The sequence below is a fragment of the Meles meles genome, chromosome 2 (assembly GCF_922984935.1).
Source record: "Meles meles chromosome 2, mMelMel3.1 paternal haplotype, whole genome shotgun sequence".
NCBI lineage: Eukaryota > Metazoa > Chordata > Mammalia > Carnivora > Mustelidae > Meles > Meles meles.
Genome location: NC_060067.1, coordinates 57,920,418 through 58,064,596, shown reverse-complemented (window position 1 = coordinate 58,064,596; position 144,179 = coordinate 57,920,418). Strand labels below are relative to the sequence as shown.

At 43.1% G+C, this 144,179-nt stretch overlaps 3 protein-coding genes and 1 pseudogene across 3 annotated transcripts in view; 2 read left to right on the top strand and 2 right to left on the bottom strand.

Moving 5' to 3' along the window:
- Positions 1-19,513, top strand: part of BST1 (bone marrow stromal cell antigen 1) — a 27,024-nt gene extending 7,511 nt beyond the window's left edge. The window contains exons 5-9 of the mRNA XM_045998301.1: positions 2,045-2,121; positions 4,049-4,141; positions 7,988-8,074; positions 10,147-10,206; positions 18,014-19,513. Of these exons, the coding sequence (XP_045854257.1) occupies positions 2,045-2,121; positions 4,049-4,141; positions 7,988-8,074; positions 10,147-10,206; positions 18,014-18,113 (417 nt within the window). The 3' untranslated portion in view covers positions 18,114-19,513. The remainder of the gene's footprint in view (positions 1-2,044; positions 2,122-4,048; positions 4,142-7,987; positions 8,075-10,146; positions 10,207-18,013) is intronic.
- A 34,496-nt stretch (positions 19,514-54,009) lies between these two features.
- Positions 54,010-55,341, bottom strand: ZNF260 (zinc finger protein 260). The gene is given in 3 exon segments (XM_045998292.1): positions 54,010-54,624; positions 54,626-55,068; positions 55,071-55,341. Coding segments are annotated over 3 exon segments (1,221 nt in total). The 5' UTR covers positions 55,234-55,341.
- A 14,447-nt stretch (positions 55,342-69,788) lies between these two features.
- On the top strand, positions 69,789-115,111 carry CD38 (CD38 molecule). The gene is made up of 8 exons (XM_045998571.1): positions 69,789-70,122; positions 99,761-99,890; positions 101,364-101,499; positions 106,116-106,201; positions 108,292-108,365; positions 109,805-109,897; positions 110,250-110,336; positions 113,503-115,111. Exons 1-8 carry the CDS (start codon positions 69,875-69,877, stop codon positions 113,564-113,566), a joined length of 918 nt encoding a protein of 305 aa, XP_045854527.1. The 5' UTR covers positions 69,789-69,874; the 3' UTR covers positions 113,567-115,111.
- An 8,571-nt stretch (positions 115,112-123,682) lies between these two features.
- On the bottom strand, positions 123,683-137,408 carry LOC123936835 (annotated as a pseudogene).
- Positions 137,409-144,179: the final 6,771 nt, after the last annotated feature.

Sequence of the window (144,179 nt, the reverse complement as noted above, 5' to 3'; positions counted from 1 at the left end):
GGTTTGAACTATAGCAGAGAAGTATTCAATACATGTTAATAATTATTCTTTTTGTTTTGTTTTTTGAAGATTTTAAACATTTGTTTATTTTAGAGAGAGAGCATGCATACAAGTGGGGGGAGGGCCAGAGGGAGAGAATCTCAAGCAGACGCTGTACTGAGCAGCGGAGCCTGGCACAGAGCTTGATCCCATGACCTTGAGATCATGACCTGAGCTGAAGCCGAGTGGGAGGGTTAACTGACTGAGCTACCCAGGCATCCCAATAATTATTATTTTAAATGATTTAATCCTTACAACAATCCTGTGAGATCAGGGACCCTTATGACCCCTGTTTTACAGATAGGAAAAATGAGGCACAAAGAGATCAAGAAACTTAGGCGGACTTACTTTTTTTTATTTATGTATTTTCTTTCTGTTCAACTTATTAAGTAGACTTATTCCAGAGCTAATAAGTGGAGGTGTCAGGGAGCAAATTTTTCAACCACTATATCATATAGCTTCATTATATCTGCATGCATTTTTTATTTATTACATTTTTTTCTTATCAATTTGATAGCTGCTCAGGATAAAAAAGTGACAAATAATAGAAAGTACAGATAAGAAAATTAATCACGTATAGGTCTACTACTGCCTGAAGGCAATCCCTTCAGCATCATGGTCATCAGACCTTGGCATTTGTGGATTTGACCATGACCATTAACACTGACTGCTTGGAAGCACCCTGAGACATGCATGACACGGAGTGTATTGTTGGTTTGCTGCCGCTGGTATTGGGCATCACTAAGTCCAGCCAGGGCTATCTCAGTGCCACTTGCCTCCCCAGCCCCCCACCTCACTCCAGTATAAACCTCTTATCAGGGAAATTGAATGTTCTGGTAGTATTCTGAAGTGGAGTTTTCTGAACTTCTCTGGACCCATCTCTTCCTTGGGAAATTTGCGGGGTTGACTAATATTCCCAGACTTTTGCTTATTTATTTTTAGCACAGTAGAGTTCATGTTTCTTCTTCCTAATATTGCATTTTGCTTTATAAATCCATATTTCCTCTGCATTTGCCAATCTTTTGCAGCTTTATTAATGGCTGGCTAATATTTCAGACACTTAAGTACTATGAGTTACTTACTTGCTGTTCCTTTTTTCTTCACTATTTTAGATGGCTTGCAAACAAGGCTGCAGTACACGCCTTTGTGCACAATGCTTGTGATGGTCCTTAGAACTGCTTACAAAATATGTCTGCCTCATCTTCTGCATATGTGGTTTGCATTCCCCTGCCTGTTGATGTTACTTGCTTGTGACTTCTTGTGACTTGCCAATGAGATGTGAGAGGGAGTGACTGGGATTTCTGGGTGGAAGTGTCTCAGAACTGGTCAGTGATTTGCCACTGTCAACTTCTACCTTCCCTGACAATCAATGACTTTGTAGATACGGACTCTTCATCAGCTTGAGGACATAGGGAACAAAACCCCAGTGGACTTGTGATAAAGATGTAGTGTGAGCATGAAATAAATCTTTGTCGTTTTATTTTGTTTGAGATTTTATTTTATTTTATTTTTTTGACAGAGAGAGACAGAGAGAGGGCACACAAGCTGGGGGAGTGGAAGAGGAGAAGCAGCCTTCCTGCTGACCAGGGAGCCCAAGGCGGGGCTCGATTCCAGGACCCTGGGATCACGACCTGAGTCAAAGGCAGATGCTTAACTGGGCCACTCAGGAGCCCCAAATCTTTGTTGTTTAAAGCCGCTGTGATTTTGAGGTTGTTTGGCAGCATACTTTAGTCTATTCCAGCTGATACAGTGCTGGAAACTGATTATTTCACATGGTTTTCCAAGAGTAGATTCTGCCATGGAATTACAGAGTCAATGAGTTTTTGACATTTCAAAGCAGTTTGCTTTCCAAGAGATGCCAGTTTCATCCCTACCAGCTGTATGAGATACCAAATTTAGTACATCCTTGCTCACATGAGGAATGTCAATTTTTAAAAATTGCTCATTTCGTTGCTGAAAAAAAGTAGCATGTTAATTTAATCAAAATGCTTGTTTCTTCTTATAGTATGCAAGGGAGAGTTCTGGAGTGATCTCTGTCATGCTGAATGGTTCAGAGCCATCAGGAGCCTATCCTGTTAAAGGGTAAGAACACCAGTATCAACAAATACAGCAAAGAACGCCAGGATGTGTGTTTAGTCTTTTCCAATGGAAGCTTGAGAAAATCATCTTAATCAACAGCATAATGCTTGCTTCTGTAAATTCAGGTAAAGCAAAGACAGTTGAATGAACCAGAGGTCAGAGCGGCATCTATACATCTCTGCCATTAGTAGCTGATGAATGCATGAATGATAAGTAACCTAAAAATAAAGGCCAAAAATAGCCCCATAGAACACCCTGGAGGCTTTCCAACAAAAGTAATGTGCAAATAACTAACAATGAAATGGGAAAGATATCCTCTTGCTTTAGGACTTTAAGAAATGTTGGGGTGGGGGTGCCTGGGTGGCCCAGTGGGTTCAGCCTTTGCCTTCCACTTCGGTCATGATCTCAGAGTCCTGGGATGGAGCCCTGCATCGGGCTTTCTGCTCAGCAGGGGCCTGCTTCCTCCCTCCCCCTCTGCCTGCCTCTCTGCTGTTAGGGTATGGACTTGACCACCCCTCAATGAGACAGAGAACACTCTCGATAATGCAAGTCACACAGCGAGGTTTATTTCCAGCTAGCTGAGGTCCAAGTATCTGCCCGACGCAGCGGGTTTCAACAAGGACCCCGAGCACTCAAAGCCAAGGGTTTATATAGCATTTTCAAGGCACTTTTTCCTAGCTACATACATATCTTGTGCCTCACTTTGACAGTTTAACTTTGTTTAACTTTTAGCCACCCCGGCGTCATCCTGGCGGTTAAGTGAGATTTAGGTTTAGAAGAAATTTAACTTTATTTACCTTTCCCTCCGCCTCAGTCTCCTTCAATTTTATGGTGGGGAGGGCGACCTTAGGCCTCAAGGAACTGAGCAATTTGTCTCTGGAAATTAGACTATTGAGAAGATGGCTTCTTTGTTGTAAATCACTAGGACATTTGTAAACCGAGGGAGACTCCTGTCTTGCAGGTTTGTGATCTCTGCAAGTTAACTATTTGTTTTTTATTAACATCTGGTCCCTGTGGCACCACCACCTAACCACCCTGGTGGTATATGATTAAGTTGTTTTCCCAGGTTTTAGCTGGTTTCTCTTACCTCAAGTCACGTACGCAGTATGGCCTGTTAGGGATGCTCAGTAAAATGGCTTCCTGGCCTTCAGGATGGCCATTCTTATGCTAACCCACTCTTACAGTGCAAGGTGCCAGCTTTTGCTTTGCCAGGATGGCTGTACTTATGTCAGGGCTAGACTCAGGTGGGTACAGCCTTGTTTTTTGTGGCCTCCACACCTGGAGCTGGTTTCCAGGACTTGTTTTTATTAAGTCCCCTGGGGGAAGGGGAGCAGGGACAGTTTAAGGGTTAAACAACAAAGTTATTGTTTAACCTCAGTGGAAGCCTCTGGCTAAAATAGAAATATAAAATAGGTCCTTACACTGCCTACTTGTGATCTCTCTCTCTCTATCAAATAAATAAATAAAATCTTAAAAAGAAAAGAAAAAAGTGTTGGGGTACCTGGGTGGCTCAATCAGTTAAGCGTCCAACTCTTGATTTTGGCTCAGGTCACCATCTCAGGGTTGTGAGATCAAGTCTAGCATCTGTCTGGTTCCACACTGCGTAGAATCTGCTTGGGATTCTTTCTCCCCCTCTTTCTTTGCCTCTTCCCCTGCCCACATGCTTCTGTTCTCACTCGCTTGCTCTCTTTCACTCTAAATAAATAAAAATCTTTTTAAAAAATTGTCTTTCTTGGGGTACCTGGGTGGCTCATTTGGTTAAGCACCTGCCTTCAGCTCAGGTCATGATCTCAGGGTCCTGGGATGGAGCCCTGCATCGGGCTCTCTGCTCAGTGGGGAATCTGCTTCTCCCTCTGTGCTCTCCACGCCCCCCTCTCCCGAATAAATAAATAAAATCTTATCCCCCAAAATTGTCTTTCCTGTTTCTCAGTTTTTTTGCAGATTTTGAAATTCCCTACTTCCAGAAGGATAAAATCACACGAATTGAGATTTGGGTTATGCATGAAATCGGAAAACCAAAAGTGTAAGTCAGCGTGTTACCAATGATGGTAATTGTGCAAACATGCTTCTCTTGAATATGCTATACTCAAGCCCATTTTACATTTTCAGTTTTGGGGAAATAACAGTGTTTTCTGTTTCTAATGTCATGGGTAAAGAAAGACAAAGTCTTGACTTTTTGGAAATGCCACTAACCAGTCCTGAGCCCAGAGAGGATCTACCTCCTTCATTCAGTTACTATTCTCAGCCAGGAAATGGGTGTTCCTTTCTGAGCTACCTGGGCAGGACTGGGTAGGAGAGTTCCTTATGAGTTTGTGTGAGTCAAAGCCAGTTTTTTCTCCTGGTTGCTTAAAAGCCCCCACCAGGAGTTCTCAGAATTGATCCAAGGACTATGTAATGAAGAGTTTATTCTCAGAGAACAATCATTTCCACAACTGGGTCTCAGATAACTGGGCAAGAAAACTGTTAAGATCCATATTTTCTGGAAAACCACTGGATAAATGCAAGCCTGACCTCATTCTTCTCATCAGTGAGGAGAATTGCTGGAAAAAACGGAGGGTAAGAAATGTAAACCCAGATGATTCAGAGACAAGGCAAGGACGCCCAGCCTGGTTCAAGTGCAGCCATGTCAAGCCTCAGAGACCTGCTGGGGCCTTGCTCTTCAGAGCATTGATGAAAAGTATTGCCAACCCCAGTGAGTATGTATGGGGAGAATCTTAGCAACTTCCCCATTTTAGGCTCCCTGAACCCTCTAAGACTCACTGTATCATGAGGGATTATTTTTTCCTTTCTCCTAAACAAGAGATTAAATTTGCAAATTACTTACTATGTAGTATTACCAAGATCTGCATTTCTCTTCCTGGAAGACAAATTATACTTATGCTGCATAAAAAACAGTGTATGGTATTTTTATTTCTATGGAAAGTTCATCTTTGTCTAGAAATTATGCTTACTTGTTTTAACATTTCTTTCAGAGACAGCTTTGCCCTTTGAACCTATCTTTAGTAAGATAAAGAAATTGCAATTCAGCGTTATCTTGGACCAACATTTCTGCTGCAGGCAAGATGATAAAAGGGCCCAGAGCTCGTGGTTGTATGTTTGTGCCACAAAGTGGAGTTATAGGTCATGAGTTAAGGAAATGAGGGTCCTGAACTGCTCAAATTTTAGGGAAAACAAAACAAAACAAAACGTATAAGCAGAGAGTTAAAAACAATATGGCTTGATGTAGGAAAGGCGATATTAAGGTTCAAAGCTGACTGCCAAGAAAGATTTCTTGAGACGTCTTCGGTGCAAAAGTGTGCTTTTATTAAGGCGTGGGGACAGGACTGGTGGGTGGAAAGAGCAGCATCTTGGTCAAGAGGAGTGGCCCATTCTATACCTACAAGTTGGAAGGGTGAAGTCAGGGAGGTTTCAAAAGAATTTTGTATGCTAAAGAGACCCTACAGGATACCGGAGGCCTGCCTTTGTCAAGTTCAAGTGCCCCCCCCCCCCCCCCCCCCCCGCAAGACATTAACATTAAGATAGTTGGGAGTTTCCTGGCAGAAAGTCTCACTTGTCCCAGGAGTGGCGGTGTTGGGGGAGGCTTGGGCTAGGATTGCCTGTGTCCTTAGCAAAGTATTAACTTAGAGACATTTGAGCCCCTAGAGGAATGTCATTCTGCCTGTTTCAAGGATCTGTCAGTGGGCTGTAAGGAAATGCAGTAAGGTTTCTTCTGCCTTTGTTTCCCACATCATGACTGATACCTGATTGTGGTTGGCTTTGTTTTAACTGCTGTTATTTTAAAAAATATATATAGTAAAATAACCCACTGACCTCTATATCAAGGTGTCCTGAAACCACCACATCGTTGCTTTCTAAAAAATTCTCAGTAATGAGCTTGTCCAGGAGAAGAACTTTATCCCATTTTTTAGCTAGGTTCTAAAACTTGAGGTCACTCAACCCCTTGCCCTCATCATTCCTGTAATGCCTAGAATTCCACTTCTTTTGTGAAAACTTCCTCCAGTCACTCATTTCCACTCTGTATACTCCATCTCTATTAGTGTTACAGTGGGGAGGCTGTTCCCCTTTTCATTCTGGGTAAACTGAGGCAGGCCTTGCTGGTGATATGAATGCCATGCCTGCTTGTCGCAGCTGGCGCTATTGTATCCGTGCTGTTTGCCCCTGCTGAATTATGGCCACAGGAGAGCAGGACTCCCAGTGGATGAGTGTGTGGGGAAATGAACACTCACACGATGTTGGGGTGCCCAGCAGAGGGTGCTGTTTGGCACTGCCTATGGCCGGAAAATAAACAATAAGCCCAATTAATGTAACCTTGTGTATCAACTATACTTCCTTAACAACAACAACAAAGTTAACAGTGGGTCCCAAATGGAGTCTCTCCCCACAGTAGCAAACCAAGTTTCAGCCTCTCCCAGAAATGTGACCTTTCAAAGGTCAGTTTGAAATTTCCCGATCAGTAGTAATTGTAAGGGCCTATTTAGCCAGAGCGGCCCCACCTCGGTTGAACAGCCATTTTGTTGTTTATGCAGTAAAACTTAAATTGATCTTGCCCCCCTCGGGGAACTTACTTAAAAGCAAGTCCAGGAAACCAGTCCCAGGTTACAAAGCCCAAATACAAGGGTGGGTCAGGTCAGGTGGAAATAACAGCCGGAATGCAGGGATGAGTCGGGTCAGGTGGAGACATCCAATCAGTAATCTCTTTGTATCAGTCTCGCTCCGTTGACCATGGACCCATTATTGGGGACCCAACAGTAATGACACTAAATCCTCGCCTCTCCCTTCCCAGCAAAGAGAAGATGACCTGGCCTGAAATAATCCTTTCTTTTCTTTTGCTAGTAACTTCCTTGTTTCACGCTCCTGAGGATACAAAGCCTTCCATGTCCAAGGACTTCTCAGAGCGCCTGCCTGTTTACTAGAAGGGATGCTGCTCTATTCCTCAATCACTGAATCGTTGAATAAAGCCAGTTAGATTTTCAGATTTACTTGGTTACATTTTTTTGCTTTAAGACCATCAAGAAGCCTTAAATCGCATTCAAAACCTTAGTACCAGAAAACGTACTTCCAGGAATTTATGCTAAGGAAGTAAAGAATTAGGATGTATTTGAGAATGAAGCTTCAACAAAGTTTTAGTCATCAAAATATAGGAATTAACCTTGATCGTCAACAAGGAGGACTGGTTTTATGAATCCTGTTCTGATTATGTAAGAGAGACCATGCAGGAATTTAAAAATAACAACAGAAAGGTCTGTGTGTGTGCACACTCATACATCCATACACACACAGACATAGGCCAAAGCAGAATACGAAATGCACTGGACACCAGAAGCCTATTATATTTTAAAAGTCTCCGGGAATAAATGTATTTCAAACTTTTAGAAGGATATACACCAAAATGTTAGCAGCCCTTAGTCCTAGTGATAAGAGACTGGGATGATTTCTTTTTCTTTGTGTTTGTTTGCATTTCTTTGATAATTTTTGATTTGTATGTTCTTGTTTTCATTAAAGCCTAACTTAACACACACTGTACGGTGAACAAGTGGGCAGCACTGTGCTGGCCTGGGGCGTGTCACTGAGGAGTGATGACGGCTGGGGTGGTGGTGTGCTCTGGGGCACACTGCGCATGCGCCAGCGCGGGCCCTCCCAATGCGCTGGACCGCTGGACCCGCACCCTTTGGTAGCGTACCTCCTTCTAGGGGTGCCGCGGGTTTCCCAGAAGCGGCAGTTTTGGAGGTGCTTCTCTGTATTCCCTAAGAGAAGAGAATAACCCGGGAAGGACCTGGTCATAGAAAATTCTAATTCACCCAGAAACAGCTTCCTTCCTCCGCGCCCCCCCCCCCCGCTTTAATTTTATTTATATGTTTTTATATTTTAGGGAATCCTGTGGAGAAGGCACTGTGAAAATCCTGGAAGAGAGACTGAAGAAAATGGGTTTTCAGTACAGCTGTATAAACGATCACCTGTAGGTGGTATATCATAATGAGTGTGCAATTTCAAAGGTGAAGCAGTGAATTTGGAGGGTACCGGGTTGTTGAATGTGTTCTGCTGGGATCAGCTCGTAGGGCCACAGGACTGTGCCTTCTGGGCTGTCACTGGGTGTGAGGTTGCTTTGAAGGATGCTCTTTTCTTTCTACTATAGAACCCTTCTTTTTTAGATGTTACTTTATTTTTTTAAGTCTTTATTCAAATTCTAGTTAGTTAACATACAGTGCAAAATTACTTTTAAGTCAACAATATAGAGATTCCACATTTGAATACAATACCTGGTGCTCATCACAAGAAAGCACCAGATTTTCATAAAATTGTCTTAAGGGCAGTTCTTTGCTAACAGAGCTCAGTGATGGAGAAAATTGTGCCTAAAAATTCCACATTCAGGACCAGTTTGCTTTGGCTCAGGAACTCCCTCGAGGAGACTGTCATTGTAAGTCATCAGGCCAAGTGTGGTGACCCAAGCCAGAGCCCAAAGTGTCCTTCTCTGCCCATGGCTGTCTCGGAGACTCAGACTGCTTTCACATGCTGTGGGGTTGTCCCCACCTGTGCTGCCCTTTGGGGCTCTTTCCTGCAAGTCTGGCTCAGCTGTCCTTATTCCACTTCTGGTGTTCAGCTGGGATTTTGTCTTGCTCCTGGGAGCACAGAGGAGATAAATGAAAGACTTACCATGAGAGGGTGACCAAGATTAATGCACCAAACTCCAACCCAGATGTAACTAACAGCCACTTGCCCCACAAAATTCAGGGGACATGGTCCTCTGTCCTGTGGCCGTCAGGAGTTCTCCCCAAGATTCTTGCACATTTTGGCCACATCTTCTCTTTTCCAAGCCTCTCTTGCCTCCTGGTTGATTTTTGTGAGCTCTGCATTGAGCCAGACTCTATAAAACTCAATGACTTTGGGGGGGGGGGGGTGGACAGGGGGACAGAAAACAGCAGTAACAAACTATTCTCAGAACAAATACCTGCATAGACTTTACTGGAGAGAGTAGGCAAGTCCTGTAAATCGAACAATGCATTTCCTGTTTTTATTCCAGCCACCTGGCCAGGAGAGAACCCTTATCGGCTGTGTGCCACGGCTACCCAACTCCTCTATTTTTTTAAAAAAGATTATTTATTTATTTATTTGTCAGAGAGAGAGAGAGTGAGCATGCACACAAGCAGGGGGAGGGAGAAGCTGAGCAAGGAGCCCGAAGTGGGACTCAGTCCTAGGACCCTGGGATCATGACCTGAGCCAAAGGCAGATGCATAACCAACTGAGCCACCCAGGCACCCCTAGCCCCTCTCTCACTTCTGCTTCCCTGCCTTCTGGAGACTCTCCATCTTCTCCCTCTAACCGTGCAGCTTCTTTCCTGGACCTGGAAACTAGCCATCACCTGTGTGCCTCAAGTTCAACTTTCTGGCCAAAGACCTCATTGAGAGGATTTTCCAAGCGAGACTGTCCATCCTTACGGAAGTGATTCCATGCTTGGGCTCTGGCATGTGTCTGCAAGGTTCAAGTTCAGCTCCGCCTCTGCTACTGTGTGTACTTGGGCAAATTACTTTGATCAGCTTTCTCAGATATAAACTGGAGATGGTAATACCTGCTCCATTTGGTTGATGAGAGGATTCAGTGACATGGTCTGTGTAAAATCCATAATCAGATTTCTTTTTACAAAGTAAGTGCTCAGTAAATGCTAGCTAATATTGTTTAAAAGAAACAGTTTGTATGGGGGCACTGGGTGGCTCAGTTGGTTAAATGGTATGACCATTTAACCATTTATGACCAACATAAAAGTATGACCCCTTCAGCTGGGGTCATACTGGGATCGAGCCCTGCATCCATCTTCTTGCTCGAAGGAGAGCCTGCTTCTCCCTCTGCCTGCTGCTCCCCCTGCTTCTGCTCTCTCTCTCAAATAAATACAATCTTAAAAAAAAAAAAAAAGTATGCGTGTTCTTTAAGGTCAGAGACTTTGTATCCCCAGTGCTTTGCCTGCACACCATAAATGTTTGATGAGTGAACGTCACTTAAATAATCCCTTAAATATTCTTTCTTTTCATACCGTAGACCAGTGAAGCTCTTAAAGTGTGTGGACCACAGCACCCATCCTGATTGTGTCTTGAATTCGTAAGTAGATGTCTGACCCAACCTCCTTGCTTCTCCAGGATAACCAGGACTTAACCATTGACACATTGACGAACTACAATATAATTTAACACAATATAATTTAACACCCATCCCTAAAATGACCTGGCTGCCAAGTAAGGTTTGTGTTCCTATGCTTCTCCATCTCTCTGAGCTGCTAGGTAGGTGTGGGTTTGGAGAACGTATGCCCAGGTGAGGTGACATCCAGCCATGTGGGCAGAGGAGATCCTGCCGTGCTGCAGCGGTTGGCACATGGTGGGTGCTCCCTGATGGCCGTAGGATCCATTCTTCCATCTACAAGGGCAAGAGTATTAATCAGGGCCTCATGCCAGACACTGTGCTGTGTGCGATACATACAATATTTTGTTAATTTTTATAACTAGTCCATTAGGCAGAGACAGACACAGAACGAGAGAGAAGGAAAGAATATGCAGTCACCTACTGGAACCACCAGCCTGGTCGTTGTCCACCTGGATTACTGAGTAGACCGGAATGAATCTCCTTGCTTCCACTTTGTCCCATCCCTCATGACTTCTTTGCAACCCAGCTGCTCGAGTTAGCCTTTTATTTTAACAGTTTATTAGGGAAAATTCCAAACATACTCTTGGACTGTAGTTCTTCAACCTCTTAGTCATGTGACTTGTCTGCTCACAACTCTGGCTCTGCAGTGGCTCCCACATCCCTCAGAGCCAGAGCCAAACAGCCTGCTCTGGCCCGTTTTTCTCTCCATCTTCTGTTCTGCTTCCTTCCCCTTTCTGCGCCTCAGCTGCAGTAGCCTCCTGGAACATGCCAGGCACATTCCTGCCCCTGGGCCTTTGCCTGCACTGTTCATTCTTCTGACAGTCCTTCCCCTAGCTGTCTGTGTGGTTAACTCAGCTACTGTATTAGCTCCCACTTGGCCTCTGTGAAGTTATGTTGACCTCAGTATTTGAAATTACAGCCTGCACCATCGACTGCTCTGCGAAACCCCTCCTGCTGTTCTGTTTTTCTTTTTTTTTTTTTAAGATTTTTAAATTAAATTAAATTAATTTTTTTGACACAGAGAGAGAGATCACAAGCAGGCAGAGAGTCAGGAGGAAGCAGGCTCCCTGCTGAGCAGAGAGCCCGATGCGATGTGGGGTTCCATCCCAGGACCCTGAGATCATGACCTGAGCTGAAGGCAGAGAGAGGCTTAACCCACCTAGCCACCCAGGCGCCCCCTATTTTTCTTTTTATACTGTTTCTCATCCTCCAGCTTATTTGCTCATTAAGTTTATTATTTACTGCCTGTCTCCCACATGTTAGAACATAAGCCCCAGAAGGACAGGGACTTTTACCTGTTCAGTGATGCATGTGTCCCAGGAGATTAGCAGGTAGCTTGCAACTGGGTAGGTGCTTAGAATGAAGGAATGAGGGCGCCTGGGTGGCTCAGTGGTTTAAGCCGCTGCCTTCGGCTCAGGTCATGATCTCAGGGTCCTGCGATGGAGTCCCACATTGGGCTCTCTGCTTGGCAGGGAGCCTGCTTCCCTCTCACTCTCTCTGCCTGCCTCTCTGCCTACTTATGATCTCTCTCTGTCAAATAAATAAAATTTAAAAAAAAAAAAGAAGGAAGGAATAAATGAATGAGTGAATGAACAAATGATTGGCTTCTATTCTGAGGAGGCATGGATTTGAGACAAAGAATGTCTTAATTCTGCCAGGCAGTCGAAAGGAATGACAAATGTCCTACAAGAGTTGAAGATGTGTCTGGTGTAGGGTATGTGTGTGTGCAGATTTTGATTGCAAGAAACAGAAACCAATGGCTCACTTAGGTGGAGAAAGGGCGGAATAAGATTGCTGGGAGGACTTAATAGGATAGGCAGTCCAGTGAACTGAGGGCTTCAAAAGGTTGGGAGAGGCAGATATCCATAGTGTTACAGCATAACTTATGTCTATGTTTTTACTCCTTGCTGTCTTAAGCCAACTGTCAACTTTATATAGATACAGATCATGCAAAATTTTTTTAAGAAGTTTTTTTTTTTAAAGATTTTATTTATTTATTTGCTAGAGAGAGACACAGTGAGAGAGGGAACATGAGCAGGGGGAGTGGGAGAGGGAGAAGCAGGCTTCTGGCTGAGTAGGGAGCCCGATGTGGGGCTTGATCCTAGGACCCTGGGATCATGACCTGAGCCAAAGGCAGACACTTAACGACTGAGCCACCCAGGCGCCTCCAAAATTTCTTGGCACTGTACATGACCATTCCTGAAACAGGCAGGTGGTTCCACCCTGACCTCCTGTGCCTCAGTTTACCTCCTCTACTGCAGGAGGTGTAAGGTGAATGAGGGTGGGTCTCCTTACCTGTCCTCAGAACTTTCTAGGTGGGGACTTCGGACATGGGCGCATCATCTTGTTTCTTTCCAACCACATTCCTGAAAGGAGGGCAAGTCAGTCCCCATCAATGATGCTGAAGGGGTTAAGCGATCTCTTAAAGTTACTCAGGACTGGCTAGAGCCAGAAACAGAACCCAAGTTTGTGTGTCAAGTTCTTGTTTCTCCCACAAAAACACACTGCCTCAGAATGTCACTGTGGTTTACACCACAGCAGAGAAGGAAGGGATTTAAAGTACCTGATTTGCTCTTTGGGCATTCTTCCAGCGATTGTTGAAAAGCTTTATGTATGACACTTCTTTCCTCATTCCACTGAATGTGAAGAAGAAAACTGTCTTTCACTCTTTGCCAGGTTTTCTTCCACTTTCATTGCCCTGGAAGGAATTTTACTGATGATACCTTTTTTAAACAACTTAGCTAAGAATATTGATGGATGATTTGCAGGAGAGATCCCCAAGTGGCAAATATGGAGAATGATTTCACCTTTCTAGTAACAATAAGATACAAATTTAATGAAGTACAATTTTCATCTCAACCTCTTGGACTTGGCTTAGCCAAAAACAGTGAAAAAATATTTTAAAAGTCTTATTCAATGCTTGATGACATTGTAAGTTTGTAAATTGCTTTGGGAGAACAATTTGACAATATATATCAGGAATTATAAAGATATTCACAATTTTTGGCCTAAATCAGACCTTAGGGTACTTCCAGTACCCTCTTCTAAAGAATGTGGGGGCAACCTATATGCTCAAAGATGTTCACCAAAGCATTCTTTATAATACTGAATCCAAGGTGTAAGCTTTGGGAGCTGGATGTAAATATCCAATGAGAAGTGAATGGTTGTATCAAGGGATTACATTTACTGGATGGAATATAATGTAGATATTGTATGTAGGTTGTGTCTCCATAAAACTAGGCAGGGGCAGCAGTGGTAGGATAATCATACAGCAACTGGAAAAACTCTCATGAACAATTCAAGTGAAAAAACATGTAGAAAACAAATTTGAAGGCTTATAGGCTCTAGTTGAGCCAAAATTCAGTCCAACTGATAATCTACTGGATTGGTGAAGATATGAGAAAACAGATGTAATTATGTTATTGAAAGAAGGACTCACTTTGTCAATTAGGGTCAAGGAGAAACATCAACTCTCATCTTGGCCCAAATTCTGTGTCTAAAGTGAGTTTTCTCTCCTCCTCACACACGCCAGGACACAGAAGTGGGAATTCCAAGTTCAACTTGGTTAGGAAAATGGAGTAAAGGACTTTTAATCTGCAAAAGTTTAGAATGGAACAAACAGCTATTTGTATAAATCCAACTCACGTTATTAATAGTTCTGTGGTAAGTTTAGGAACAACTTGCATTTTTTGGTATTTAATTTATTTGCAACATTTTACAGAATTTAGCATATAAAAATAGCTGTGTGATTCCAAGTGTATATATGTAACCATTAAATAACTGATTTCAGACTTGGGATTTTTAGCTGAAAGTTACAAGAGATTTTACTAAGTTTTTAGCCAAAAATGGAAAGTTTAAGAGAATTGAAATTAAACTTAATACTCTTACTAGATTTTCTAGAATCAAGTATTTGAGGAAGTTCTGTTCATTTAAAGTCATTTGAAGGGGCACCCAGCTGATTCAGTCTGTAGAACATGAGATTCTGGATATCAGGTTCTGGAGTTCAAGCCCCATGTTGGGCACAGAGATTACTTTTTTCAAAAGTTACCAGAGGTCCCTATTCTTTCTCTTTGAGATAAGCTTTAACCCAAATATGGGACTTGAACTCCTAGCCCTAGATATCCAGAGTTGCATGCTCTACCAACTGAGCCAGCCAGCCAGATTCTTAAATAGAAAAATATGATTGGGGGGGAGTCAAGATGGCGGGGAAGTAGGAGGGGGCACCGTTCCAACCTGTACCCTAAAGTGAGCTGATTACCTACCAAAGAACTCCAGTCACCCCTGAAATCAGCCTGAGATCAGAATTACACACTTCTGGATCTCTGCAGGAGCAGAAGACGCCAGTGGGCAGGTAAAGCAGAGTGGGAACGTCGGACTGATATCGGAAGATAAACAAACGGGGGAGGGAGCCACCAGAGGCGACCGATTGGAAAGTAATACCCCAATACGAGAGTGCCCGGCGTCTGGGGACCAGCATTAACTTGGAGTCTGGTTGAAAGCACTCAAAAAGAAGAGCAAAGGATTGTGGGGGGAAATTGTGGGAATCGGGGCAGTTAGGGACAGGTGCTTAAGTCCCCGGACCCAGGACAGCCTCACCTGGTGCTGAGCCAGAGAGGGTGCAGCGGAGAAACCAGGTCTTGGTCCCTGAGATGCCAGCACGCCTGAGCTGCCAGTGCGCCCGAGAACACGTGGGGTCCAGCTCCCGTGAGGGGCTGGGAGCCTCACCAGAAGGCATTCCAGAGACACGCGCGCCCCACACCCTCCCTGAGAGAGGTGTGGGAAGGCATTAGCCTGGTGCTCTTAGCCCCCCACCATGGGATCAGAGCCTGAGATGCGAGCGCCCCACACCCTCCCCGGGAGAGGTGCTCACAGGCGCTAGAGAGACTATGGACTCTGAAACAAACAACCTGAGGGTTTTGAAGGGGCGGGGGGAGGGGGGGGGGTGTGGGAGGTTGGGGAACCAGGTGGTGGGTAATAGGGAGGGCACGTATTGCATGGAGCACTGGGTATGGTGCAAAAACAATATTGTTACGCTGAAAAGAAAAAAAGTGAAAAAAATATGATTCAAAATTAATAGAGAAATCTATGAGGAAATAAAGTTTTTGAATTTATAAGTTTAATAGCTGGAATCAATTTTTTAAACCAATGTAATTGCAAATAGTGTTTTTTTTCTTTGCATGAAAGCTGCCTTCAAGCACAACCTCACATAGCCAGGAAAAGTTTAAGTTAAAATGTGACAAGTAAAGGCACATGAACCCAGTCATGGAAAGCAAAGGAAAACAAAACTGTTTGTTTCTATTTGTGCATGATAATGAACATCAGTGATATAGATCTAAGGACATGAACTCCAAATTGCTATCAGCGGTTACTTTTAGGAAAGGGAGTGAGAACTTCAGTTGGGATGGAGACCCTCAGTATAACTGTGTCTTGTTCTGTAATATTTTATTTTTCTAAAAGAAAAAACACAGGGATGCCTGGGTGGCTCACTTGGTTTAAGTGTCCAACTCTTGATTTTGGCTCAGGTCCTGATCTGAGTGTTGTAAGGTGGAGCCCTCTGCTGGGCTCTGTGCTTCTTTCCTCCTCCCTCTCCTGCACCTCCCTGCTCTCTCTCTCTCTAAAATAAATACATCTTTTAAAAAAATATGTATATTTTTAAAGATTTTATTTATTTGTTTGACAGCGATCACAAGTAGGTAGAGAGGCAGGCAGAGAGAGAAAGGAGGAAGCAGGCTCCCTGTTGAGCAGAGAGCCTGATGCGGGGCTCGATGCCAGGACCCTGGGATCATGACCTGAACCTAAGGCAGAGGTTTTAACCCACTGAGCCACCCAGGCGCCCCTTAAAAATATTTTTTAAAAGGAATAAGCACAACTATACCTTTGTATATGTTAATTATCTTAGAGCAAAAGAAAAAATCAATTTTTAGTAAATCGAAGTCTGCAATGCTAACTGAATCAGAAGTGCAATTGTAGAAAATGTCCAGCAGGAGGAGCCCTAGTATAGATGTGTAGACTGCTTAAGATTATTTTATTTTACTTCTTTCCTTTTATTTAATTAAATTTTATTTATTTAATTAAAAGAGAGAGAAGGAGAGAGAGAACATGGAGGTGAGGAGGAGCAGGAAGAGAAGCAGACTCCCCGCTGAGCAGGGAGCCCAACATGGGGCTCCATTCCAGGACCCCCGAGACCATGGCTTGAGCCAAAGGCAGCTGCTTAATGGGCTGAGGCACCCCTCCTTTATTTTGTTTTTATTAAAAAAATTTTTTTGAGTGTAGTTTGGTGTACAAGATAGTCATTCAACAGGCTTATATATTATGCTGTGCTCACCACAAGTGTAGCTATCATCTGTTATAAGTCTGTTACAGTATCATTGACCATATTCCCTATGCTGTGCCTTTTTTTTTTCTTTCTTGTGGCTTATTCAGGCTGTAACTGGAAGCCTGTATCTTCCACCCCTTGCATCCATTTTTCACATCTTCCCTCCCATCTGGCAACCATCAGTTTGTCTCTGTATTTACAGGTCTGATTCTACTTCTTGTTTTTTTATTCGTTTGTTTTTTTCTTTTAGATTTCACGTATGAGTGAATCATATGGTATTTGTCTTTCTAAGTCTGACTTATTTCACTTAGGATAATATCTTCTAGGTCCATCTGTGCTGTTGCAAATGATTAAACAACAACAACAACAAACCTCATCCCTTTTTATGGCTATGTAATATTCCTGTGTGTGTGTGTGTGTGTGTGTGTGTGTGTGTGTGTGTGTGTACCACATCCTCCACATCCATTTGTCTATGGATGGACATTTAGGTTGCTTCTGTATCTTGGCTGTTGTAAATAATGCTGCAATAAACATTAGCAAAAAAGGGGTGATCAGCACTCAAGTGGAGTCCAAAACCACGGAATAAATTTCCAAGCCAACATTAGATTGTTTCATGATTTTTAAAAAAATGTATCTTTTAATTTTTTTAATTCAGTAATTTCCATTTAAAAAAATTCAGCAATTTCCATTAAAAAAAATTCAATCAGTGGTCAGACTGTATTTGCTGTGGTTGGAGTCCATTTTTTTGGCCAGGTCCTCTCTTGGTGTCTTAATGGCAAGATGGATTTTTCCACACTAGTTAAATTCCAGTGATACAATGTCTATCAGTAAGGAGGTTGGCTAGTTTTATGGTATATCCATACAGTAAGACTTCATCCATGAGAAAGAATGAAGTAACTAATATGTACAATATAGATATATGTCCAAAATTTGATGTTAGGTGAAAAAGGTGCAGATTCCATTTGTGTTAGATAAAAGGGTACATGAAGGTCTGTGTAGGTGTCCGCACAAGTAAGCGTAAGTCATATTCTTCGGAAGCCAGCTCAAACTGTCAACACTGATTCTCTGTGGAAAGCAAGAATGAGAATCAGTCTGTGGGGGCACCTGAGTGGCTCAGTTGGTTAAGTGTCTGCCTTCGGCTCAGGTCATGATCCTAGGTTCTAGAATGGAGCCCCAGTTGGGTTCCCAGCTCAGCTAGGAGTCTGCTTCTCCCTTTCCTCCTCCCCCAACTCATGCTCGCTCATTCTCTCTCTCTCCCCCGCCTGGAAAAAATAAATAAAATCTTAAAAAAAAAAAAAAAAAAAAGAGTGGGGAGTGTAAGGCACTTTTACTTTTCACTTTATACTTTCTGTCCTATTTCATTTTTTCTTCACTGTGCATGTATGTATGTTTTTGAAAGTAGGAGCCACACACCAATACTGAAATTTTCTTTATTTCCTTTTTGATTTGCAGGGCAGCAGCATCTAGAGAAATCCCACCTCTCTGGGCAGAACATGGTGTCAGCCATATCATTCCTTTCCTAGTGGTTCTGGCTTCAGCTGTTCACATGTAACCAGAAACTCTGCTGTGTGGCCCTAATTCTTCCCCTAGCCCTGAATCCTGCCCTTTGCACATTCATTCTTCTTGTTCTGTGCATACCAGATGATTCCACTGTCTAATGAAGCTTCCTGCTGGGAAAACAATGTCCTGAGAGGGGTTTTCAATGATACACATGCTTAGGATTTCAGAGACGGAAAATTCTTCTAGTCCTATTGAACAGGTTAAAATTGCTGCATTAGAATTAAAGCAAGTTATTAGCTTCTTACTTCATAATGGTGCAAAGCATTGAGATCCAGACTGTTGCTCTATAAAAAATATTTTTAAGAAATTCTAATAGAACTAAATCTGTATTTTATTCTATATTTTCTTTTATCCTCATCAGGGCACACTGCATGCTTATGGATAGTTTAAGATATATTTAAGATAGTATAAGATATATGTACAAGTGTATACATACATATTTGGCATACAAATTTTTATGTGTAAAGATGTTAATTTAGGAGTGCCTTGGTGGGTCGGTCAGTTAAGTGTCTGACTTTGGCTCAAATCATGATCTCAGGGTCCTAGGATTGGGTCCCATCTCAGGCTCCCTGCTCAATGGGGAGTCTGCTTCTCCCTCTTCCTTTCCCTCTGCCCCTCCCCCGACTCTTTCTGTCAAACAAATAGATTTAATTTTTTTAAAAAGTTGTTCATTTAATGGTTAAATATAATGGTGGGGGAGAAACTCACAATGTCCAATAACAGGGAACTGTCTTCATATGGCTTGGTATATCTGTAGGATGGAATATCATTCAGCTGTGAAAAGTCATGTTTACTAACCCAAATGTCCTTTGCCCAGTGAATGGATGAACTAACTGTGGTACATCTATAAAATACTCAGCAAAACTCTCTGTATATTTAGCAATAGAAAGTAACCAGCTATTGGTATATGCAGCAACATGAGTAACACTGAGATGCACTCTGCTAATAAAAGAAGACAGACCCATAGGCTACATACCAATATTATTCAACTTACATGACATTCTGGAAAAGGCAAAGCTATAAGAATGGAGAATAGATCAGTGGTTGCCAGGGATTAGGACTGGGAGGAGTGGTAGCTACAATGGGGCAATGTGAGGGAGTTTTGAGGGAGTGAGAAACTGTGTCTGTATCTTGATTGTGATGGGGACCTGAATGTATGCATTTGCCAACACTCAGAACTGTATGTCAAAAAGAGTTAGTTTCTCTGTATGTAACTGAAATGTTTTCAAAGAACATTTAATCACATAGGAAAATGTCAACAAGAAATAAAATATAAAACCTTCTAAAATATAATACAAATTTAACAAATTCCATTATGTTTGTGTATTTGAATGACATGCATAGTGTAAGTGAATGAAAGGAAATACAATAAACCCAAAGGCAGAGCAGTGATCTGTGGATAGTGGTCTTATCCGTGATTCCTGTTTTTGGTGTTTGGCTTTTTGTATTTTCCAGATGTTCTCTAATGAGTATGCATTACATTTATAATCAGAAAAAGAGAAATATGCACACACATACACACATGCACATATCATATTATATGTGTGGTAATTTGACCCAACACAAAACATTTCCAGAAGACAAAAACAAAACCTAAAGCTTGTTACAGACACTTCTCTATTCCTTTTCTTCCATAAAGCAAGCAAGGGAGGTTCAGACGTGAGAACTCACCGATTCTGATGCCCTAGCAGCCAGAAAGGGGCAGTGGGAGCCCTTTCCCTTCCCATAGGACCTGTAAAGCTCCGTAGAGGAAAAGAAATTTCCCGAGGGTGGCAGAGCTGTTCCTCAAAGGTGCAGCCCTGAGTCCAGAGCTCTTTCTCACTTACTCCAATGGCCTTCATCTCTAGATGAGGCCCTCCTGACAGTGCCTCTACTCAATTTTTGTGGATACTTGACCAGATATTTGCTGTGAAGTAGGAAAACTGTGCAGCTTGATGATCACTGTGTATAACACATACACACATAACATAACCCCATGAATATCTAAAGAGGATCTAGACACTGCTCTGGGCAAGCCTGTGCCTTCCATCTCTTTCTCCCCTGCTTCCTCCTCTCTCACCATTATCCCACCCTTGTGACATCTGCAGGCTCACTGGCCCTATCCTGGGGCTCTGGCAGGAAAGACCAGCTAACTCCCTTGCCCGCTGTCATCAGCTATCTTCATTATCATCACCAACATCAGGACCGTAGCTAGTATTGAGTTTATCATCAAGTGGGCACTGTTATAAATGTTTGATAAAGGATTTAATACCCACAGAGTTATCATCACTATCCTCATTTTGCAGACAAGGTAACTGAGGCTTGACAAGGTTAAATCATTTCCTCACGATCTCAAAGCTAGTAAGTGGAAGGGAGTTTTTACAACCAGAGTTGGGGTGCTGTACCCTCTGCTGTACTAATAAGACCCCACAAATGTTAAGAATCCCTGCATGTGTTCCAGAACCATCTAAACAGACTCCTTTATCCCTATCCATGTTCTCAATCTTTGTAGATTTCCAACCCTGCTATCCACGTACCATCTTTGCTTTTGCTTCCCCGTTACACTTTTGACACAAGATAGTCTCTTCTTGTCCCCAAACCCAACTTCCTTCCTGTCTGTACTTGCATCTCTCTTCCTTGTCTCAGCATGTTTAAGGACACCTGTCGGGGCGCCTGGGTGGCTCAGTGGGTTAAAGCCTCTGCCTTCAGCTCAGGTCATGATCCCAGGGTCCTGGGATCGAGCCCCACATGGGGCTTTCTGCTCTGCAGGGAGCCTGTTTCCTCCTCTCTCTCTGCCTGCCTCTCTGCCTAGTTGTGATTTCTCTCTGTCGAATAAATAAAAAATATTAAAAAAAAAAAAAAAAGGACACCTGTCAGGGTAACATACTTTCTGCCTCAAGGACTGATATTGTCATACCTCTACTCAAACCACCTGAGCACGGCAGGCAGAAATTAGACTTATATTTACATGTCATCTAGGGGCACGTGGGTGGCTCAGTCCTTTATCATCTGCCTTCAGCTCTGGTCATGATCTCTGGGTCCTGGGATGGAGCCTGCTATACTGGGGCTCCTGCCCAGCAGGGAATCTGCTTCTCCCTTTCCCTCTGTCCCTCCCTACCGTTTGTGCACTCTTTTTCACAGGTGCGCTCACTCTCTCTCTCTCTCTCTCTCAAATAAATAAAATCTACCCCCAACCCCCCAAAACAAAACTAAAAAACACATTTACAGGGCAATACAGGGCAAATAGAGTTCTCCATGCATATAAGCATGAGTATTACCAATTTCCAGCTTTCTTTTTTATTAACTAAGGTCCTATGGGGTTTTGGAGAAACCTGGTATTGATGGCTGAATTTTGGGATGTTTTCTCTTTTTATTTTTTATTATTTTTTAAGATTTTTAAAGATTTTATTTATTTATTTGACACAGATCACAAGTAGGCAGACAGGCAGGCAGAGAGAGAGGAGGAAGCAGGCTCCCCACTGAGCAGAAAGCCCGATGTGGGGCTCCATCCCAGGACCCTGGGATCATGACCTGAGCTCCATCCCAGGACCCTGGGATCATGGCCTGAGCCGAAAGCAGAGGCTTTAACCCACTGAGCCACCCAGGCGCCCCTGTTTTCTCTTTTTATATAAATCTTGTAGCCTTTGGCATGCAGTATCAGCCTATGGATGTCTTATTTTAGCTTCAAAGGATGTATATGACCAAGGTTTGTATAAGGAAGGATGGAAGGAAGGAAGAGGGGGGAGGGACGAGGGAAAGAAGGAAGGGAGAAAGGAATCCTTTGTAGTGTTTCAAAGTCCTGCCCCTGTTCCCCCACCATGACAAACCACATCCCATGACAAGCTGTAGGGCATTGTTATGAGGACAGGTAGGATGAACAAGCTTGCCAAAGCAACTCTTCTTCTCAATTCAGCCTTGGAGTTAGACAATTTCGTCTTCCTTGTGTATGTTCCAGTGTAATGCCTCCCAAATGAACTCTAATAGGTTTCTGGAAGGATCCAGACCTTTCCAGATATTGTGTTATAAAGAATATCATTTGAGTTCCCCCCTTCCTGTTGTGTCTAACAACACTAGATTAGACAACTGTTCATACAAAACAATTCTACTGGCTGCAGAGGAAGGAGGAAGCAGAACCGGTACTCTGGAACTCATGCTCAGAAAGGCCCAACTTGGTCTGATGCTCTTCTGTCTCTGACTTTAAATTCTAAATTTTTGAACAAGGAGCCCTACTTTTGTATTTTTTCACTGGGCCCTGCAAATTACGCAGCTGGTCCTGACTGGAAGTATTTTCAGACAAAGGGCGTTTTATTTTGTCTTAACTGGCTCTGTTTCATAGATAAGAAACACAACAATGGAGGCTCTTGCTGTGCCCAGTCTTAGAAAAGGATGCCTCCATTGCATATGCCTGGGAGTTTTCTTACCTAAGTCCCACTTCCCCAAGAAAGAAGCTGGCAGCCTGCCTTCCCAGTCGCCCTGGAAGCAGGGGTGCAGACACATGACATAAGCTCACCTGCCAGGTGCACGTGTAGGAGGCTCCCCTTCAGGGGAGAGGTAAATGGAGGTGCGGCCGAGGACGCAGACTGTCCAGCCAGAAGGACGATGCTGGTGGGGTCCTAGCGGTGTCATGGCTGCTGCAGCCTGAGGTGACCGTTTGTCCGTGTGCACGCAGCTGGATGGACTGCTTGTCTGGACTTGTGCTGCTGGTTGTGAGGCCCCTCGCTGGGCACATTCTTTCCAACCTCCGTGTATACGGCCGTGCTGAGCATCGGTCACTGCACGTTCGCGGTTAGTGGTTTGAGCCTCCCCCGCTTGTTAGGTGCATCCCACCAGGCCTTCCTGCCCCACCAAAACTGTACTGTCTTAGTCCATCTGGGCGCCTATCACAAAACCCTACAGACTTGGGGAGCTTACAAACAGCATAAGTTTCTTTGTCATAGTTCAGGAGGCTGGGAAGTCCTCTCCAAGTCCGAGGCACCAGCACTCTGGTGCTGTGGGGAGGACACTCTGCTCAGGTTCAGAGGCTCACGCCTTCCTGCCGCATCCTCACCTGCTGGGGGAGCTAAGGAGCTCGCTGGAGCTCTTACAGAAGCCACGATCCCAGCCATGAGGGCTCCGCCCTTCTGGCTTAAGCCACCCCCAAAGGCCCCACCTACCCATGCCCTTACTTCAGCTGTAGGATTTCAACACGGGAATTTGGGAGGACACAAACATTCACACCTGAGCAGGTGCTGATGCCCAAACCAGATAAGTCTTCCCAGCTCTCAATTCTCCACCACTTCTTCGGAGAGGATGCAACCAAACTCTATCAGAAGAATGGTCTGGCTCTCCCTATGGGTTCACTTTCTGTGCCCACCAGTTATCTCCAGCCGGTCCTCTAGATCTCAGCTCAAGGGTCTCTCCTTCTGTGAAGCTCTCCCAGACCGACATTCCCAATCTAGGTCAGGTTCAGAGTTGGGTTGTTTTTTTTTTTCCACTTTGTAATTATATGTTATTTTTAAATCTTTTTAAAAGATTTTATTTGTTTATTTGACACAGAGAGAGATCACAAGTAGGCAGAGAGGCAGGCAGAGAGAGAGAGAGAGAGGAGGAAGCAGGGTCCCCGCTGAGCGGGGATTCGGATTCGGGGCTCGATCCCAGGACCCTGAGATCATGACCTGAGCCGAAGGCAGAGGCTTTAACCCACTGAGCCACCCAGGCACCCCAATTATATGTTTTTTTAAAAACAAGGTCAGGGGGGCTCCTGGGTGGCTCAGTGGGTTAAAGCCTCTGCCTTTGGCTCAGGTCATGATCCCAGAGTCCTGGGATCCAGCCCCGCATCCGGATCCCCGCTCAGCGGGGAGCCTGCTTCCTCTTCTCTCTCTCTCTGCCTGCCTCTCTGCCTACTTGTGGTCTCTTGCTCTGTAAAATAAAAAATAAGATCTTTAGGGGCGCCTGGGTGGCTCAGTGGGTTAAGCCGCTGCCTTCGGCTCAGGTCATGATCTCAGGGTCCTGGGATCGAGTCCTGCATCGGGCTCTCTGCTCAGCAGGGAGCCTGCTTCCCTCTCTCTCTCTCTCTCTCTGCCTGCCTCTCTGCCTACTTGTGATCTCTCTCTGTCAAATAAATAAATAAAATATTTTAAAAAAATAAGATCTTTAAAAAAATAGTAAAAAATAAAAAATAAAAAGGCCAGGGACCAAAGGTGGCATTAAAAATATATAACCATTGTGACAGAGCCTGGCCAATCAGAGCAGACACCCTGTGGCCCAAGCAGGAAGGCCACTGGCTTTCACAACTGACTGGTCATGTTGTGGGTACCAACAGCAGCCACAGCAGGGACGGACTAACTCTGCTCATGGCTGGATCTTCAGCCCCTGGCCCAGTGCCTGGCACATAAAAGATGCTTAATAAATATCTAGTGAATAAATTATGGTTCTGTTGTTCATCCTTTCTTTTTTTATTTTTCTTTTATTTTTTATTTTTGAGAGAGAGAGAGAAAGAGAGCATGAGTTGGGTGAGGAACAAAGGGAGAGGTAGACCCCTGCTGAGCAGGGAGCCTGACGTGGGGCTCCATACTGGGACTCCGGAACCATGACTCCAGCAGAAGGCAGACACTTAACTGACTGAGCCACTCAGGCGTCCCGACCCTTTTCTTTAAATGTCAGTTTTGCTCCCGGGCTTTCATGGACCTAACGTGTTGGACCATCTGAGGCTTACCATGGCCTTACTGTGGATATGGACACCAGCTTGCTTTTCTTCCTAAAGCTGCTTGTCACAGCTTCCTGCTTCATTCCCAGTAGCCACCCAAGTCTCTGGTGGAACAGTAAACTCCTTCCTTCAAGGCCAGGATGCTCGGGGGTTCCCTGGGGTTCCTGTCTACACAGGGGCTGGGCACCCTTGGGAACCAGGTCTAGCTCAGAATGGTTTAAGTTGACAGACTGTGGAAGAAAGAATGGAGGGGAATGCAATCCAGGAAGATCTGGCATATGGTGGAATGTTCATTAGCGTAGCCACTGGTATGGTATTTAAGAGTGCTGGCTGTCAGCTTCTTAGAGAAGTTGTACTGAGCTGGGCACCATCAAACCACATAGCTTGTCATAACCCAGATGTGCCCTACTCTCCCAGTCCCAGGGGACTTGAACATGCTGTCTCTCTGCATGGATTGCCCTTCCTGCAGACCGTAAGATCCACCTCAAGCGTTATATGTTTGCTGAATCCTTTGGCACCCTCACCCACCAGAGCCTCAGTTGTTCTTGGCCTCTTTGTACCTCCAGCCTCCCACGAATTCCAGTAACATGGTCCATCTCCACTGTCTTGTCATTGTTTAGGACCCTGATTTCTTTGAAGACCCACCCATCTTTGCAAACCTGACCCATTCACACCTGGATGAAGTAAACATTCCACATGGGGGTTTCATGAGAGAATAGATAGGAAGATGACCTGGGCTTCAAAGAGGAAAATGCAGGAGGGTGGGCAATTCTTTAATTTTCTTTAATGTAATTGTATTTATTTATTTACTTGTTTGTTTATTTATTTATTTTAAATAAGCTCTACACTCAACGTGGGACTTGAGCTCATGACCCTGAGATCGAAAGTCAAATGCTCTACCCATTGAGCCAGGCAGGCGCCCTTTAATTTTCTTTTAATGTAAGTTTTGTTGCAGAAAGTCAGGGTGGTATGAGACAAACTTAAAAGCATCATAAAGAAAAAAATCATATGTCATACTTTTCTGTATTTATGCTATACTTCAATAAAACATTTGGAATGCATGATATAAGTCTGGGTCAGGGGAGCTGAGTGGGGAGGGTGACAAGTGGTTTAAGATCTTGGCATACCTAAAGAGGAAAAGAAAAGGCCCCAACTGACTTCCAGTCCACCATTTGTCTTGGGGCCAGCGGCTCCTCAGACTAATCCCGTGGGACCCACAGCCAAGACACCCCTGGAACCAGGCTTGAGAACTCGGTGTTCACCGCCTTCCAGTTGCCACGGTTACCAGTCAACTTGCACAGCCACTCACAGCCTGTGACTTCACTAGACGCTGCCAGTAACCTTGTGAATAAATGGGTTTCTGTGGAAAAAGAGAATGCTATTTAAAACAAATACAAAACAAGTTTTCTGAATATAAAAATAATAATACTTGCTCACTTGAAAAAATGTTTTTCTTTTCTTTTATTCCTCTTATTTATTTTCTTTAAAAATTTCATATGTTTATTTGAGAAACAGAATGAGCACAAGTGTGGGGAGGGGCAGAAGGAGAAGCAGACTCCCTGCAGAGCAGGGAGCCCCAGGTGGGGCTCCATCCGAGGACCCTGGGAACATGACCTGAACCAAAGCCAGACACTTAACTGACTGAGCCACCCAGGTGCCCCTCACTTGAAAAATTTCATTTTATTTCATTTATTTGTTTTTAAGATTTTATTTATTTATTTGAGAGAAAGAGGGAGAACACAGAGGAGAGGGAGAAGCAGACTCCTCCCGGAGCAGAGAGCCTGATGTGGGACCTGATCCCAGGACCCTGAGCCAAAGGCAGACATTCAACTGACTGAGCCATCCAGGTGCCCTTCACTTGAAAAATTTTAAACCTTACCTACAAATTAGGAAAAAGGCAATAGATACCCTCTGTTGTACAACATGCCAAGTAGTGGACTTTTTCTCTATGTATATTCAAACACATATTCGTATTTTAAAACACACGAGGTCTTGTTTGATATCAGGAATGTAATCGAGAACAGAAGCATTAAATCACAGGTTCTAGGCTTTTTACACATTAAAATGCTGATTTCAAACGTAGAGTTGCCTCCTGACTGGTCTCCCAGCTTCTGATGCATTTCCCCTCCAGCCCGATTTCTTTCTATATCACTGCCAAGGCAATCATCCTAAGCCAGGGTCCTGATTGCATCAGCCCTAGCTCAAAATCATCAGTGCAAAATAAAACCTATGTTTTAAAATCTAATATTCAAGATCTTCCTATTTGACCCCTTTGACTGCCTTCTAGCCTCATGTCTTCAGAGACCCTCTGTGCTCTCCAGGTGCCTTCTCTCAGTTCCCCATTCTCAACCAGAGCCTTCACATCTGGTACCTTTGCTCACCTGCTTCTTGACGTATCACTCTGTTCCAGTCTCAAATGCATTTGTTTTTATGTCTTTCTTGTGGACAGAGTATTTACCCATTTGTCTTTGCGTCTGTCACAGTGCTTCCCCTGACCAACCATGACCCGGTGAGCAGTTGCTATGTGAAGGAATCAATATTGAATTTAAAATTGAGCAAGATGACTAGGGTTGAGGAATAGAAAGAAAAATCCCATACTGCTCCTCTGGTGTTTCTCCTATATACATAGAACACTTCACTTCTGACATTCTGGTCACCAAATGTGCGGGTTTTTTCCACACCAAGAAGTTTTCTGCACTAGCTGGGTGACCTACAATTCAGTGAATTCTGACACTGTCTACCTCAAGATACGTTCAGAGTCCACAGGGGAAAGGCTCAGTCCCACAAGGCTGTGCACCAACCCCCCTTCACACCAGTCATCAGTCCAGATTGTTACCCATGCTTCTGACTGAACAGCGATAGGTCAGAAGTTCCCATTTTCTTCTCCTTGGGTTCAATTCATTTGCTAGAGCACCACACAGAACTCAGAAAACTCATTTAGTCACTAGATCCCTGGTTGAAGACAAAGGATATGACTCAGGAAAAGCCGATGAAAGAGACACACAGGCTCGAGGTATGGGGAAGGGGCAAGGAGCCAGGCTCTCTCCGAGTGCTGCCGCTTCTCCCATAGGGCCATGGGTTCACCACCCTAGAAACTCCAAACCTCATTCTTTTGGGTTTTTATGGAGACTTCATTACATAAGCACGACTGATTAGATAATTGGCCACTGGTGATTGATTCAGTCTCTAGCCTCTTTCCCCTCCCTAAGGGGGTCAAGGGATGGGACTGAAAATTCCAACCCTTTAAGCACCTATTTGGCTCCCTGGCCAACCTTTAGGTGTGTTCAAAAGTCCCCTCATTAACATAACAAAAGACAACCTTAACCCTTCTCAGGATTTAGGAAATTCCCATGGTTTTTAGGAAATTTTTGCCAGGAATGGCAGGAAGACCAAGTAAATATTCCTTCTTATACATCACAATAACACAGGTAATCAAGTGGAGTAACAGCCTGACATTGTGGCTAAGAGCCGGGATTCTGGGGCCTCACAATCTGGCCCAAATCCTGCCTTTATGCCTTGTTAGCCACATGGTTCTGGGCAGATCATGTCTGTCTCATAAATAGAGATTACAAGTGCTCAGAATAAAGTGAGTTCCTGTGCCTAAAGAAAGCAGAGTGGTGCCAGGCAGGTAAGTGGGCACTGTGTCACACATAAGTTGCCAGTACTGTTGTAACTATGGGAATCATTAATAATCACCTAAATCAACACTATCTATGAAGACAGTACTTTCTAGTATAGGTCCAGAGATTGCTCTGCAGCAGTCACTGAGCTAAGCACTTTCATACATGCTCTTTTTTTTTTTTTTTTCTAGAGAGGGAGAGAGAGGGGCATAGGAGGGGCAGAGGGAGAGGGAGAGTGAGAATCCGAAGCAGGCTCCTCTACCCAGCGCAGAGCCTGATGCAGGGCTTGATCTCGCAACTCAAGTTCATGACCTGAGACCAAATCAGGAGCTAGATGATTGACCTACTAAGTCACCTCATACATCTTTTGTTAATCCTCATCCAGCCCCATGAGGTCATCAGTTCCACTATTATCCTGTTTCACAGAGGAGGAAATGTGAACATAGAGAGCTTTCTTTCTTTACTTGGCCAAGATCCCACAACTTTGGTGCCCCTGATCAGCACTCTGGTCTGGGTGGCAGCCAGCTTGAGCTGAAGCAGCAAAATCAGCCCTCCTTTCTCGTGAACTGACACACCCAGCACCAGCAATCAGTGGGTCCTTGATGCATGTCTGCTGAGCCAGGGGTAAATGATTGGACTGCAGGAGAAATGCTCATGGAAGGCCCCAGAGCACAAGAGGACATAGGCAGGCCCATGGGAGAGCTGGGTTCTAGTCTTCTTTGTTTTGTTCTGGGTCTCTGTGGTAACCATCCCAAAAGTTGGTCATCCCTCTAGCACAACAGACTTGATAACAAGGAATATGGCAAACACAAAAAGGAAATGGTGGAAACCATGATGGTGAGGATACTGACAACTCAGCAAATCCAAAGACACAAGTAACTTTACCCTCCATGGTGAGGAGGCAACACCTCCAGAGGCTCTGACAGAAGCCCTCATGGCTTACTCGGTCCATGTCCGTGTCCTCCAAAAGTTTCAGAGGTAACAAGATAAAATAGAAGTTTAGTTTGAAAAGGAATTTCAGACATGTGAGAAAAAGTATAACCAGGTATGTGAGGCCTTTCTTGCTAAGATACCTGATCTGCCTGGTGCTTCCCTCAGGGGAGTGGAGGGACATTCACGGAGACTGGAGAATGTGGGAGTGTTCACCAGGGGAACCCGATTTTGAAGCAAGTGATTGTGCTGGTAAATAAAAAAAGGAGAAAAAGAATAAGAAAAAAAATATACCTCCCCCCAAATTCTGAATATTGGTTGATTTAAAATATATTTGGAAAGGCACAGGACTTCCATCAAAAAGCATGACCACCCTTTTCTGATGGTTTTCAAAGATGTGGAGTGGGAGTGATCACATCTTGGCTGCCTGATAGGTTACATGTCTGAAACTCACCCTGAACACAATTGTTACAGATTGCCTTGTGTCCCCTCAAAACTCACATTTTGTTACCATGGCCCCAGCAAACCAATACTTAATGAATATGTCAAAAATAAAGTGTAAAGGCAGACACCTGCTAAAGTGAAAGCCATCTTCCTTGATTCCTTCTTTCATAAGATAGTGAAAATAGAGGTTTGAAAAGGGTGCCAAGTAGATGTGGGTGAACAGAGTGTCAATTTGAGAAGTATCTGTGATCCTACTCCACATGGGGCAGTCCAGAGCAGAGCTGACGCAGCAAACAGTGCTTATTCTTCGATTTATTTAGCTTTCTGTAATTCCCAGTGCAGAAAGTGGAACTCAGAGAAATGCATCTTTGTCAGAAACTTTGCAGTTGCTGGAAACCTAATTGACAGTCTTGTGAAACACAGAGGCCAGCCTCACACTTGACAGAGGACATTTGGCACCAAGGAAAAGAGCAACCTGAAAGCCCATGCTAGCCAACAGGGCACAACTATTGTTGAAACTGAGAAACTGCCTTTTGGAGCCCTGGCGGGGCTTCTGAATATTCATATTAATAACCAGTGAAGCGGGTTGTAGAATCTGAACTTGGTTAATTTCAGTACAGTTGCTCATTATTTATAGCCTTAAGTTTTTGTGCTTTCTTGGTAGAGTCTGTCTTAAGATATGTCCCTGTAATAAGAGATGTATATCTATTAAATTACTTAGTGTTTTAGGAATATCATTATTTCTTTCCCCAAAAGATATGGATTGCTGCAGTTTCTCTAAAGCATAGTTATTCGTTGCTATGACATTTTTGTACTTTGAAAATCACATTATCATGTAGGTATTATAGGGTAGCAATCAATATTACCCTAACTCTTCATTGAAATGACATATTTGAGAAAAATGCATGTTGAAAAGCCTATCCAAGTGTATTTCCACCTTGTGCAGAAGTAGAAGGGGTTTTATTTGGCTTGAACCTGCTGCACCTGCATGATTTCACTATAGAAATGTGACATAATTAATTCTAAGATGGTTCTTGGAAATTTTACTATTTGGGAATAACTAGCACATAGTTAAAAGCTCTCAGAAGAACATTACACTTGTTTGGATTCTGTGTGACGCAGTGATCTCCACAGAATTAAAAGCAGAATGAAGTTCTTGTTTACCACTGCTGCTGTTAAAAGAATTTAGGGGACATGGTGTGGGGGCTGGGGGTTGAGAAGAGAGAGACTCTTCTGACCCTTACCAACTGATAATTAAACTAGAAATTGCTCTTTCTTTTTATGTATGTGATGGAGACACAAGGTATTTTGTGATTGCATGGTGGAAGACCTAATCTAGTCTAGCATCAGGGAAGGGAGACTTCCCAGAGACGTGACCTATAAACTGAGATAGAAAAGATAACAGTTATTTAGTAAGATGAGAGGTAGAAGTGTTGGAAATATTCCCAGGTACGGAGATTAATATGTACAAAAATTTATATCCTCAACTGCTGAGTTTGTCTTAAATGTCTGCACTTTGTTTATTTAACAAATTTATATACTCAGCCAGTAGTTACTGATTATCTTGATTAGGAGTCTGGGAGAGGTAGTGACTGATACCTTGTAACCAAGGACATAAGACTGTTTTGAGTTTGGCCTTGCTGGTCCCCTCTTCTCCAAAGGAGTTGCTGAACAAGGCTGACTTAGATGAGCACAAGCATAGATTAGAAATCTGCTTCCAGTATCAACAACTAGATTGTCAGTCTCCCCACTAGGGGCCACCCCCGTCTAAGCTAAGGTAGACAGGCCCCTGAGGACAGGCCCTAGGATTCCTTGCTCATAGAACTCGTATTAAGGAGTTCTTCCTTCCTGGAAGAGGGGTTTGAAGTTGGGAGGTGGGAACGGGACAGCCTAGGCAGAAAAAAAGGGAGAAATGCTGGGAAATTCTGCCCATACCCTGGATGGACTTCGTGAAAAATGACAAGTGAGAGGTTCTGGGAAGCTCTCAAGTTTCACAAGGGCTTACAACATAGTGTGTGTGCTGGGGTTGGACGGGAGTCATAATCAACAGCATTATTGAAAATATGTGTCAACGGCCCATTGTAGGGGCCAAATTTGGCCCATCGCTTGCTTTTGTACAAAAAGCCACAAGAGGTTTTTGCATTTTTAAATAGTTGAGCAAGAGCAAAAGAAGAAGAATATTTCATGAAATGTGGAGATTACATGAAGTTCAAGTTTCAATGTCCATAAATAAAGCTTTGCTGGAACTTAGCCTCGTTCATATCTATGGTTGCTTTCAAGCTGCAATGCAGTTAAGAAGCTGCAACAGAGACTGTGTGGCCCTCAAACCTGGAAGTATTTATTATTAGTCCCTTTCCAGGAAATGTTTCCTCACCAATGATCTGAAAGTCTGGGAAGGTCAGTGGCCCACAACCCAGCTGCTGCCCTGGGAGAATCATGGACAATCTGGTTGATGCATGATGGCTCTACTCTCTGCTTTCTTCACCAATGCACAATACAAATACATAATATTTCATTTTCTTTTAACATCCTCTGCTCTGTGGTCACACCTGTGACAAGCCTGTAACAAACATTTTCTCAGCAGGGAGGAGGAGGGTTTTTCCCCCTAGGTTTTTGTTGAGCTGTTTTTTTTATTGAGAACTTGAAAATCAAGAAATTCCTTTTATGACTTGAGCCAGATTTAAGCTGTTGACTGACTTTAAGTTGTTGAATCTCCTCAAAAATAGACCTTGTGATAGAATAAATTGAGGTGGTTGTTTTGGGAGGTGATTCCAGGAAAACACTGGTGAGGGAGTAGAAGTAGGAGCAGAATTGCAGGAAGCCAATCCAGGGTTGCCAAGTGAAGGCAACTGGAGTTTATGCTGAAGACAGCATAAAACATACTTCTGATTTGTTGCACCTGGTGAGAGGAGGTTGGGACATTTATCTACCTATCAAGCATTAGTTGAGAACTGCTCCCAGGAGGACATCTGGCCTGCATTCTGGTTGCAACTGGTTGTCTCAGCAGAGATGAATCAGGGGAATCATTGAACCATCAAAAGGGCATTGCATAAGTTTACATTTAAAACCAAATTCAGACTTACACAGAATTGAGTATTACAGAGTTAAATTTTTTTAGAAAATTGTTCTGCAAGTTATCAGTTCTAGCTGCACTATAACTTACATTATGGAATAATTTATCATATTTAATCCAATACTGTCAAAGCCTATAAAATACACATCATGACTTTAGTAACAGCTGTATCAGCAGAAAATCCTTCTTAAATTTTAAAATTATCAAGAATTATTTGTGATACTGAATTTGCCAAGGTTGACTTGACAAGCTTCAATTACATGCATTGAAAATGAAGTTGCTGAAAGTATGGACTTCGATGACCTCATAAGTGAATTTGCAGAGACTGAGCCATGAATGTGTTTTGGGTGTTGTGGTTGTGTCAGCTTAGACTGTGTATCCAGCAGTCTTCAGGAGATCTGAATATTTCCATTCCTCTGATGGGCAGTAACTCAGATCAGTGTCCACAGTCCCTTTGAGAAAGGGTCAGGGAACTCACTGTTTTATGTTTCTGTGGCATTACAGGCACTTCCCCCTCCTAAAATGATTGGAGGTGGGTATGAGATTCTGGATACAGGTCTGGGAACCGGGTGGTGGGTTATGATCTTCCTCGGCAGTAGCTTACCATCTTTGGCTCCCTTGTTCTTGATCACTTTTGATGTTAAAGGTCAAACACATCTTTGTTGATTACCTGTCTTTCTTGCTGTAAGGAACCAGAGGATCTATTAGTGTCTGTCTCAGATTCCTGCCTGTCAGGATCCCATCTACCTCTGATGACTTCACTGCCATATGGTGATCATGTGTGCCCTGCCTATGTTAATTAAGTGCTACTTCCCAGGCTTGGCTACTTCTTGGCACTAGGAAACCCTGTCTCATAACTTCATCCCCACCTTTATCCCTGACCCTTAGCATAGAACCACTTCTGAACTTCTCATGAGGCTAGTATACTCATTACTAGCACATTCTTTACTGCTTTACTAAATCATAATAATCATATTTTTTCAAGCATACCCATCTCTCTGAGCCTTTAACCCCACCAATCCCCTCCAACTTTCTTTTATTGCTCTGCCAAAGTAGAGTAGTAAATTGATTTTATTTACTTCAAGGCATATCTTTTTCCTAGTTTTCAACAAACCATTCCAAAGGGTTATTAAGACTGGCTCTAGGTGTCCTTGCCAGGTTGTTAAATTTGAGTGATGGGACAGTACCCTCTTACATTTTTTCTTATCCAGCCTTCTATGTTCCATACCACTATCCCCAGTCCTACACCATGCTTAGGTATGTTTTCCCAGTTCTTGGCATACATATAAGGTAGATTTGCCACTTTCCTGGTTAATAATTTCATTTCCCCAGGTGAATACTTGAACCTAGTTCAAGTATTAGAAACAACTAAGTATTAGTATTAGAAACAACTAAGGAATGCATGTCTTGAAGAGGACAAACATCATCTTATAATGTAAGGGCCTGTGCTGGTCTCCAGGCAAAGTGAGCTGCTATCTTCCAACAAGGGGGAATCGTGGGAATCTGGGGGCGGGGGTCTCATGGGAATCTGAGGGTTCCAGGTTTTCAATCCCGTGTACCAAATGTCCCCATCCCAAATCTCAGGGTCCTACACCTTCCCTATCAGGGAAGGATATCTGCGATGCTATGAAGTAGGACTTCTTGTCACTCTGCTCTGCTCACTCATGTCATGTTCATCACTATCTGTTCTGGGCTTCCCTCCTATCAGAGGTAAGGGTCTCCTTAAATGCACTGAAGAGGTCTTCTGACTTCACACCACGCCCCACGTCAATAGCTGGCTGATCTGATTCTGTCATTTTCTTCTCTCAGTACTTTGGTGGTACTGGAAAGCAACAATGAACTCCACATTCCCTATAATTGCCATTTTTACTTCCATCTCTCAGTCACTCAGTGTGTAAGTCAGCGCATCCTTCTCCCCCAGCACATCACAGTTCCCTTTAGTGAGGGTCTTAGTGATGTAATGCCACAGTGTTCCAGGGGAGGGAGGATTGAGACAAGGGAAGTCAGTGATGATTGCTAGACAATGTGTCACTGAGGACTACTAGCACTTAATCCTGTAGGGAGTTTTGGGTTGACAGGGTGGAATATTTCTGAGTTACCTCAGTAGAGGTACATGCAAGCAAACAAAGGTCTTTCTCCTTTGTTCCCATCAGTCATTGGTTGAGGGGTGCTCCCAAGGAGGGTGTTAATTCCTGGGCCTGTTCAGGCTGCCCCGTGTGTGGGCAGAGCAGGTTTTAGAAGTCAAAGAAGGCTCTCAGGCAAAGGGTTACAGGTGCCTCTCATTGGAAGTTGGGTAGGTGTGTCCAAACATAGTTATCGCCAAGGGATAAGAATGAGGCACCAGCATTTTCTGCTGTGGTCAGATTTTTTGCCACTTGATTTAATGTTTCCCAGTTAACAGTTTGGGTTTTATTCAGTTCTTGTAGTTTATTCAGGACTTCTTTCTGGGGTCATTTCAGTTTTGGCCCTACCTCAAAATTCTTTCTTGTTACACTTCTGTCTAAATTCATGACAGACTTCCTACTCTATCAGTAGTCTTGTCACTTCCTTATTTTTTCAAAGCAAAGAATACCTTTGGAAATACTTTCTTCAGTTAGAACAAGAGACTTTCCTTGTTGGGATGTCTGGGTGGCTCAGTTGGTTAAGGGTCTGCCTTTGGTTCAGTTCATGATCCCAGGGTCCTGGGATGGAGTCCTGAGTCAGGTTCCTTGCTCAATGAGGAGGCTGCTTCTCTCTCTGTGTGTTGCTCCTCCTGCTCGTGCTCTCATTCTCTCTGACAAATAAATAAATAAAATATTAGGGGCGCCTGGGTGGCTCTGTTGGTTAAGCAACTGCCTTCAGCTCAGGTCAGGACCCTAGAGTCCCAGGATTGAGTCTTGCATTGGGCTCCCTGCTCAGGGGGGAGTCGGCTTTGCCCTCTAATCCTCTCTCCTCTCATACTCTCATTCTCTCTCTCAAATAAATAAATAAAATCTTAAAATAAATAAATAAATAAATAAAATCTTTAAAAAAAGAACTTCCTTGTTTAACACTATAACAAACCTGAAATGCAGCAGATGTGGTCTGCACTTGTAAGTGACAGCGAAAAACATGTGACAATCCATTCCTACCTCTTTAACTGGAAGATTCTTAATATGTGTCTCTGCTAAGAACTAGAGATATATTCATTAATTATTTCAAAGAGAACACGATAAATAAGATACAGGTTTTAACCTCAAGGAACTGCTATCCAGAGCTGTGTTTTCCAATATGGTAGCCAGTAGCCATTTGTGGCTACTGAACATCTGATTTATATCTAGCCAAAGTGAAGTGTAAAATAAACACCATGTAAGGGCCTATTTAGCCAGAGCAATTCCATCGGGTTAAACAGTGATTTTGTTGTTTATGCAATAAAACTTAAACTGACCCTGCCCCCCACCTCAGGGAACTTACTTAAAAGCAAGTCTGGGAAACCAGTCCCAGGTAACAAAGCCCAAATACAAGGGCAGGTCAGGCCAGGTGGAGACATCCAATTAGTGGGGCGAGCATACTGTCTCCCTAGCTACCAAGGAGTGTGGGTCCTGCCTTTTGGGCGCCCATTCTGACCAAGGTGATAGGCTAGTTCAAATATCTACTAGGGTAAATTATAATTCAATTGGCCACCTGTGTGTAACCTAGCATGACTGTGCAGCTTTCTCTGTGTGTTACAATCTCATTGGCCACCTGTGTGGCCAGGTCCAACCACATGGCCTTTGCTCTATAAAAGTTAGTCTGTAAGGCAGGGAGGGGTCGCCTCTTTGTAAGAGATGGCCCTGGCTGGTCGGTTTGATTCTCAATGCTTGGCGCAAAATAAAGCTTTGCTTCATCTTCACTTTGTATCAGTCAGTTTGACCATGGACCCAACACTGGGGGCTCGTCCACGATCAAACGACAAGAACTGAGCCAGCATCAGAATTTCTGGGAAAAGCCTCTGGAGGTAAGATCTCCAGATTTTATTCTGTGAGATTGGTCTGTCTGTCTGGTTGCAGAGCTCCAGGGTATGGCCCACCAGGGAGAAGCTGGATGAGGCCATGCTCCCCAGGGCTGGAGTGGATGCAGGGATGCTCCATCCCTCTTCTGGTAGATCGTCTAGGGGTTCGAGTCCCCCTAGGTGGTCAGGGGGCCGAGAAAACCCCGGTTGCAGGAGACCGAGAAAATCTCCACCGGCCGCTGGGTCTGGTTGTCTTTGTTTTGTCTTTTGTTGCCTGTTGAGTTGCTCGTCCCTAGGGGACCAAGAAAATCCCCACAGGCGAGCATCTCTAGGGGGCCGAGAAAACCCCCACCAGTGGCAGGCTCTGGGTGAGGGCCGCTGGGTCTGCGATTGTTTTGTCGTGTCTTTTTGTTGCCTGTTGAGTTGCTCATCCCTAGGGGACCGAGAAAATCCCCACAGGTGAGCATCTCTAGGGGGCTGAGAAAACCCCCACCAGGGGCAGGCTCTGGGTGAGGGCTGCTGGGTCTGTGGTTGTTTTTGTCCTGTCTTTTTGTTGTCTGTTGCATTGTTTGTTGTGTTTGAAGAAATGAGGCAAGCAGAGAGTAAGGAGACTCTGACTTTCATCTCTCTGTTCCTCCTAATAGATGTGGGGCTTCTCCCTTATTCATTTCTTGTTTAATAGCTGGCCATAACTGGAGCCAACTGTAGTTAGTCTAATTCGAGACAGACTTTAAGGAATATTCCCAAGCAGTTGCTGAAACTCCCTTTGTTTCAGGGAAGCTCCTTGCCCTCTCTGGCCCAACGTGGACTGCCTAGCCCCTCCCCCTTGCTGGCGGGAAAGCATGGCGTCTGCTCCTCTCTTGGAGCTGATGAGCTCTAGAACTGGGAACCCATTTTCTGCCTTCTGGTGGCACTTTGTTCTGTTCTTCACTGTTGGGAACAAGAAGAGCTGCCCCGGGACCTAACACCCCCCCACTCCAGATCTTCCTACGCGGGTCTCAGGTAAATGTTCGAAGTGGAGTGGGCCCAGGTGGAACGTAAATCAGTATTTGAACTAAGTTAAGTTTGTTGGGTTAATTAGGCTGAACATGTCTTTTGAGTTAACAGCAGTAAATGTGAAACTTCAATCAAAGTTTACTTAAGATCAAATAAGCTCATGTTATTTGTGTTAAAATCTGTGTTAAAATCTGTTAACAAAAAGATGACTAAACTGATGGTCAATTGTCTGTCTCAAAGTTTTAATGGGTAATTGTTAAAGTAGCTTTCAAAGTCTTTGGTAACCTGAAACTTTAAACCAAATGGGATAAAATGCTAGAGCGTTGGTTGCTGGAACTAGGTTTGTGCTTTTGAAATCTGTTGGTGAATATGTTTTGTGCTTAACTGATTCATAAATTTGCCTTCTAAGAATTCTGTTGTAACAGTTCACAATTGGTTTATATTTAGTCTTCATTAGAGGTTAAGGTATTTCTAAGAGTACAAAATTCTGCTAAGTGTAACTAAGACTGATGGAAATAAGAGAAGCAACTCTGTATGTAGGAAAGTTGGAGATATGTAAAAAAGAGATAAGGGGGGCGCCTGGGTGGCTCAGTGGTTTAAGCCTCTGCCTTCGGCTCAGGTCATGATCTCAGGGTCCTGGGATCGAGCCCCGCATAGGGCTCTCTGCTCAGTGGGGAGCCTGTTTCTCCCTCTCTCTGCCTGCCTCTCTGCCTACTTGTGTCCTTTCTCTCTGTTAAATAAAATAAATAAAATATTAAAAAAAAGAGAGATAAGGAATGGGAATACATTTTGTCAAAAGCAAGAAAAGGTAATTTTGTCCTAAATGAAATGGTTGTTTGGAAGAAAATGACTTGGGACAAAACCTGAATGTAAAGGAAAATTATAGAAGGTTTGTGAAGGAAAATCTTCAGGAGAAAGAAAGAAAAACAGTCCCAAGGTGATTTATCACTCTTTTGAGGTGCCTCTCTATATATTATACTTCTACATGAAAGGGCCATTTGGCCTTGAGAGACTGTGAAAACACCCCTTTACTATCCCCCTTTGTACCACCGATGTGGGACAGGAGACGGGCCTTGGAGGGCAAACGGAGCACATGCCCTAGGGTTTAGGCGCACCCCACTGATTTCAGTGGACCCAAGCCTGGGCTCTCCTGGACAGCAGAGGCTCACCTCCACCCTGCTGGACCAACAATAGGAGGCCAGGGGCAACTGACAGGATCAGCCCGTTAACCAGGAAAGCCCCGGGGCCACTGTCTGAGCCAGATCCATTCCTAAAGAATAGAAGGGGAGATTGATCACCTCCCATTAACCAGGGTGGGTGTCCAACCTGTTTAAATCTGAAGAGTGCCTGACTGTGAATCTGTCTGTATGGCTCCACCGCTTTGACTACGGAGTCTGAGTGGGCTGCACCCTGAGTCTCGCGGGGCGCCATATGGCATAATGGTCACCTACTCCACGGAGTAGCCTGGTCCGGAGCTTATATGGACAGACCTTAGCTAAGACGTTCTAAGTTCCCTCGAGGGATGCAAGCAGGACAGCATCTAAAAGATCCCCCTCCCTTTTGTCTGCGACATCATTCACAATGGAAGGAAAACCCAGTAAACCCACTATCTTAAGACTGCATGCTTAAGAATAAAAAGGAAAGACACTGGTATAAAAAAGCTGGTTTTCTCTCTGCTTAAAAGGGCAAGGTTTTGGGCGCCTGAGTGGCTCAGTGGGTTAAAGCCTCTGCCTTCGGCTCAGGTCATGATCCCAGGGTCCTGGGATTGAGCCCCACATCAGGCTCTCTGCTTGGCAGGGAGCCTGCTTCCTTCTCTCTCTCTGCCTGCCTCTCTGCCTACTTGTGATCTCTGTCTGTCAAATAAATAAATAAAATCTTAAAAAAAAAAGGGCAAGGTTTTCTTAGGTTAATTGATCTGTTAAAAAAGATGTAAATGGTTTTCTCTTTGTCTGCCCAGAGTTGTAAATGAGGTCTCTTTGACTCATAAGGCTTTTCCTTGATATGCTAAGTTACTCAGGGAGTACTGCTAAACCAATGATAAATCTTGGGTTACATTTGGGTAAATGCAGTAACTACTCTAGGTTCTATACATTTCCTAAAGTTTTAATGTTTTGGTAAGGGTCATCACTTGATATTTAACCATATCTATTCTGAGTTTTTGTCATTTGTAATTGTTTTAATTCTCTTGTCAGATGAATTCTACCCTAAAGGAAATTCATATGGGAGACTTTCAGGACAAATACAGGTCTTTGATATGTTAAAATCTTGGAACCGAAATGGGTAAGAATTTCCAGAAGTAAAAGCTGCATTCAGACTAAACCAGAATTAGCAACATGGGACTAGATGAACTGAAGGCAATTGTAATGTTGTGGCTCTTAACATTTTGTCTTATTTTAAACATAACTGGTTCTACAACATTTGCTCTTCCAGATTAGGGAAACTTTTTCTTGAATTATCTGTAACTTACAGAGATGTAAAAGTACTCATTTGTAAACAAATCAAGGCATTCAACTTTTTTCTCTATCTGAACCCTCTGAAACCAAAAGGTCTCAGCAAGTATTCTTTCCTCTATGGCAATCAGTCATTTGCATAAGTTCAATAAGAATCTGTTCTCCTTGTAACAGGACACCATTGGAAACACTGGTTATTTTGCCAAGGCTTTGACTGGAATGTCATATTTGAAAAGACTCAGATATGACCAGACAGCTTAAAGGAACTAAGTTTGACTTTATAAAATCTGGAGCCATAAAGCCCTTTGGAACTGTTGGCCTGATACCTTGCTTACAGAGTTCCCAGCAGCCTTACCAGGTGAGTAAAGAATGTCACTTCCTGGCATGATACTTTGGGAACCTCAGGAAGAGGAATTTGCCCAAATCGACAGATATTGCAGGCATGTCTGATGGCAACTACATGGCTTGGCTTCTGGCCCGGAGAGGCTACTAAAAGTTCAACCTAGAGATTCCTTATAAGAAGTTCCAGCAAAGCAGATTCTAAAAGATCTATATGATCATACTCACTGTTCTTGCTGAGCTTATGTAAATAATTAGGCCAAGTTTGTTAAAACTGGACTTGTTTTTCAAATGAATTAATCCTGATTTGGCTATCTCTGGAAACGAGGGTTATTTTAGAGAGAAAAATTGTGTTTTAATAACACACCTTTATGGGTGTTAAATTCTTGATTCGATTGTTTTTAAATGTTTGTTTACCTAAGCTAGACAACTTGAGGTAAACTTCAGAGAAGTCGCACAATAGCTCATTTAGATGATCTTGCTTTTGCCAGTCAGTCAGCCCCAGATATAAGGAGGAAACTTCAGAAAATTGAAGGATTTGAAGGGAAGAATCTGACTGGGTTAGTGGGAGTAGTGGAAATAGCCGCCAAGGACTGAGTCATGCTTGCGGGGGATGAGAACTCTTACAGACTCTGCAGAAAAAGTATATCAGGTGTCAGCAATGAAAGCACAGCTTTGTCAGAGCCATACTACTTATTTAGGCTTTGATCTCCACAGGGGGTTTCTTGGGATGGTGGGCTACAGCAGGCTGTGGATATCCCAGTTCGCAGAGATGGTCTGACCTCTCTACGAACTGACACTTCAACCACGCTGGAAGAGACACTACATCATGATCCTGACCACTCCCAACACTCTCAAGGTTGACGGGATTAGTCTCTGGGTCCACTAGACCCACGTCTGACCAGCTGACCCACATGCCATTCTCAAGGACTTTGTTCCAGAATGGAAAAGACAACCAGACAAGGACAATCCCCTAAAGCTAAGACTACGCCGTTCTCACTTACCCCACTAATGTTGCTTATGCTATGTCCTTTTAGTGCCAGAACCAATCCCCACCAACTTCTGGACCTTGTTGCTGAGACCAGCCTGGACCCATGATTGGGTCCTTCCTTAGGTTCCTCTGAGAAGGGGGAATGTAAGGGCCTGTTTAGCCAGAGCAGCTCCATCCTGGCCCTGCCCCTCCCCCTTCAGGGAACTTACTTAAAAACAAGTCCCGGAAACCAGTCCCAGGTAACAAAGGCCAAATACAAGGGTGGGTCAAGCCAGGTGGAGGCATTCAATCAGTCGGGGCGCATACTGTCTCCTAGCTACCAAGGAGTATGGGCCCCACCCTTTGGGTGCCTTTGGGGCACCCATTCTGACCAAGGTGATAGGCTAGTTCAAATATCTACTATAGGGTAAATTGTAATTCAATTGGTCACTTATGTGTGACCTAGCAGGACTGTGCAGCTTTCTCTGTGTTACAATCTCATCGATCACCTGTACGTGGCCAGGTCCAAACCACATGGCCTTTACCCTTAAAAGCTAGTCTGTAAGGCAGAGGGTCATTGCCTCTTTGCAAGAGACGTCCCTGGCTGGTCAGTTTGATTCTTGATGCTTGGCGGAAATAAAGCTTTGATTGACCTTCACTTTGTATCAGTCTTGCTCCTTTGACCATGGACCCAACAATGATAAGTGTTTAAACCATATGAAAGGGGCACCTGGGTTCCTCAGATGGTTAAGTGTCTGCCTTTGGCTCAGGTCATGATCCCAGGGTACTGGGGTTGCGAACCTGGACTGGGTCCTGGCAGAAGAGCCAAGCAGCACTCGGAGACTTTGGAGGACTGGAGGTTTATTTAACACCGGTGGGCTCAGACAAGGTTGTTCTCCAAAAGTCTGAGCCCCGAACACAAGCAGGGAGGGGGATTTATACCCTTCTACTTCTGCATACTTGGTACTTTTGATGCACGTGTGGGAAATGGGGTAGGAAAGAAGAACCCAGAAGGGCTTTGAGACAGGGACTGGAATTCCCTTGCTGGTTTGGTCAGCCATCCTAGAATATAGTTTTTCCCTATCACTGGCATTGAGTCCCGCTGAGCCTGCTTCTTCCTCTTCCTTTGCCCCTCTCCCTCTGCTTGTGCTCTCTCTCTGACAAATAAATAAAACCTTTAAAAACAAACAAACAAACAAACAAAACACATGAAGGGCACAGGGGAGTCTGCTGCTGGTCTCTTAACTTCTGTGTTTTAAAACCTAACTAAAAACTAAAAAGAAGCAAACAACCCCCCTCCCCAACAACAACAACAACAACAAAACCCCACCAAACACCAAAGGAAAATAAATAACCATCAACAAAACCCCAGTTGAAACCCAATTATTATCCTGTGATCCCCAGTTACATTGGTATAAAAATCCCAGTCCACATTCTCCTCTAAGATTGAGAATGTGCTGAAAGATCAAAGATGACTTGCCAACATTAGCTAAGAAGGGTGGAGTATTTGGTGTGTGCCTGGAGCAGTTCCTTTTTTTTTTTTGTTTTAAAGATTTTATTTATTTATTTATTTATTTCACAGACAGAGATTACAAATAGGCAGAGAGAGGAGGAAGCAGGCTCCCTGCTAAGCAGACAGCCCGGATGCAGGGCTTGATCCCAGGACCCTGGATCATGATCTGAGCCGAAGGCAGATGGTTTAACCCACTGAGCCACCCAGGTGCCCCAACCTGGAACAGTTCTAAGTGTTTCGCATGCATTAACGTTTTGGAGCTTCACAATGCAATTTGCAAGGTAATATCCCATCCCCAGCCCCATTCCCCAGGGAGAAAACTCAGGGTCAGAGAGCAAGAAAATAACTCAAGACACCATAGCTTGGGACTTACAAAGCCAAGACTCAAACCAGGAGAAATAATCTTAGTACTTGTACTTTAACCACTGTGCTGGACCATCCACATAGTAACTATTTGCCAAAATCATCATCATCACCAACATCTTCCATAGGCAATGTCTAATTATTGTATCTCCTTTAATTACAAAAAAATTAATAAATGTATTATGTCGAGTTACATTTCCCACATGTCATTCCCCACAAATAATTGGTCTGAATGTGGTGTCTATTTTTTCAGAGGTTTTTATTTTTACACACTTTTGTTTCCATGTTTACAGGTGCTAGGCAGAGTTCTAAATGCGTTTCATATATTAGCACAATGAATCCTTACAGGTGAATCCATGATTGCAGGGGAGAAGGTCAGACATGATTTCAAAACTGAGCAGCCAGCTTGAATATGGCTGTAAGTGTTCTGGACTCGGGCTCTCAGGTTGCCCTGGCTGACTTCCTCTGGCTGTGGGCCACAGGGTAGAGTTGGGGAAGGGAGGACTCCCAGAGCCACTGAGACTCCTCCCAGAGCCTGTAAAAGCCAAGCAGCCCTGCGTCCTCAGCAGGACTGATCTTCCAAGTGATGAGGGAACAGAAGGCCAGCTGAAAACAAAGCAAAAGCGGACACCTCACCACCTCTCCCCACCCCCACTCTTGGGTGGGACTGGTGTGATCTTCTTCCCCTAATCTCTCAACTATCTTGATGTTAATGCTTGCTAGAGGGGAAAAACAACCTTAACCTTGCAAAAGCAAGGCCTCGGGTATCTCTTTAGCATAAGAAAGTTATTTTGAAACCTCCCTTTTCCTTACCTCCCTCAACCCCATCCGACAAAACCCCTGCTGCCCCTCACAACCCCAGGGCAGCAGCTCTTTCTGCCCACGGGTCTTGTTCCCTTGCTTTAACAAACCGTCATTTTGCACCAAAGACTTCTCAAGAATTCTTTCTTGGTCGTGGGCTCCGGACCTCACCCCAACGAACCTCACTTACATTCTAAAACTTCATCACAAGCAGTGACAGTTGCTTAAATAAATAAATAATTCACCAAGTATTCTAACAGAAGCATCTGACCAGTGACAAAGAGGTCATCCTTGAACTCAATTTATTCAGGCTCCTTTATGCCCTGAAATCCCCATCTCACCTCGGACTCTGTCCTTGGTGTGTTTAGTCCAGTTGTGTTTAGTTCAGTTTTATGAAGGTTCTTGCTAAAGCAGAATCCTGCTGGTCAGGTGAGTGGAAATCTCCTACCCTTGACGTATGATTTAGTTCTTCATTCTCCACCCTCAATATCTCATCACCCTGGCCTGTGAAGGGTTGCAGAATATATCAACCCAAAATAAGGTTCTTTGGTATAAAGATTACTTTAAGCTAATTATTTTCAAGAAACAGAAATCACAGGAAAGCGAAGCTCTGAAAACTGAGTATTAGTTCCATATTTTTACGTGAAATTTACAGTTACAGTTGAAATCTCCATGGGTGAGGGTCTCTCCCTCTCTATACCAGGAAGGGAAGGATGGTAAGTATACCTTTGGTTTAAAAGAAAGAGGATAAAAAATATATTAAAAAAAAAAGGAGTTTAATACTGCCAGGAATATTAACTACTTGTCTCAGGTGAAATCTGATGTTATTCGAAGGAATTTTTATTAAAGATTTATTTATTTATTTGAGAGAGACAGGGTGTGCGAGCAGGGGGAGGGGTAGGGGGAGGAGAGAGTATCAAGGTGACTCCCAGCTGAGTGTGGAGCCAGATGCAGGGTCGGATCTTACAACCCTGAGATGACGACCTGAGCCAAAATCTAGAGCCAGGCCCTTAACCAACAGAGGCATGCAGGCGCCCCTGAGAGAATTTTTTAAAAAAGAGTTCTATGATCAGAAAAGTTGGTCTAATTGGAAGCTGATACTCAGAACCTGATAGCTGTTTTTTTAATACCTATTGTATTTGAGTCTGTTCCTCACGTGGGGACTTCTCAGTCCACTGTAACCCCCTTCTCGAACTCCTGCTGACTCTATACTCCATCAGTCTGTCCACATCCTCTCTTCCGTGTTGGCGTGGTGTCATTGAGGATTTCCTTGGCTTCTTTTGGAAACTTAAGATCCCCCCCCCCAAACTGGCTCCTCCTTCTTGTTGCTTCTACTCCTCCTTTCTCCTTGTGCCCCCTTTGATCATCCAGTTTCCTGGAATCCTTTGGTCTGTCCCCCTCCAGGCCTCACTTCCTCCATGCCTCCTTCTATCCTTTCCAGATGTCTCCCTCCCCACTTCAGCACCCAGCTCCCTTTAGTCACTGGAACTTCTGACCCCTTATCTTCCACCAGGGGCTCTCTAGGAATACACAGACCTCCAGAAGGAATTACTGAGGCTGAAAAGGAAAAAGGAGCTCTTTGGAAGCTAGGTAAATAAAAAATCTTAAAAGCTCCTCTACAAATATTAGTAAAAGGCTTTGGCCATCAGAGCAGGTGTTCTGAACAAAGGATTTATAATAGCCGTGTTTCAGTTTAGAAAAGGAAATAAAATGTTATCTTTATTATAGAAACCTAATAGAAGTAGCAGAAGAAAGGAATCTCTACACATAGATGAGGGTAATAGTAGGCAATAAACGAGAATAAGGCAAAGTTACATCAAATCGGGTAATTACAACATCCAACCTTATGAGCTGCGGAAGCCCGGTTGAAACAGCCGGGTAGGAGTCCCGATTTAAGAGGCCTCAGCAGAGCGTCCTCCCCTCAGGTGAGACTTCCAACTGACCATCCGCAGGAGGGCCCTATTATACGGTAAATGACAGGGTTTGAAGCTAAACATTTGTTTGCCTACATGCAATTTGGAGCGAGCTACATTTTTATGTTATCATGTTTTTATATTTTTAAGGAGCTTGGGCTATGTGTGTCTGCCTCCCCTCCCGGATTCCAGGAGGAATTGGGGGGCCAGCCCAGCTTGGAACCAGTGGGGATGTGAGACAAGATTTGTAGCTCTTGGTGTCCAGAACAGAAGATTCTCCAGTTCTGACCTGGAGCCAATCTTATATTTCAAATAACGAGGCTCCCAAGCTTATTCACACAGCATGAGTTTCACAAACATCATTCCTTAGCCTGCCTGTGTGTACGCAGATCCAGGAGGCTGGTTCTGAGATTCTGTGGGATGCATCACGAAAACATCTATCATATAGAATGGCAGGTAACCTTAACCTGCTCCATCCACAAGAAACACAATGTGGATCCAATTGTTCTTTTATTTTTTTGAATTTTTAAAAAAGACTTTATTTATTTAAGAGGAGCTGAGTGAGCATGAGCGGGGTAGGAGCAGAGGGAGAGAGAGAAGCAGATCCCTCCACTGAGCGGGGAGCCTGATGCAGCACTCCACTGGGCCCCTGGGATCATGACCTGAACCAAAGGCAGATGCTTAACTGACTGAGCCCCCCAGGAGCCCCCCAACTGTTCTTGTATAAACTGATGAGCCTTATAGTATTGTACATGTCTCACGGCTAAAATTTTATTTTTTTGAATTTATTTTATTTTATTTATATTTATTTATTTACTTACTTATTTAAAAGATTTTTATTTATTTATTTGACAGAGAGAGAGAGAGGGAACACAAGCAGCTGGAGTGGGAGAAGGAGAAGCAGGCTTCCCACAGATGTGGGGCTCGATCCCAGGACCCTGAGATCATGTCCTGAGCATTAGGCAGACTCTTAATGACTAAGCCACCCAGACACCCTAAAACTTTAGAATGAGAACTGTAAGATCTCTTTTTGTGTCTGTCTGTGTGGTTTATATATATTTCTATATGTATGTTAGAGGTGTGTGGTATTTTTCTGCCTCTGGATGATATTACCAGTTCTTGTCTGTTTTGTTTTCCAGATTAAGGAAATATTTCTTTTTCTCTTTTCTCTCAAGCTATCTATAACTTACCTTAAGTTGGCAAATCACACTTCTTTTTTTTTTTTTTAAAAGATTTTATTTATTTATTTGACAGAGAAAGATCACAAGCAGGCAGAGAGGCAGGCAGAGAGAGAGGAGGAAGCAGGCTCCCTGCCGAGCAGAGAGCTTGATGTGGGACTTGATCCCAGGACCCTGAGATCATGACCTGAGCTGAAGGCAGCGGCTTAACCCACTGAGCCACCCAGGCACCTGCAAATCACACTTCTGTAAACAGAAACAGAAAGTAGAAAAGTGGTTGCCAGGGGCCACAGGTTAAAAGGGTATGAACTTTCAGTTTTGAGATGAATGAGGTCTGAAGATCTAAAAAATAACGTGGTGAGTATAGTCCATAATATTGTATTCTACAACTGAAATTTGCCAAGAGAGTAGACCTTAAAAGTTCTCAAGCACAAAATAGGTAACTATGTGAGGTGATGGAGTGTTAATTCGCTTGATAGGGGAATGGTCACACTGTGTCTGTGTATCCAAGCAACACCTGTATACTTTAAATGCCTTATGATATGTCAGTTAAACTTCCGTAAAGCTGACCACAAAATCACAAGACAGTCTTACCAATGGGGGAAAACACTGACTTAAATCTGCATCACAAACTTTGCTCTTATTTACTGTGCTTTCCCTGGTAACTTTCCATACCTGGCCTCCTCCCTCCCCTTTCCTTATTCAGGTAGTATTTAACACTGAGTTTTGAGTCCCCTCAGGGAGTTACTCTTTTTTTCTTTCCCCTGGGTATCTCCCATGTCTTTATGGAGGTATACATGTTAATACATCTGTTTATTTTTCTCTCTTTTATTACAGGGACCTCTGTCAAAAACTCAGAAGGGTAGAGGAAAATTGTTTTCCCTTCACTGTACCAGCCTTTAGCGAGAGCCCTACGTTGGTTTAGCCAGAATGCCCCCCTTGCCCTTGACGTCCCTCTTAGTAATCTTTCACTCACTGACCTCCCCGCTGTTCTTCCTTGGCTGTGAATCCCCACTCATCCATGCTCTATTGGGACTGGAGCTCAGGTCTACACTCAGGGCTCCTGTTCTCCTATTGTAGTAGTTCCTGAATGAAATTTGCTGTCACCTCTTTACCCTGTGTCTGATTCTGGTTTTCTTTGACACCAATAACATCTGGAAGTACTTGCTTTCCTTCTTGCCAAATCTGCTAACCATCTCTTTTTTCCCCTGAATTTGTTTATTTGACTCCTTGTATTTCCTCTCACTCATTCAGCAAATATTGTCCATTGGGAGGAAGAGAAACCATTCCTCCACAGGTAGGTAGTGTGGGTCCAGGAAGGTGGTGGGGGGTGGTGGGCATGAGAATAATACAAGCCCAAGATGCTTGCTCTTCCTTAAGCAGGTCACTTTCCTGTCCTTGTCTCTCTTCATCACAGCGCATCAACTCTACTAATTCTTATTTTTCCTACATCGTACAAGTTCCTCTTTTATAATAACTCATAGTAATGGGGGAAGTTGGCTTGTGTAAGACGAGAAAGTGAATTACAGCCAGTCTGTAAATATGCTGAAGGGGCTTTAGTTTTGTCCTTAGGGCAACGGGGAGCTATTGACTGAAGCACTTTGACAAGAGAGACGCGTGGTCACATTTCTGCTTCAGTCTTGGAGTCATTCAACAAATATCTCTATGGGTTCTTGTGTCTTATGTTCTAAGCACTGGGATTCCTTCAGCGAAGGGACGAAAATCTGTGCCTTCTTGGAGCACACACTCTGGTGGGTGGTGGAGAGAAGCAATATGCAACTGATGTAAAGTAGGAAATTGTGTTTTGGAAGGTGGTGGGGAAAATATGGGAAAAATACAACAGGGAAGTACAGAGAAAGCATTGGGCTGGGCTGTGGTTCGAAATAGCGAGGTCAGCAAAGTGTTCATAGATGATGCTTGAGCTAAGATTCCAAATTGTGGAGGGACCCAGCCATGTTGATATCTGTGGATATCAGGCATTTAGGTAGAAGGAGCAAAAGCAAAGGCCCCGTTGTGGCCACATGTCTGAATTATTCAGCAGCAGCTAGGAGGCCAGGCCAGCAGGATCACTGAGGGGATAAAAGAGGCCATTTCACAGTCTGAGACTGAGCACATAAACCAAATATAAGTGACCGGGAAGGTGACTATCTTACTGGGAAGGTAAGATGCTATCCTGTTAGAGTTGCATCTGGTAACAGGTGAAACTCCTCTATATTCAAATTATACCACACTGTACTCTTCTTTTGATAGTCAGACTGTCTCTGGGGCTTAGGTAAGTCTGGGTGGATGGCATGGGGGCTTCCAGAAGTTCATTTGTGGGAGGAATGGTCAGATAACAAAGGAGTTATTGAAAGTGGAGAAGAATGAAATGGTCATCATGTCTAGTGGAGACTGGTCTCTGTGTGCACGTGCGTGTGTGCACCTGCGAAGGCCCAACTTCCTTGTTGACCTACAACTGTGGCAATCGGTGTCCTTTGCTCTGGTGTGATTATTGGCAACGTCTCTCTCTGTGAGAGAGGGCGCCAGAGAGAGAGCACTGTGAGACCCAGAGCCATGGATGGCATTGTGAGGGGACCCAGCTCTTAAAAAGTGACCTAGCCATGGCAGAGCTGAAGATTCCCAATGAAGGTGGCCACCAAAGGCAGTTATGGGACAAAATCAAACTGCCTTATGGAAGGACCAGTCCATATCATTTAGGGTCCTAGGAGGACACAGAGGACATGCTCAGATTAGGATACTTTGAGGAGCGCTGAAGAAATGACCCTTTACAAAGGCATTAAGGTTTGCAGAGCACACCAAGGCTTGAAGGAACAAGCAGATGGAGTGGCTATAGGGATCTGGAGGGAAAGGGTCCCATGGAAAGGTCACCTGGAGAGGAGCAGTGCCCTCTATCACTGAATCCAGCAAGAATGAGGCAACCTAGCACAGGGGAGCCAGCTGGGGAAATGCTATGGTCTGAATGTTTGTGAATGTCACCCCAAATGAATATCTTGAAATCCTAACTCCTGAAGACAGTGGTATTGAGATGTGGGCTTGGAGAGGGGCTTCAGTCTTGAGGGTGGGACCTTATGGATGGGTCTGGTACCTTGTAAAAGAGATTCCTCAGATATCTCTCACTCCTTCCACCATGTGAACTCACAGCCAGGAGGCCCTGGTTATGAACCAGGAGGAGGGCCCTCATCAGAACGTGACTGAGCTGGTGCCTTGATCTTGGACTTCTTAGCCTCCAGAACTGTGGGAAAGGAATTTCAGTTGTTTCTAAGCCACTCGATCTTTGGTATTTTGTGATAGCAGCTCTAATGGACCCACTGTCTGTAATCCCTCAGGGAGAGACTGCTGGGGCAGAGAGCCAGATGAAGACAGGTGAAGAATCTAGAAGGCTAGGGGGCGCCTGACTGGCTCAGTTGGTAGACCATGCAACTCTTGATCTTAGGGTCATAGGTTTGAGCCCCATGTTAGGTATAGAGATTACTTAAAAAAGAAGAAGACGAAGAAGAAGAAGAAGAAGATGAAGAAGAAGAAGACGAAGATGAAGACAAAGAAGATGAAGACGAAGACAAAGAAGAATACAAAGAAGAAGAAGAAGACAAAGAAGAATACAAAGAAGAAGAAGAAGATGAAGAAGAATGGAAGGTGTCCACCATGCAGCCTCTTTAGCCTAGTCACCAGTTGTGATAGAATGGGAAAGGAAAATTGTGATGGATACCACAGGGCTCTGTGAGCAGAGAAGAAACATGCCCCATGAGGACCTGCAAAAATAGTGAAGGGAGCCTCTTTGGACGGGGCCGATGCTCTCCAGACAAGTGGGGGTTTCAAAAGCCACTGAAATGGAGTTTTTTGGAGTCACTGTGACCCCACTGTGAAAGCTCTAAAAGGACCCAGGGAAATGGGGAAGTTTATCTGGGAAGCATTTCTGAATTTCCAAATAGTCTTCTCTCAGGCATATACATATTCATAAGTGCTCCTCTCTTGGGACCTTATGATAAATTTTTCACTTCCTGTCTGGAGGCACCATTCTCAGAGCCACTGGAGGGGGACCACAGTCAGGTCAAGGCATAGCGGAAGGATGTCTTCATTAGCTTTGTGTGGTTTTGAATCATAGGAAGAAGCAAGGATGCAGCCGCACACAACACTGGGCTCTCTTGATTTCTCCACTGGAGGTGTTTTGATAAGCATGCCTGATAAGATGTGAAACCCCGGCTGTCCCCAGTTGTTCATTTTTGTAATATAAATAGTTATCTTTATTTTAAATGCTATTTGATGACTTTTATATTATTCCTGAAAAGGCCGTATATACTCAGTTCAGAACTGAAAACAATGTAAAAAGCCTCATTTCCCTTCTGCCATCTTTCTGTTCCCTACCCTTCACACTGATAACCACTTCTTTTCTTTGCTGAGATACAGCACTTGCAAATAAATATTATGACCCTGCCCCCATCTTTTCTTACACAAAAGGGAGTATTCAATACACAATACTTCATATCTTGCTTTTTTTCTACTTACTAATGTATCCTAGAGATTGCTTCATATCAACACATAGAGAGATTCTCATTTTTTTTTTTTTAAGATTTTATTTATTTATTTGACAGAGAGAGACACAGCGAGAGAGGGAACACAAGCAGGGAGAGTGGGAGAGGGAGAAGCAGGCTTCCTGCCAAGCAGGCAGTCAGATGCAGGTTTTAATCCCAGGACCCCAGGATCAGGACCCTAGCCAAAGGCAGACACCTAACTACTGGGCCACCCAGGCACTCCCTAACTTTTTTTTTTTTTTTATAGCTACATAATATTCTGTGGGAAAGATGTTACATAATTGATTTAGCCCACCCCTGTCTAAAAATTCAAGGCCCACTGCATTCAGTTTCCAAATCTGTGAAATGAGTGTTGTAGTCGTACCTACCTCTGGGGGGAGGAGGGTTGGTTTTAGGATTTAATAACATGATACATCTCAGAGCCCAGTGGCGTGTTGGGCACCTGCTTAATGCTCAGTTAATATTTCCTCTTCCCCTGTCCGTTTCTTCCTCTTTCTCTTCTCCTTTGCTTTCTTTTATTTATTTATTTATTTTATATATATTTTTTTAGATTTTTTTTGTCAGAGAGACAGATGTCAGAGTGCAGAGTGGCAGGCAGAGGCAGAGAGAGAAGCAGGCTCCCCACTGAGCAAGGAGCCCGATGTGGGACTTGATCCCAGGACTCTAGGATCACGACCTGAGCCGAAGGCAGCGGCTTAACCCACTGAGCCAGTCAGGTGTCCCTGCTTTCTTTTATTTTTTAAAAATATTTTGTTATATGAGAGAGAGAGTGAGTGAGAGAGAACGCGCAGGGTCAGAGGCAGAGAGAGAGGGAGACACAGACTTCCCGCGGAGCAGGGAGCCCTATGCAGGGCTGGATCCCAGGACCCTGAGATCATGACTTGAGCTAAAAGCAGATGTTTAACTGGCAGAGCTATGCAGGTGTCCCTCCTCTACCTTTTAATCCTCCTTTTCTCCTTTCTCCTTCCCTCATTCTCCTCCTAAGAGCAGGGAAAAGCAGCATACGAACAGTTATGCCCATGAAAACAATTTTCCCTATTTCCAGGTCCCGGAGAAGTTATGGAGAACCGTGCCAAAAAGCCACCACGGTGTTGGATAGTATCATAAACTAATACATGCTAAATACACCTCTTTCCCCTTGTCTCTTTTTTCCTTTTGGTTTTTTTCCCCTGTGGCATCAAATATGAAATGGGCTGTCTTCCTATCAGATCCAGGAGAAGTGGGACAGAGTAGCAACTAGATCATGTAAGCTCCATGAGGGCAGGAATTTAATTTTTTTAATTTTTTTTGCCTATAACACATTTTATTTATCCATTTCAGAAGCAACAGACATTTGTTTCCAGTTTTTTGCTAATGTAATTCATGCTTCAATGAACATAAAGATACATGACTCCCTAGACACATGTATTGGTTTCTTGGGGATATGCATGTATACTCGAGAATATCCTGGAATCTATTTTAGAAATTCCCTCCTACTCCACAAAGGTTTTAAAAACATTCTCCTATAAAATTCTTATATTACGAAGTTTTGCTTTTTGCTTTTTAGTCTTCAATACTTTTGGATTTCATAATAAATACTTTAATGTATTACTACAGCAGAGATCTAATATTTTTCCACATGAAGAGTCAGTTACCCTGAGACCATTTTTTGAATCATCCGTGATTTCATTTCCCTACCAACCTTGAAACCACCTCTATCAATTAATAATTCCCTATAAATGCATGCATGTTTCTGAATACAATACTCTGTCCCAATCTCTGATTTCTACAAATGAATCAAGAACAAATAATTCTGATTACATATGTAGTGAAACACTTTTAAAATGACAATTCTGTCTCTCAATGTCAAATCTTTATACCCCTTAATGCATCAGGGAGGCCTTTCAGAACCATGTTGCTTAGTGTTCATGACTGGATCCTTACTTAATGAGATTGCTCCTAAAAGTACATCGTTAACAATGTCTGTTGTGGGAGTTCTGGGAATAGAGGTTTTCATGATACTACGATACTTATTAAAATTGTTAGTATTTAAATTTTGAGATGTTGAAGTATTTTCCACATTCACGTCGCTTTATTGTAAAACGAATTCTCAGTATACCATTAAAGTGTGAGTTCTGATGAAAGTTTTCCAAAATTCAAGGCATTCATATAGAGCTTTAGTGAGTATGAATTCTCTGGTGTCTAATATGATGTGACTTCTGGCTAAAAGCTTTTCCACATTCACTACACTGATAAGGTTTTTCCCCAGTATGGATTCTCATCTGCAGAGCAAGAGTTGAGAACTGAGAGAAGGCTTTCCCACATACATCACAACCATAGGGCTTCTCACCTGTATCGCTTCTCATATGAACAGTAAGAGGTGAGTTTTGACAGAAGGCTTTCCCACATATTTTACATTCATAAGGTTTATCACCCGTATGAATTCTCACATGTACAATGAGTGATGTGATTCGAGAGAAGGCTTTTCCACATTCATAAGCTTTCTCTCCTGTATGAATATTGTGATGTTTAATGAGGTATTGCTTCTGTCTAAAGATTGTTCCACATTCATTACATTTATAGGGTTTCTCTCCAATATGAATTTTTTTGTGCTCAGTGAGATTTGTTTTGCCACTGAAGGCTTTCCCACATTCTTTACATATATAGGGTTTCTCTCCTGTATGACTTCTCTGGTGTCTAATGAGGCTAGACTTCTGAATGAAAGCTTTCCCACACCCTTTGCATTCACATGGTTTCTCTCCAGTATGTATTCTTTGATGGATAATGAGGTTTTTCCTTCTGGCTAAAGGCTTTTCCACATTCGTTACATTTAAAGGGTTTCTTTCCACTGTGGATATTCTGATGTTTAATGAGGTATTGCTTCTGGCTGAAGGCTCTTCCACATTGATTACATTCAAATGGTTTCTCTCCCATATGAATTTTCTCATGCTCAGTGAGATATGATTTGCCACTGAAGGCTTTTCCACATTCCTTACAAGCATAGGGTTTGTTTCCAGTATTATTTCTCTGATGTTTAATGAGACCCGGCATCTGAATAGAAGCTTTCCCACATTCATAAAGTTTCTCTCCGGTATGATGTTTCTGGTGAGAAAGGAAGTTTCTTTTCTGGCTGAAGGCTTTTCCACATTTATTACATTTATATGGTTTCTTTCCTGTATGACTTCTCAAATGTAGAGTAAGGAATGACACTCGAGAGAATACTTTACCAAAAATTAATGTGATTTTTCTCCAGTGTGCATTTTCTTATGCTCTATGAGGTTTTGCTTCAGGTTAAAGGTTTTTCCACATTCAATGCATTCATGAGGTTTCTCTCTACTATGAATCTGATTATGCTGAAGGAGATCTGCTTCAGGCTGAAGGCTTTCCAACATTCTTATCATGCACAGATATTTTTTCCAACAAGAATTCTTCAGTATTTCTTGACATTTGACATAGATAAAAGCTTTTCCACATTCATCAAATTCATGTGTTTTCTCTCCAATATTAATCCTCAGGTAGCTAATGAAGTTGAATTTATGATGAAAGACTTTACATTGTTAATACTGAGATTAGACAATTACAGATTGGAATGAAATATATGACATCATTGTATTCTTAATCGATCTTTCTTAGACAGCTTCTCTTACATTTAAATATAAACTATGTTCTAAATTCCCTTAAACTGAATCCCATCCATAGAGATATAATCTTAAAAAATCAGTGTCTGTGTTTAGAGGAAATACTTTTCTGTTACTCAGGTTTTCTGAATTTCTTCTTAGCTGTATTTTCATGGAGAAGAAGGAAACGTAACTCACATGTTTTCCATGTTGTGTCTATCGACGTATAAATTTCCCAGACTTTTTCTGGATGGTACCTCCTTTACACTTCTCTCTCAGACATCTGTTGATCTTGTTAAACTGGCGCCTTAAACTCCTAAACAGTGACACAGGACTTGAACATTATTGTTGAGGGTCAAAGCAGCATCCCATAATTCAGGTTGAGGCCGTAGGACTCCTGGAAGTTTTAAAGGACAAGGCAAGTGCAGTTCCTGTGGATGCACGAGGAAGATGGCCCACAGACAAAGATGACTATGGCCTATTTTTTTAATTTTTAAAAAATATTTTATTTATTTATTTGAGAGACAGTGAGAGAGTTAATGAGAGACAGAGAGAGAGCATGAATGGGGGAGAGGAGGAGCAGGGTTGGCCAGAGGGAGAGGGAGAAACACACTCCCTGCTCAGCAGGGAGCCTGATGTGGGGCTCAATCCCAGGACCCTGAGATCACGACCTGAGCTGAAGGCAGTTGCTTAACCAACTGAGCCACGCAGGCCCCCCAAGCACAGGAATTTTTAGAACATTTCTATTGAGATATAATTCATGTATCATGAAATTTGTCTTTTTAAAGTATATGATTCAATGGTCTTTGGCATACTCAGCTTGGCAACCACCACACAATCCAAATTTAGGACATTTGAATCAACCCCAAAACAAACCCCATGCCCATTTGTCCTCACTCCTCATGCCCCCAAAATGCAGCCATAGACAACCAGTAATCTACTTTCTGTCTTGATAGATTTGTCAGTTCTAGGCATTTCATATAAATGGAGCTATACAATATACAGTCTTTTGGGATTGACTTTTTTCACTTAGCATAATGTGTGCTGATTATTCATTTTAATATTAACAATGAATTATTAACCAACTATAAATTATTAATAAATCCAACCAACCAAATATCAACCATCTATTAATCAATTTAATTATTAACAATAAATGATCAATTGATAACAGATTAGTAATTAATTAAATAATTATAGGCAGTAATATAATTAATACATTATTCATAAAATGTTATTACATTATTAATATTAATGCAATTTGCTTCTGAGTGATGAAGTTGTGAGTGATGTAATTTCCTTCTTTATACTCTTAGTTTTCTTTTTTAAAAATTATATATATAGAGAGAGAGAAAGTATGTGTGGGATCGGGGTAGGGTGGGGGGAGCATGGAGGGGAAGAGGGAGAGGGAGAATCTTAAGCAGATTCCCCACTCAGGGCAGAACCAATCCCCAAGCTCCATCTCATGACCCTGAGATCATGACCTGAGCCTACATCAAGAGTTTGACACAACCAACCAAGACACACAGGTGCCCCTATACTCTTAATTTTCAAAATTACATCTGAGCACGTGATTGTTATTATAACTTGAAAAAAGTATGTGTAGAACTGTCACTTTGCAAGAAGGGCTATCTTTCTAAAATAAATGTTTGGATTTTACTCTGACTACTAATTACTTAGTAAAATTAGCAGAATTTGAAAACTCCTCAGGTTGAAAAAATCTCGTTTCAGAAAATGCAACAAAATAACCAAAATGTTCTTTAGTAAGTGAATGGATAAGTAAACTTTAGTACCTCCAGACAATGGAATATTGTCAGTGCTAAGATGAGCTGTTAAGCCATGAAAAGACATGGTGAAAGCTTAGATGCATATTACTGAGAGAAAGAAGCCAATCAAAAGGCTACACATTGTAGGATTCTAACTATATGGCATTCTAGAAAAGGCAAAATCATGGGGACAGTATAAAGATCAGTGGTTGCCAGAAGTTAGGGGGAAGGAGGGATAAAAAGAGGGGCACTGGATTTTTTGGGGCGGTGAAACTATTCTATGTGACACTGTATTGGTGGCTATACATTCCATTGTCAAAATCCGTGCGATGTACAACACTAAGGGTGAACTCTAAGTAAACTACGGGCTTTGGGTGATCACAATGAGTCGATGTCAGTGCACCTATTGTAACAAGTGTATCAGTTCAGGGGGATGTTGACAGTGGGGAGGCTGTGCACGTTGGCAGAAAGTGAGTTTATGGGCACTTTGCATTTTCTGCTTAATTTTGCTGTGAACCTAAAACTGCTCTAAAAGTTAAGTTTATTTAAAAAATCAAAATATAAAAGTCAGTGAATAATATTCAGCACCCTTACTTTCAATGAATAACATGTGAGCCTTTGAGCTTTTCGTTTGTTTTGTTTTGAGCCTGCTCTGAAGCACACTCAGTCAGGAAAACATTGCATCAGTTGGCTCTCGGATGCTCAAGAATGTGTTCCTCCTCCCAGCTGAGCTATTTGACTTTTAGCCTCTTTGTGTGGAACTGAAGAATGGAGAACACAAGAGTCCCAGGAAATCAAAGTAAACATTCAGTAAGAAAATCTGTTGAGAAATTTGTGGCATGAATTTTGGGGTTCTCTGGGTGGGTTGAAAAGCATATGTGACTCATCAATAAACTGCCCAAGTTGTTAGGAGTGGGCTACTTCTGACCTCAGTCAGTGTTCTTTTCTTGTTTTCGAAATTTGGAAACTTTTCACCTTTCTTCAGTAAGATAGCCTGACATTCTTCTGGGGAACTTCCCCTACTCCACTCTCAGCCCACGTGAGGCTCCAGCCCCACTCAGGTCAGGCAGCAGATCCTTCTGACTTAATCTAATCAGAGTGCGCCAAGACACAGGCAACAGTGACTGGCTCAGAGCTAAAGGCAGGGTTTTCTTAAGTGACTGGCATGATGTGGGGTGTGTGTGTTTGCTTGGTTAACAGGCGGCCTGAGGTAGAGGGGCAACGTGTTCTGGAGCCCACTGTGCAGGTTTAAATCCCACCTCTCCAGTCCCACCACCTACTCGCCAGTCACCTTGGGTAAGTCACTCATCCTCTCTGGGCCTCAATTTTACTCTGTAAACGGGGACCAGGTATCTACTCCCAGGATTGTGTTGCTGTTGCTGGGATAGAATGAGTACTATCTGTAAGACCCGAGACAGTCCTTGCCTCCTCATTTTCACCTGGGTATGTAGTAGGCATCTCAGACTGAATACGCCCCAAACGAACTCTCTTTCATTGACTCTTCCTCAACTCAGTTAATGACAACTCCCTCCTTCCAGCTGTCTCAAGCTCACGTCCTTGGAGTTGCCTTTGACCTCTCTTATTGTCTCTTTATAAACAAATTCTCCCAGTTCTACCTTCAAAATATATCCAGAATTCAACTACATCCACTGACGCCAACCTGGTGCAGACCATGTCATCTCTTGTCTGGATCATGGCGTCATCGTTTCCTGAGCGGTCTCCCTGCTTCTGCCCTTGTCCCACTTCAGTTTCTTCTCAACAAGGAGTGAGAGCGAGTCTGAAAAAATGCAAGTCAGAAAATGTCATTTCCTGCTGCTGCATCTCTGACCTCAGCTACTTCTTTTCTCTTTGCTCCTTCTGCACCAGCATCCCTTCTTTGACATCTGTGACCAACACACCAGATGTTCAGCACTTGCTCTTTTTCTCCCTCTCTACTGGAACTGTTTCCAGATGTCATGCGGTTACCTCACCTTCCTCAGATCTTTCCTCAGATGCCACCTTCTCAGGAGGATATCCTGGCCCTCCATCCAATGTTAACACCCTCTCCCAGTCCTTATCCCATTCCCTCCAGTTTCATTTCTTAGCTCTCATCTCCACCTCGCATACACTATGATTTACTTTTTTTATCTTGTCTATTATAGGTCTGTCCGCACTCCTCATATGAGCTCTGTAAGGACTGATTTTTTTTTAACTTTTTTCATTTTTTGTGGTAATCTCTACACTCAATGTGAGACTCATACCTACGACCCCAAGATCAAGAGTCACTCTCTCTTCTGATGGAGACAGCCAGGTGCCCCAGGACTGACTTTTTGTAAACTACTGTATCCTCTGTACCTAAAACAGTCCACAGGACACAGAAGGTGCTTAGTGAACATGTATGCAGGCCTGGAAAAATAAGTGAATGAGAGAAAAAGGCTTGCGTTAAAGTCTGATATTCATCAACACACAGTTTTTCAGGGTCTACTAGGTACTAGGGACTTGCTAGTCATTGGAATCATTCTCAAGAGAAAGACTGTTAAAGACTGTTTCAGAATCCATGTAGAGGTTGTGTGGAGCAAAAGATGAGGAAGCTATCCAAACCCAAAAATAAAATCAGGAAGTATACAGTGTATGAAACCTTAGGAAATGGGCGCCTTGGTGGCTCATTGGGTTAAAGCCTCTGCCTTTGGCTCAGGTCATGATCTCAGGGTCCTGGGATCGAGCCCCGCGTCGGGCTTCTGCTTAGCGGAGAGCCTGCTTCCCCTTCCTCTCTCTGCCTGCCTCTCTGCCTACTTGTGATCTCTGTCTGTCAAATAAATGAATAAAATCTTAAAAAAAAAAAAAAAGAAAGGAAACCTCAGGAAAGACAACAAGGGGAACGCTTATAAAAATGTTCAAGGCATGGAATATCTAAGCTGTCCTCTGGAAATTCAGGAGGAGCAAGTAAAGGTGAAGAGGTGAAAGGTAAAGAGACGGTAGGGTGGAGAGAGCTGAGAAGTCACTGAATCTGTGAGGCTGAGGTTAGTCCTAACTGAAGGAGTGGCTGAGAAGTTGACTTCTGCACTTAAACCTCCACCCAGATTAAATAAACAAACCAGTGACTACCAGTGACGCCCAAGTGAATGAAAAGCATTTCAAGGCATTCTACAAAGTCCTACTAATTCTTGTGTCATTGAAAATGTAGAATAAAGAGTGTATACAAGGTTCAGCTCGGCTCAGTTTCTGGATGTAGGAGGAGAAATCCTGCAGCTTTCCTTTTCACAAGACTGCTAGGAAAAAACAGATCACGGGCTACATCAATGAGTGTGTTTTCTGTCGCTTTGATATTCAGCATTTATTCACCCTTTCTCTGGTGAAAGTTCTTTGAGAGGTATAAAACATATTGAGATGATAAACACCTTTCTAGGAGAACAGGCCCACTCCAAGCTTTTCAGTGATGCTCAGAGCTTCATGGTTGCCACCGACCCATGCCCAAGACCACGTTTCTAGACGTTTCCACCGTAGATCACAAAACTTCACCCAGAACACATTGAGTCTGCCAACTCTGAGCCAGCTCATAGTGGGTGTCCATTAACTATCTGTTGCCTAATCATGTAGAGGTAGCGTTTGCCAAACAGACTTGAAAAGAGATTGTATGGGTTCAAAACCCTTCTTGACTAACTTAATTTTGTCCAAATTGCTTACCTTTTTAAACCTCCATTTCCTTGTTTGTAATATGGAAATGATAAAGTACTTCTATGATGGCAATGTTGCAGGGAATTTGTCAAATGCTTTGTCAAACACTCAGTGATGTTAGCAATTATTGTTGAAGGAGCAAAAAGAAGAATTATGTAATTAATTGTAGCCTCTCCCCTCTTTCCCCCTCAACACTGTGCTTCACTAGTCAACAGATGAACAACAGGTGCTGGTGGATGAATTTTAGCTGGTAAATCTGTTGAAGACCCTGGACCTATTAGTTTCTCTATCTCTGGTAGGTGATCAGTCTGTTGTCACTGGGTTTCCACTGTGGGAGAGGGAGTTTGGCAGGCATTGCTTGAGTGCATACCAGGCATTGTTCTGGTGGTAGGGGCTCCGTGGTGGAGAGAGATGGGGACTGGCGCTGCTCTCATGGAGCTGACCTTCTAGCAGGAAGTATGAAGAGAGGAAGAAGCACCATTACTAAGAGGCTATGTCAGGTCTGTTCTTTACTGGTTCTTACAGGTAGCCTGAGACACAGGGAGATTACAGGATAAGATATTCAGGTCAAAGAGACCACTGGGTACAGAGCTGGGATTTGAGCCAAACTCAATGTTTTAGGAGAGGAGACATGGCCTGGCAAGAACCATGCATGCACAGTGAAGTGGAAAGAGCAAAAATTTTAAGATGTATATATGTATATATAAAATATTAAATAGTATAAAGTATAACTACTTTAAAGCCATCAAATATCAGAATAAAGGCTGGAAGGAAAGATAACAAATTGTTAGGTAGTGAGGTCAGGATTTTGGAATGGGGGTAGGGCATTTTTCTTCTTTTCCCTTTCCAATTTTTAAAATGTGATTGTATTACTTGAATGATTTAAAAATATCTAAGGAAGTTGACCAAGGAAGGAAGATAACTCAAAACCCACATGCTAGGACCCACACTTCCATGAACCAGCTATATGGCCCAGAGGTGGTCTCTCCTCTGCTGCCCCAGACATCCTAATATCCACCCTGCAGTGTTCCCTACAATTCTGTTTGAATGCCTTCCATTCCCCCTTTTGTTTGCCCTTCAACAGTCTGATCTAATGTCACTATCTTTTAAAAGCCTTCCTAGAATCTACTGACTCATTGGAATCTCTCTAGTTTACACACAACCATCCCAGTACTAGTCAAGTGGTCCCCACTTATCCACAGTTTTACTTTCCATATTTTCAATTACCAGTGGTCAACCATGGTCTGGAGGGAGATGCTGCTCCTTCTGACAGATGTAGACTAGGGCTATGTCACAATGCCTGCATGACTCACCTCCCTTCATTTCTGATCTCAAGCATTTTATCATTTGTTATCATCATCATCATCATAAGAAGGGTAAGTTGAGAGGAAACCTCTTACACTGTTGGTGGGAATGCAAGTTGGTACAGTCACTTTGGAAAAGAGTGTGGAGTTTCCTCAAAAAATTAAAAATTGCGGTACCTGGGTGGCTCAGTGGGTTAAGTCTCTGCTTTTGGCTCAGGTCATGATCTCAGGGTCCTGGGATCAAGCTCCATATCTGGCTCTCTGCTTGGTGGGGAGCCTACACCCCCCTCATCCCTGCCTACCTCTCTGCCTACTTGTGATCTCTGTCTGTCAAATAAATTAAAAAAAAAAAAGAATAAAGCTACCTATGACCCAGCAATTTCACTACTGGGTATTTACCCCAAAGATAAAGATGTAGTGAAAAGAGGGGGCATATGCTTCCCAATGTTCATAGCAGCAGTGGCCACAGTTGCCAAGATGCTCTTCAACAGACAGATGGATAAAGAAGATGTGGTCCATACGCACAACGCAATATTACTCACCCATCAGAAAGGATGAATAACCAACTTTTGCATCAACAGGGATGGGACTGGAGGAGATTATGCTGAGTGAAATAAGTCAAGCAGAGAAAGTCAGTTATCATATGGTTTCACTTATTTGTGGAACATAAGGAATAGCATGGAAGACATTAGGAGACAGAAGGGAAGAGTGAAGTGGGGGAAACCAGGGTGGAAGATGAACCATGAGAAACTATGGACTCTGGGAAACAAACAGGTTTTAGAAGGGAGGCAGGGGTGAGGGGATGGGTGAGCCTAGTGATGAGTATCAAGGAAGGCACAGATCGCATGGAGCACTGGGTATTATTCACAATGAATCATGGAACACTACATCAAAAACTAATGATGTACTGTATGGTGACTACCATAACATAGTAAAAATTTTAAAAAAAGCTTAAGTTCAGTATAATATATTGTGAGAGAGAGATCATATTCACATGACTTTTATTACAGTGTGTCATTATAATTATTGTATTTTATTATTAATTATTGTTGGTAGTCTCTGACTATGCCCAATTTATAAATTAAATGTTACCATAGGGTCTGTATGTATAGGAACAAACATAGCATATGTAGAGTTTGTTGCTAACAGTATCTGCTGTGGGTCTTGGAAGGTATGTCCTGTGGTTAAGCAGGGGGGGGGGACGGGGACCACTTAGTTGAGTGTCTGCTAAACATCTGCTAAATGACACTCGGTTAAGTGTCACCTAATTCAATCCTTAAAAGAATTCAATGACACCTGCAGGTATTTTCTTCAGAGAAGTTTTGGTACTTGCCCAAGTGGCACAGCCCACTCAGGTCTACCCAGCCAGAAAGGTTCTTTTCTTGCAGCTCTACTCAGGGATTCCTCATGGTCAGTTTATTTCTGTGCCTTCAGCAAGCTACCATGGTGCTCAGCACATGGTCATTAATGTTGGTTGAATGAACAAAGGTCAGAATATGCCATTTTTGGAGTTTCAGTGTGTTGTAACTATGTGCAAATAGGTCCACACTATACTACCGTGTGTTGAGTGCTGTACTGTCCTAGGTGTGTCTGTTAGCCCAGTGAATCCCCACTTTAACCTGACAAATAGGCATTACACTGTGTCCATTTTACAGAGATGAAAACTGAAATTTGTAAGGTCAACTTGCCTGGAGTGCCTAGGTTAAGTGTCTGACTTCAGCTGAGGTCATGATCTCAGGGTTCTGGGATTGAGCCCCGTGTCTGGCTCTGTGCTCAGTGGGAGTCTGCTTGTCCCTCTCCCTCTCCCTGCTCATGCTCTCTCTGTCTCTCTCCCAAATAAATAAATAAAATCTTTAAAAAAAAGTGCAACTTGCCCCAAATCATAGCACATTTAGGTGGTGTACTAGGAGAGTGTTCATTTCTTCGGGCATTTGTGATCTTCCCCAAGGGCATACCAGAATGTTTGACATTTGTAGCTGATACAAAGTGAAAGAGTTCACAAACCAAATGACTTTGCAGGAGCAAAGGATTACAGGGTCCTTCTAGATTTTATTTTCCAAATGTTCATTTTCCAAGCACTCATTACATTTAACAGAAAGAGACACTAAAAGCTGAAGGGCTCCCAAGTCAGTCCTGATGAATAATTAGAAATTAAGACAAAGCAAATCTGAAAGTGTAACTCTGTGGATGGGAAAAAAAAAAAACACACACACACTCTTGGGCACTGTTGTGTAAGTGCTAATTGGCATAACCTCTGATTGTGAGCAAAATTCTAAATGTCTAAGTCCTTTGACACAGGAAACCCATTTTTAGGGCTGTGTATACTTGGATATGTGAAAAAACTTGCTGACACAAAAATATTTATCCCAAAATTTAATGTCATAACAAAGGAGTAGAAAATCTATGTGCCTTTTGATCAGGTCTAATTAAACAAACTTTAGTAGACTATACAATGGAATATAGAAAGTAATTTAATAGAATTAAGTAGAGCAATGTGTGATGATGGAAAATGTCTTCAACATATATCATGATGTGAAGGAAGCCAGGTGTACAATAGGGCATAAAGGATGCTATAATTTTTATGAAACAGTGAAAACTTACTTCTCTCAATGTACAAATATGAATGCTGCCTGCTCCTTACTATAGTAAGAGGAGAGTCCAGGGAAGGAGAAAGAACGATTTTCTACACATATTACTTTGTTCTATTTGATTTTTATTCCACATATATTTGTTGTATTTATTATCAAAAAATAAATACCCTTTTTAAAGGGGTTGTTTTATGGCAGGTCTTTGATGTTTTACAAGCCAGAATAATACCAGTCTGTTCAGTTGAGTAAGGAATGGGTGCCAAGCTCTGTTACACATTAGGTGATTTTGGACCTTGCACAATATTCAATATAAGAGAAAGTTCGTGCCCAGGATGAGAGGGTGGAGAAAGACCCAAGAAGGTTAGAGAGCAGATAAATGAACCCCTAGCAAAACCAACATTTCTCATCCCATTTCCACATAATTTTGTTTAGATCTGGGATTGTGAGAACAATTCTATGAATTCAGTTTGGAAAGGGTGGAATAATGGGTGTCAGAAATAAAACTTCAGTTGGTCATTCATTCATTTATTCATTCAACAACCACTTGTGGATGCCACTTTGAGTCCTGGGATACTAAGAGAATAAACTTCAATTCCTGCCAACCTAGCCTCCTAGTCTATTTGGAAGAGGACATGTAGAAAAAATTTTAGAGGACGTGTTCCAGGTCTGGGCCAGCCAGACCAGAGCTTTTGGGATCTGTATTTTCCTAGGAGATCTACTGTCATCTGTGTTGTTCTGCTAGGAAAGTGTTCCATTTGGAGATTAAACCCAGTTTGGTAGCTACATGGGATCAAGAAAGGCTTCTTTCCTGAAGATGACACATAGAAGGAGATCTGCAGGAGATAGGACGGGGAGGAATGACATCTCTGAAGGCCCTATGCCAGGGAAGACCTTAGGCTAGTTGGGGTCAGAGATGCCAGGAGGTCTGGTGTGCTTTAGGGTTGGGCAGAGACGTGCAGGCTGGGGGAGTAGCCAGGAGCTTATATGCTTGCTTGCTAAGTCTAGAGCAAGTGGAGAGGTGAGGTAATCAGAATTCTGTATCAAAATTTGTTTCTTTACAAAGGTTGGTTTAAAAGGAAACTACCACCCTGTCTGTAGTGGAAAGAATGGATGGAGGAGGTAGGGAGGGTGGATTTGGATAGAATGCTTGGAAGCTCTTCATAGGTGAGAAAGAGGGTAGACTTTCTCTTGGACTAAGCCAGCGTTAGTGGAGATGAACAAAGTGGATACTTAATAAATAATTTTTAGGCAGAAGGAACCAACTTCTAGGTGGATGTGTGAGAAGGGGGAGAGGGAAGGAGCACAGAAGACTCAGACTCTCCTTGCTTCAACAATGGGATAGATTTCAAAAGATTTACCAGTTTTCAAAAGATCAGAAAAGAAGGGGTCCCTGGATGGCTCCATCAGTAGAGCATGAGACTTTTGCTCTCAGGGTCATGAGTTCCAACCCCACATTGGACACAGAGTTTACTAAAACAAATGAACAAAGAGAAAACAAGTTGATTGGAAGGAGGAAGATTAACAGTTGAGTTTTGGATGGAGTGATATTTAAGTGGAGATGTTCCCTCCTCTAGCAACATTCTAGTGAGATGGGTTCTCATCTTTTCAGTGTCTCAGATCCTCCTTCTGCCCTTCCTTTAGTTTGTGTGGGACTTTGGTGTGATGGTCCATTATTAAAATCCCATCTTTGCTTCCTTCCTTCCTTTTCCCTTACTCCATTGTACTTACCAGGTGTGTTGGGCTGAATATTGTCCCCTCCCCCATTCATATGTTGAAGTCCTCACCCCCAGTACTTTACAATGTGACCAGATTTGGAGACAGGGCCTTAAAAGAGGTATTAAGTTACAATGAGATCATTGGGGTGGGCCTAATCTGATAAAGCTAGTGTCCTTATAAGAAGAAGAAACTGAAATGGAGAGAGGCACCTGGGTGGCTCAGTCCGTTAAGCATCTGACTCTTGATTTCATCTCAGATCATGATCTCAGGGCTCTGTGCTGGACATGGAGCCTGCTTAAGATTCTCTCTGTCTCCCTTTTTCTCCACCCCTCCCCCCCCCGACTAAAAGAAAATAAAAAGCATTAAAAAAAAAAAAGGAAATTGGAATGGAGATATGTGGACACACAAAGGGAAGACCATGTGAGGACACAGAGAGAAGGTAGCCATCTACAAGCCAAGGAATGAGGACTCAGAGGATATCAGTCCCTTGGATATCTTGATGTCAGCTTCCAGAACTGGGAGACAATAAATTTCTGTTGGCTGAGCCACAACAGAATGTATGGCTTTATTATGTCGGCCCTGGCAAATTCAGCAAACCCCAACCTCCTCAAATCCCACTCTCTGCCTACTTTTGCCCTTTTTTCTAGGCAGTGGGGAGTAGCCAGACAAAAGAGCACCCCCTCATTGACTGGTCTTTCTTTAAATTCCTGACTACTTCATGATACCCTGAGAACCTCTCTGGTTTCCCTGCTTTATCCACTCTGCTGGTCCTCCTGCAATTCTACCAGCCTTCATCCTCTCTCAGTAGATGGATGACCTCATTTCACTGGCAAGCAGTCAAAAGAGGATGCCCACATGGCACTGTCTGCCAACCCACTAACAAAAAGCCTGAAACCATGGTCTCTACCTTCCTTCTGTGAGGTAGCAGAGCTTCCACACACGTCCCGGTGCCTCGGATCCCTCTTACCTACACATGAGCTCTTCACAAGTTTTAAATTTTTTTTCCAGCAATTTCCCCCTCTTCTGCATTATCAGCTGTTGCCTGTCTCTTGGGCTTTCCTGTCATCCTACAGACATAATACTATAGGTCTCTCCTAAGAGAGAGAGACTACAAGTTGTCCTCTTGCTATATCTTTGTTTCTCTACTCTTTTGACCAAAACCTCTTCAAAACAAGTCATCCCTCTTAGGGACACCAGTCTCTTCACACACACTCTCATGAACCTACTTCATCATGCTTTGTCCTCCACATTCCTCCAAAAACTCTTCTTGTCAAGAGCACCAATAGCTCCCTGTCTGGTCTCAGCTTCTTGTCTTAGGGGTCAATCTGGCCAGGTCCCTTTGCTAGAGCTCTTCTCAACCCTCTGACCTCTGCTACAGGCACACACCCCCGGCTGAGTCTCTGAAACTGTTGTTTCTGCACACACTCTCTATGTAATCTTATTTATCCTCTTGGCTTTAAAAACTATCTGCATGATAAAGCCTCCCATATTTATGAGCACTGACCCCTTGGATTCCAGATATTTATACCCAAGTAGCTACTTGATGTTTCCTCCTGGGGGTGTAATAGGCATCCTAAACTTGCTTCCCAAGCCAAATTTTGTTTGGAGAATTTTCTACCAAATCAAATTTTCATCCCCGGTCTTCCCATCACTCTAAATGGCAATGCTGTCTTTCCTTTGGTCAGTTACTCAAACCAAAATTCTTGGAGTCCTCTTTGACTCCTCTTTCTTGCAAACCCCACATCCAACTCATCAGCAAATCTTGTTGCTTCTATTTTCAAAATGTTTTCAGAATCCAACTGCTTGTTTTCTTTGCCACTTTTGTTACTACTTCCCTGTTTAAAGTCACCATAAATGGTCTCAGCCCTTCCATCCTTGCTTTCCTACAATTTATTCTCAATGCAGAAGCCAGATGGAGCTTATAAAATGTCATGCTTGATCAGGTCACCCAGTGACCTTGAATAGGTTAAAAATAAAATTCCCTGTCCAAAAAGTCCTTATCCTGTCCTACAGGGCTGTTAGTGATCTGGCCCTCTGCTACCCTCAGAACTTTCCTGTTCTGCCTCCCTTAACCCTGAATTCGAGTTCCAACGGCCTCTTTGCTGCTCCTGAAACTGGCCAAGGGCTTGGCTTTCTTTTTCTTTCCTTCCTTCCTTCTTTCTTTCTTCTTTTCTCCTTCCTCCCTTCCTCCTCTCCTCTCCTCTCCTTTCCTTCTCTCTCTCCCTCCCTCCCACCCATCCTCCCTCCTTCCCTTCCTTCCTTCCTCCTCTCCTCTCCTTATCTCTCTCTCTCTCATTTTCTTTCTTTCCTTCTCCTTCCTTCTTTGCTCTCACTCTCCATTTCTTTTTCCCCAGAGTTTTTTGTTTTGCCTCAACCATGGTTTGTGCTATTCCTTCCATCTGGAAAACTTTTGCCCCAAGAAGTCCTGTGGCTTGATTTTTCGCTTTCTTTAGGTCTCTGCTGAATGTCACAGAGGGTCCTAGTGCTAAGGAACCTTGAGAGAGTGCAGAGGATGTCTGAGACTAGCCACTGGATTATTTATTGAACCATCACTTAGAGTGCTTGCTGCATGCCAGACACTTTTCCAAGCATATCCCATGGATTCTAGAATTACATCTCTAGCCTCACAGAGCAGGTAGTAGTAGCTTAATATTTGTTGAACACTTAGCATATGCCAGGCGTTGTGCTATACACATTGTAAATATGACCTCTCTTAATCCTTATCATACCCCATGAAATAGGTAGTGCTATGATCCCTGCTTTACAGCTAAAGCACAGAGACGTCAAGTAACTTGCCCGGAATCACTCCAGTAGTGGGTAGTGGAGCTGGGTTTGAACCCAGGCTTAACTACTGATGTTACTTGAGTTAAGGGGTAAGGGGTGAGGCTTGAGTGGAGCTTTTGAAGGCGGCTGAGCAGGCATTTGTCAAGGCTAAGAAGTACCAGTAGAGATCTTCTCCCAGGCAGCAGACACTGCTTGTAGGCAGGTGCCCAGGTAGTCAGCCTTGACACTTTCCAGGATCAGGGGTGGCTAAAGTGTTAAGTACAAGGGTGATAAAGTACAAAGAAATATTGTCGGTTTTCCCAACACCTGCAGAGAACCCATAAAGTGGCGGCTTTTCCCTGGAAAGGCAAAGTCTGGTCTTTGGTTAGGAAGCTGGAAGTGAGCGGCTGTAGTAGTAGAGGTCTTTCAAGTTCTTTAAGTCCTTATTGGTCCGGCCGGCCTGGGAACTTTGGAGGAGGGGGTGGGGGGGTGGGAAAGGAAGCCAAGAAAAGGCAAGTGCAAGATAAAGGGAAGTGCACTTTCCGAACCCGGCTAGCTCTCTTCTCTCTGCCTGAGCGGCGTCTGGCGGGTCTCTCCTCCAACTTCGCCCGGCAGACCTCCTCAGTGGACCCCAATGGCCAACCACAGATTCGGTTTAGTGTCTGGGGAGGAACCCTGCTGCGACATTTCCAAGAAAACCAAGATCTGTCTCTGCGTCTTTTTTGGTCTCTTGATCGCGGTGATCATCGCGGTGCCGGTCGGTATCCTGACGTGGCGCCATCCGCTCAAGGAGTGGAAGGGGAAGGGCACCACTGACCATTTTTACGAGATTCTCCTGGGACGGTGCTACACCTATACTCAAATCGTGCGACCTGAGCTGGGGTGAGTCGGCGTCCGTGGCGCGCGGCTGGGCGCGGCTGGGCGCGGCTGGGCACAGCTGGGCACCGCGCGCGAAACAAAGCATCTTCTATTCCGGGTCAGCAGAGAGCCCGCTGGCCAGCGCTGAGCAGGGGGTGCTGGCATTGCGACTCCGTGCCACTCGCCAGAGCGCCTGGCGTTGGCCCCGAGCGAGTGAGCGAGCGGATGGGGAGCGCGGGGCTCGGTGGCCCAGCCCGCTCAGCGGCGGAACCCCAGCGAGATGCCCGCCTTCTGCGCAAGGTGCAAGGAGTCGGGAGGGTCCCGAGCTACTGGCGCGAAGGTACCTGGTAGGGGTGTGTGCGCGCGCGCGCGTGTGTCTGTCCTGGGGGATCGCTAGCGTTTTCTACTTTGAATGGGATTTCTGTTCGCTGTCTCTGGCCCCAAAGTGCCGGGACAGTTATGGCTGACACCTGGTTAAGTGGCTTGCGGAGGCTGCAGGGGGTGAGGGAGCTTCGGGGGTGCCAGACCATTAAAGTGCGGTTTTTTTTTTCGTGAGTATAAAACAGTACTTGCGCGCCCAGAGATACAGCGGACCCGAGAACTCAGTAAGAAAACCAAAACAATAACAACCTTTTAAAATTGAGATAAAACTCACACTGTAAGAGTGCATCCGTTCAATGGGTCTGTTCAGACCCTGAAAAGTCTGTGGAAACTTTCCGAACGGTTCCTCGTTCCTCCTGCCAGCTAGTTCCTAATCTCCGCCAAAGGGGACCGCTCGCTTTCTTGACTGCAGTTGCAGGGTTTGGTTTCACCCAGAGAACTCATTTTTGAAGTTGTTCGTAAAGGAGAACCAGCCAGAAGTAAGACCTCTATTCCTCAGACTGCCCAAGGCGAGCACTGGGAGCCACGGCTCGTGCTGTGAGTTTGAAATTGCACAATTAATTCCGGTTGTGAACACTAGAAATTCAGGATAAATCCGCATTCCTCCCGCCCTCAACCCCGCGCGTTCTCAGCCCACCGATCCTAAGGAAGATAGGGGAGGTCTCGCTTGCACATTTTTCAAGGCCACAGATTGCCAGGGTCCCTTAAGTGCTTTGTTTCCGAGTAATTAAATAGTTAATTGAGAAACCAGAAGTTGAGCCGTTCCTTCAGGTTACACTTAAAGTAGCAATAAAATCGAGCGCTGTCCGATCTGACATGTAATGATAAATGCCGTCTTTTAATTTTCATCTTAGTGTAACAGTTCTAAAATTTTTGTTGTTGCTCAATCATCTTTGGTAAGTTTACACTATTGGTGAGATTATCACCACGGACTAGCAAGCCAGATGCACCACAGAAGCCACATGGCTTGCTAGTGTTTGTCAGGGCACTCGCTCAGTGTTGAGCACACACACTCACACACAAATATATATAGATAAAGATACAGATCTCCAGATACACACGCAGGTATATCGACATGTACATACATATGTATTTGTGTGTATGTTCAAATATAACAGAAGAGGATATCTGTTAATATTTCTTGAGCATCCTTCCAGATATCTCACAATACATGCACACTCGCACGCTGTATAAATGGGTTAGTAGTTATTACGGTCAGTCCTGCATGCCAGGGGCTTAAGAAATACCCAGTCATTGAGTCCTTCGACAACTCTTTGAGGCACTTAACTACTACGGCCATTCCTATTTTACATAGGTACAAAGTGAAGGGGAGAGTGTGAGTAAATTGTCCAGATTTGGGCTCCAGAGACTGAACTCAGCCTCTACACTATGCCTGTGCTGCTTATAGATGGTCTGTAAGTAGAGTGACCATCAAATGTATTGACCATGCATGGGACTTTTTGAAAAGAAAGGGGATGCTGTTAATTATACGGACTCAGTAGGCTTAAACTAGAATATGTGATCACTTTATCTTGGGTGGTTTAAGAGCACAAACTAGGAGTCCTGCTGCTTGGATTTAAGACTTGGCTCTGTCACAGTGTAATTTTGGGCAGATTACTTACTTTCTCTGTGCCGCACTGCTCTCAGCTGTAAAATGGAATGAGGGTACCCACCACATGGGGGAATTCTGAGGATCAGGAAGGACAATCCTGATAATGTAGTGAGTCATAATGCTATTATTTTCAGAACTGCAGTATCACAGACATCTTTCAACAGTGATAAATTATAGATCAAGGCCAACATCAAAATGGATGGCTAGTATTAAATTTATTGAAATCACAATCCAGGAAATCAGTCCTCCAGTGATGGAATTTACGTTGTTTCTAATTTTTTTTAACTGATCTTTTTTCCCCCTTTTTTAAAAATAATTTTTTTAATTAACATATAATGTATCGTTAACCACAGGGGTACAGGTCTGTGAATCGCCAGGTTTACACACTTCACAGCACTCACCATAGCACATACCTTCCCCAATGTCCATAACCCCACCACCCTTTCCCTATCGCCTCCTCCCAGCAACCCTCAGTTTGTTTTGTGAGATTAACTGTCTCTTATGGTTTGTCTCCTTCCCGATCCCATCTTGTTTCATTTATTCTTTTCCTACTTTTCCTAACCCCCACATTGCCTCTCAATTTCCTCATATCAGGGAGATCATATGATAGTTCTCTTTCTCTGATTGACATATTTCACTAAGCATAATGAAACTAGTTCCATCCACGTTGTCGCAAATGGCAAGATTTCATTTCTTTTGATGGCTGCTGGTATTCCAGTGTATATAGATACCACATCTTCTTTATTCATTCAACTGATCTTGTTTTTTAATTAAGCACATGGCCTTGGAGACCTTTCAGTGTTAGTACATGTAGATTTACCACATTCTTTTTAACAGCTCATGGTATCCCACCGGATAGAGGTAACTGTTTAGATAGAAAATTCGTTACCAATTTTCAGTCCTGTTCATTCATTCAGCAGATACTTGCTGAGTGTCTACTAAGTGCCAGGCAGCGTGACGACTTGGGAGTGGAGGACAAACTTCCCGCTCAGGAAACTTTCATTCCTGTTGGGAGTCACGTGCTTCAGTGAACTTCTTTGTACATAGATTTTTGTGCACTTACAGGAGTGTTTTTGTAGGATAGGTTTTTGGTGGTGGAATGGCTGGATCAAAGGGAGGATCGTGCATATTTTAAATTTTGATAAGAATTTCTAAACCCCTCCAAAATAACACTACCATTTTAGGCTTCCATTACCATCTATCACAGGACATGCTTTCCATTGCTCAACGGTATCAACTTTTTTTTTTTTTAAACTTATGAGAAAAATAGCTCCTAATCGTTCTCTGATTATCAGAGGGTCTCAGCATGTTGTATATAGTAACTGGTCACTTATATTTTTATCTGTGAATTTTCTGTTCAAACCTTTGCTAATTTCCACTGAGCTGCTTATTTATTTCTTTTTAGGGCAGTTTGTTATATATTGAAGATCCTATATATGGTATTTTCTTCTTCTCTGGTCACTGTCCTTGGAACCCTTGTGATTTCTGTTGTGCAAACCACACCCCGCCCCCACACTTGAACTTCAAGGTTATGACTCTTTGATCAATAATCTGTTTCCTTCTATGTTGCTGAAAGTCTGGCATGCTGATCTTTTCTCTTCTAGTCAAACCCTCTTAGCATCAGAAATCTTTTCTCTGGGGCACCTGGGTGGCTCAGTTGGTTAAACTTTCCACTCTTGATTTCGGCTCGGGTCATGATCTCAGGGTCCTCGGATGAACCTCCTGAGTCAGGCTCCATGCTCAGCAGGGAGTCTGCTTGAGTTGCACTCTCTCCTGCCCCCACCCCTCCCTTTGCACTTGTGCGTGCACACTCTCTCTCAATAAATAAAAATCTAAAAAAAATATGAAAATAACAGTAACAGTGTCCTCCGTGCCTGTCCAGCCTTCATGAATATTCTCCTTGAGGTATTTCTGAGCTCAGCCTGCCACTCACTCCCAGTCCTGATGCCACATTGTGGTAGCCAGGGCTCTCCGGGGAGACACAGAGACGTGGGAAGGGGCAGAGATGGGGGAAGAGGAGAGGTTTATGTTAAGGCATTGGCTCCCATGCTTGTGGTGGTCAACAGGTCCAAAATCTGAAGGGTTGGGCAGACAGGCTAGAGACCTAGGGAAGAGTTGATGTTGCAGCTTGTGTCTGAAGGTTATTTGCTAGCAGGAAGTCTCTTTTTCTTTGGAGAGGTCAGTCTTTTCTTAAAGGCGTACAGCTGATGAATGGGAACCATCATTATGGAGGGTAACATGCCTTAATTCAGAGTCCATACATTTAACTATGACATGCACACATGTGTGTGACCAAATATGTGGGTACCATAGGTCCTGCCAAGTTGACCTGGAGAATGAACCATAGTGCACATGTTTTAGGTTCTCCGGACAAAACATGTCACTTCCGGATACCACTTTCTGTGTTGGTTCTTGATTGCTGATAAACTACCCTAAACTGTGGTGATGGAAAACATCAGCCATTTTTTATCTTTTACAATCGTGTGTTGTCTAAAATCAGTTGGAAGTTCTTTTCACTGATGTCAGCTGTATTCATTGATCTGGGGGGTTGACTTGACTGGTACCCCCCAAACGTTGTACTTATATAATGGGGCCTGGGTTTTGCGGGGATGGCTGGGCTTCTTTTTCTGTGTCCTCTCAGAGCCTTTCCTCAATTTCTTCAGAGTTCATAAACTCTTTAAAGTGAAGTCTGGCAGGCCTTCTTTAAAAAAAAAAAAAATTCAATGCAATTAATTAACATATAATGTATTATTCATTTCAGAGATAGAGTTCAGTGATTCATCAGTCATATGTAATACCACATTCTTTTTAACAGTGCTCATCACATCCTGTGTCCTCCTGAATGCCCATCCCCCAGTTACCCCATCCCCCACCCCCTCCCTTTCAGCAACCCTCAGTTTGTTTCCTACAATTAAGAGTCTCTTATGGTTTGTCTCCCTCTCTTACTTGGTCTTGTTTTATTTTGTCCGGTCTTCCCCATGATCCTCTCTTTTGTTTCTTAAATGCCATATATGAGTGGGATCATAGGATAATTGTCTTTCTCTGATTCTGGAGGGGTCTTCTCAAAGTTAGCTAGCACCCATAGCTAACACAGCATCCCTTCTCCCACATTCTAAAGGTTAGAACAGTCACCAGGCCTATCCAGCTTCAAGACAGAAAACAAGCCCTACCCCGTGATGAGAAGAGTAACAAAAATTTTGTGAGTGGCTTTAGCCCTTCGTGTGTCTTTACATTAGCTTTTAAAACGTTTATTTCCTTCTTGTCTCTTTTGTTCTTCTGTTACATTTACTGTTCTTTACACATTACTACCTTTTATTAACTAGATTTAATAAAGATAGAAATCTGATACATGCCTCCTTGAATATAAGCTCACTGAGTATAGAAATTTTTTGTTGAGTGATAGATGTCGAGGACCTATAATGGTGGCTGCAGTATAAAAGCAAAAATAGTTCGTTGAATTAAATGAATGGTATAGAAGCCAGTATATTACAAATAATAAGAAACAAACAAAGCTATAATAAATATACTTCTCCCACAAAGTTTCCCATGCCATTACTCCCAAATCCATCCATCTCTATTTTGGCTTTTAAGGTGTTGATTTTTCTTTTATGCAAATAGCTTCTCAGTATTTCTTTGTAGCTCTTAGGGCTCTATTTTCATATATTCCTTTTCCAAAGCCTCTTACCCCCCTAGAAGTCACTTTTTGCCAGTCTTTGAGTGTGGGTAGGCGAGCACTGAAACTTGTCCCTGTTTGTTGAGCTGGGACTTTCTTAAGTTCAGCCAGGAGCATTAAATGCAGATGACACGTGGTTTTGCTGTATCAAGATCACATTCAGGAGCTGCAGTCCATCCTGAGATGGTCCTCGGCTTGTGAGACCTGAGAGACATGCAGCCAAGACTCCCCAGAGTGTTAGCAGATGCCTAGTGCTCTTGATACTGTGGGAGAGTGTCATCTGTCTGGGCAATAGCTGGGAGCCAGGGAATGTGGGAAGGTGGGGCACGGTCTGCAGGAGGAAATGGAGAGCCTCCACATCCAGAAATGGACTGGGCTCAGAGAGGCACTCACAGGTACATTACCGTTCCAGGAAGCTTCTTGCCTTGGGGAAAGCCAACCCTCCCCATAAATTTTGGCCTTCAGTGATAGCTGCTGGCTGTTAAGGGACAGGAGTGGGCATTCCTCAGACAGCTCTCTTCATCCCTGCTCCATACAAGCTGGGGTTCCCAAAGGGAGAGACACTTTTATTCACCCCTGCACCCCTGTCATCTGGGACATTGCTCATCACATTATAGTCCCTTAGTAGATGCTTGTTAAGCTGAACTCAGTCAGGTCCCCGTCATGCTGGTGGAAGCATAAACATACACCGTGAGACACTTCATAGAGAACATTCTTCATCCGTTTTATTCTGCTTGCTGTTGATCACAGACAGCTGCATCGTCTACACTGGGCCTGTACTGACTGTCGTTTCTGATTCTTTTTCTTCACTTCTCAGTTTCCTTTTGCTTCTCCTTCCTCTTCAAAATTTCTAGCAAGATTTTTCAGGGGCCAGTTCTTCATTTTTGCTACCCTAGGCCTCCCTCCCATTTCAATGACTTTGGCATTTTATTCACGTCTACTCAGTAAAATTCGTGAGTTCAAAATGTACAACATAGCAAATTCCTACAAATACATAGTAGAGACTCGCTGTGTGCCTGGTGCTAGGGCCACTGTGGGATGGGGGATGGGGCGCTTCAGAGAGGAAGAAAATACCAGTCCTGCTGCCCAGGGTCCTGCAGGGAGGTCTGGTATGATTGGCCTGGAGACAGCACTGTGCAGGGCAGGGTGATGTGTAATGGCACACGGCTGTGTCCATGAGTAAGAGGGGCCCTGTGGAGGGCAGAGTGGTTTCTGCTCTCTAAGCCCTTTGCTAGATTCTGTAGGGGGGTGTAAGAGGTACTCAGATACCCATCAAACAAGAAAATATATGAATTGCTGTGAGCCAAGTTCCTGCACCACACCACAGAGATTCAGAAATGAGCACTATCTGCCTGATGGAGCAGAGTCAGGAAGGACCCCACGAGAGAAGTAGCATATGAGGTCTTCCTTTGACGACATCAGTAAAGGGTTTTCTGAACAGTGTGTGTTAACCTATTGAATGAATCTGGGAGACAGAGAAGCTGCTACTCCTGGGGAAAGACTGGCCAATGGTGGGATCAAAACTCTTTAAAGAGTTTGGGACTTTGACAAGACCCTGCTAGTGAGAAGGTGAGAACCTCATGTTAGCCCACCCACAACGTGGACCTTCTCAGTGTGTGAGAGAGTATGAGCATGACCATATTTGAACAGGATAGAATTGTGTAGCATGTTTTCCCTGTGGGTGGTGGAATGACTTCCTGCTCAATATCTGTATTTCCAGTGAGACCCTGAACCTCATTAGGGCAGAGTCAAGTTGACGGCCTCATATTCACCTGTTGTCCTCAGTGCTTAGGACATGGTTGTCAGGCTTCCTTTAAGCCCATCTTTCATGCTGGAGGTCTAAGGCACATCAGTGGCCAGAGTCTTAGATGCACCTGACTGAATGGGGAGGGTCAAATAGGGAAAGTGAAACTGGTTTTCCAAGCGTGGGACACGGGTGCAGCTGTGATTGTATATGGGGAAGTCCTACCACACGGCTGAGTTATCTTTGGAAGGAAGGGTGGAGTACACAGGCAAGTAAACAAAACTTCCAGGCTTGAGATGCTATCAGGACACCTGAGAGAATGTAGCTGTGGGGTAGAATCTTCTAGAAGGAAAGGCTACTTGAAAGACCTGGGAGCACCCCGGATGGCTGAGTGGGGGAAAGCAGAGATGAGAGGAGATGGAAAAGGAAAGATGCTACTTCTGTGTTTCACTTCAGAAGTTCCTAGAAAGGTCAGGAGTGCTCACTGCTAATGTCACGCCCATGCTTCTGGTTCTGGTATCATTATTAACAGCTGAGGGAAGTGGTGGTGTTTTGCCTGGAGAAAATGTTTGTTCTTTATCACAATGAACACTCATGACTTCTCTGCTTCCCCCTTTCCTCTTTGGAGAGAAAGCCCTTGGAAAATTGTTGCCAAAAGTCCGTTTAGAAATTTTGAAGAGAGGTTGAGAATCAGTGTTTATGGGTTGTTGGCAGTGTACTTGGAACCTTACATAGTTGGTTCTGTTATCAGAATTCTGTCAGAAAAGTCTCAGGACACATCCTGTGGTGGAGGAAATGAAGCCTGCGAGAGGTTAAATAATTTCGCTTCTCCTGCAGTTGGTCAGAGCAGGCTGGGTAATTTGTGGGGCCCAGTGAAAATGAAAATGTGGGACTCATTGTTCCAAAAGCAGGAAAAAGCTTTTACTTTCCTCTGAGGTCTTGTCACCAGCTGGACGGTTTTCACTTGCTATTTAATGTTGAGTCCCCTAGGACACCAGGAGCCCTGCAGGGACACAGCTGACCCTCACAAGTGCTCGGAGCTGCTCTCCACAACTTGGGACATGGGGAAGTTGCCCCTGATCCCACCCAGCTGCGCTCAGGCTCCTGCTGGGGGTGGGGTGTGGCAGCCTGAGAACCCATCCCAGGGAGATGTGAGCCAAGGCTTCAAGCCCCCAGTGCAGGCTCCAGTACTCCACTGGTCTTGTCTCACAAGACACAAAGCAAAGATAAAATTATTAAGAATTTCTGGACAGCAACTGCAGAACATTACACTTCCTGGACCTGAGCCCGGGACCCCATGTGACTGCATTGGTCAGAGGCCTGTGAAGTTGGCTTTGTAGTTAGTAACTAGCAGAAACCCATCTCTTTCCATTCTTGGCGTCATCAGACCCATTCGATTGATGGGAAAACTGAAGCATGCAGTGATTTTTTTTTTTTTTAAAGATTTATTTATTTGACAGATAGAGATCACAAGTAGGCAGAGAGGCAGGCAGAGAGAGAGGAGGAAGCAGGCTCCCAGCTAAGCAGAGAGCCCGATGCGGGGCTCGATCCCAGCACCCCGGGATCATGACCTAAGCTGAAGGCAGAGGCTTTAACCCGCTGAGCCACCCAGGCGCCCCAAGCATGCAGTGATTTTTGTTGTTGTTCCTAAGGACCAGAGCTGGTGAGTAGTAGAGGTGGTTTTTGAACTGACTGATGACACTGCCTACAGCCATCACATCACAAGACTCCAAAAGAGTGTGTTCTCAGCACGTCTCATGACCTGAGGCAACCCATTCCAAAGATAGGAGCATTTGTAAAGTCTCCAGATGGAGGTGTCTGTTACTTTCTCTGTCTAAAAGATGAGTCATGAGGCTGCATTGTGAGGCCCTTGGGCTCCTCCTTTTAGGGAAGCAAGGTCCTAGAGCCCAGAGCTTTGTCTCTGTGCTCTGTACTCAAGAAGATGGCTCAGGTAAAGCAGCAGAATGCCCAATCCTGCCTGGTGGCCAAGTCATTTTCTTCTCTCTCCTGTTGAACTTCTCTCTCCTGTTGAACCGTCGCCTCCCAGAGCTTGGTCAGGAAAGATGTAGGGCACACTCTGCACTCCTAATCCTGTGCCTGTAGAAGGCCTTGCTGATTGATCACACTTCACTGGGTGGGCCTGGCCCAGCCTCAACATTGTCTACACAGCAGGCCGGGTAGATGCTATCCGTTCGTTGGAGCTGTTCAAGAGATGACATCTGTTTGTGATTCTGTGTCAGAATCATGTTGCTTGTCAGCCTAGATAGGTAAGTTTAAGTACTTTTTTTTTTTTTTAAGTAGGCTCCACACTGGGGCCTGAACTTATGACCTGAGATCAAGACCTGAGCAGACGTCAAAGAGTTGGATGCATAACTGATTGAGCCGCTATGGGGATAGTCACCATCATCCTATTCATTTTCAGTCCTGGGTGCTTAAGTTCAAAGGTGACTAACAAGTGAAGAGGTTGTAAGGAAGGGGCAGCAGGAGGAGAAGCTGGATCACAAAGTTCAAGGGCCTTGGGCGCCTTGGCTTGGAGGAATCTGATGGGACAGAGTATCGGTGACCAAGTGGTCTGTACTGGTCAAGGGACAGTCCTGATGCCCGGGTGTGTGTTGTGTTGCTCTCTCTGTAAGGCCAACACAAAACCTCAGATAGCAAAAAGTCAAGAATAACGGCCAACAGTTGCACAGTTCAGCACAATTTGAATTCATTTGTCAGAGTAGAAGTTTCAAAAAGTTAAGAGCTTGACTTTCATTAACATACAAAATCAGCACATGCCAAAGATTTATTTACTCCTTTATGGAAGAATCAATGAAATGATAAAGTCAGTATAAAGAACACCTTGGGAGCACTAAGTATTTATACATATTCAAAATAGAATATTAGAATTAGGCTGATAGGTTAGATATAAAACTGGTTAATGTTGGCACAAGTTAATTAAAAGCCATAACCTTTGTGGTATATCTTTTCTATCAGACAAAAATTGTTTGCATCTTTAACCAACCACAGGTATATTGTTAGCATCTAACTTCAAAAACTTTGATAGTAAGTAGGAAAGGCAAAGACACATTCTGCTACATGATTAAATATTTCTAGGGGCAACCTGTCAATGTCTTTGTAAGATACTGAAAGGACATTCTGCCCACCTTTTTGCCTTATTTCCAGATGGTAAGTGTTTTTGTAACACATTTATTCAGTAAGTGTTTCTCAAGCTCCTTTTATGTCCCACAAACTCTTCTAGATCCTGGGCATAATAACAGTGAACAAAACAGACTAGGTTCTTGTTTACATGGATCTTTTATTCTAGTGGGATTGGAGTATAGTAGATAAAACAGGAAAATACTCAGTGTGGCAGATGGTGGAAAGTGCTAAAAAGAGTGCTCAGCAGTAGTCTTAAGGTGTTAAGTACAATAATAAACAAGAAAGGTTTCACTGAAAGCTGACATTTTAGCAAAGATCTGAATAAAGAGGGAGAGCAAACCTAGAAACTTCTGGCAGAGCCTTCTGGGCAAGAGGAAGAACAAAGACAAAGGCAAAGGGAAGCAACAAGAGCACTATGATAGGCTCTTCTGTTAGGGAAATACTTAAAAAAATGCAAAACTAGACAAAACAGTTAACCCCCTTTACCTAATTAACCCATTGTCGATAATTAACATTCTGCTCTTAATTTCATCTATCTCCTCACTTTTTCCCCCTAAAGAACTTCATTTATTTAAACCGTTTTATTTTTAAGATTTATTTATTTATTTGAGAGAAAGAAACAATCTGGCAGGAAGGGGCAGAGGAAGAGGAAGAGAGAATCTTTTTTTAAAAAAATTATTTTTATAACATATATTGTATTATCTGCCCCAGGGGTACAGATCTGTGAATTATCAGGCTTACACATTTCATAGCACTTACCCTCCCCAGTGTCTATAACCCAGCCACCTTATCCCTACCTGCCTTCCCCCGCCCCCGCCCCGTCCCGCCTCCCCCAACAGCCCTCAGTTTGTTTTGTGAGATTGAGTCTCTTATGGTTTGTCTCCCTCCCGATCCTGTCTTGTTTCATTTGGGAAGAGGGGATGTTTAAGCAGATTCTGCATCCAGCTCCAGGCCAATCCCATGACCCTGAGATCATGACTTGAGTTGAAACCGAGAGTTATATGCTTAACCGACTGTGCCACCCAGGCACCCCTATTTATTTATTTATTTTGAAATCAGGCTCCACACACAGTGTGGAGCCCAGTGTGGGTCTTGAACTCATGGCCCGAGATCAAGACCTGAGCTGAGATCAAGAGTCAGGTGCTCACCCAGGTGCCCCTCCCCTAAAGTACTTTAAAGCAAATTCCTGACTTCATATCATTTTGTCTGTCAATTCTTCAGTTCGTATCTCTAACAAAAAATAACATTAAAAAACATATTTGACATACCATTGCCACACCTGACAAAATTGAGACTAAGTCTTCAATATTACCTGTATCCACCCTGTTTATTTTTTCATGTTTCTTAAAAATGCGGTTTTATGATGGATTTGTTCAAATAAAAATCCACATGTTGCATGAGGCTACTTTATCCTTTAAGTAATATCTTAAAGGATATCTTAAGCATCCTTTTTAAAAAAAAATCTTATTTTTATGTATTCTCTGCACTCAACATAGGGCTCATGTTGAACTCATGACCTCAAGAGTAGGAGTCATATGCTCCACTGACTGAGGCAGCCAGGTGCCCCTCTTAAGCATCCTTTAACTCCTAGCCATTTTTCCTTCTCCATTTTTTAATGCCTGTTAATTTTGAAGAGACTGCGGAGACAGATTGGATTTGAGGGTAAGCAGGAATGCATTACAGAAGGAACCATGGAATTCTTTGGACATCAGTCGCAGCAGGAGGGACGTAATGTCACAGCACCCCACATTTAGGGTGTTAATAGAATTGGGTATTATCTGCTTGATTAATCTGTTATAAAGTTCTTTGACAACTTTTCATTTAATTAATTTCGCACAATTCGGGGATTATTGCCAAGATCGATTATGTCCATAGGGGCTATACAATGGATATTTTATAATTTTAAGACACCTTCTGCATTTATTTACTCTGATTCATCTAAACAGAAGCCTTTCTCTCCACCACTTGGATGCCTTGAAATACAGTCCATAAAAGAAAGGCAGGATAGATGCTTGATTCTTTTTCCGTATTGATCAGTTTACAGAATAATGGGTTAATGCTCTATCAATGTCTAGAGATGACCAACGAGTTTCTTTTTGGTTTCAAGTCTGTAATATTATTTTTAAAAATTTTTTATTAACATATGGGCGCTTGGGTGGCTCAGTTGGTTAAGCGACTGACTTCAACTCTGGTCATGATCCTGGAGTCCTGGGATCAAGTCACGCATAGGGCTCCCAGCTCCACAGGGAGTCTGCTTCTCCCTCTGACCTTCTCCTCGCTCATGCTCTCTCTCACTGTCTCTCTCTCAAATAAATAAATAAAATATAGGGGCGCCTGGGTGACTCAGTGGGTTAAGCCTCTGCCTTCGGCTCAGGTCATGATCTCAGGGTCCTGGGATTGAGCCCCGAGCCCCGGGCTCTCTGCTCAGCAGGGAGCCTCCTTTCCCCTCTCTCTCTGCCTACTTGTGATCTTTCTCTCTGTCAAATAAATAAACAAAATCTTAAAAATAAATAAATAAAATATTAAAAATAATTTTTTATTAACATATAATGTATTATTAGCCCCAGGGGTACAGGTCTGTAAATCGCCAGGTTTACACACTTCACAGCACTCACCGTACTCAGGTCTGTAACATTTAAAAAATAAATCACCTATGGTCATTTTTACCAAGCCATTCAACTTGGTTTTCACAGTTTTTTTTTTTTGAAAGGTTTTTCTTGTTGTACTTACCCATTTTACATACAATTTAATTAAATTATATAATTAAAACAACAGGTATAAGCATATTTACAAATAGATAAATAAACAACTAAGTTGGGTGTGGTAAACAGCAGCCTATTAATTATGCAGAGAGAATGGATACTGTTGGTGCCTACAGGGAGTCACGGAGATAGGGGTCAGGTAATAGTTTTGCAATAAAAGTGAATTGAGATGTGGTCAGGTATTTTTTTCTTGCCATTACAGAACAGAAAATTACCAAGACAAAGTTTTTTGTTTTTTGCTTTTTAAGTAGGCTCCACACCCAAGGTGGGGCTCACACCCACCACTCTGAGATCAAGAGTTGGATGCTCTACTGACTGAGCCAGCTGGCTGCTCCAAGACAGAACAGAACAGGAAAGTGAGTGAGATAAAATCAAGAGTTGATTTTGTGCACGTGTGTGTGTGTATGTGCATGCACGCGGGGGTGTTCAGGGATTCAGGGTTTGCTAGGGGAGGTAGAATTATGTTTGTGGATTTTTGTAGTTGATGTGAGTGGGGATTGTATTTTTAAACAAAATCTCCCCAGTAAGTATCTACTGTGGAGCGTGGGGATGATGAGACTCTTGTTTTGAAGACAAAAACGTCAAAGCTGAGGTCCGAAATTTGACGAATAAATAGAGCAAGAGAACGTCGTTTTATTTTCCCTTTGCAGTGACTCTTAACGTTTTCTAATTACAAAAATAAAACAAGCCATTGGAGGACATTGAGAAAAATACAAAAATAGAAGAATACAAAATCACTTGACCCCCAAAGTGGAATTCTAAGTAGTGATGAATGCCACAATTGCCCTCCCCACCAAAACAGTAGATTCACAAAAGGAAGATACAGAGCGTTTAAATGGATGGTTTCAGTATATGTAATTAAAAAAAATATATTATTTGACAGAGATTAGGTGCATGTGCAAAGGGAGCAGGAGAGGGAGAAGCAGGCTCCCTGGTGAGAAGGGAGCCGGATGTGGGGCTGGATCCCAGGACCCTCCACATATACATTTTATAGATATAATTCAAATGTCTTTTATAATATGACATTTAGGAAAATCCACTAAGCTCAATTTTCTACTTCTTAGTAGAATGTATCAAACGTTATGCATCCACATGATAGAAAGTTATCTAGGTCTTTGGTCCTTGGATGTTTTAAAGCAGAAAAGTCTAATTTGAAGGGCCATGAGTAATTCTCCAAGACATATTTTTACTTGGCCTCCATCCGTACTTGCCTCAGTACCATTCAAATGTTACTTTTATTATGACTAACCAGCAAATATTATGGAGCCATTGCTGTGTTTGGCATCTCATAGTTTTATTGCGAAATTCATGATAAACGTACTTTCCTCATTATCTCAGTTCCTGGGAGTTAAGAGTTTGTTGATGAATTAACTTAACCCAGAGCAATGTCAAAGTTAGTAATTACATCTCCTTGGGAATTCTTCAAGAGCAAAGAAAGACTGAAAACAAACAGAAACTGAGAGATTTAAAATTACAAAGAAATGTTTGAGACTTGGATCAAAGACAGTGGATCACATTTTGGGGAACTTCTTCCTGTTTTAGCACTTCTCTCTAGATTCAGTTTTTTCAGGGGGACTCTTGAACCTCTGGATGGCAACACATCAGTTTACCACTGAGAACTGTCCTCTTTGTATTTACCATGTCTTTTTCCTTCTTCAATATTCCTTATTCTCATGTCAGTATCTGTCTTTCTTTTTTTTTTCTGTCTTTCTTTTAAAAACTGAAGATGTTAAATTATGAACATTTTGAACACACTGAAATGTCTAGGGAATAATATTACAGATACCTATCTACTCATCATACAGAGTTAACAGGTGTTAACATGTTTGCTTTAGATCTTCTTTCCTAGGGTTTTTTTGTTTGTTTGCTTTTTTTAAAAATTAAAAAAATTTTTTTTTAAAAATTTTATTTATATGACAGACAGAGATCACAAGTAGGCAGAGAGGCAGGCGCGGGGCGGTGGGGAGGGAAGCAGGCTCCCTGCTAAGCAGAAAGCCTGGTGCGGGGCTCGATCACCCCAGGACCCTAGGATCATGACCTGAGCCGAAGGCAGAGGCTTTAACCCACTGAGCCACCCAGGCACCCCTGTTTATTTGCTTTTGAGATTGAGTCTCGGTGAGTTTGAACTTGCAACCCTGAGATCCTGAGATCAAGACCTGAGCTGAGATCAAGGGTCAGATGCTCACCAGACTGAGCCACCCAGGTGCCCCTTTTGTAGCTTTTACAGAAATAACACCTGACACTTAAAATCAAAATCTCTATCTCCACAATTCCTTTTCTTCTTTCTTCGGAAAGGAGGCTTGTAAACTGAGTATTTGATATTTTGGATCAATGCGATAAGAGTCATGCTTTGCCAAGAGGGAAGAAGAGCGAGGAAAGTCTATTTGGGTTGGGAACCAAGTGTCTGCCACATTATGTTTGCCCAAACTGGTCTCCAAATTTGTGGTGTCAGCTTACATTTCAGAAAAGGAATCTGAAGGTCCTTGTTGCTAGGCATGCTTACCATGGCTTGGAACAATTTTTGCCTATCTCTTTGTGGCTTTAATTTTTGTTTCCCTGATTACTAACACAATTAACCATCTTTTTATGTGTTTATTGGTCATTCTGGTTTCTTCTGTGAAGTGCCTATTTTTGGTTTTTGCTTGTTTTTATGCTGAATTGTATTGTATGTCTTCTATATACATTCAAGATTTTAATTTTTTTGGTCAGTTACACGGATGGCAAATATGTCCTCCCAGTGTGTGGCTTTTTTTTTTTTAAGATTTTATTTATCTATTTGACAGACGAAGAGAGATCACAAGTAGGCCGAGAGGCAGGCAGAGAGAGAGGGGAAAAAGTCTCCCCGCTCAGCAGAGAGCCCGATGTGGGGCTTGATCCCAGGACCCTAAGATCATGACATAAGCCCAAGGCAGAGGCTTAACCCACTGAGCCACCCAGGCGACCCCCAGTCTGTGTCTTGACTCTTGACTTTATTGGATCCCTTGTATTGCTGATGATTTTATTGTGATTACATTAATGTGATTAATGTGTTTATCTTTTATGGCTGTGCGTTTTGTACCTTATTTAAGGACTTACTATTTTTTTAATCAGGGGTCACAATAAAGGTCACATATATTCCAAAATTTTTGAACTTTTGTCTTTTGCAATGAACTTTTTTTGTCCATTTGGAATTTATCTCTGTGCGTGGTGTAAGGTAGGGACGGAATTTCATTTTTTTCCTCACAGATGGATAATCAGTTGAGTGAATACTATATATCAAATAATCCATCCTTCACCAGAGGCTTGATAATGCCACTTCTATTGCGCTTCAAGTTCATTGGTTGGTTATGGGATTCCCAATCTGCTTTATAATCTGTTTATCCCTAAATAATTACCATATTGTTCAAATTACTAATGTCTTGATATCCAGCAGGGATGGTCCAATTTCTGTTGCTAGACATTAGTTTACATACTTTAGAAGTACTCAGAGAAACAGAATCATGGGGCATCTGGGTGGCTCAGTTGGTTGAGGTCTGCCTTTGGCTCAGGTCATGATCCCAGGCTCTTGGGATCGAGTCCCACCTCTAGCTCCCTGCTCGGCGGGGAGCCTGCTTCTCCCTCTTTCTCTACCCCGCACTTGTGCTTGCCCTCTCTCTCTCTCTAATATAAATAAATAAAATATTTTTAAAAAAAGAAACAGAATCATATGCCCTGTACTCTTTTGTGCCTGGCTTCTTTAATGGCTTTGCCTTGATGTTTTTGAAATTCATCCCTGTCTTGTGTGTCTGCTGTAGACTGCTCCCTTTTATTGCTGCATAGTAGTCTATTGTGTGGCTGTGTACCCCACTTTGTTTCTCCATTCATCTTTTGATGGACATGTGGCTTGAATTCCCTTTTGGATATTACCAATAAAGCTCCCATGGACAAGGTTATTGTGTGAATACTATGTTTCGTTTCTCTTTGTTGAATATCCAGAATTGAAGTAGCAGAGCCACAAGCTTTAAAAAGCTAATGAAGAGGGGCACCTGGGTGGCTCAGTGGTTTAAGCCACTGCCTTAGGCTCAGGTCATGATCTCAGGGTCCTGGGATCGAGTCCCGCATCAGACTCTCTGCTCAGCAGGGAGCCTACTTCCCTCTCACTCTCTCTGCCTGCCTCTCTGCCTACTTGTGATCTCTCTCTGTCAAATAAATAAGTAAAATCTTAAAAAAAAAAAGCTAATAAAGAAACTATTAAATGGTTTTACAAGGTAATCGTGTGGTTTTACATGTTTACGGTCAGTGTACAAATATTCTAGTTGCTACACATTCTTAATGACACTTGATATCGTCAGACTTTTATACCTTAGCCATTTTAATGGGTTTGTAGTGGTATTTTTATAGTGTTTTTAATTTTTCATTTCCCTCATGACTAATGATGATGTTGAACATCATCTCATGGGCTTATTGAATTAGGTTTTCACCCTGCCAAGCAGGGAGCCTGATGCAGGACTATCCCAGGATCCTGGGATCATGACCTGAGCTGAAGACAAATGCTTAACCGACTGAGCCCCCCAGGCATCTGGCTCTTTAGTAAGTCTTCAAGTCAGGTAATGTAAGTCTTCCAGCTTTTCTCCTTTTGATTACTTTGGCGAGGTTGTTTGTATATTCACATAAATTTTAGAATCATTTTTTGAATCACTGTTTGCATCCACATGGATGGAACTGGAGGGGATTATGTTAAGTGAAGTAAGTCCAGCAGAGAAAGATAATTATCATATGGTTTCACTCATTTGTGGAACATAAGGAATAGAAGGGAGGACCACAGGGGAAGGGAGGGAAATCCAAAGGGGGAGAAATCAGAGAGGGAGCTGAACCAGGAGAAACTCTGGACCCCGAGAAACAATCTGGGGGTTTTGGAGGAGAGAAAGGTGGGAGAGGGGTAACAGGGTCATGGGTATTGAGGACAGCACATGCTGCGTTGAGCACTGGGTTTTATACTCAACTATTGAATCTTGAACACTGCATTAAGGACGAATTATGTACTATACAGTGGCTAACTAAACATAATAAAAAATAAAAATGAATAAAAATAAAAAGTGGGTAAAAATATTTTAGAATTCTTTTGTCAGTATTAACAAAGTGTGCTGAAATTTTGATTGTGATCTGTTAAATCTACAGATACATTTTAGCAATAGTTAACATCTTGATAGGGAGCCTTCCAAGCCATGAATATGGTACACTTTTGTTTCTTCAGGCATTTTAAAATATCTCTCAGCAATACTTTGTTTTCAGACCACTCATCTTGCGTATATTTTGTTAAATTTATGACTCCATAGTTTCTATTTTGGGATTGTTACAGCTTTATTGCTATTACATCAAAGTCGAATATATGTGTGTGTTTATATAATAAGTATATATGTGTATATACATACATATGTATATAATTTGAAAAATGCTTTCTTTAAAATTTTTTTTTATTTTTAAGCCTTTATTATACAGTTTTCACACATTCCCAAAGGCAGAGCAAATAATGCAACAACCTCCCTTGTGCACATCACCCAGCTATGACGGGCATCATCTGATGTCCAGCTTCCCACATCCGGGATTCTACCGACTACAATCCTGGGTGTCAGTTAACATATTTGAAAAATGTTTTCCAGTGGCTCAAGTTTTGAATGTTGGTATTGTACCCATAATTTTTAGACAGCAACAAGTTTGAAATGTTTGAGAAATACAACAGTTTTGGCACCTAGCAAATGAAGGGCAGAAGTGAACAATTTTAGGTCAGAGGTAGTGAGAGATGACACAGTTATGAAGGTACAGGCATTTGACATTTTTTCTTAAATATAGTCCAGAAAGATCCAAACTGACACAAGAGCAAGTCCCAAAGTGATACATTTCCTTAGTTACCACACATTTCACTTTATGGTTGTCTCCTGTTTAATAACTAATTCCCTATGGACCAAAAGCTTTGGAGGTTAGGAGTGCTGTGTGTCTTGTTAGCTGCTATTTTCTAAGAGTATACCTAGTACTCTGCATGGTGCTCTGTATTAATTGGTCAAAAGAATACAAAATATAAATAATTTTTAATATGAGTATCTTATAAGTTCATGTTTATAACATTTGGATATTACAGTAATGATAATAGATCTTGATGAGCCCAAAAAATTAAACTAAGGGATTACAAGAAGTGACTGTCACAGAATGACTCAAACCTCAACATTAACTGTATTTTCTAATCTGTTTTGCTTTATAGTTTTAGGAAAATTGTCATTCCAGCAGGTGATTGATTAGTAAGGAACTGCCTTGCTTAATATTCTAGAAGTAGCTCTTTCTGCCTACAGGTCCATCTCATGCTTTAATAAAACCACCTTTTTGCACTTTAAAAAAAATTCTAGGAGAAGACGTGCTCAGGCTTGGATGGGCATGAAGGGTGAGCCCATAGAAAGATAGATTCAGGGATATTGCTTTCTTAACAATACATGTGTAAAATATTTAGATAATAGGCAGTATTTTCCAAGATCTTCCCCCAAGTAAATTCACAAAATACATGATTTGACATGAAGGCAGAAAACCAAAATCAAAACCCAAAACAAATCTAGGAATCAAAAACAAAAAGATGAGCACCCCCCGGGCCCCACTGGTTTGGAAATTAAAACAGCCCTTTTTTGGTGATGATTCAGACAATCAGTTCTCAGTCTTCATACGCCTGGACCAGTCAAGAGCATCTGACACAGTTTCTCACTTCCTCCAACTTAGTATGCTTTCTTCTCTTGGCTTCCAGAATACCCCATTCTCCTGCTTTTGGTCCCACATTCCAGTCTGTTGGTTTTTTTCTCCCAACCTCTTCTGTTGGATTGCCTCAAGGATCAATCCCTGGTCATCTTCTCTTCTTTGTCTCTTGGGTGCTGATCTCAGATCAGTTCATGGCTTTAGTTCTTCTGAACTTTAGACTCATACGTCCCTCTGATTATTCTGCAGCTTCACTGCATGTCTCATAGAAATCTCAAATCTGGAGTATTCAGAACTGAGCTGGTCAGTGCCAGCTCCACCTAAGCCTTCTCCATCCCAGTTCTGGGCAGCCCCATCCCTCCAGGGGCTCAGGCTACAAACCTTGGAATTATGATTGACTCCTTTTTTTTTTTTTTTAACACCACCATCTAATCCGTTAGGAAATGTACAGCGAATTGGAATTTATCACTATTCACTGTCTTTGCTGGACCACTCTGGTGCAGATCACCACCGGTACTTACCCAGATTCCTGGTCTATGTGCCTCTACTCTTTCCCTCATTCGGGCTATCCTCAATGAGGCAGTCAGAGAAATCCTTTGAAACTTAAAGTAATATCATGTGCTTCCTGTGCTCCGGATCCTCAGTGGCTCCTTAGTTCTGCATGAGTGGAAGCTAAATTCTGGACAATGGTTTGGGAAGCTCCCCGAGTCTGCCCCTCACCTCTGTCTACTATCCACCTGGCTTTCTGCTGCCATGAGCCACACCGGCTTTTTTGCTGTTTCTTGAATATATCAGGCAATAGGGCCAGATTCATGGGATTAATGACTTCTGAACTTTCTTGATCCTGACTCTGAGATCAAGAGTCCTATACCCTACCCGCTGAGCCGGCCGGGCACCCCAAGAATCTTCCGCCTTCAAGAACCTACTTGGAAAATCCTGACTTCCTCAGTGAATTTCACCAGTTGCTCTCTTCGCCCACAAGGTGGCAGTCTCCACCTTCAATTACAGGTTCTCCCAGCCTTATATTTGAGACTAAACCTACTGTTTTCCTTGGGCCCACACAACGTGCCTGCAGGACTTGACAGCAGGAAAATTCATGGAATGAATGTAATTACCACTTGGGATCTAAGTGCTTTTAGGGATGAGGATTTAGGGTGTGAGAGCTTTCCCTGGGGGAGGAACACATGAAGAAGCTGATGCTGCTTTTGCGGGGCAGGGGGACACTTCGAAATAAAACTTATTTGTGGGAAGGGTGGGAGCACATCGTGAGAGGTGACAGCACAGAGTTGTGAAGCGTAAAGTAGGCTGACAACATGCAGATTTCACCACCAGATGTACCTGTTTTTCACCTTGGCATAGGACTTTAACTCTCTGCCCATCTCCCAGATCCCACTGCTCTGTCCCATCACCTGGGAAACACATGCCCTGTTCTGGTCCTCAGCTTCTCGTGGGATCTAGGGAAAGGACAACCCCTCTGTGGTCTTAGGTCTTCATTTCTGTTAGAAACAACTTTGTTTCCTGTGGGAGGCAGCATTGTGCCAGAGGAAGAGCCTTGTTTGGAAGGTCAGGCAGCTCTGCCCCTCCCTCACTGTTTGGATTTAGTCCTTCCTACTGGAAGGAGCAGAGTGGTAGGAAGGGGGGAGGACATGCTGTTGACCTTGAATCCTGACTTTTGTGCCCAGCCTGGTTGGCACAGAGCCTCCAGATCACCAATTAAGGAGGCAAGCAGAGAAGTACTGCCATGGCTAAGACGCAACTCAACATGCAGACTTTATTAGCAAATCGAGTCTTCCAGAAACGACTCCTAGAGCTGCTGCCAAGCATAAACCCTGCTTAAGGCATGCTGGTTTTCCCAGGCCTTTCGATTCTTTAATATCCCACTCAAGATTGCAGGTTCCTGTCAATGCCCCTCAGCCCAAGACCACCAGGAATACAAAGTAGTTGAACAAGATGGGTTTCATGGCTCTTTGCAAGGGTGAGCGCTCACTACAGGACCCATGGGGGCAGAGGAGCACTCAGTGTGAGGATGTTAGGAAGGATTTATAGGGCTGGAGCTCGTTTGATGACATTTAGGATAAGTGTCAAGAGAGTCTGGCTTTGCCTGGATGCTGCCCGGAATGAGGGTCATTCTTGGATAGGGTATGTTAATCTTACCTGCCAGCTGGAATAATGAAGCAAAGCCGAAGCTGCCACTGTTAAAGAAGGAGCAGTCACTGGTATTTGCGATGATAGAAGGATACTTGGTCTTTGTGTGAGTGTGTTAGCTGGAACTCCAGGTGGATGGGCTAAATGGTCGTGCTAGAATGAAGAGAACTATCTCTTAAATGCCGTTAACAGGATGTCCTTGGTTAAAGGATTACTTAGAGAAAATAACTTCATAATCTCTGAGGCATGAGTCCCCGGAAAATCATTTAAGCTGTGGAGCTCTCTAGGGAAAGAGATGGAGCTATTTCATCATTTCAATCCTTCCTGTTGTGTGACTGACCATACAGAACCCAAAAGGTCAGTCAGTGGCACAATCCATGATTCTGGGTGAACAAGTGTGTGTCCCATACAGGAAGGCAGTTAGGCAGGATCTGGGAGGCTATGCAGGAAGCACCATCCTCCCCTCGCTCTGTCTGAGCCTCCGGATTGCTCGTCTCCTCGGTAGTATTCATAAACTTTGACTCTTAGTATGATCTGTGATGAAGAGTGATTTGACAGCCCAGTCTTGCTTAAGGAGACAAGGAAGTCTTAAAAGTGGAAAGAAAGCTCCAGTAGAGAAAGTCTGTGGCCCTAACCTGTACCTGTCCTCGTATTTCACCTCACTGGGCCTTGAGAAATGGGGTCGGGGCACCCAGTCTTGCCTGGTTTTGTGCTTGTGTCTTTTTTATTTATTGGGTGGGGGAGGGATAGGGTGGCTGGGTGATGGACATTGGAGAGGGTTTGTGCTATGGTGAGTGCTGTGAAGTGTGTAAGACTGATGATTCACAGACCTGTACCCCTGAAACAAATAATACATTATATGTTAGTAAAATAAAATAAAAAAGATTTATTTATGTATTTGAAAGAGAGAGAGAAAGAGTGGTGGAGAGGAGGGGCAGAGGGAGAGAGAGCATCTCCAGCAGACTCCTTGCTGAGTGCAGAGCCCACCCTACTCAGGGCTTGATCGCATGACCCTGAGATCAGGATCTGAGCCGAAGCCAAGAGCAGGACACCGAACTAACTAACTGAGCCACCTAGGCGCCCCACATACTATTGTCTTTAACTGGAGGAGAGATGAGAAAAAAATATCGTAGCTGAGAGAAATGGGGGAGGGCACGAAAATGATGGGGGGGTGACCAGGTGGCGACCCATGTTCAACTCTGCTGGACACTGGAATTCCTAAAGCCGTGTGTTTTCTTTCAACCCAGGTCCTAGGACTTTCCGAGATTCTCAAACGTTTGGTCTAATTGCTCAAGTGACTCTAAACGGAAAATGAAAGTTTTATTATGACCTCCATTGTAATACATGTTTATTCTAGGAAAATTCAATGTATAAGGAAGGGAGGATGACAAAGCAAAGCAACACTTATGCCACGCAACCAGACACAACTATTTTTATAGCATGGTTTAATTATTGTGAGCCTTTTTTTCCCCCTTCAGTTTCTAAAGATCAGTTGTGATTGTACTCTATCTCTGCATAAAAAAAATTAACCCCCCCTTTTTATGTCTGTCTGTCTGTATTTATATTTAAATTCAAGTTAGTTAACATATAGTGTGTTATCAGGTTCAGGGTAGGGTTTAGTGATTGATGAATTACATCACAAGTGCTCCTTAATCCCCATCCCCAGGACCCTGTCCCTCCCCCACCTCCCCTCTGGCAACCCTCAGTTTGTTCCCTAGAGTTAAGAGTCTCTTATGGTTTGACTTTCTGTCTGTTTTTACCTTGATTTTTTTTCCCTTCCCTTCCCTTATGTTCATCTGTTTTGTTTCTTAAATTCAACATGAGTGAAATCATATGGTGATTATTTTTCTCTCACCGACTTATTTTGCTTAGCATAATGCCCTGTAGTTGCACCCAGTTTGTTGCAAATGGCAAGTTTTCATCCTTTCTGATGGCTGAGGCATATTCCATTGAAGATATACACCACATCTTCTTTATCCATTCATCTGTCGATGGACATCTGGGCTCTTTCCATAGTTTGGCTGTTGTGGACATTGCTGCTGTAATCATTGGGGTGCACCTGGCCCTTCGAGTCACTATGTTTGTATCCTTTGGATAAATACCCAGTAGTGCAATGGTTGGGTTGTAGAGTAGCTCTATTTCTAACTTTTTGAGGAAATGCTACACTGTTTTCCAGAGTGGCAGCACCATCTTGCATTCCCACCACCAGTGTAAGAGAGTTCTAACACCCTCCCATATTTTAGGTAGCTTGGATAATACATGAATCCATTTTTACTGTAAGCCAATAATACGGAAAATATGGGGTGACAGTAGAAATTCGCCTTCATTTTTCTTCTGAGAGACAACCCCAATTGCCAGTTTGATGTGCATCTTCTTTCTGTTTTCTACACAGTGAGGTCTGCTCTCATCACTTAATGTAAAATAAACATCCCCGAAGAGATTCCAAGCTCTTTATAAATACAGTGTTCAAAGGCTACTTTATATTCCACTGAGCAGAGACAGCTTTTGAATCCATCCCCTTCTATCGGCTGTGCCCCTCTAATCTCTCCAGAACCCATCAAAGGAAGCAAAGCCACAACACGGGCAGATAGAAACCCACAGTGGTTATGAATGCAGCTAGATTTTGCGTGTCACAACAACTGGAGGAGCACACAAAGAAAGGTCACTTTCAAAATGAGGATACTGATTCATACTTAATCAGTGAGTGAGTGGTTTTGTTTTTTTGTTTCTGTTTTTGTCTTTTGTAGCAAAAAATTAGAGAACTTTATACAACTTACTGGGTTTTCACGTTTTAGTGCCTTTGACAAGTCACCAGCACCCTGATTGTAATTTGTTCTGTTCCTTCTCAGCCTTGTACCATGATATAGCTTGCGGTAGGACCTAGGTAAGAATTTACGGACTGAAAGAGTGGATGGATGAACAGATAAACAGGATGAGGGTTACACCTACAATGGAATGTTACTTGGTCTTAAAGGAGCAGGGGAATTCTGACACCTGCTACAACACGGATGAGCTGTGAGGACAGTTGTGCTGGGTGAAATCAGCCAGTGAGGGAAAGACAAACAGGACGATTCCGGTAACACAGTTTCTAATTCCCTGGTTTGGAAAGTGGGAGGGCAATTTCCAGGGGCTGGGAGGAGTGGGGAACGGGAAGTTCTTGAAAAATTCTTGCTTCGGCCTTTTCCACTTCTCCCATTCTGACTTGGTCGGCCGGAGTCAGGCACGGTATCTTTTCCAAAACTCAGGAAGCTCTGGTCCCTGGAACACTGGTCAAGGGTGGCAGGAGCTGAGAGCCACAGGGCCAGATGACTTCCAACCACCCCTCTGGTTTGAGCACAGACCGCCCTCGGGAACAGCCCCGGGTGTGACAATCACCACATCATAATCTTCCAGCACAAGTATCAGGTCTACCTGGAAGTATCACCATTTTGGGACAGATGAGCCATTTTTAAAGAAAAAAATTTTTGAACTTCCAGAAATGGCTCATATTCTTTCCCTGCTGCTGCTTTGGTCAGAGCTCCACCACCGTCTCTGCTGGTCACGGGAATTCCCAAGCCCTTCTGATTCTCTGTACCAGGCATCTGACTGAGAACAGCTTTTGTTGGCTGCTGTTGGATCTGATGGAACCATGCTCTACCCAGGGGGACAAAAGTGAAGCCTGGGGACTTTTGCAAAGAAGCTGCACTTGTGACTTTGAGGCTCTTTCCTGCAATGACCTGTATAAATGAGTTGGGCAGACGTCTCTGGACGGTGTTATCCTAATGCCTTTTTATGTCTTTATATTATGCCAGTAAAAATGCTGACCTGCACATTTAGGGTGAAATGTTTACTTTTGAATTCAAGGATCAAAAGTAGTTTCATAAAGTCTGCCTCCAGACCTTCTCTCTGCCCCTCCTCATTTTTCTCTAACTTTGGGGCACTTGGAGGCTATGGTCACAGAGACACAGAAAGGGAAGGCAGCTGAGTCGTAAACTCTTCCAAGGTCGTCTTCAACTCTAATATTCTGTCACTCTGCCCTTTCTAAACAAGGATCTCTGTGAAATTTTTAGCCTGGGATTCTTGAGCCCAGAAAGTAGTGTTCTTGAATTGGATCTATATGCCCAAGAAATGTAAAAATAATTTTGGAGGTTTGTGAGTTCTGTAGGAAACTCCACCGAGTCTTTGGTGATTACATAAGAATACATTCATGAAAGCATCTGGCATATAGTGGGAATTCAGTACACATCCCTTTCTCTTTCCTGCCAGATTTTTTGTAGTGGAAAATTCTCTTGCTTTTCGTCTTAGGAAGACATCTCTCTTCCTTCAGCCTTTGTCTCTCTCAAGTCCCACAGATTCTGCTAGGGCCAAAGGTAGAAGAATTATATGAGGGAGTTGGAATCTGGAACAGCACATTTCTGAGAAGGCCACTGCATTAGATTAATGGAACTAAAGCACGATTCCCATGAACACCGTCAGGTGCCCCATAAATTTTGACCGACGTTGAAGTACATAATGCAATAACCTTTTTTCCTTTAAATGTATGATGCATGGAGAAAGCCAGGTGGAAAATAGTTTCCTGGCACAGCTTTGTAAGGGCAACTGAGATGCAGTTAAAATGTCCTGTGCAGATTGGGGAATGGAGGGACGTCAGCATGAGAGACCCTCGTCCCCACCCCTGGAAGCCAGACACATGTGATGTGGTAGCTCATGGAATCCTCACAGACCTTCATGAGTGAGGTGTTACTACTTCCCTTTTACAGATGGGGAATCTGAGGCTGGAGCACTTTGCTCTGGTAGTGAGGAAGGAGCCTGACCTTGAGGAACCATCTGGCTTTCCTGTGACCCCAATGCTTTGCTTAAGTTCACAGCCGTCAAAAGTCCTCATTTGTAAAATGGGACAATAGTGGTATCTCCCTGTGACAGAGACTCTTTCTTCTCTAGAATCGAAACAGTGATTTTAGATGGGCAAAGGCCATCGAGGTGAAAGGTTGCATTTCTCACCTTCACTTGCAGCCAGGTGTGGTTTGTGACATTTTAGCAAGTGAAATGAGAGCAAATAGAAAGAATGTCTTCTAAGTACCTGTCCTTAGGAGGCAGCCCACATGCTCATCACTGGTGCTGTTTTTCCTCTCCTCTTCCTTCTTCTTTTTCTTCCTCTTTCTTTCCCCTACTGTTTTGTGCTGGCTGGAATGTAGTCATGATGGCTAGAACTGAAGCAGCCATTTTGGACTGAGCAGATGGGTCTCTGGTATGTGGAATGTCATAGAAATCCCAGATACTGGCCTTGAGATTGAGATATGTAAGAGAAATAAAGCTTTCTCTTCAGTCCCTGCAATTTTAGATCTTATTAACCCAAGTCAAATCCTGATACATTTACTAATAGAAATGTTTTGAGGTTAAATGAGGTACGTATGTAAAATATTTATTAAGCCCCCAGTAAGTGCTATGTTTTATTGTTATTGTTTTTTTATTGTTATTATTACTATTGCTACTATTATTATTATTATTTCAGCCCACCTAGGATGGGCTGGATGACTGATTTGGAATTCCGTCCTTTGGTTGTTTTATATCAAAACTATTATTTTTTTTATAGGCTGATTTTTACTAAGGTGAGGGTGGATGCCATGCCCATGCAAAGCTGAGAGAGAAAGGAGGCAATCATATTGCCTGTGGCCAAGGGGATAGGCTGTGGTGTTACCCTCTGGGTTGTGTTTGCACCCTAGATCTGACTCCTAGTTGGTGGTGTTCTCACGACCCCAAGTGTGGACATATTGACTCTCTGTGCCCCTCCACAACCTGTGAGCATGAGCATCCTAAATTAGGTGGGGAATTATGGGTCACACCTGCTTCTGTTGGCTGCAGATGACTGCTTATAGACAGGGAGGTCTGAGCAAGGGGCAGGAAAAGAAAGATAAGAAATAGAATGCTGATGTTGAGTGAGTTTTATTCTGTGCTGGGCACTGTTCTGAAAGGATTTACCGTGTGCATAATTTAAGCCCAGAACATCTGTATTAGGTAGATACTTTACAGATGAGGAAACAGAGGCAGAGGGAAGCTGAGTGACTTTCCCAAGGAACACAGCACAGGCAGGCAGCCCAACTCAAGGGATTTTCTCCTTGTCCTAAACAAAGGGGTTTTCTGACGTTTCCTTTTCCAAAAAGAACAGGTGGGAAGGGTGGCTTCTGTGTCAAAAGGCCAGTGCCTCACTAATGTTTTCTGATTCCTTGGCTTATTTGGGGGAAGCCAGTCTGAGCTGGGAAAGCAGAAGACCCTCTGGAGTGGAAAAGAAGCTCAGAAGGGAATGGGAAACTGGGGTTCTTTATTTCCCTGGGGCAATTTGCCTGACTTGGTACTGTCCCTAAGATCCCCACTGCAAAGGCAAGAGTTTATCCAGATAATGATAACTGAGTGCTCCCAGGGGAGTGCTCCCACTTCTTTGTCCCAAGGAAATGATGGGTTTCCATGTACCTGTTACCAGAAATGCAAGAAGAGTTCTAGTTCCTGTCTCCTTCAGCACCCTAGGTCCCCTCATTCCTCCAACCCCTCTTCCCTGCCAGCATTCTCCCTGCCAGGGGTTGTCTGGAGGGGACATGGACTTGGAAATCTGTTTCAGAGACTTTTCTCCTTCTTTGGGCGAACTTAGAATTTTCCAGTGATGGCTCAAAAAGAAAAAAAAATCCGATGAGATCACATTAAAAAAAAAAAAAGATTTGATTTATCTATTTGAGAAAGAGAGAGGGAGCGTGGGTGGGGAGTGGGGCGGGGAGAAGCAGGCTCCCATCTGAGTAGGGAGCCCAATGTGGGGTTCAATCACAGGACCCAGGATCATGACCTGAGTGAAGGCAGATGCTTAACTGACTAAGCCACCCAGACGCCCCAAGATGAGATAACTTTCATGCTTAAAGCCATCCATTGGCTTTCTTGTAATTAGAACAAAATCTGAAATCATTTCTTTGGTCCAAGGGGACTAAATGTTCTACCGCTTGATTATTGTTTCTGACCTGATTTCTTAACCTTTCTCTTGTTTGTTCCTTTCTACTGCAGCTGTGCTGTGTGCCACAGGGCCTTTGTATCTGCCTTACCCTCTGTCTGAAATGCTCTCCTCATCATTCAGTCTCAACTTAAATGACCTCTCAGGTCTCCTGGCCAGCCTCCCCAGTCAGTCATTGCTTCAGTAAGCAATGCTGCCCCTCCCCACTGATTTTTTTGAATACTTAGAATAATTCGTACTTATTTTGTTAGCTGATTCGCTTGTTTGTGTACTGTCTCTCTAACCAGAGTGATCTCCAGGAGAGGCAGGGCCTCGCAGTGTAGGGAGGGTAATGCTCATCTCCTAAAAAATCCTACACGATTGGATGAGACAATGCTTCTGAAACTACTTGGCACACAGCCAGGGTTCCCCAGTGACATTGGGAATTGTCAGTGACATAGGAAGTGACAGTGTTCCCAAGTGACACTGGGTAGTTATACTCCAGAAATACGTTTGAGATCTAACCTTCCGTGCTTTGTTTTATTTTCCATGTTTTATCTCTCAGACATAAAGACTGCGAAAAGATAGGGAAGGCGTTCACAACTGCATTTCTTTCTAAGGACCCTTGCAGCAGCACGGAACAGGACTACCAGCCCCTCCTGGAGCTGACCGCTCAAACTGTCCCTTGCAACAAGGTAATAGGGGCAGACTCTTGGTTTTTAAAACAGAGGTTAAAAGTCAAAGGAAGGGGCCATAGGACCACATTTTGACCAGAACGAGGGAAGAGGAAAATCTGGAGATTCGAATGTATGAATGGTTGGCCGAGATGGAGTTTGTGGGGTTTTGGGGGGACCAGGATCTCATCAGGATTTAGGACGTTGGGGGAAGGATGGTAAGAGAGAGAAATGGGAATGGGGAAAGAGGAGGGAGACGTGGCCAAAAATCAGACGAAAAGAGCCTTCCAGAAACCCAACCCAACCCAACCCAAACAAAAATGACCCAACCTTACATAATTGCCAACTCTCCCCTGACCTCTGATGATGATGATGTTAATGACAACTCACAGTCACCCTGCAAAACAAACAGGTCAAGAGTCAAGACCCCCATTTTACCAGTGAGAAAACCTAGGCTTGGTGAGGTCAGGGGTCAGTGAGGGCTCAAGTCTGAAGACCTCCAGCGTGACCAGCTGAAATGTTTAATAGTGCAGGATTAGGAGCCGGAGCAGCCTGGGTTTTATACATTGATTGTTCCAGAAAACGTGTGTGATGGGTACATCTTTCCTGAAGTCTGCATTTAAGATGAGAATTCAGTGTACGCCCATCATCTTTGTGAAGCCCCTGAGCCAGCCCCATGTTACAGCCGCTCATCCCAGTGTGGAGAGTCAGGGACAGGAAAGAGCTCCTGCCTGAGCAGGGAGGGTCTGCTTGGTCAACGAGCCCCCATTTATAGTAAGGGAAAGTGAGGCGTAGCAAGGTTTTGGCTGCCTGGGGTCAGACAGCTGTAAGGGCCGGGCAGGGGGTCTTCCCGGGGTGGCAGGCCTCTGGGGCCCATACTTCCAGCCATACCCTCCACTGCCTCCTGTCAAGAAGGAGTAGAGAGTAGACCCATGGGCTCAAGATTGTTCTGAAATTTGACCTTCTGCACTTTTACAAGTGCAAAATTCACAGTATTTGTCTTTTTATTTTCCTTTCTTTTCTCTTTGTGGGGGCAGGAGAGAGTTTGGGAAAGCAGCAGAGATTATGGAGCACGTGAAGAATGAAAGAGCACTTTTCCCAGAAAATAGCGTGGAGACAAAATGGTTTTGCAGATAACTTTAGGAATTTCCTAATGCTTGCTCCAGATGTGTTCTGGTTCTGTGTTCGTTGTAAGATTGTGATTGGTGGCTTTCAGACTTTTGTTTACTGTCACCAAAAATAACAAGGCATTTTGTATTATGACCTAGAACACACACACACACACACACACACACACACACACACACACACTCCCCATGCTCTCAGGATCACACACAGAAAGCAGTGATTACTCTATGTGATTTTCTCTGATACTCTGTTTTTCTTTCATTTAAAAAGATGTGGAGTTTTTTGTTTTTGTTTTTGTTTTGTTTTTTTGGTTTTTTGTGACTTACTGAATTGCTCTTGATGACAGGTTGTGTTTTCCTTTCCTAGACCCTCTTTTGGAGCAAATCCAGCGAGCTGGCCCATGACTACACGCGGGTCCACGGGGACCTGTTCACCCTGGAGGACACACTGCTGGGCTACATGGCAGATGGCCTCAAGTGGTGTGGAGACTCACACTCTTCAGGTGAGGATCAGGGCCTTTTGGGGTTGCCCAAGGACGTGTTGGGTAAAGGAGCTCCCAGGCTCTGCAAGGGGCATTGTCAGGTACCTGCCTCGATGCCATCCCAGCCTTAATGATGATCCAGGCTCATGTAAAAGACTGTTCTTTCTTTTCTTTTCTTTCTTTCTTTCTTTCTTCGACAGAGAGAGATCACAAGTAGGCAGAGAGGCAGGCAGAGAGAGAGGGGGAAGCAGGCCTTTTAGGGGCCCCCAGGTGCCCCTAAAAGACCATTCTTTACATCAACTCAGTTTTCTGGAAAAACTGACTTCTGAGTTTGGGGTTGTCTGTGTTCTCTGATTCCCTCCTTTCTTTCTTTTTTTGAAAATATTTTATTTATTTATTTGACAGAGAGAGAGATCACAAGCAGGCAGAGAGGCAGGCAGAGAGAGAGGGGGAAGCAGGCTCCCTGCTGACCAGAGAACCTGATTCGGGGCTCGATCCCAGGACCCTGAGATCATGACCTGAGTCAAGGGCAGAGGCTTTAACCCACTGAGCACCCAGGTGCCCCCGATTCCCTCCTTTCTGAGAGCAAGTGTAGCTGCTTCTAGATTGGCGGTGTTTTGCTTTCTATCAGGCCAGTATTCAGGACTAGAGAGTGCTAGAGCTGGATGTAGCCTGAGAGGGAGCCAGGCCAAAGCCCTTCCTCCCCAGAGCCACCACAGCCACGGCCACGGCAGCAGAAGGCTGGGCTCCTTTGTATCTCAGGCCAGTGTAAGGCTTTGCTGTTATTTTTCAGAGGCCGCCTTGCCCAGAAAGGCCTGGAATACCGCACTGAGGGAAGGTGATTTCTAATCACAAAATCCTATTGAGCCTGTTTTCACTTCTTTTCTTTCTCTTTTTATTTATACTGAGTGTATTTTTACTTTATGTTGTTTTATTATTTAAGAATAAAAATTAAAAATTAAAAAAAAATTAAAAAAAAGATTTATTTATTTATTTGCGATAGAGAGAGGGGGGAGAGCACGAGGTGAGGAGGAGCAGAGAGAGAGAGAGAGAGAGAGAACTCTTAGGCAGACTCCTTGCTAAGGGTTGGAGCCCAGCATGGGTTTTGATCCCAGGACCCCAAGATATGACCTGAGCTGAAATCAACAGTCAGACGCTTACCCAACTGAGCCATCTTGGTGCCCCGCTTTTGACTATTTTAAAAAGTAAGCACTTAAAGACTTACTATAAAACTTCTTCATTGCAGGTTTACATTGTTTCTTATTACTTATTTGCAGAGTACTTGTATATTATGGAAATGTATAAAAGTAAAAAATGAGGGCTTCTGGGTGGTTCAGTGTGTTAAGCCTCTGCCCTCAGCTCGGGTCATGATCTCAGGGTCTTGGGATCGAGTCCCGCATCGGGCTCTCTGCTTAGTGGGGAGACTGCTTCCCCCACCGCCACTCCTCCCCCTGCCCTGCCTGCCTCTCTGCCTACTTGTGATCTCTCTGTCAAATAAACAAACAAAATCTTAAAAAAAAAATGAAGGTCACCCTGTACCTTCCCCACTCCAAGGTTTGTATCATTTCTCAGAAGGGGATTGTTGTCAACAGCTCTGTACAAAGTCTTCGCACACATGGCCCCTCACTCACATAAACATATATATTAAAATGTACACATACATTTACGCAACTTTGCTTTATTCATCTAGAATTAGTAGATAGAAATGCAGCCATATTGGGGCGCCTGGGTGTCCCAGTCGGTGGAGCACTGGACTCTTGGTTTTGGCGCAGGTTGTGATCTCAGAGTTGGGAGATCAAGGCCCCAGTCAGGCTCCGTGCTCAGGGCAGAGTCAGCTTGGGTTTCTCTCTGCCTCTCTCTCTGCCCCTCCCCTCTCTGCTCGCTCTCTCTCTCTTTCTCTCTCACATAAATAAATAAAAATCTTTCTAAAAAAGATTTAGTTTATTTATTTGACAGAGAGATACAGTGAGAGTAGGAACATGAGCAGGGGAACTGGCAAAGAGAAAGCAGGCCTCCCGCCAAGCAGGGAGTCTGATGCAGGGCTTGATCCCAGGACCCTCAAGACCTGAGCTGAAGGCAGATGCCTCATGACAGAGCCACCCAGGCACCCCTAAATAAATAAAATCTTAAGAAAAAAAAGATATACAGCCATATATTTTTTAAAAGACCTCATTTGTCTCCTTTATGGATGTTAGCATAACTTATCTAATGAATTTCTGACTGATGGACATTTAGGTGGAGATAATTGCTATTGCCAGTGTTGCAAGGATCACTGTGTATAGCACACACAGACACACACACAGATACCATGGGCACATGCACACCTGGCTGCTTGGGGAAGTGCTTTGGAAAGATAAATTTCTACATATGAAATTTCAGTGTGCAACAAATTGCGGTAGGAGCTGATACTGTCATTCAAAAGGTGGTGATCGCTTATACTCTCATCAGAATATGGGAGGTTACTTGTTTGCTCATTCCTCCCACCAGTACTGGTTCATACTTAGAAAAATATCTTGGCCAATTTGATAAGGAAATAATATCTTGACTTGTTTTGCTTTGCTCTGATTGTGAGGCTGATCATATTTTGTCATTTAATGGTAGATATTTCTATTTCTTTTATAACTGGCAGTTCGTACATCTCAGCTGTTTTTATTGGGATGCCTGTTATTTTCTTACTTACAGATGTTCTTTATAAATTCAGAATATTAGCTGATACTTACTGCTCAGTTATAAAAAGCCCAGCCATTAGGGGCACCTGCGTAGCTGTCGATTAAGTGACCAACCCTCAATTTTGGCTCAGGTCATGATCTCAGGGTTAAACCCTGGGATTGAGCCCTCTGATTGAGCTCTGCACCGGACTCCATGCTCAACACAGAGTCTGCTTGTCCCTCTCCCTCTGCTCCTCCCCCCATTCATGATCCCTCTCAAACATATAAAATCTTAAAAAAAAAAAAAAAAAAAGGAAAAGAGAAGTGCCTGGGTGACTCTGTCAGTTAAGTATCTGCTTTCGGCTCAGGTCATGATCCCAAGGTTTGTGGGATGGAACCCTGCTTCAGGTTCCCTGCTCAATGCAAAGCCTATTTCTCCCTCTCCCTCTGCTCCCTCCTCTACCCCCGCTTGTGTGCTCTCTTTCTCAAATAAATAAATAAAATCTTAAAAAAAAAAAAGTCACCTGTTCTACCAGCTGAGCCAGCCAGGAGGCTCTAAATTTTACAGTTTTTGCCATGTTTCCTGCTTTCCATTTTAAATTTCCCATTTTGCAGGTCAGCTTTTCTCAGTCATTCATTTATTTCTTTCAGGTTTTAAATTTGTTTGCTGTAAAACCTTCTCCCTTTTGGCTTTACTTTTCAGTTCTAGATCATGTAGTTTCTGAAAACAGGGCTTCTGTCTGATTCATTTCTTCCTCCTCAGGACCTAACACTCAATTAATGTTGGTGTAGTCAAGTGCGATGGGTGAAAGAAGCAAAAGTATGCACACATATACACACATGATAGACTATTCTTCATTCTTTTTTCAAAAAGAAAATCCTGCCATTTGCAATGATAGATAAATCTGAGGGCATCGTGCAAAGTGAAATAAGCCAGACAGAGAAAGACAAGTAGTGCATGAAATCGCTTACATGTGGAATCTTAAAAGAAGAAAAACTCCTCAAACTCCTAGAAACAGAGAGAAAAGTGGTTGCCAGGGGCTGGGAGGTAGGGGAATGAGGGAGAGGTTGGTAAAAGGGCACAAACTTTCAGTTATAAGATGAATAAGGTCTGAGGTTCTAATAATGTGCAGCATGGTGATTGTATTTGCTAACATTATTATAATAATGGAAATTTGCTAAGAGAGCAGAACTTAAATGTTCTCTCATACACATAAAAAGATCAATACGGGAGATGATAAATGTGTTAAATTAACTCCATATGTGGGGGAATCTTTGCACAATCTCTCTCTCTCTCTCTCCATACACACACACACACACACACACGTATGTATATATATATATCCTCACATTGTACACTTTAAATATCTTACAATTTTGTCAATTATATCTCAAAAAATAATTTTAACCATTTTTTGTGCACTAGACGGATATGCCTGGGAGAAGTACCATAGAAATGATGTATTTGTGCCCTACATCTGCTGAATCTCACTGACTCCTGAGCCTGTCTTCTTGGGGGAGAGTGAGCATAGAAGGACTCAGAGGCTCTCTGAGCCCAGGGGTGTGGGGACTGAGGCAGGTCGGGGAGAAAGACCGTCAGCAAGAGGGAATTGGCAGGAAGTGGAGGAGTAGTTGGCAAGAGTGGCCCCTGAGGGTCCAATTTTATCCCTGGTTTTTCCTGGAAGAGGGGATCTTGAGAGAGGGCTTGTGTCTGCCAGATGAACTTTTGCTGTAATTTCCCGGAATGATGACTCAGAGCTGGTCACTGTGTTCCTGCCTGGAATTTGGAGCATAAGGTAAGGACTTGGAAGGGACGCAGGGGGCATTTAGTCAAATTGGGTCCAGATGAGTCCATTCTCCCTCCTCCATCTTGGCAGTGGTGGCCATTGGAATATGCCCCCGCTGTGATCAAATACCCCAGGAAAAAGAGAGCTTAATCGCACCCTTACTTTTCTACTTTAATTATGTTCTAAAACCTGTGTCTTTTAGAAATGAACTATCAGTCTTGTCCGGACCGCAGGGAAGACTGCAGCAACAACTCTTTTTCTGTATTCTGGAATGCAGTGTCCAAAAGGGTAAGTACTAAAAGGAAATTTTAGAATTTTAGAGACCAGAGAACATAAGAGATCATCCAGTCAGGGGTTGGTTTTAATCCTTTTTGCACCACAAATCCTTTAGGAAGAAAAGTTTAGGATTCTTTCTTGAGAATAACGTACCTAAGCACATAACGGTAGATTTTCACATACAATTTTAGGGCATTCATGGATGGTCCATGGGTTCTAGTTGGTGAGTCCCTGCTCCTACCCAGGTTTTGGCTTTGGTTGCCAGGAACCTCCAGCTTGGTTTAATCCTCTGATCTAGGCATTGGCCTAACTTAGATCCCTGGTCAGTCTGAATGATCAACGTTTGAGACCACTTACTATGTGCCAGGTGAGGCCCCATGAGTATGTTGAGTCCCTGCTAAACACTGTATAATCATACAGAGGTGCTGTATAACTTGTTTTTGTTTGCTTGCTTGCGCTTTCTGAGAAAGGTTCCTGCTTATTTTCTCACTCTCTGCTATGTCTTGGGAGCAGTGCTGTTGTGAACAACTCTTAAAGACAAGTAACATTTCATATGTGTCAAGCACAGGCTTGGAGCTAGGAGCACATTGGTGAAGGTGATGGAAGGTGCCCTACTGTGGTGAGCTACCCTGGGGCTGCCGCTTTATTTTGGCCAAATGCTCGTAGATGTACCAAGACAAGTTTGTTTTTATCCAATGAGATCCTTTCTTTTTCTGATGAGAGGCAGAGCTCTTTGGGGTTTGAATCCCCCTTGTGCTTCCTTGCTTCCAAGTGATGTGACCTTGGGGCAAATTGACCCAGTGCTTATTTCCTGGGGGCTCTTGAGAATCGTAAATGTCAGGCTCAGCACTTGGCCCCAGAAGCACTCTATTGACTTAGCCCCTGTGATGGGTAGAAATCAGGCTCCTGTCCTCTGTTCGTCACCCCCAGCCAAAAGACAGAAGCTGCGCTGGACTCTTACAATTTGGTTTCATATGGTTCAGTGGTGTTTTATCACCTGCAGAATAAAGGCCAGATTCCTTGGCCAAGCATTTACGGCCTCTGTGAACTCACTTTTCTACCCAACTTCTGCATCCACTGAGGTTTTCACCAAAACCACTGATTCTCAAACCCCTAGGCCTTTCTGTTTGCACCTGCCTCAGCCCTTCCTGGGTGAGATCCTACCTGTCCTGTAAGACCTAGCTTTCGTTGCCCTCTGCCATGCCTTTTCTGTTTCTTTCCTAATCACCATCACTGACTATTTAGACTTCTTCTCTTTCCTTCCCTTCCTCCTTCCCTCTTTTCCCTCTGTAGATTTTCTCTGGGTGCCCAGTCTGTGCCATAAACCAGCTCCAGGCTTCAGGGCTGTGGTGCATAGAACAGCCAGGCTCTCAAAGAACATTCAGTACTGGCAGCTAAACCCACAAGGAGCTCAACTTCATATACGACATAGTAGTGAACCTGAGCTGAACCTGAGCTGGTCCCAGGGGGCCCGGGGTCTCTTGGAGGGAACATGTAGATTGCTTTGCTTTGTTCATTTTGTTTTTCCCAGTGCCTGTCAAAGATTCTAGCTGAGTATTCATTGCACGAAGAAATAAAACTCCTTGCTCAGTGATTCCTTCCTTCCTTTGTTCCTTCGTTCCTTATTTCCTTTTGTGCCTGTGAAAACCTGTGTCCCCTTCTCTCCTCAGTTTCTTCCTGTCCGCTTTCCCTTGCCCTTGAATTGTCCACTCTGCTCCCACTAAATGAAACGTGCAGTGTGTACAGCACATGACACCAAAAAAGTGCTTTTATCTTCCTCCTCCAGCAATGTTTTTCTTACTCCCTGGACTTTCAGCTTCTGAACCATCAATTTAGCAACCTTGTGAACAATGATGTTGACTTCCATTGTTCAAACACAGATTGGAGCAACTGCTTCCAGAATTCTTATCTGAAGCATAATCCTGCCAATGTCTTAGGATGCAAATTATATACATCTGGCAATACTGAGGGAGTCCTATACAGGCTCTTCCCTCTTTAACCTGCTAATGCTGAGTTGTTTCAGAAGGAACTGGAGCTGCTGGGGTGTGGCGGTTAAGTTTGCATGCTGAGGAATGGTGGGCTTTTTTTTCTTTTCTTTTAAGTTTGCAGAAGACGCCTGTGGTGTGGTCCATGTGGTGCTCAATGGGTCCATCAGTAACACCTTTGATGAAAGAAGGTACTGGTTTCTTTGCAACCTATTTGCAAGTGTTAGTGCAGCCTCCTGTTACGTATTTCATCCCTAGAAGAATATGCTTTTCGTGGTTAGGTCAGTACTGAAGATTTGGGCTAAAGAGGTGGAATGTTTTCTCTGGAGAGATTTTATCTAAGTCAGTGTATTTGTCTGGTGTCTCCTTTGTTTAAAATACTTCAAATGCCCCATTGGCCCTCGCTCTGTGGCCAGCTCCTCCCCTTGGCTTTTCAAGGCCTGGTGTCATTTTCTGAGCTCTCCCAACTTCCTGCCTTTATTCATGCTGTTCCCCCACCAGCCACCCTTCCCGCGCCCACCTGTTTAATCCTCACCATCCATAAAGATCTGGCCTGGCTCCTCTGTCCTCCATGAAGAGTGTGCATCCCAGTCAAGAGGTCAAACCACTACTGTGCTGGGCTCTTCGCCTTCACTATCTCATTCTAGGCATTACCCATCATTAATTGTAGTGGTTGAAAGCAGGGGCTCCCGTCATCTCATATTACCTGTGTGACCATCGGCTGGACACCTAACCTTCGGGGGCCCCTGAAGTATGTACCAGGAGAGGTGGTGGTGGTGACTTGAAGACTAACTGAGCTCTGTGCCTCACAACAGAGAGAGGGCTCAGTGGGTATCAGTTGTCGTTCCGCATTGAACCCACAGCCCTGAATCTGGCCACACCAATGCCCTTCTTCTCTGACCTCCTTCTATACTTAGTTTTTAGCACGTTGGATTCTTTCCCAGCCTTTGTTCTCTAGTCTTTCCCCAGAAAAGGCTGGATTGAGAAGAGAGGCAGATACTGGTGGGCTGCTCCAGGCTCTCTGGATGCCCCAAATGAATTTTCCTTCTCTCCTGTTTTAGGATTTAATTCTGCAAAGAAGCATTTGCCCTTTTGTCTTCTTTTGACCCTAGGCTTGCGGGGTTTCGGGTGAAATTTTATAATCTGATAATTTTATAATCTGATATTCCAAATCCAGCTACTTGCAACAGGAGTGGTGGCTGTCAGAGACCAATGTGGAGGAGCTGAGGGCTGGTGTCCGAGCAGGGCCCCAGGGGCTCTCAGAGCAGCGCCTCTCCAGCCTCACCGAGTGTGGGTCATCTGGGGATGGTTCGGCTGCTGGTGGGCTGAGATTCTGCAGGTCCAACTATCTTTCAGGCAGTGCTCATTATGGTGGTGCAAGGCCCCCTCTTTGAATAGCAAGTATTTAAAGAATCACCGTCAAGTTACCAATTAAGAACCTTATTTTGAGAATCGTATTCAGTGAGGGTCACAATGCATGAGATTGGCTGTTTCTAGTGCAATTCACAGGTTAATCCCAAAGGGCAGGTTCTAACCAGTGGTTCCCTGCCTGCTTGCTGTTGACAAGGCCTGGGGATGGCTGAACAATTCAGTTTGGGCTTAACAATATTCACTGCCTCTTCTATCGTAGCACTTTTGGACGTGTGGAAGTCTTTAATTTGCGTCCAGAGAAGGTTCATCAACTACAGGCCTGGGTGATGCATGACATCGGAAGTGTTCACAGGTATACGTTCCCACTTTGTGCATATGTATTCTCAGGGTAATTTTTGGAATTGGTCCGTGGAGGAAGCTGCAGTCACAGGAATGCATCGAGAACAGAGTGACTCAGGAAATTACTGGGGCCTCCCTGGACATCCCCATCCCCCAGACCTCTCAGTTTCATATCCACAATAAGTATCCATGCAGTTCACACCTTCAGCTCCCCTGCTGCCCTGTGAGCTCTTAAAAACAACCTCTGCTCCATATCATCCCAAGCTCTGGCCCAGAGCTTGCTACAGAGAAGAAACGAAGATCAGGAAATGTTTGCAAGAAACTTATCACTTAACGCTTTTTTTCTTTCTTTCTTTCTTTCCCAGTGACTCATGCTCGAGTTCCTCCGTAAATAATCTGAAACGGATTCTAAAGGAAAGGAGTATTGCATTTTCTTGCCAGAATAATTACGGGTAATTGACTTCTTTAAAAAACAATGGCTGTCTTACCAGCTGTAGGTATTTTCCTTTCCTTGGCCTCCTCTGAGCCAGGAGGGCTGTGGAAATCCCCCTTGGGCCTTGTTGGTGATCCGGGATGGTGACCTATGTATGGTGTGTATTCCTTCCCCCCCGGCCCACCCTACGAGCTGTTTCCAGCCAGGGTCCTTCTGTTGACCACCTTTCCCCCATCTTCCTCTGCTTTCTTCTCCACCTGTCCCTGATCATTGATTTGCCTCTGAAGCGGACCCAGCCTTTGAGAACGTATTTTTTGGTTTCCCACAAGAGACGCCTGACCCAGGGCTTGCAAACCTGTTGGCTTTCAGGGGAGTGGAAGCATGTTTTGTCCAATGCAAAGGATTTGTAACATCCTTGTGCCACAGCAGTGTTTTGCATGTGAGGTTTCTTTAGTTGGAGCTCGGGGTAGACCCCTGACACTTGATAAGTTGCTACATGGATGTCTACCAAACTTTATCTTTTATAAATTAGACAATGTAAGTAAGATCTAATTTCCTTTTTTGCCAGTAGTACATGTTCATTGGGGAAAAGTTTAAAATTACAGATGGTATATATTTTTATAAGTCATCTGCAACTCTGTTATCCAAACTGGGACCCTCACTCACTTTTAAGTAGTTGTAGCAGGGACTCCTTGCTAGAAGCATCTTTGGAGATTTGCCCATAAATGATGGCTTAGAAGAAGGATATGGACAGAAAAAATTTTCTCAAAGAACACAGAGCCTGGAATTCAAGAATCCTTTTCCTGTCTCTTTCTGTCACCACCTTCTCCCACCAACCCTATGGGAAAGGCAGAAGGACAGAGTCCAGGAACATTCACTGAGGGCTTTTGTCTCAAAATGACCTGAATTCCCCCTCCGTCAGCTGGCTCCTCTCTGGAAACTGCCAGAAAATAACACAAGCTTTCTACCGCAGTTAGATGGGAAAACAAGCCGAACAAAGGAGTAAGAACAACTATAAAGGAAGCATTGCAGACTGCAGACATCTGACCAGTCTGAGTTATTCAAAGACACCTCATGTTGGGAAAGGAGAACACTAAACACCTAGGAGAAGACTGGGGAATGTACATGGGTCTTTTCCTCAACCCCCCCCCCCCCTTTTTCTCATTTTAATCATTCTCCTTTCTTTCATTAATGGCCATCAGTCAGCCTCATTCATGCTGACCACAGGCTCCAGATGAGCTCACTTCTTCTCTACCTGGGAAGACTGAGAAAGCATACCTTCCATCTGGACTTGAACAGTGGTCCATGTTGAAGGAAGTGATTCGTAAGCCAAATGACACCTGTCATTCTGAGCCTCAGCTCACGTAACCTTAAATTTGGGGATCATACTTGAAATCACTAGGCCTTTTCCCCAACCATGAGGTTGTAATATATTCAACATGATTCTTTAAATTACCAGCTTCTTCGGGCCCCTTGTTGTATCTTAAGAGTTCTGTGGCTTTGTAAGAAAGCTGCTTGTCCCCACAGGAGCCTAAAGTGAATGTCAGGGATATAGACATAGAATAAAGGTGAAATCACTCCATGCCAAACACACTTTCCAATTTAGCAAACTTTTGTCCCGCTGTTTTGGTGTGATTGTTTAATAGGCAAACAGAAGTGTAAATACATTTATATAGTTTAGACTTCCTGCTGATTCTGAGGTTAACCCCTTAGAATTCCCCACCTGGAGACAAATGCTGTTAACATTTGGCTGTATATCCTTCAAGTCCTTTTCCTTTTTCTCGTACACATGTTCATACTCCCAGTGAACTATATACAGAATTTCTTCACATGTGTTCTCACCAGTGGAATGAACAGAGTAACAGCCCTCTTTTCCATGACCTTAAAAATGTAGCAGTTTTTTTTCTCATTAGTGTCCCCTTGTGACATATTTATTAAAAACCTATAGGGTGCACTTCCTCTATGTTACTTCAAAATACACTCCCTCTCTCTCTGTCAGTGTATTATCCAACATACCCAAAGTGTGTCCATTTTATTGTAACATTGGATGTTAATATTTACATGTCTGTGGAGAGAGATCATCTTAACCGCATAATTGTTATTAATAATTGCTTTCCCCTGGAAAGTGTTCACGAACAATCATATTGGTGAGGGTGGAGTGAGTCCACATTTAGAACCATTGTGCCCAGCTGGTCATGATAGTTGGCTAGAAACGAGCCTGAGATAGCCCATTCCAGAAGCCCAGGCATGCTGGTAGCTGCTTCTAAGGATTTCTCTCTTTCTTGACTCAATATAGCAAAACCAGATTCAGCTACAATTTAATGAACCACATTCCTTACTATCCATCCTTTTCTACAGACCAGCCACTCCCGTTGGACCCTGTGGCTTTCTCATCTCATTTTTACTAAGCAGAGAGTCATTCACTGGCTAGATTCTTATCTAGGATTTGTTCTGTGCAAAGAACTTCTGGTCTTCCTGCTGATGGCCGCCAGCCTTCCCCCAGAGAGTCTGCACCCTCTCTCTGCCCCGGACCCTGAGGCTCAACCTTCTCTCAGGAAGCTTCTGAAGAGAAGACAGCAAATCACCAACAGAAAACACGGAGGTCCCTCCTCTCAGGTTGCTGCCTCTGTGTGTCTTTATCACCAGCTGACATTCATAGCATGTATTTGTGACATGTTTGAGCCAGACATTTGTTTCATCTCCACACATTATCATCAAACATTCCTTCTCACTATTTATTTCAATGGATTAAAAAAAAAAGATTTTATTTATATATTTGAGAGAGAGCCCACGCTGGGTAAGGAGCAGAGGGAGAAGCAGACTTGAGTGGGGTGAGGGGCAGAGAGACAGGGAGAAGCATACTCGCCACTGAGCAGGGAGCCCACTTGATGCTGGGACTCTGGGATCATGACCTGAGCTGAAGGCAGATGTTTAATCTACAGAGCCACCCAGGTGCCCGTATTTCTGTGGCTGTACAAGTGAAATGAAACCAAACCGGCCATACTTTAAGTTGTTCATTTCCGGAGTTGACCTTTCTCTGTGTTGTCACTGCAGGAAAGGAAGCTGAGTGCTCCATGCATACTTTTGTTGCTAATGAAGGGGCTACTTGCGTTGGGCAGTTGAACCATAGATGTATTGTACTGCCAACTGATCTCTCTTTTTCTCTTTTTTCTTTCTTGTCATAGGCCTATCAGGCTTCTCCAGTGTGTGAAAAATCCTGAGCCTTCATCGTGCAGATTTTATGTATGAGCCTGGTTGTTTCAGATCTTTGAGCCTTACATGCCCATCGCACACGTGACTCGGAAGACACGCTCTTGGGAAGCTGAGGACTTGGGGGGATCTTCTGTCATAATGCCAACACTAGAGTTGGAAGCCTTTCCCCCAAAGTTTTAAAATAACATGTTGTTGCCATAGTTTTTATTTTGATTTCCTAATAATCAAAAAAATTATGGTATAAAATTAGAGTGAAATTTTTTATTAAGTTATTTCATTTTAATTTTCATAGGTACTTTTATGTGGTTTATATGTTGGTAGCATCCTTTCTACTGAAAATGACTATACCAAACCTCTCTTATGGTGCAGATAATTAAGGGATGGTAAATGCTCATGAATGATCTTGTCTCACGACCTATTTTTGTAACCTTTCTACAAATAAAGTATAAATGCTATAGTTTGGGGTCATGCTGGAAAAAGAATTCTGTAGTATATAAGCTACCCACCTGCTTTACCTCCCACTCTTCCAACAGCCCTGTGAGGTTGGTACTGTTATCTCCCATTTGTTAGATGAGAAATGGAAGTTCGGAGAGGTTATATAATTTGCTTAAAGTCATACATTTAATTCAAGGTAGAGGCTGGATTTCAACTCAGTTCTGACTCCAGAGTATATATGCTCTTTCTAGGCCTATAATACCAGCTGACATGCTTTATGTTCCCTTCTAATAAATGCATGTTGGATTAAATTGAATATAATAGAATATAATAGAATCTGAACTGAGTAGCTTTTCTGGGTAGCTTCAAAAACAGATACATTTTTTTTCCTCTTCATTCTCTTCCTCTTCCTCATGCTCAGTGTCTTACATATATCATAGGCCATTAAAATACATATTTGTTCCCAATACTGGCAATTTTTCTCCTTTTCTTCTTGATTAGTCTTGCTTGGGGATTTATCATTTTTATTACTCTTTCAAAGAACTAACCTTTGTTTTCTCTTTCCATTTAATTGGTTTGCACTCTTCTCTTTATTTTTAGGGATATAAAAATTCTTTTTAATTTCCTTGAGTTTTCTTAATCAGCTTCTTAAGATGGAAGCTTAGATCATTGATTTTTGAGCACACTTTCTTTTTTTTAATATATCACTTAGTACTATCAATTTTCCTCTCAGTGCTGCTTTAGCTACAGATCTTAAGTTTGGTGTGTCTCTTTTTATTACCATTCAGTTAGAAATATTTTCTAATTGTTATTTAGAAATGTGTTGCCTAGGGCAACCCCCAAAGGTCCCCTCCCTCCTTGGGAACTTCCTACTGTCATTTTGCTATCACTCAATAAACCTTGCTTTGTTGCAGAAAGAAAGAAAGAGAAATGTGTTGCCTAATTTTCAAACATCTGGAGATTTTCCAGATTTTTTTTTCTAAATGTAGATTTGTTGAAGAATAAACTAATTTGAGGATCTTTCAGGGAACCCATTAGGTTTGTTGAAAACAGCATAAATTTGGGAGTCAGCTGTTTCTGGGTTCATATTTTGGCACTGCTCTGTCATTTTGAATGAAATAGTTAATCTCTTTGAACTTGGTTTCCTTGCCACTCAAATAAGGATTATTATTTACTCCCTCAAAGGTGTGGTGGGACTAAAAGATGACAACAATGAACAGTATAGCTTTGTGCTTTGTAGGTAAGCAAGCATTCCACCAAGGCACCAAGGTTGGACCCTTTCTGCTGGCCCCTGGGTGGCAATCCAGTTTCCTTTTTTTCCCCCTCCCCAAGATTTCATTTATTTATTTGACAGAGCGATAGAGCCAGAGAGCACAAGTAGAGGGAATGGCAGAGGGAGAAGGAGAAGGAGAAGCAGGCTCTGCCCTGAGCAGGGAGCCTGATGTGGGGCTTGATCCCTGGACCCTGGAATCATGACCTGAGCTGAAGGAAGATGTTTAACTATCTAAGCCACCTGGGCATCTTGACAATCCAGTTTCCTCCAGGAGCCGTGGCAGCTGTAGCCATTGTGGCCAGTCCACAGATTCTTCACTGGCCTCCATGTCCACATGGGCACATTCTCACAGGCTTTTAGTTTGGGCTGGACAGGAAAATGGATGCTCAGTACTAGTTCTGATTTAAATTCAGGATTTTCCCAAGGTTCAGTGAACTCCACCTGCAGAATGTCTTCAGTGATAGGTTCTTGCTGACCCCCTAGGTGACCTGGCTGTTTTCCTTTCAGGACACTTTCTGCCTTACGGTTGGGCTTGCTTGCTGATTTCTGGATTCTCTAATGTATCTTTCTTCTTCTTCTTTTTTTTTTTTTTAAAGATTTTATTTATTTATTTGACAGACAGAAATTACAAGTAGGCAGAGAGGCAGGCAGAGAGAGAGAGGAGGAAGCAGGCTCCCTGCCGAGCAGAGAGCCCGATGCGGGGCTCGATCCCAGGACCCTGGGATCATGACCTGAGCCGAAGGCAGAGAGGCTTTAACCCACTGAGCCACCCAGGCGCCCTAATGTATGTATCTTCTTGACCAGGATACCCCTTGAAGTGTCAGGAAAATTTGGTTCTTTACACCCCCTTCCACAGATGAAACAGATAGAGTAGTAGTCAGTTTGCAGGAGGCTTTCCCTAAGAAGACTCATTTGAGTGTTCAAGTTAAAGCTGGTGGAGACTAAAAGGAGGCTGCTCCCAATGTTTTCACACTGTGCACAGAGCAATCCTGCGAGCTCTGGGGGTATCAGGGGGCAGGGGCACTCTTTCCTTGTATGTCATCTCTGTATCTTCATTCTCATGATGTCTGTCCCTGCCTGTCTCGCTGCAACTTTGGGTATCTTTGCATGACCATGACCATGCAGCCATCTCTAGTCCTAAGGACTTTTCTGCCCTACATACACGAATACATCCTTCAGATCCCTCTTCTTATAAGTGACATCCTCACTGAATTACTGACTGCTCATAGCGTCATATTTTGCTCACCAACCTGTGGCTCCCTGTCTCCCTACTCCATTCATGCTTGCTCTAGAATATGCTCTTACCATCCCCTTACCACCACCATCATACGTAACCCGAAGGCTGTGACCCAGGACCCAAGTTCCCCCTTCTCACTTCCGAAGGCTCGCTGTTTTCCTTCTGTAGTGGTTCTTGACCTTTCAATATTTGAGACACTCTTTCAAATACACTTCTGAAATTTTAGCTTGAATACTTGAAATAAAACACACCCACCTAAACACACGCATATATGTATATAAAACTCTTGCTGGAAACAAGCTCAACCCGTGTCTGCACACTCCTTGATAACCAGCAGCAACAGTGTTTGATTTACTTCCTGGCATCTCATTTCTCCTTAAAACAGTTCCCAAGACTGTGACTTGAGTTTCTCAGGTAGGATGCATACTACTCAGAAGGTTGATTTTTTTTTTTTTAAAGCCAAGGATAAATGTTACGCATGACAAATTAAGATTGTATGAAGTTTATAAAACGTTAAAGTCAACCTAGAGTATGCTCTAACTTGGAAAGGCATTATGTGAATGCAGTGCTAACCCAGGCATTTTCCCACAGGTTTTTTTTTTTTAAATAATAAAGCAGTTAAAAAACAAAACAAAAAAATAATAAAGCAGTTACTTTATTTACCCTAGTAAGAGTTGTCATTTTTAACATACATCTTCTTAAACAACTCATCAGGAACTCAGTAGCTGGGTGTGCTGCCCCGAGAGGCAGCGGTTGGCTGGATTTCAGCTCGTGCTCAGAAAACACAGAAGGGTTTGAACTGGTATTTGACAAGGCATTTATCCTCGAACTTGATTTGCATAGATGCACAGTGCCATTCATCTTCTGATCGAAGGGCAAACAGCCCAAGGTAGTGGAAATCATGGAATTAACACACAGTGTTAATCCCACACTGTGGATTTGACCCACTGGGCAAATTCATGGCTTCTGTGAATCTCAGGTTCAAAATATACTTAAAATAGACATAAATAGAAGGGCAAACAACCCAAGGTAGTGGAAATCATGGAATTAACACTGTGTGTTAATTGACTGTGGAATTGACCCATTGGGCAAATTCATGGCTTCTGTGAATCTCAGGTTCAAAATATACTTAAGATAGACATAAATTACACAAACTATAAAAGAATAATAAAAGACTTTGTGGAATCATTAAAAAAAAAACAAAACAGTTATCTCTGCAAGTACCAGGTGCCTGCATGTATATATGAAATCTAAAAAAGTCAGACTCATAATAACAGAGAACAGAGCGGTGGTTGCCAGGGGCTGGAGGTAGGAGAAGAAGGGAGACAAACCTGGTGGGGGGTCTCAAATTTTAGTTATAGGAGAAATATGTTTTGGAGACCTAATGTACAGCATGGTGGCTACAGTTAATAATGCTGCATTGTGTACTTGAAATTTTCTAGGAGAGTAGATCTCGAGTGTTCATATCACACACTCACACACGCACACGAGTATGTGAGGTGATATGTTAATTAGCTTAATTGTAATTGTTTCACAGTGCATATGTATATCAAAATATCAGATGTGTCCTTAAATGTATATAATATTTTTAAAGATAGTATTTATTCATTTAGGGGAGGGAGAGAGCACAAGCAGGGAGGAGGGGCAGAGGGAGAGGGAGAAGCAGCCTCCCCCTGAGCAGGGAGCCTGATACAGCGGGGCTTGATCCTAGGACCCTGAGATCATGACCTGAGCCAAGGGCAATTGCTTAACTGACTGAGCCACCCAGGCACCCCTACATACAATTTTTTGTTGTTGTTAATCATACCTCAATAAAGCTGGACAAAACCTCACAGTCACTTCTGGGTTTGAAGAGAGAATCAAGTAAGTGATGCACCGCCAAAGGCAGTAAGTGCTCTCATGCACCCCATCCCACGACCAGAGGAACTGGGCAGCTGGAAAAAGGATGTATCATCATCCTGAGTGTGTCTCGTAGGAGAGGGAGATAGGAATAGATGCCCAGAATGGTCTGAACTTACATTCTGTTGAAAAGCCAAAGTTTTCATTCACCCCCCTTTATCCTTGGAGATCTTGAGGAAGGAATAGTGCTGTTTTCCAGCAAGAGTCTCAGCTTTGAGAAACACCTTTGTTCTCTTTCAAGAAAACCCACCTTGAGACCTGCCGGGAGTTTAATGTGATAACATAGTGCAATGTGTGATTCTTAATGAGGTACACAGATATGAAACATCATTTAAAGGCTTGATGCACAATGCAGACCTGCAGAGAAGAGAAAACTAATGTGTGTTGTATCAGGCACTTCATCAGCCAGTGATCTCAGCCACAAAAACAGAATGCAACTCTGGCTGGAAATACATTTCCAGACAATATCAGCAGCTTATAGGTTCTCCACGAGGACAAGAAAACTGGGAGCTGCTTAGCCAAGAACAACAGCCAGAATTACTCCATAGACTGGTCAGGTAGAGGAGGAGTTCTAGCCCTGAGGACACTTCACTTTGTCAGTGCCAGTTCTGCTTTTGGGAATAGCAGTACAGTAGGCTCTCCACCCTTCTCTGTGAGGGATATGTTCCAAGACCCCCAGTGGATGCCTGAGATTGTGGATAATACTGAGCCCTACGTCCATTATGTTTTTCCTACACGTACCTATGGTAAAGTTTATAAATTCAGGGCAGTAAGAGATGACTGAACTCAGAGGTCATGATCTCAGGGAAGAAGATCTACAGTAAGAGATCTGAGTTCACCAGGCTCTTCTGGTGTTGCCAACCCAACCTTTGCTTTCTGGGGATAATAAAGGTGTGCAGCTCTTTTTGGTAGAAGAAGGAAAAGGTGCTCGAAGTAGATGCTGTCTCCTGTGTAATGAGCAAACAAAGAACACTGGAAAGGGTAAGACTGAGAAGAAATGGGATAGCCAACCCAAGACTTAACTTGGAATGGAATAAATCTCCCTTTGTGAATGACACAATAATCAGACCAGTTTCCTCAGAGTTGCCTTCCAGGAATTTCCCTGAATGGGTAGAATAAGATCCACATTGGCTGTTGGAAGGAGAAAAGCCCCTTTGGGAGCCACTAAGTCTCAGATTACTTTGTGTTGCCCAGTGTCCTGACTTTGTCTGGCTCATGGCCATGGAAGTTGGAAACTTCTTCAGGCACTGCTTGGTTGGACTGGTGAGGGGGGGAGAAGGAAGCTCCGTGTGGTGGTGGTAGGTATCCCTTCTGCTGTCAGCTTTCTGGAACACGGGGATGAGTCATGGAGTCTGTGCTGTCAGAATAGTAATTGTAAAGATGGGTTATTTTTTCAGTGTCACCCATGACCATTATTGTGTCAAATGCTTTCACAATGAAAGTAACAAAGTAGACGTTTCTGTAATAACTTACTACAGAATCATGAAAGAATTATGGAACATTATTGCTGCAGAGCAGTGAGTCTGTGCCTTCGCTTAATAAGTGAGGAAACAGTCCTGGGAGTCATGGGGGGTCGGTGTTGAGTTGTAGGCAATAGCATAGGAGTCAAGGTGGTCCTCCCTTGATGTCTCCCTTTCATCTCACAAAGCCAAAGAATCCACAGAGGGGAATGGTGGAGATTGCTGACTGTTGCCTAGTGTCCATTATTTCCTCCTCTTCTTAAATAGTATTCTCCCACCCCCATTATTAACTGGGAACATGGTTTCTCGACCACAAAATACATTGCCAGCTGGGTCTAGGTCTGACCACTGGGATATAAATAGACATGATTAATATAATTGCCTGATCATCTTAGAGACAAAGCCACTTGCCCCAGTTTTCCATTTTACCTCCTTCCCTTTGCTGAAAGACACTGAAACTCCAGGAGAAGCCTTAGACCTACAGATGGAAGTCACAGGCAGAAGATAACAAATCCTTTTCCCCATCCCCAACCATGTTCACCATGAATCTCATGCCAGGTTACAAAACTTGGTCTGCTTTATCCTCAACCCTGGGCATGTCATAGGAGTTCAGAAAGTGTTGGCTCCCCTCTCTCTGTATTTGCACCTGTTTGATTCTTGCTTCTGCTTGCTTCTTGCTTCTGCATCTCAGTTCCCTCCCCAGACTTGGCTTTGCTGGCTGCTTCAGCTTCACTATTAAATAATCTATTTACTGTTTATTCATTCAGTCACCGCTATTAGTCGATCATTTTCTTCGTCCCAGGGGCCAGAGACGGAATACTGATAGAAACAGACAAGGACTGTCTTCATGGAGCTTATAGCCTAGTTCCCGTGGGTTTAAGGGGGAGGCTCTTGGCTACAGCTTGGGTCTAGAGGTCATTACCCTGCCCTGCTTCACAGTTGCCCACTGTACAGACTGGGAAACCGGTTTCTCAAGAGAGCTGAGGATGAGATGGTTAGCACTGTCGAGAGCACTGATGTGCTCCGTGAGCAAAAAGCACATTGCTGGATGGCAGGAAGCAGGGGATGAAAGCTTCCCCCAAAGGGGGGATTGATTCATTTTCCTTTAAAATGGTTTTCATAGGGGCTTCTGGGTGACTCAGTTGGTTAAGTGTCCAACTCTTGATTTCGGCTAAGGTCATGATCTTGGGGTCCTGGAATTGAGCCTTGTGTTGGCTTCACCTCAGTGGGAAGTCTGCTTGAGGATTCTCTCCCTCTCCCTCTGCCCCTCCCCACCAGCTCCTGCATGTGCTCACTCTTGATCTCTAAGATAAATAAATAAATCTTTAAAGAAATAAAATAAAACAAAATAAAATGGTTTTATTGGCCAAGCTGCCCTTTCTTCAATGTAAAGCAATACAGATAACAAAAAACAAAAATAAAATAATCAATAATCTTACCACCCAGGGATCACTACTCTTTACATTTATGTATATATTACACACTTTTCATATAAATCAAGTTTTTCATATAACTCACACATTCACAGTTAAGAAGGGTGTTTTTTTTTTAATTTCTGAATTTTTGAATTTCTGAAATCAGGGTAAGCCTTAGAATCAATGTACTTAGAAAGCTGCATGTCATGGTTTAATTGGCAGTATCTTTCTTCTTAGTGATGAGTAAATTAAAGCCCATCTTACAACTGATGACGTCTGAGATCTAATGAAATAGATACATGTTTAGAGAAATGTTATCACCCTACAGTGACCTGAATTTTTCAATTAATATGGTGCAAACATCACCCTAAGTCAACAGTTTTATATTGTCATTTTTAATTGGCAAAGAATATTGCACCATGTAATTGTACCATAATTTGCTTATCCATCTCTTACTTTGCTACATTTATTTTATTTCCATTAAAAGCATAACCATAGTAGGGTTGCCTGAGTGGCTCAGTTGTTTAAGTGTCCGACTCTTGGTTTCAGCTCAGGTTGTGATCTCAGGGTCATGAGATCAAGCCCTGCATGGGGCTCTGAACTCAGCACAGAATCTGCTTGGGACTTACTCTCCCTCACCCTCTCCCTCTACCCCTACCCTGCGCCCATACAGGCTTTGTTTCTCAAGTAAATAATAAATCTTTTTAAAAAATTTTTTTGAAAGATTTTTATTTATTTATTTGATGGACAGAGATCACAAGTAGGCAGAGAGGCAGGCAGAGACAGAGAGAGAGAGAGAGAGGAGGAAGCAGGCTCCCTGCTAAGCAGAGAGCCCGATGTCGGTCTCAATCCCAGGACCCTGGGATCACGACCTGAGCTGAAGGCAGAGGCTTTAACCCACTGAGCCACCCGGGTGCCCAGATAAATCTTTTTTTTTTTTTTTTTTTTTTTTTAAAGTAACTATATTAGAAGAGTCTATCTGCAGTGGGAGGCTGTGCATGTTTGGAGGTAAATATGTTTGGATAACAGATGTCTGTTATCATTCTTACTGTCCACCTAAGTACACTTGGCTCATCTGAGGACTCAGGAAAGACCATCAGCTCTGACATTCCTGGCACTCCACTGTTCTGATCCCTGGTAGTCAGGAACCCAGATATATTCTTCAAGGTGTCCTCCAAAGGCTTCACCCACGTGTTTGAAATTATCAGAAGAGATCAATAAAATTGTGTTATTTCTATAAACTGGGATGTATTAAGGTAGAGAGTTCTCTGGTCATTGTGATTTAAAATAGAATCTAATCTTTGAATTGAATAAAAATGTCAATATGTAGTTTAAAAATAGTTTTATAGGAATATATTTTATTTGAACGAATTATGTATGGAAGAAAAAAAGTTGGTAGAAGTAGATGGAACTCTTCATAAATGAAAAAGTGTTTGAAAATGTAGATATCAACATGGAGTTTTCCTCTTGAGTTAATTTAACCCAAGTGAGACATTAAATTCATGCAATGTTACCCAACGGGACATGCACACCTTTATTTTCAGTCAGAAACTTAAAAATGAACAAGACACTGGGAGCCAGGTAAAGAGTGTTATCCATGTCTGTTCTACCTGGCAGAGTCAGGATGAGGCTGAAATAAAAAGTCACTGAGGGCACAAAATTTAGGGAGGTGTCACTCTCTGGACCTTGCAGTTCCCTGGGTGTCACATTTGCCCCACCTAGTCCTGTCCCCTGCCACTCAATGTGTAGCTTATCAATGGACAGTGTCAAAAAAAGAAGTTGTTGTTGTTGTTGATTTAAGAGGTGGTCTTTAAGGATTCTACACTGAAAATTTCAAAATGTATAAAGGTTTTTGGAATAGACTGATTAATATTTAAAGGAACCATAGAGAAGATTCATTGGAAATAGTCTCAACAAATGAGAAAATTCAGTTAATATCATTGAAATCCTCCTAACATAATTCCAGGAAACAGGATTCAGTTTGTGATAATACTGCTTAGACACTATCAGATAAGAAAACTGACTACTTCTTACTCTTTGAAGTGGTGTAATAATTAACAATGTTCAATTATGCCTGTTCTTTTCATGAATTCATGAGTATAAAAATTAATAGAACATTTCATAAAGCAATATATCTTCTCTTTAAATGTTTCTTACTGAAGTGTTTTGTTTTGTTGTTAAAGGTTTTTTGTTCATAAGTGAAACAACAATCCCTCCAAAGGGAACGGATAGCCTATCAGCTCAGACAAAAGAGTGAATTCAGGATGGTGGTCACTGGTATTTCTAATGATAAAATTCTTAGAAAGTACATGCAGAAAGCTCTACTATGCAGATGGCCACAGAACACGACCATCTGACAATTTTACTGGTGAGGGCACTGGGACTCCAGATGTTACCAGTCTCTACCACCCGACCTGAGCTCTCCATTTAGGCTTAATATTTGGCTTTTCCAGTTTTGTTAATGACACAAACATAATTTAAATCCTTGATGTTTTAATTGTAGTCAAGGACACATTCTCCAACAAATCAGCCTGGAATTTCATACCCAACTTGGTGCGGTCTATATCCAATAGTTTTGGGGAGCTTTTTCATCAGCGAACTGGCAATGCTGACCATCTTTGAATTATATGGCTTGACTCAAGAAAGCAAGATTTGCATTGTTTTGCCAATGCCAGTTGTGTCTATAGCAACCAAGACATTTTTCCCAGTTGAAGTTGCAAAATCATCTCCATAAATTTATTTTATTGCCCCAACTGAATGGTCATTACCATAGCTCTTCCATCTCATAAAATCTGCAGTCAAGGGATGGATATATTACTATTTCTGTTCAGTGCTTTGTCATAATCCAGCAAGTCAGTAGAGAATTTATAGCTCCCCTGGGGCATGCAGATACCCCATTGGGGCTGCCATGTGATAGCCTCCTATCTTCACAGATTTTCAAGTATAAGCCATTTTGTTCTGTCCATGATTAGTCCTTTAGGAATAAGCACCTTTTCTAAATCCCCAGTGTAATGATTAGATATACAAAATAAATCTAGGTTATAGCCTGGTTCAGTATCACCAGTTGTGATGCAGTGCTGTGGGCCACCATAATGGGACTAGCTGAGGAGGAGGGGCACACAAGATTGCTTGTTTTTTTTTTTTAATTTATTTTTTTTACTTTTTCATTTTTATTTTTATTTTATTATTATTTTTTTACAAGATTGCTTTTTATTTTTATTTTATTTTATTTAAGATTTTATTTATTAGTCAGAGAGAGAGAGAGAGAGAGAGTGAGCGGAGGCAGACAGCGTAGCAGGCAGAGTCAAAGGGCAAAGCAGGCTCCCCGCCAAGCAAGAAGCCCGATGTGGGACTCAATCCCAGGACGCTGGGATCATGACCTGAGCCGAAGGCAGCTGCTTAACCAACTGAGTCACCCAGGCATCCCACAAGATTGCTTTTTAACCAGCCATTTGAAATGCTCATATTGTTGGGCACCTGGGTGGCTCAGTGGGTTAAGCAGCTGCCTTCGGCTCAGGTCATGATCCCAGCGTCCTGGAATCGAGTCCCACATCAGGCTCTCTGCTCAGCAGGGAGCCTGCTTCCCTCTCTCTCTCTCTCTCTCTCTCTGCCTGCCTCTCTATCTACTTGTCATCTCTCTCTGTCAAATAAATAAATAAAATCTTAAAAAAAAAAAAGAAATTCTCACACTGTTACCACAACTTGGAGGACCAGGCCACCTCACAGCAGTCCCTCTTAGCAGTAGGAGCACTGGACTTGTATACAGGCTGGCCAATTTGCCTTGGTTTGCCCAGGACTGTTCCAACATTAGCAATGACAGCCCCTCATCTCGCGAACCCCCTCAGTCCCAGGCAAATGGGACAGCTGGTCATCCTAACTTGGCATCACGTCCTAGATCTGTTATTAAAGTTGTATGACTTTGAGCACAAGGCTTCATTTCCTCATGGAATGTTTCCTCATCAGTATAATATAGAGAGAGCAGGTCTCTTTCAGGCTTGTTGTGAAGATGCTGGGTGAAAACACTGCCTTGTCCTTGAATTCTGGTATCAAAGCCCTGCTCGCTCCCAGGGACTCAGTGTGATGGTCTGCTGTTCCGTGAGATGGGGTCTTCCATACCAGTACAGCACTGGCTGCCTTGTATATATAAGGTGTTTGTAACTCAGCTACTTGTAACCCGAGGACTCTTTCCCCCTATTTACTAAAAGATAATGCTGAGCCTTGGTAGTTTGAGATATTACCCACCTGAAGCCTGACATCTGATTATGGTGACAAATGTATCTTGTGTTTGGTTATGAGGCTGTAGTATATCCTTGAGTTTATTTTTTTAAATTTTTTTTTTATTTGTTTATTTACAGCATAACAGTGTTCATTGTTTTGGCATCACACCCAGTGCTCCATGCAGTACGTGCCCTCCTTATTACCCACCACCTGGTTCCTCAACCTCCCAACCCCCGCCCCTTCAAAACCCTCTGGTTGTTTTTCAGAGTCCATAGTCTCTCATGGTTCATCTCCCCTTCCAGTTTCCCTCAACTCCCTCTCCTCTCCATCTCCCCATGTCCTCCATGTTATTTGTTATGCTCCACAAATAAGTGGGACCATATGATACTTGACTCTCTCTGCTTGACTTATTTCGCTCAGCATAATCTCTTCCAGTCCCGTCCATGTTGCTACAAAAGTTGGGTATTCATCCTTTCTGATGGAGGCATAATACTCCATTGTGTATATGGACCACATCTTCCTTATCCATTCATCCGTTGAAGGGCATCTTGGTTCTTTCCACAGTTTGGCGACCGTAGCCATTGCTGCAATAAACATTGGGGTACAAATGGCCCTTCTTTTCACTACATCTGTATCTTTGGGGTAAATACCCAGCAGTGCAATTGCAGAGCTTCATAGGGAAGCTCTATTCTTAATTTCTTGAGGAATCTCCACACTGTTCTCCAAAGTGGCTGCACCAACTTGCATTCTCACCAGCAGTGTAAGAGGGTTCCCCTTTCTCCACATCCTCTCCAACACACGTTGTTTCCTGTCTTGCTAATTTGGGCCATTCTAACTGGTGTCAGGTGGTATCTCAATGTGGTTTTAATTTGAATCTCCCTGATGGCTAGTGATGATGAACATTTTTTCATGTGTCTCATAGACATTTGTATGTCTTCGTTGGAGAAGTGTCTGTTCATATCTTCTGCCCATTTTTTGATATGATTATCTGTTTTGTGTGTATTGAGCTTGAGGAGTTCTTTATAGATCCTGGATATCAACCTTTTGTCTGTACTGTCATTTGCAAATATCCTCTCCCATTCCATGGGTTGCCTTTTTGTTTTGTTGACTGTTTCCTTTGCTGTGCAGAAGCTTTTGATCTTGATGAAGTCCCAAAAGTTCATTTTCACTTTTGTTTCCTTGGCCTTTGGAGACATATCTTGAAAGAAGTTGCTGTGGCTGATATCGAAGAGGTTACTGCCTATGTTCTCCTCTAGGATTCTGATAGATTCCTGTCTCACGTTGAGGTCTTTCATCCATTTCGAGTTTATCTTTGTGTACGGTGTAAGAGAATGGTCGAGTTTCATTCTTCTACATATCGCTGTCCAGTTTTCCCAGCACCATTTATTGAAGAGACTGTCTTTTTTCCATTGTATATTTTTTCCTGTTTTGTCGAAGATTATTTGACCATAGAGTTGAGGGTCTGTATCTGGGCTCTCCACTCTGTTCCACTGGTCTATGTGTCTGTTTTTTTTTTTTTTTTAAGATTTATTTTTTTGACAGATAGAGATTACAAGTAGGCAGAGAGGCAGGCAGAGAGAGACAGAGAGGAGGAAGCAGGCTCCCAGCCAAGCAGAGAGCCCGATGCGGGGCTTGATCCCAGGACCCTGGGATCATGACCTGAGCCGAATGCAGAGGCTTTAACCCGCTGAGCCACCCAGGCGCCCCTATGTGTCTGTTTTTATGCTAGTACCACGCTGTCTTGGTGATCACAGCTTTGTAGTAAAGCTTGAAATCAGGTAACGTGATGCCGCCAGTTTTGTTTTTGTTTTTCAACATTTCCTTAGCAATTCGGGGTCTCTTCTGATTCCATACAAATTTTAGGATTATTTGCTCCAGCTCTTTGAAAAATACCGGTGGAATTTTGATCAGAATGGCATTAAAAGTATAGATTGCTCTAGGCAGTATAGACATTTTAACAATGTTTTTTCTTCCAATCCAAGAGCATGGAACAATCTTCCATCTTTTTGTGTCTTCTTCAATTTCTTTCATGAGTGTTCTGTAGTTCCTCGAGTACAGGTCCTTTACCTCTTTGGTTAGGTTTATTCCCAGGTATCTTATGGTTCTTGGTGCTATAGTAAATGGAATCGATTCTCTAATTTCCCTTTCTGTATTTTCGTTGTTAGTGTATAAGAAAGCCACTGATTCAGAGAGAGTCAAGTATCATATGGTCTCACTTATTTGTGGAGCATAACAAATAACATGGAGGACATGGAGAGATGGAGAGGAGAGGTAGTTGAGGGAAACTGGAAAGGGAGATGAACCATGAGAGACTATGGACTCTGAAAAACAACCAGAGGGTTTTGAAGGGGCGGGGGGGGGGGGGGAGTGGGAGGTTGAGGAACCAGGTGGTGGGTAATAGGGAGGGCACGTACTGCATGGAGCACTGGGTGTGATGCCAAAACAATGAACACTGTTATGCTGTAAATAAACAAATAAACGAATAACAAAAAAAAAGAAAGCCACTGATTTCTGTACATTGACTTTGTATCCTGCCACGTTACTGAATTGCTGTATGAGTTCTAGTAGTTTGGGGGTGGAGTCTTTGGGGTTTTCCATATAAAGAATCATGTCATCTGCGAAGAGAGTTTGACTTCTTCCTTGCCAATTTGGATACTTTTTTTTCTCTTTGTTGCCTGATTGCCGTTGCTAGGACTTCTAATACTATGTTGAACAAGAGTGGTGAGAATGGGCATCCTTGTCATGTTCCTGATCTCAACGGGAAGGCTGCAAGCTTTTTCCCATTGAGGATGATATTTGCTGTGGGTCTTTCATAGATAGATTTTATGAAGTTCAGGAATTTTCCCTCTATCCCTATACTTTGAAGCGTTTTCATCAGGAACGGATGCTGGATTTTGTCAAATGCTTTTTCTGCATCAATTAAGAGGGCCATGTGGTTCTTCTCTCTTCTCTTATTGATTTGTTCTATCACATTGATTGATTTGCAAATGTTGAACCAACCTTGCAACCCAGGGATGAATCCCACCGGGTCATGGTGGATGATCTTTTTAATGTGCTGCTGGATCCTGTTTGCTAGGATCTTGTTGAGAATCTTTGCATCCATATTCATCAGTGATATTGGTCTGAAATTCTCCTTTTTGGTAGGGTCTTTGCCTGGTTTGGGGATCAGGGTAATGCTGGCTTCATAACAAGAGTCTGGAAGTTTTCCTTCTGCTTCGATTTTTTGGAAGAGCTTCAGGAGAATTGGTGTTATTTCTTCTTTGAAAGTTTGGTAGAATTCCCCAGGGAATCCGTCAGGTCCTGGGCTCTTGTTTTTTGGGAGGTTTTTGATCACTGCTTCGATCTCGTTACTAGATATCGGTCTATTCAGGTTGTCAATTTCTTCCTGGTTCAATTTTGGGAGTTTGTAGTTTTCCAGGAATGCATCCATTTCATCTAGGTTTCTTAGCTTATTGGCATATAACTGTTGCTAATAATTTCTGATGATTGTTTCTATTTCCTTGGTGTTAGTTGTGATCTCTCCCTTTTCATTCATCATTTTATTAATTTGGGTTTTCTGTCTTTTCTTTTGGATTAATGTGGCCAATGGTTTATCGATCTTATTGATTCTTTCAAAAAACCAGCTTCTGGTTCTACGTTCTACTGTATCTCTGGTTTCTACCTCATTGATCTCTGCTCTAATCTTGATTATTTCCCTTCTTGCATGTGGAGTTGGTTTGATTTGTTGTTGATTCTCCAGTTCTTTAAGGTGTAGAGACAGTTGGTGTATTCTGGATTTTTCAATTTTTTTGAGGGAGGCTTGGATGGCTATGTATTTCCCCCTTAGAACCGCCTTTGCTGTATCCCATAGGTTTTGGACCAAAGTGTCTTCATTCTCATTGGTTTCCATGAATTGTTTAAGTTCATCTTTGATCTCCTGGTTGATCCAAGCATTAAGCATTCTTAAGCAAGGTGGTCTTTAGCTTCTAGGTGTTTGAGTTCCTTCTGAACTTTTCCTTGTGATTGAGTTCCAGTTTCAAAGCATTGTGATCTGAGAATATGCAGGGAATAATGTCAGTCTTTTGGTATTGGTTGAGTCCTGCTCTGTGACCCAGTATGTGGTCTATTCTGGAGAAGGTTCCATGTGCACTTGAGAAGAATGAGTGTTCTGTTGTTTTAGGGTGGAATGTTCTGTATATGTCTATGAGGTCCATCTGGTCCAATGTCTCATTCAATGCTCTTATTTCTTTATTAATTTTCTGCTTCGATGATCTATTTCTGAGAGAGGCATATTAAGATCTCCTACTATTATTGTATTCATATCAATATGACTCTTTATCTTGATTAATAGTTTTCTTATGTAATTGCGTGCTCCCATATTGGGGGCATAGATATTCACAATTGTTAGATCATCTTGGCGGATAGTCCCTTTAAGAATTATGTAGTGTCCTTCTGTATCTCTGACTACAGTCTTTACTTTAAAATCTAATTTATCTGATATGAGAATCGCTACCCTGGCCTTCTTTTGAGGCCCATTGGCATGAAAGATGCTTCTCCATCTCTTCACTTTCAGTCTGGGTGTATCCTTAGGTTCAAAATGGGTCTCTTGTAGACAACATATGGATGGGTCCTGTCGTTTTATCCAATCTGCAACCCTGTGTCATTTTATGGGCGCATTTAGGCCATTCACATTGAGAGTGATTATTGAGAGATAAGTTTTTATTGACATCGTGTTGCCTTTGAAGTCTTTCTGTCTGTAGATTGTTTCTATATTTCTGTTCAAAGATATTCTTAGGATATTTTCTCTTTTATGGGACCCCCCTTAATATTTCCTGCAGTGTCGGCTTGGTGGTTGCATAGTCTTTTAAGCCTTGCCGGTCTTGGAAACTCTTTATCTCTCCATTCATTTTAAATGTCAGTCTTGCTGGATAAAGTATTCTTGGTTGCATGTTCTTCTCATTTAGTACTCTGAATATATTTTGCCAGCCCTTCCTGGCTTGCCAGGTCTCTGTGGAAAGGTCTGACGTTATTCTAATGGGCTTTCCTCTGTATGTAAGGAGCTTCTTTGTCCTAGCTGCTTTTAAGAGGGTCTGTTGTGAAACATAATTCCTCATTTTAACTATAAGGTGTCGTGAGGACTTTCGAGAATCTAAAATCTTGGGAGGAAATCTCTCTGCCTCTAGTACATGAACGTTGTTTCCATTCGTGAGATTGGGAAAATTTTCATAGACAACTTCTTCCACTATATCTTCTAGACTTCTTTCTTTTTCCTCCCCTTCAGGGATTCCAATAATTCTGACGTTGGAATGTTTCATGGCATCATTTATTTCCCTGATTCTGTTTTCGTGGCTTTTGAGCTGTTTGTTCCAGATTTCTTCCTGATCCTTTCTCTCTATCTGTTTGTCCTCCCCATCACTAATTCTATCTTCTCTCTCAGTTACCCTAGCTTTTAGAGAATTTAGATTAGATTGGAACTCATTGAGAGCATTTTGAACATCATCCCTGGTGGCTTTCAGTTCTGCCCTAACATTGTGAACATCATCCCTGGTGGCTTTCAGTTCTGCCCTAATCAATTCTGTTTGGTCATCCATGGCTTTCTCCAACCTAGCTATTGCCTGGATAATTGTTAGTCTGAATTCCTTTTCTGCCATATTGTCTATGTCGATAGCCATTAGCTCTGTTGCAGAAGGCCCATCCTCTGTATTTTTCTTCTGTTGGGTATTCCTCCTCCTAGTCATTTTGGTAAGAGATGACTGAACAGATGCAGCTGGACTTATCGATTGTGGTGCAGTCAAGGTGCACCCTGGAACCCTTCTGTGCAATCAGGGTTCCCCAACCGAATGAGAGAAAAAAGAAAAGAAAAAGAAATAGAGAAGAAGAAAGAAAAAAAAGGGAAAAGAAAAAAGGAAAAAAAGAGAGAGAGAGAGAGAGAGATAGAGATAGGAAAAAAAGGGAAGATAAAAGAGAAGGCTCAGCCCAAATGGGCCACAAGGTAAGATTTGTGAAGTATACAAACAAAAACAGACAAACAAAAAGACTGATAAAAGTATATGACTAGAGAAAAAATATATATATATAAGCAAAAAAAAAAAAAAAAAGGGAAGAACCTCATCAGAAAGAACCCCAAGTATAAGATTTATATATTATCAGGACAAACACAAATTCACAGAAACACTGACAGAAGGAAAAATTGGGAGAGTGGTTATAAATTCTCAGTGTGGGTGAGGAAGGTTATTTTGATTCTTGCTGAATATATCTTGATGTTTTTGTTAAGGGACTCAACTTTCCTAAGTGACAGGGGGATTAGAAACTGGTTTGCCTATAGGGGTAGCATTGATTGGGGAAAGGGGATTACCTTGAAGTTTAACTCTATATGTATAGTAGAAAATAAAAATTAAAAAAGAATAAACTAGACTAAACTAAGTTAAAATTAAAAAAAAATTAAAAAAATAGAAAAGCAAAAGAAAAACATGGGTGTATGTATCAAAAGGTTCAGGTTAGAAGGTTATTAAAGAATTTGATGTACTGGACATCTCAGTGTGATGGTAAATAGGTTAAAAAAATTATCTGTATTTATATAAAAAAAAAAGAACCAGAATATTGGTAAAGAGTTAAAAATAAAAGTTGTATTTATGAAGTAGTGGTGGTTGTTCTCTTGTAGTCTTTTTTTTTTTTTTTTCTTCCTTCCTGGTTGGTTTTCTGGGGGAGGGGCCTGCCACGTGGGTTTTCAGACAATGATGTTCCCTGAGTTAGGTCCTCCTGCTCCCCTCAAGGGGGTGGGCTCTGAGGAAACTTTTTTCTCAGGCTTTTGTTCTCTAGGGGTTTTTATGTTCTTTCATCTGTTTTCTCTCGCCTTGACAGCTTTTGATGGTTTTTGGAGTTTTAGAGGAGAGCAAACTGCACCCCGACCTCCATCTCAGAGAGAAGCCTCAGAATGTTCTGCAAAAGCTGCTGGCAGAGTCGGTTCTGAGTCACAGTCCCTGGGGATGCAGGAGCTCCTCGTTGTACCCAAAACCAGGGCAGCGGTGGCTGTCTAGGCAGCTCCAGACCGCCAGAGAGGTTCTGAGCAGAGATCGCACACTGAGATTTTCCCGCTGTCCCGGGCTGGGAATGTCTGTTTTTTCTGGATGCCAGAGCTCCAGGCTAGCACCTATGAGCACCTCTCCCAAGGGAGGGTGTGAGACGTGCGCGTTTCAGGATTGCCATCTGGCCAGGTTCCCAGGCCCTCACGGGAGCCAGACCCCACTCATTCTCAGGCGCGCTGGCGGGTCAAGTGCACTGGCGGCTCAGGGATGGAGACCTGATTTCTTTGCTGCACTCTCTCTGGCTCAGCGCCAGGGGAGGCTGTCCTGGGTCCGGGGACTTAGGTCCCTGACCCTAACCACCCAGGTTCCCACTATTTCCCCCTGCGATCCTTTGCTCTTTGTTTTTTGAGTGCTTTCAACCAGACTCCAAGTTAATGCTGGTCCCCAGATGCAGGGCACTCTCATATTGGGGTATTACTTTCCAATCGGTCACCTCTGGTGGCTCCCTCCCCCTTTTGTTTATCTTCTGATATCAGTCCAATGCTCCCGGTGGGCTTTACCTGCCACTGGCGTCTTCTGCTCCTGTAGAGATCCAGATGTGTATAATTCTGATCTCAGGCTGATTTCATGGGTGGTCGGAGTTCTTTGGTAGGTAATCAGCTCACTTTAGGGTACAGGTTGAAACGGTGCCTCCTCCTACTTCCCTGCCATCTTGACTCCCCTTATCCTTGAGTTTTTAATGTATTCAGTGTCACATCAGGGAGATTTGTAAGAAACACTATTGATGTTTAAATGGATTTGTAGAAAACCATTTTGAGTTCTTGAGTTATAACATGGCTATCATCTGATTTTCAAGAAAGTCAGGAGAAGCAAGGCTGAATGTCAGACTGGAGAAAGAGACTTGGGCTTTTCCATTTTGTGAGTCATTAAAGGCATCGTCCTGGGAGCTGTTTATTGGATCTACTGCAAATATTGGGGTTGATTTGAAGGGCAGGTGGTCAGGTTTTCTGTGTGCTTTGTTTTTTTATTTTTTTTATTTTTATTTTTTTTAATTATTTTTATTATTATTATTATTTTTTTTGCTTGCTTGTTTTTTTAAATGTCTTTTCTTTACTGAAGACTAGTAGCTATTTTTCAGTAAGGGCCAGTGGATGAAAACCCAGAAAAGAAGAGGATGAGTATTGGCTGAGTGTGTGACCCAAGTGTATGAATTTGGATATAAGAATATTCTGGAAAGTTAAAATGCAAACAAAGGTAAGCTCTTACCCATTTCTTCATATCCAAGAAGCTCATTCATTTTACATTTTCACATTTCAAAAGTTCAGAGTATTTTAAATTTGATGTCTTTTCTGAAAAGCTGTTATTTAATAAAGATACACTTAACAATTAATGGCCACTTATAGTAGAGAAAATCTGTTATTCCCAAATCCAATATTTTACAGTTTCCCACTGTTATTCAAGTCCAGGAAGGCTCAGTGGTTGATTAAAATTCATCATCTCCACACAAAATGAAAAAGAAAACAAAAACAGAACAAAACTTAATGTAGCTTGGTAGAAAAAATAAACAAAAAATTAAAAAATATGTATATATGTAACAGGTAGTATACAGATTTAAGGGAGATGAATATTGAAGCTGGAAATTGGTACCAGCCTTAGGGCTCAGAAGAACACTTTTTCCCTTGGTCTTGCTCTGTCTTCAAAATCTGTGTCTGTGTGACACAGATTAAATTCAGTCATCTATCTGCAGCATAGACTCCCCCATTCAAAGGTGACTCTCCCAGACCTGGTAGCTCTCTGAGCCAGACTCTTGCTGACAGCACAGTCACCAGAAAATTTCTTTGGATGATTTAGAAATCTCCTTAATGGCCAATGGAAAGATTTACTTTCAAAACTTAGCAGTTAATCTAAGTTTTCTTATCCATATATCCTGATGAATAATGCAGTTGAGAGCATGTAAAGCAATGACACAGAGTGCATTCTTAGGAATCAGCTCCCTTCCCTTTCTTCCTCCTGTCCAGCCACCTCTCCAGGGATTCTGTTTTTTCCTGTTGTCCAACACAGGACCTTGAAGAATATCCAAATCATGAGGATAATAACCAAACAGCAAGGACCGCCCAGTGCTGACTCCTCAATAGTCTTACTATCTCCCTTCATCCTTACCACAATCCTGCACAGTGTCTGATATTGTGATTCCTTCTAAAAAGGAAAAAAGGGAGGAACGAAGCTTAGAAAGATTAAATAAAGGGGTGCCTGGTTGGTTTAGTAGGGTAAACGTCTGACTCTTGACTTTGGCTCAGGTCATGATCTCAGGGTAGTGAGATTGAGCCCCCTGTGGGGCTCCACACTCAGTAGAGAGTTCGCTTGAGATTCTCCCTCTCCCTTTGCCCCTCCCTGCTAAAATAAATAAATAAATCTTTTAAAAAAATTAAATAAAGTACCCAAGGACACCAATACCAACACAGGAACTTGGACGTGAACCCAAAAAGTCAGACTCCAAAGCCCAGTGCTTAATCATATTTGAGCCTGTAAGAAGGTCTTAATAAATGGGCACAGAAGAGGTCAATCATGCAGCACTTTCTAGTTGCCAGTAGCTTTTACATGCATTTGGCCCTTGGAAGCACTCTGTGACTAGAATGAGTGTTCCTGTTTTGTGATGAGAAACTAAAAGCCCAGAGAGGTAGAAAGACCTGTCTAAGGTCAGACAGATCGTTAGCAAAGTTTAGATCTTTTTTTTTTTAAAGATTTTATTTATTTATTTGACAGACAGAGATCACAAGTAGACAGAGAGGCAGGCGGGGGTTGGGGGGTAAGCAGGCTCCCTGCTGAGCAGAGAGCCCGATGTGGGGCTCGATCCCAGGACCCTGAGATCGTGACCTGAGCTGAAGGCAGAGGCTTAACCCACTGAGCCACCCAGGTGCCCCCAAAATTTAGATCTTAAATGTGAGTCTTCTGATGCTTAGTTAAGAGAGATTTCCCAGAAATATCCCAGAAATTACATAAGCTTCAGATCCTTTACCTTGAGGACTGTACTTACCCACCTACCAGCTTGCCTGACAGCTGTAACAAGTCTCAGAACACACTGTAGGCACCAAAACGAAATAGTCCCATGAGTGAACACAAGGTCATTTATTTGTTTATTAAGTAGGCTCTATGCCCATGTGGGGCTTGAGCTCACAACTCTGAGATCAAGATCTGAGCTGAGATCAAGAGTCAGGTGCTTAATGGACTGAGCCACCCAGGGTCTCCGTGGTCACATTTAATTAACACTCAAAGTTCTCTGAGTTGAAGACCATATGGAGGGTGGAGGTGCAACACTTCCTGAGAGGGGGGGAAAGAGAGGGAAATGCCCCGAGGCGTGCTCTGTATAGGACAAGGTGGTTGTAGGCTCAGGTGTCCAGACAGGAGGAGAAAGCTGGGGCGGGGGTGACAGGGAGAAAATGGTAGAGACTCTGGAAATAGGTTCGAATCTCAGCTCTGACATTTAGTGAACAGCTCGGGCACCATGGGCAAGTCAATTTTTGTCTGCTCTTCAGAGTACATATGTAAAATGGAGTTAGTAATGACAGCTACTTCATAGGGATGTGGAGGGTATGAAATGGCCTAGTGTACCTCCTACGGTTAGTGCTGTGCCTGGTGTGGCTTTAGAAGGCAATAAATAGTCCCTATCATTAGGGAGATGAGGAAAACATTACATAAGATCTTAAGAAGTGTTATGATGGTATCTATCTATGGTTTTCATGTTATCCAAGGTCTCCAGTCATATGGGGCACATTGTCCAGTGACAAGAAGATTGGATTCATGGCAAAACATTCCTCAGTACTGGAGCGGAAAGTCCCACCTTTCCAAGCCTCGCTTTTTTCTTGTATAAAATGGGAATAACATCTTACCTACCTCACGGAGAGGATATGAGATCCAATGAGATAATGCAGGAGAGAATGTAGAGAAAATCATAGGACAGAAGTGGATGATGGGCGTGGTGGTGGTGGTGATGATGACTGATAATGACATCATGATTTTTCAATCAACATCTTGCAATTTAAGGCAAAAATAGAATTTTTATAAACCTGAATCTATCTAAAATGCCCTTATAAGAACTGAATATGTAAAGGACAGTTATGGCAAATATTCAAGGAAAGCGTAGCATCAGAATACCCAGCAAATAACAGCCAGCATGTAAGCTGAAATACAAGGATGGCCAGCAGGGGGAGATAGACAATCACGTTAGTGCAATAGCCCTTTTTCCCTGGAGACCATTGGTCATCCACATGCTTGTTTTGGCTGTTGTTCCATATGCCCTGGGAAATCAAGGGATTAAGCATTAGAGCAATAACTGACCTGATGAAGCTGATGTTTAAATGGAATGGTCATCTCAGACCCCACATTTCAGGGCTCTTCCTTACGAATTCCTGCCCCGGGGCCTTTCTCCCTGTCTGTTTTCTCCCAGAACTCCTTTGTGCTTTCATAGTGCCCAGTACTTCTGCTTTATTACATTCCCTGACTCTTCTCTCAAACCCACTCCCAAACCTACAGAACACCGACCTGCAAAATATATCTGGATCCTAACCACATTTCACCATCCTACTCGAGCCCCTTATTTCCTTGGGTTCTTGCAAAAGCCTCTTTGACTAGTGTCCTGATTCTGCCCCCTTGAAGCTAGTCTCTCCCCAGAGCAGCTACAATGGTGCTTCTGAAACACAAAACAGATCCTGTCCCTCCCCAGGTGAATGCTCTCCAAAGACTCCTTGGTGCACTAGAATGAATGCCAAAGTGGACTCCAAGCCCCGCGGGGTTCTCCGGCTCCCCCATTCCATGCCTGTCTGCCATTCTTTTCTCCTCGCTCTCCCTGCTTCATCTGCTCTCACCACACTGGCCTCCTGGCTGCTGGGGCCTTGTGCTGGCTCCTCCCTCCTCCTGCAACACTCGTTAGGTGTCTGCATGGTGAGTTCTCTTCCCTTCTCTGGTCTTGGCTGAAATACTTGTCTCTCTGTGCAGTCTTCCTCAACCACCCTCTATACACTGTCTTCCTCCAGGCATCTCAGAGCCTTCTGCCCGTTCTCTGCACACTTTCGAAAAATGTCCTAGTGCATCCTGTGTGCTGGATACCGTCCGAAGCACTTCCGAAGTATCTTGCTGACTTCTCACAACATTCCCTGTGATGTGGGCCTTATTATGCTTTGCCTTTTGTAGATGAGGGAAGCGAGGTACAGAAAAGTTATGTAGTTTGACCACGGTTCTGGAGCTCGTGCAGGGGGCAGCGAGGCTGTGCATGGCCCAGCTGCTTCCCACTGCACTCAGCACCATGTGATGGAGAATTTAAGAATATACTTAACGTCTTTTCTGTCTCCCTTCACTAGAATGGAATCTCTAAGAGGGCAGGGACTTCTGTCAGTTTTACTCATTACTGTATTCCTTGGAAAGGGCCAGCACATTGTAGGTGCTCAGGAAGTGCTTGTTGAAGGGATTAATAAACTTACCATGAGTACAGTACATAATGAAGAGTGCACAAGGTTCCTGAGGGCTGGGGATGTCCGTCTTGTTTGCTCCTAAACCCCAGTGCCTAGAGAACCGTTGGCCTGGAGATGGCCCTCAATAGGTATTCTCAGATGAAAGAGTGAATAGGTTCCAGCTTTCTTATCAGTAAAGAAGGTAGATGGCCTCTAAGTTCCCTCCAGCTGGCAAGTTGGCGTCGTCTTTCATTGTGTTTTCTTTCATTTAATGTTCAGGAAGAGGATCACGGATGATTTAATACAGACAAGTCAGGTAATCTCCGGAGGCTGGCACAGTGCCTGGTGTGGCGGTTCTCCATAAATCATTCCTGATCAATCAATGATCAAAGGAATGTTTTCGGTAGAGCATTTTGCAAGGTTGTGTGTGTAGTGCTGTCAACTGGAAAGGACACCAGGAGGGCGGGAGGGGACCCGCAAAGGTGCTGCCATGAGATCCAAGCAAGAAGCAGTGAAAGCAGAAAGGGTTACCAGCCAGTCATGGACAGAGGGGTGGCAGAGTGAAGAGAGCTACCCCTTGGAGGAGAGAAGGAAGAGACTGGTTTTGGATGTGATAGGTGTGGACAAGATGAAAAACATACAGTTGGAGAGGCCCACTCAGGACCAGAGCCCGGGGTCGGAGCTCTACAGAAGCAAGCACCCATGAGATCATCAGAGAACAGAGTGCAGCAAGAGCACAGCCAGAAACGGAGCCTGAGAGGACTGCCCAGGTCCAGGAAATGGGAGGAAGAAGGGCAGGAGAGGGACAGCCAGGGAGGGAGGAGCTGGGTGGCAGGATGTAGTGCTGTGCCAACTGATGGGGCGATATTTCCACAAGGAGAAGGAGGGAGCAGTGCCAAAACCTGCTGAGAGATCAGGAGGATGGGCTGCAAAGACCCAAGCCCCTAATCCGCTCAGCAGGGGAGAGTGGCGCTGGGGGCCACTATGTTGCAGGGGTGGAGGTGGAGAGCGGAGGCAGTGGATACACGTGTCCTTTGCTGTTTGCTGGCTGTGGGCTTGGGGCAGTTTCATTCTCTGGCCTTCAGCTTTTTCACCTATGAAACACTTACAGCATATTATGCCTCCACCAAAGGGTGTGAAAGGGAGACAGGATGAAACAAAGTCCTTAGTGCCCAGTAAGTTTTCCTTATACCCAAACTGCATTTAGTGAGTGGCAATTTGGCAATTCGTGAGAAGTACAATAAAAAGCAGTCAGGCTAAGTTTAGAACTGAAGAGAAGAATGATGATCTCAGACCTTGAAGAGTAGGTGGGACAAGGAGTCTTTGGTGCAAGGTCTTTGGGCTTTCCCCGCACTCACTGGGTACTCCACGCAGGAGGCAGAGATTCTGCAGAGGAAAGAGTCCGGGAGGCCAGAGAGTTAGTCAGACCTCGGTCTGAGGGAGGTTGGGAGGGTGAGCCCTGGGAGGAGGAAGGGACGAGGCTTCTGCATAAGGGATGCTGCTTCCTCATAGATGGGAGCAAAGGGCAGAACCGAGGGGAGTGGCAGAAAGTGGTGAGTTCAGAAAGAGTGGGAAAAGAACAAGTACTCCAGCAACTGAAAAATTTGGCACTCTCAGAATTAATTTGGGCCTAGTGCTGCATGCGAGACCCTTAGGTAACTGCTTTCCACTCTAAAAACACAGATGGGGCCCAGCTCTGGCCAAACCTGGGTTAGAGAGATGAATTAGGTCGAGTCTTTACCTTAAAGAATTCAGAGTCTAGAGGGGACAAACAGAATCACAAATTCACTCATTCACTCGTTCATTCATTTGGCAAGACCTGCTTCAGCTCTCCGTGCACACATCCAAGACACTGCTTATAATAATGGTCTCTTTTTACATGCCTGGTTCTCTGGCCTGGCTAAGCTTTTAGAAGACATCTGTCCTTTTCATTGTTCTAATTCCAGTAACACAATACTGTACAGTAACATAGTTCAACATATTGATTGAAACTCAAGTATAACATTTTAGAAGAACCAACATGAAACCGCTAAGGATGAAATAAAGCAGATCCTAAGATCAAAATGAACAGAAATTGGGGCGCCTGGGTGGCTCAGTGGGTTAAAGCCTCTGGCTTCGGCTCAGGTCATGATCTCAGGGTCCTGGGATCGAGCCCCACATCGGGCTCTCTGCTCAGCAGGGAGCCTGCTTCCCCCTCTCTCTCTACTTGCCTCTCTATCTACTTGTGATCTCTCTATATATATCAAATAAATAAAATCTTAAAAAAAAAAAAATGAACAGAAATTAACCCAATTGTGTATCACCTTGATAACTCAACCACCCAGACAATGGGAATTAATTCAAGACTTGTCTTTTTTTTTTTTTTAATATTTTATTTATTTATTTGACACAGAGAGGTCACAAGTAGGCAGAGAGGCAGGCAGAGAGAGAAGGAGAAACAGGCTCCCCACTGAGCAGAGAGCCCAATGCGGGGCTCAATCCCAGGACCCTGAGATCATGACCTGAGCCAAAGGCAGAGACTTAAGCCACTGAGCCACCCAGGCGCCCCAAGACTTGTCTTTTTTGAACATAATGCCTTGACTGTGTATTAGTAAAGTATATTCCGAGGGCAAAAATTACCCCAAATAAATCTTGAACTTTAACCAATAGGTTTGCATGGACCTACTTCATGTTTTGCAGGTTAGACCAAATGAGTCCATGAACATGTGTAAAAGGGGAGAAGCTGAGGAAAATACCAGGGTGTTGGATCTGAATTTGTGTGTGTGGTCACTGTGAACACATACATGTTTGCAGATGCAAAAATCACTTAGCTACATTGCTAATTTTGCCATATTTATTTTAATTCCTCTGAGGTCTTAATTCAACAACATTTGTAGAACACTTACTATATTCCAGATATCGTACTGGGCATTTAACATGAAATATTTCATTTAATCCTCACCACTGACACTGTGTGATACGTTTAACTTATTAGAAAAGCGAGAAACGTGCCCAAGGTAATGGCAAAGCCAAGTTTGGTCTAACCCCAGAATTGTGCTTCTAATCACAGGGATAAATAAGACAATTTGTATTTTAGCCCCATCGTAAAACACTGCATTCATTTGTGACACTAAGCTTGATCTTACTGCTATAATAAATAAATCTTACAGGGGGATCAAAAGACCCTTAGGAATCTCTTCATTTGCCAATAAAAGTATTTGTGCTCAGTTGTAATACAGTGTATCTTAAGGGGCTTGAGAGGCAAGAATGTGGGGTTTTAGACCTGGCTTTGCCAGTTTGGCACATGGCCTTGTGCAAGTTCATTAGACTTTCCTGAGTCTATGCTTCCTCTTTTCTGAATTGAAGGAGCTGGAGGGCACAAGGAGTCACAGACTCAATGTCTATGGGGGCTGACACAAATGAGTAAAATGACCCATGACCTGTGACCTATCTATGGTGCCTGTGATCTTTCAGCTCCAGGTGTGGACACCTGAGGTCTTCAGATCTTCCTACTTATCAAGAGAAGCCAGGAATCCAGAATTTTATGTGACACCTTTCAAATATTAAATTAAAAAATTAAAATTAAAAAATAAAAAATTTTAAATTTTAAAAAATTAAAAAAAAACCTTGCATGAATAAAAAATAAGCAAAGAAAACAAAATAAAAAAAACCCAAAAAACAAAACCAACTATACCAGTATGTGGTCCTTAGGCCAATACCTTCTTTGAATCAGATAAACTCTGAAGTCCTTTTAAGGTTACTTAGTTGAAAATGAGATGATCCCCTCAGGCTTGGAGATGTTTTGCATCTTAAATTGCTGAAACCTGATTATCTAGTTCATCTTCTCAAACTCTTCAAGGTTACATTAGGAGAATGGACAAGTCTTGGTTCCTCTTTGGATAGCCATCTGCTTACCTGTGGAATGAAGAGGCTGGGGAAGGAAAATAAAACTATTATCAGTTGAGAACATGCTGTATGTCAGGGACCTTTCATGAATCATACCATTTGTATTAGTTGGGATTCTCCAGAGAAAGAGAACCATGTTATGTGTGCGTGTGTCTACATATGTATATATACACATATGTGTATACATACACACACACATATAGAGTTTTTTTTAACTTTTTTTTTTTAAACTAGGCTCTACACCCAATGTGGGGCTCAAACTCATGAACCTGAGATCAAGAGCTGCATGCTCTACCGACTTGAGCCAACAAGAGTGCCCCCAGAGAGATATTTATTTTAAGAAATTAGCTAATGCAATTGTGGAGGCTGGTAAGTTTAAAGCCTGCACAATGTGTTAGCAGGCCAGAGACACAGGAGTAGTAATGGTGCAGTTCAAGATTGAAGGTTGTCTGCTGGCAGAATTCCTTCTTGTTCAGGGGAGATCAGCCTTTGTTTTATTCAGGCCTTCAACTGATTGGATGAGGCCCACCCACATTAAGGACAATCTCTTTTACTTAAAGTCTGCAGATTTAAACACTGTCTACAAAAAACATACTTTCAGAAATACCCAGAGTAATATTTGACCAAATATCTGGGTACTGTGGCCCAACCAGGTTGACGCATAAAATTAACTATTATACCTCTTAATCCTCACAATGATCCAACTAAGTAGACTACTGTTCCCATTTTACAGATGAGGAAACTGAAGGCATAAGAAATTAAATGGCTTCTAGAAAAAACAGGAGCAGAACTGGCATTCAAACTGAAGTCTGTCTAACTCCAAAACTCATTTCTTTACCCAGTTCTATCATGATTCTAGATATTAATGCTACTATTTGATACCATTAGATTTGGCAAGGTCCAAGTTTGTGATAGATACCAGGATCAAGGGAGCTAACTGCAGAACCCAGAGCTCCAATCTGGACATCCAGGGAGACTGCTGCAAGTGGATATTGTCAGTCAAGTTGTGTTTACATGGACCATATCATGGATTCTTCCTTGGATCAGGCAAGACAGTAGCTTAATGAACCAGGGAATTGTTCTCCCACACCTGGGCCTTTTCCAAGCTCTGTTTACATTCTATTCAACAAATATTTGCTGAGCATTTCCTGCATGCTAGGCATGGTGCTTGGAGGCTGTGGTACAGAGGTGCCTTAGACACATTCTTGGCATCAAGTCACTGTGGATCTAGTTAGGCAGTAAGACAAACAAACACGGTGCTGTAAAGAGAGCCTTGTAGGGAACCAGAGAAAGGAAAACTGGTCCCCTGTCTCTCTGACTCTGGGGTCCAGGCCTCTCTGGATTTTGTATCCTTGGAGCCTAAATGCTCACTGAATGTCTGTATGGGTGAAAGAGGAAATGGAAATTACTTATTCCCATGTGTGCACCCTTTACTAGATGGTTATCTCTTTAAGGGCAGGAGAAGGAGTTAAAAATGTGGGCTTACATCTTCAATGATCTGACTCTAAAGCTCAGCTACCCCCCTTATTGGCTGTGGAATATAATCTTCCCATGGCCCAGTATCTTTGACTGTGAAATAGTATGAATCATAGCACATGCCATGGAGCCACTGTGAGGATCACAGGAGTTAATGAAGTGAAGGTACTCAGTGGAGCACAGAGCACCGAGGATTACTTGTCTCATTGGCATGGTCACCATGGATTTTTGTCTTGGGATACAGCCTGACTCTGTAAGTAATGGTAAGTGATCAATGGGTGACTGAACTAAATGATCTTGGGCTACTGGGGAAGGGGGGCAGGTAGATCCTTGCTTTCTTTTTCTCTCTGGTTGCTTCATCTCATCTTGCTGCTGCATCTCCCTTGAAGCCTCACAAATCTTTGAAACGTTGGTGACCAGGACAGTCTAGTCCTTAAATTATTCACGTCTCAAGCTGAAACACCCATCCTCAAGTGAATGAAGAATTAGGGCCTTCTTCAAAGCTTGGAGGGAAGAAGAGCAGGGGTGCTTTCTTCCCTTCTACTCAGGCAGTCATTGCATCACTAGCTGTTCACTGGGAACACATTCCATTCATCATCAGCCAAGTTAGCCCTTCTTGGAAAAGGCCAACTCAGTATAATTGGTTCCTAGTCCTGCCAGTGGAGTCTTCAGGATCCTTTTGTGCCTCTAGCTTCCCTCACTTTTCCACATACTATCTCTTCAGCAGTAGGAATATTTTCAGCCCTAAGGAGAATGTTTCTGATGGTTTGAGCATCTCTGCATTGAAGCAGATAATGGGAGATTGCCTTGAGGATTGAGTTAGCATGGAAATAACTTGCTGTGTGGCCTTGGGCAAATCACTTCACTTCTCTGGGCTTCAATTTGCTCATGTACGTAAGTGAG

What these genes read in the sequence shown, in the direction of transcription:
- CD38 (XM_045998571.1), top strand. Translation starts at nt 69,875, where the DNA reads ATGGCCAACCACAGATTCGGTTTAGTGTCTGGGGAGGAACCCTGCTGC. An exon ending in TGGAGACTCACACTCTTCAG is followed by an intron (nt 101,500 to 106,115) that starts GTGAGGATCAGG and finishes TGTGTCTTTTAG; the next exon opens with AAATGAACTATCAGTCTTGT. An exon ending in GGAATGCAGTGTCCAAAAGG is followed by an intron (nt 106,202 to 108,291) that starts GTAAGTACTAAA and finishes TTTTCTTTTAAG; the next exon opens with TTTGCAGAAGACGCCTGTGG.